At 40.6% G+C, this 144,179-nt stretch overlaps 5 protein-coding genes across 14 annotated transcripts in view; 3 read left to right on the forward strand and 2 right to left on the reverse strand.

Annotated features, from left to right (window-relative positions):
• The first annotated feature begins 7,043 nt into the window (after positions 1-7,043).
• On the forward strand, positions 7,044-28,928 carry SETDB2 (SET domain bifurcated histone lysine methyltransferase 2). Of its 3 annotated transcripts, XR_013339480.1 has the most exons (15): positions 7,044-7,316; positions 8,280-8,339; positions 11,119-11,241; positions 12,655-12,720; positions 13,292-13,394; positions 14,010-14,576; positions 16,031-16,150; positions 17,136-17,305; positions 18,057-18,279; positions 19,167-19,251; positions 20,216-20,309; positions 20,972-21,300; positions 21,917-22,005; positions 24,011-24,981; positions 25,761-28,928. XR_013339480.1 is itself a non-coding variant. In XM_077781407.1 (14 exons), the coding sequence occupies exons 1-14, from the start codon at positions 7,301-7,303 to the stop codon at positions 24,126-24,128; spliced, it is 2,163 nt and encodes a 720-aa protein (XP_077637533.1). In that variant the 5' UTR covers positions 7,044-7,300; the 3' UTR covers positions 24,129-28,928. The 3 variants fall into 3 exon arrangements, 2 of the variants coding, with proteins under 2 accessions (XP_077637533.1, XP_077637534.1); XM_077781407.1 differs by having other exon boundaries at positions 24,011-28,928; XM_077781408.1 differs by having other exon boundaries at positions 7,045-7,316; positions 14,367-14,576; positions 24,011-28,928.
• On the forward strand, positions 26,166-53,948 carry PHF11 (PHD finger protein 11). Of its 3 annotated transcripts, none has more exons than XM_077781410.1 (11): positions 26,166-26,277; positions 34,716-34,845; positions 35,718-35,853; positions 37,515-37,622; positions 38,920-39,053; positions 42,036-42,082; positions 45,571-45,629; positions 46,028-46,094; positions 47,898-48,020; positions 49,235-49,306; positions 53,020-53,948. In XM_077781410.1, the coding sequence occupies exons 3-11, from the start codon at positions 35,746-35,748 to the stop codon at positions 53,166-53,168; spliced, it is 867 nt and encodes a 288-aa protein (XP_077637536.1). In that variant the 5' UTR covers positions 26,166-26,277; positions 34,716-34,845; positions 35,718-35,745; the 3' UTR covers positions 53,169-53,948. The 3 variants fall into 3 exon arrangements, with proteins under 3 accessions (XP_077637536.1, XP_021384147.2, XP_077637537.1); XM_077781411.1 differs by lacking the exon at positions 26,166-26,277 and adding an exon at positions 29,589-29,698; XM_021528472.3 differs by lacking the exon at positions 34,716-34,845 and having other exon boundaries at positions 26,229-26,277.
• A 637-nt stretch (positions 53,949-54,585) lies between these two features.
• RCBTB1 (RCC1 and BTB domain containing protein 1) lies at positions 54,586-79,450 on the reverse strand. 6 transcript variants are annotated; one of them, XM_021528406.3, is made up of 12 exons: positions 79,265-79,450; positions 72,583-72,753; positions 71,581-71,731; positions 70,960-71,126; positions 68,195-68,353; positions 67,014-67,121; positions 65,982-66,124; positions 63,106-63,296; positions 60,008-60,134; positions 59,399-59,550; positions 58,643-58,773; positions 54,586-55,681 (listed from the first exon to the last, which is right to left on the reverse strand). In XM_021528406.3, exons 2-12 carry the CDS (start codon positions 72,724-72,726, stop codon positions 55,541-55,543), a joined length of 1,614 nt encoding a protein of 537 aa, XP_021384081.1. In that variant the 5' UTR covers positions 72,727-72,753; positions 79,265-79,450; the 3' UTR covers positions 54,586-55,540. The 6 variants fall into 6 exon arrangements, with proteins under 6 accessions (XP_021384081.1, XP_021384082.1, XP_021384080.1 ...); XM_021528407.2 differs by lacking the exon at positions 79,265-79,450 and adding an exon at positions 79,075-79,093; XM_021528405.2 differs by lacking the exon at positions 79,265-79,450 and adding an exon at positions 78,710-78,758.
• Positions 79,451-88,395: 8,945 nt separating this feature from the next.
• ARL11 (ARF like GTPase 11) lies at positions 88,396-89,081 on the forward strand. The gene has a single exon (XM_021528475.3). The coding sequence runs from the start codon at positions 88,396-88,398 to the stop codon at positions 88,930-88,932; it is 537 nt and encodes a 178-aa protein (XP_021384150.3). The 3' UTR covers positions 88,933-89,081.
• Positions 89,082-99,123: 10,042 nt separating this feature from the next.
• KPNA3 (karyopherin subunit alpha 3) overlaps positions 99,124-144,179 on the reverse strand; it is a 47,014-nt gene continuing 1,958 nt past the window's right edge. Inside the window, exons 2-17 of the mRNA XM_021528402.2 lie at positions 125,498-125,542; positions 118,720-118,809; positions 118,494-118,523; positions 118,354-118,406; positions 118,174-118,269; positions 116,014-116,099; positions 112,967-113,053; positions 112,402-112,571; positions 111,216-111,260; positions 108,539-108,670; positions 107,277-107,405; positions 105,643-105,747; positions 105,439-105,510; positions 105,169-105,331; positions 104,180-104,274; positions 99,124-101,851 (exon numbers count right to left, since the gene is read on the reverse strand). Coding sequence (XP_021384077.1) covers positions 101,753-101,851; positions 104,180-104,274; positions 105,169-105,331; positions 105,439-105,510; positions 105,643-105,747; positions 107,277-107,405; positions 108,539-108,670; positions 111,216-111,260; positions 112,402-112,571; positions 112,967-113,053; positions 116,014-116,099; positions 118,174-118,269; positions 118,354-118,406; positions 118,494-118,523; positions 118,720-118,809; positions 125,498-125,542 — 1,497 coding nt within the window. The 3' untranslated portion in view covers positions 99,124-101,752. The remainder of the gene's footprint in view (positions 101,852-104,179; positions 104,275-105,168; positions 105,332-105,438; positions 105,511-105,642; positions 105,748-107,276; positions 107,406-108,538; positions 108,671-111,215; positions 111,261-112,401; positions 112,572-112,966; positions 113,054-116,013; positions 116,100-118,173; positions 118,270-118,353; positions 118,407-118,493; positions 118,524-118,719; positions 118,810-125,497; positions 125,543-144,179) is intronic.

A 144,179-nucleotide genomic window follows, 5' to 3' on the forward strand; every position in this document is an offset into this window, starting at 1 on the left:
CCAAGCCAGCTTGACCTCAGAGTACATTCAAACCTGTCATCATTCAAACTGCCTTCAGCCTAAAGCACTTTATCTTTTATTTCCATATTTTGTCCAAGGCTGTGTGTGATGCTTGCCAATAGAGCAGCACAGATGTTGAAAGCAACTACAGAGCTAAACATGGATTATAATGTAAAAGACAAGACCTATTAATGGTCTGCAGATAAGAAGTAGAACCAAAGGTCAACACAATTTCTAAGTAATAAGCTTTTATTTAGAATGTTCAGCCTTGTTTGGCTCTCTTACTTAAACTAATCTGTAAAAAATATAAAAATTATGCCTCCTCCCACCCCCCACAGACTTTTCCCAGGAACTATATGATATACACAATATTTGCCCTAACAGAGAACTACAACCAGCATGCAGTCCTGCACCCACTCTATAAAGTTCAATTTGGTGCTTATTTCTAACAACAAATAAATCATATATTGCAGACAGCTTCTATTGTAGCCAAAAGAAACAGGGAGTGAATGACCACCATGAACTGGTAGTCCAAAATAAGTTTTGCTTATTTGCAGAAGTGAAAGAGAGCTGTCTGCCTGCCAGTGAACTGCAGAAAGTGAGAGTACACAATTAGAAGGTACACTTGAAGAGGGTAAAGCTGATACAGCCATGACTCCCTACTGACATATGAAAATAGGCAAAACAAAGAGCTGAATTCTCGGGAAACTACAGCTGCTGGACATTAACCTTTCCCACATAATATTAATCTCTCCATATTCAGCAGTCTCCAGTGCCTTGACTTACAAAGCTGCACACAACTTCCTTCCCACACTTAAGAGCAAACAAACTGTATTTTTGCTGCAATACATTTGTATGTATAAATGTGTACAAGTGCCTTTGTGCTACATTGATACAGGATCTTTAAGAAAGATCACCCAAAGATCCAATGGCTGTAACACAACTGTCCCCACATTTCAAAATCCAGTTATGCAGCAGTACTTTCTTCCATCTTAATTATTGTCTCTTGCAGCAGGAAAAGCAAGGTACAAACATTACTATGATAGCAGACAGGGTGTTTTTAACTCATGCTGTAAAATAATTTTTAAATGTTGTTTCACAATTTATCAAGTTTCTCTAAGGACACATTGCTGTCAAAATGAGAATTCTAGCCTTTACTGCCATCACCTCCCTTGCATCAGTTCTAGGAATGATATGATTGCAGAGGGAGGTGGATCTGCCTGTTGGGCACCATGAAAACTTAACAGACAGTTTTTGGAGAAGTGAGAAGTAGTGTGGAGGACTTACTAAATGTAAATCACAAGAAATTTTTGGAACTACCTCTATCAATACGGACAATATTAAAAGAATAAAAATAAATAATAAATATTAAAAGTAAAAAATAATCCATCCAATCATTAACATTTTTTCTGAGGAGGGGTGTTCAATTTTAAAATATTTCTACAATATGTGGCAGGAAAAATAGTTTTAAAAAATCTCATCCCTTTCTGCTGATTTCTACACCCAGGTTGCAACCACACATCTTGATCTGTTAATGCAAGGGCTACAACACTTTGCTATGAATTTGTTAACAAAATAATTTCATTCTTAAAAACAATCCTTCACTTTAAGTGAAGGCAAATTATGCTACCAAACAACTTCTCAAGTAACTGGTTCATCACAAACTGGACAGAAACCAATTCCACACACTTCACTATGATAAACAGAAGTGTTTGATGGGCTATTTTTTTTAAATGCACATTAAATTTATGTCTTGAGAATCTTATTTAATCTTATTAAAGATTTTTTTTAATGCCACCCTGAATGTAATCTAAATTGTGATTACTTTGTAACAAATGCATATGCATCCACTTCTGTGAGAGGAATGCCACATTTATACACTGGAGTCACTTGAGGAACATTTATTGAGAAAAAGGGCTTTTTTTTTTTTAAGAAGAAAAGGTTACAAAGATTTGGGCCCACGGTTCACTTAGTGAAAGAATTTTCAACACAACTTCTTTGGTTCCAGTAATTCAAGAATTTTACAGGAAAAAAAGGTAATAACAAAATTAAAGGCAAGCACTCAGAAGAAAAACCCATTTGTCTCCACTGTCTATAAAACGGCAGGAGGGGATTTTGATCCAGCCGAACTGAGAACACAGAAAGGTGCAGGTTCTGCTGTGTGATAAACACCCAAAATAACCTAGATACAGTAAGTATTCTGCCCATACCACTACTTTGCTCATACTATAGAAATAGTTGGCTCAAATATTTTAAACTGAGATAAATGACACCAACAATAAAATCAGAAAGCAATCCATCCATTTCCAGATGCTCATTTTGCACCTGGGCCACCTCCAATTCATTGAGAAAAGCACAAATACCAAGTGGCTGCACAGGAAATGAGATGTGGAAAGTTATTCAGATAAGTATAGCTGAGCCAAACAAGTTTTTGTGGGGTTTTTTTGGTTATGTTTTGTTTGGGATTTTTGTTTGGTTTGGGGGGTGGGGGGCTTTGTTTGTTTGTTTTGGGTTTTTGTGGGTTTTGTTCTTTTTGTTGTGGTTTGGTTTGGTTTTTGTTTTTGTTTTGGTTGGTTGGTTGTGGTTTTGTTTGTTTGGGTTTGGGGGGTGGGGTTTTAAATCCCAACCAGTCCCATGAGTAATGACACAAAGGAACAGGGCAGCCCAAGAAGCACAGGAACATCTGGACTGTTTCTTTCTTTGACAGTACCACTTTTAAACGTTCCAGGGACTGTGGCTTCCCTGACCCTTCAAAACGTTTATAAACAAACCCAAATGAAATAAATATTAATAGGACAATACTTCCTCCCATTCTTGCTGCTCCTGTTCCTCACACCTTACTGTTGGTTTCACACCTCTACAATATTATGCTAAACCAAGTGCCAATGCAGCACATTGAACTGGATTAAGAAAAAAAATCAAATAAAAAATTAGAATTTTCTTCAACTAAATTGATTTCCCCACAAAAACTCATGATTAAGGACCATTTAGTCTAGAATATTCCTATGAAGAGCTCTATTGTTGAGCCTCCACACCATGACACATACCTCCCCTGTTTTCTAAGGTTTTAGTCAAATTCCCTTCAGTACATTTGAAACCTCACATTTCAGTTTTATTTGAAAGTGGTTATTTCACCACCCACAATAATGACTTCAGGTTGTTGCCCTACGCCTCCTTTGGATGACCTTTATTAGTTTAAGTCCAATTCTTTTATTAGTTCAAGTCCAATTCTACACCAGGCACTCTCTAGCCTTTGCACAGCAGCTACCAAGACCAGCACCAGCCCATCAACCTTCTATCAGCTGGCACCACAAGGGCAGTGGCTTCCACTTGGATCTAACAGTCAAAAGGCAAATTACAATGAAGTTGTAGGGGTCCCCAGAAATCATCTCTTCAGAGTGGGATCACCACAAATTCATTAATTCTTGCAGATTGCTTAATGTCTCCTATGTGTTCATGTAATGAAAATAGTTGGTGTGTATACTTTACCCTGCAGGCAAACCCACAAAGAGCCATCAAAAAGGTCAGAATACTTTACAGCCACAAGCCTTACTTCAGAAAGTACCAGTGAAAATTTATTTCAGATAAATAAATTGCTGTGTTCACATGGAAAAATGAAGATAAAAAGGGTTTTAGCCATCCATTTATTTTGGATTCCTTTCATCATATTCCATCTACTGCCTGGTTTCCAGAAATCTCATGCCCTTTCAAGTGCACTTGTAATCATAGGTTTTCAGATCTTGTTAATTCGTTCACATCACCCAAAATTGGAGGGTGGAGTTTTAGGTCTTGATCAGTGTGGCACAGCAAAGGCAATACATGCTGCTCAGCTTGGTCCGACATAATCTAACATCCAAACCAGTCCTTGCTCTCTGTGCTCACGCAGCTGCCTGGAATCTTTGCTGGCAATGAACACCAAGACTGTAAGACAGAAACATGGCTGAAACTGAAAATGCCTCTGCTACATAAACAGCCAGTAAAGATGAAATCCATTGCATTACCAGTTTCCAAATGCAGACCTTGGAGAAAATGCCAGCCAGTGGATGGTTAAGAGTTTCAGCATATTGGGCCAGATTCCAAAACACTCAAGCCAGTTAGTAATTAACAGACATCTAGGTCCTCCACATGAAAGAAGTCTATTGTTAAAACAGTGACACAAATTTTTCCTTTCCTTTTCCTAGCCAGTCTCTGCCTGTGTTTTAAGATTCCCTCAGGACTATAACAGCCTATGATTTTAGAACATCGGCTTCTCAAACAGACAATTTGTTAGACTTTTAGTTGCCAAGAATGCAAACACACTTATACCAGAGGAAGAACAAAATTAATTTACAGATTTTTCAGAGACCCATAATCTCCTCTTTCTTTCATTTAATACCTGGGGAAAAAAGTCCAAATAACCTTCTACGATATCTACAATAGCAAAAGAATTACAAAACATAGTAACAAAACATACTGAGGACCTGTAAATAGTCTGAGTCCAATTAGTGAGCAACATACCTATGGGGAATATTAGCCTTTGTGTTCATAGACAGTGATGTGTTACAGCAAAATTTCTAAGATAAACCAAAGGCTGCCTCACTAAGACCATTTTGTTGGTAATCAATTTGTAAAGTAGGAATGATCTATGATTTGCACAGAATTGCCTGTTCCCTGTTCTGTTACCTTACTGAAGACAGACGTGGATAGCAAGAGACTACATATAAACCACACAAACAAATCAATGTAATAAAGGAGAAGACTATATTAGAGTTGCATTTTGAAAGGATGAAGTGCAGACACTCATCTGTAAGGGGGCAAGTTAAATCACCAAGGGTAACAGGGAGAATGTGACAGAGCAGGAGCTGGCAGAAGTATTCAATGGACATGTCGACACTTTAGAAAGAGTCAATAAAACAAAGAGCCAAGCCCATCAGAAAAGAACAAAAAGCTCTGTCAGAGTTTTTAAAAAACTATTTTCTTAATGCCCATGACTTTCCAAAAGTCTGTGGCTTTGACTGCTTTGCTGTTAGCTGGAGTTTGACTGGTGTGTCTGTACCTCACCCAATTATATCTGGTCATATGAGGAACACCCCAAATCCCCACTGCATTCAAGGTGAAAAAACATCCCTGGAGAAGAGAACTAGATTAATTCCTTTGGGAACAGGTTCACCTCCTCCCACTCCAAGGAGCAACTTCACTCTGTCTGCCTATGCAATTGTTCATTTTAACTGTCAACATATGACCAGAACTATGTAATGAAAGCGTAATTCAGCAACTCAGTCAACAGCACCATTCACCAGAACAGTCAGTCCTTTCTCTGCCGCCCCATGGGAGCGCTGCTCTCACCTCTGGGTACAGGTAGCCAGTCCAGATCCAGACTGCAGAGCCCCAGGAAGCCCACGCTGCTGCTGGAGGAGAGCTGCGGGCAGGTTGCTGGGATGTCAGATCAGCATTGCTTGTGAGCTTCTGCCACCTAACAAGTTTGGGAAGAACTGAGCTTACTGGCTCACTGGCAGAATTTGCTGCTATGTTGCAGAAAGCCTATATTACAATTCCAGGCTAAAAGCAAAATGAAGGAAACTCAAGCATGTTTCAAAAGTGCCTCATTAATTTTGTCCTAAGTCTTTAATAAATATGTATTCCCCATTCTTTTTGCTTCAAACAGCAAGCAAAACCTATTAATACTTTACAATATATTCATAAAATTCAAAATTTCTCCAAAGCATGCAGTCATGTTCTTTCAGATTCTTCCAGCACTGGGCTCCATCTTCTCTGTATTTGGTTTATTCCATATATACAATTGTAAAGCCACAAATGTTCCCTAACATTCAGTATTCACGAGCACGTGTATTAATAATTCAGCAAAGCAAGATTCATCTGCAAGCATCATCTCATAATGCAGAATATTCCAAGAGCAAGAAAAGCTTGTGCTTAATTTTAAAAGGAACAATTACAAGGGAGAAGTCTCTTTTATAAAACATAATACACTGCTATTTTATTGAGAGATTTGCCAGCACATCAGGAGTGCTGAGCCACTCTCTTCCCAGGAATGTTGCTGTGAGTTGTCTCATTCCTGTCTGGGGAGCAGGGCAGTTCTCATGGGCTGAACTTCAGCCACAGATGTAGGCACGTCTGTGTAAACATTTAAAAGGTTTTATAGAAGTACAAAGCAGATGCTAGACATCAAAATCTTCCGCAGGACCTTGGGTCAGATGAGAGCTCTAAGTCATGTAAACACAGCATTCCCATCCCCAGAATAATCACATTTCTACCCCCCGCGACAAAATTGGCAATATCTACAAGATTGGAAATATCTTCCCAATTATTTAAGCACATTATGTTGATCTCTACCGTTTTAAAGTGGTGGCAAAAAAGAAGCGACAAAAAAGCAAAAAAGCACCCTCCCCGCTTTTTAAGAGTAGGTTATATTTTTGCCCCTGTGAAAAACATCTTTACGTAGCCACAACACCAACACTCGCAAAGGCAACGCAGCTGAAAATTTCAAAGAGAGATATAAAACTTTATTTTCACATTTCGAAAAGGGCAGCAACAATTCAACGCTTCCTACGGCAGCAGCGCAGCCAGCAAGGAAGAAGAGCAGAGACCAGCAAGGAGGTTACGCAACTGGCGCACGTACCAAACGCTTTAATTTACGACACATTAATGAGCAGAGCGCAGCCCGCCCCGACCAGCGGGCCCACCCGGCCGCTCCCCGCTCTCCTCCCGGGCCCAAGATGGCGCCGGCGCCCCTCACGCCGGACAGCCCGCCCCCGGCCCGCCCCTCCAACATGGCGGACGCACCTCCAGTCCCTCGGCCGTGCCCCCGCCCCGCCAGCGCCGCCTCTCCGCCGCCCGCGGCCCCGCCCTCCCTGCGCCTCCATTGGCCGGTGCCACCGCCCCTCCTGCCGCTGCAACCAATGGGAAGAGAGAGACGGGCGGTGCGCGCGGCCCCGCCTCTTGTGGGACCGCCCACATCCAGGCTCCCGCGCTCCCCGGCGGGGTTGCGCCCCCTGGCGGCCAGCAGCGCGCGTGCAGCGTTGGAGGAGGAGGAGGAGGAGGAGGAGGAGGAGGAGGGAAGAAGCAGAAGAAGGCGGCGGGGGTCGGGACGAGGCCCCGAGGGGTGCGGGAGTGACCTGGGGCCCGACCCCTGGCCGCAGGCACGCCCCATGCCAGCCTCCCAGCCCCACAGGCGCCCCGGCCCCTGCCCGCCGGCCCTCGGCGCGGGCCCTGCAGCCGTGGCGGAGCGCGGCGAGACCCCGACCTGAGCCGGGCTCGGCGCCGCCCCGGCGCGGCACAGCTCTCCGGGCAGCGACCCCGCAGCATGGAACAGAAAAGCAGTAAGCCTTTAAAAATATATATATATATACGTATATATATATGCGTGTTTGGGGCAGCCATTTGTTTTGCAATAAACATTTTTAGGAATCAACTGTCTTAACCTATTTTCCCGTTCAACTAAATGAAGAACCCAGAATGAATGGCAAGGCTTGGGGTTGATTTCTTTTTTCAGTTACGGCACAGAAAAGATTAAGTAGCTAACGTAAATAAGGCATGTTTTACGCTGTCTGTGTCATTATGGGCTGCCCAGGCAGGTGGTGGAGTCACCGTCCCCGCATGTGTTTACGGGAAGACTGAATGTAGCACTCAGTGCCATGGTCTAGTTGGCATCCTACAGCTCGGTCATAGGTTGGACTGGATGATCTCAGAGGTCTTTTCCAACCTATTTGATTCCGTGATTCACGGAGATAAAAATTTGGAATCTTCAATGTGGTTGAAGAATGTTGTCTTACTTCTTAGTATTCTTGCAGTGAAGGGTATCTTGCATTTGTCAACAAACAGAATCAGTAATTTATTTACCTAAAAAAAGCTTTCCTTTTTTCCCTCTAAATAAATTGATTTAGTTATAGTATTGCTGTACTGAGCACATCAATTTAGGAAAAAAAAAAAAAACCAACAACAAAAAAACAACTGTGGGTTAATGGGCAAAGGAGTTGTGTAAGCTCAACTGAATGTGCTGGAAAGTTTGGGTCATCTTGTGACAGCTTCATGCCTCAAAGACAGTAAGACATGACCTAAGTAAAAAAATTTCCTCACATTGCTTGTTTGAGTGTTCCTCAGCTAGATCTTGACAAGGCGTGGGATGACTGTTTGAAAGGGGAATAACTATTCCACACAACATATTCTCACACTGTGCTCCTCCTGATACCCACTGTAGTGTATAAATTTTGAAAAGCTGAGTCGCTACAACTATTTTAATTTCTCACCCGATCTCTTACTTGTCCATTCTGTACCTCTTGCAGTGCTGTGTGACTCCTTTGAAGAGGAGAACCTTAACAGTTCCAGGGAGGAGAGCACTGAAGGTAGTGTAATCTGGATTAATGGAGCTAAAGAGGAAAGGAGTGTGTATTTGGCAGTCATTCTGATATGAAAATTACTATTGGAAGACAATAGCTTTGCCTTTTATGGTGTAAGAGGTTTGTCGGCAGCACTACAGGAAACACGCACCCAGGTTGTTTGGTGGCTGTAGTAAACCCTGACCTTGGCTGCTTGTTGCTTGCTCTAGCATCACTCCCCTGCACAATGCTGGGTAAGAAAAGAGATATGTGGTCACAATGATTCTATAAAGGGAAAAGAAAATCCCTCCAGCCAGATGCCAGTACACACCCTGATCTATCAGCTGGAGAGATGGTTCTGAATAATGACAAGGTAGATGTATCTGGTGGCTGCTCATTCCCTGTCCTTCTGGCTGTGATTGGTGATAGCAGCATTAGCACTGGAGAGATTAGTGGTGTGGACATTTCATTTTTTGAAATGAAAATTATACTGTCATCTTCAAATGCAATCTTTGCTTCTCCATGCAAAGCAAAGCTTTTGCTACTGGAGTTTTGGGTCACTACAGCATGAGAACTGGGGAGTCATTTCCGAGGTGAGTGTTTCATTCCCCTATGGCCTACAAATTGTTATAGCTGTGGACCCAGAAACAAGAAGCTGTTCTGTCACCCATCCTCTAAAGTAATCCATCCACCAGTGCTATCCAGATTTAATCAATGTATGGAAATATTTGAAAATATGTAATGAATAAGGACAGCAGTTTTAATCTGCAATGGAGAAACTTATTACTACACGTTCTAGATGTTTATTTTTAATTGAATGTATTTTTAAATTTTTGTTTTAAATGCAAATATTAAATATAGTTTTTGTTATTTTAAAGTTGTAATAATGTCATGCACAGCAAAACGGTGTGAATGGCACAGGGCAGGTGGTGTCTCTTGGACCAGTATTGTAGGTTTCCAAAAATTGTTGTTGCTTTTTCTGTAATTGTACTTTAACCTTTCCACATGTTTAAAAAAAATAATGTTAATATAATAGATAATTAAATTTTGTCAAGAGATAATGCCAAATCAGACTATTTCACAAGAAAAAGTACTTTTATCATTGCCTGCTGATATTAAGTATTATGCCTTTAGGTGCTGGTGACACGAGCAGCAGGGGTTGTGGTGACAAAAGATTGTCACTTCTTTCACTGCTGTCATGGGGCTTTTGAGAGTAACCACACTGCCATAGCATCACTGGGCTTCTGGTATCCTGGGCAACAGAAGTCATTCTCTACGAAGTTAAAAAATGAAGGAATATTTTTTTATATAAGAATGCAGCCTGATAAGAATGTAGTATTTCTTGACTGCTGAGAAGGTGTCATCCCTGCACATTTGCCAACAGAGATTTGCTGTCTGAAAGTGGAATGTAAAACCTGTGTGACAGTGTGACTCCACCTCTAGAAATGGAGTAGGAGAACAGATTTGCTTATGCTTGGTCTTTGAAGAAGAGCAACATTAACTGAGAAAGAGCTGGTTCTTTCTTCTGTCATCATCTTTTGACATACTGAAACATATTTCCTTTTCACAGTCCTTGACAAAGATGCACAGCTGAAGTTTTAACAAGAGCCTTCATGAATGGGCTTAGCACCTCAAAGGTTCTAAACTAGTGGCTTATAAAACATTTATTTAAACAAAATGTTGTCTATAAATACTTCTAGTAGAGGAAGGAAGCATGATATATAGGGTGTGTTTATTTCAGCTAATACCCCTTGTTGAACAAAATTCTTCAAACTGCTTTTATATGAAAATATTTTGAAAGTTTTTTCCCTGACAAAACAGGGAAAAACATGCCAAAACTACTGATGGGACAGGATAGTCAGCCTATGCAGCTAAGAGTGGTTGCAGCTATTAAAAAAAAAAAAAAAATCCCAGTGTCTTTTGTCAAGTAAAATATTCAGTTGAAAATATTCTCCTGTGTCACTTTTGTGAGTTTCAGTGATTAATTTTTAGTGGGACTCCTTTGCTGGTTTTTGAAGAAAGGCTTCCACAGCTCCCTTTGTGACCTGCTTAAAAAGTTGCTTGAAGGAGCACTGTGTACCATTGGAAGCCACTCCAGTTCATTACTTGACTTCTGTTTCACTCTCTTGATTAGGTTTAGGAAAAGACTTATGGAGGTTTAATGAATCCTGCTGTACTGATTGTTTTTTCAGAAGTGCCTCCAAATTAAATGAGTGGGAGCCTTTGAATAGTCCACTAGGAGTTAGATGTTGCAGCGTGCCGTGCGGGGTGGCTGTGGCAGGGGCACGACCGTCCCCCTGCGAGCTCTGCAATTCCCAGTTATCGGCAGCTCCGGCACAGGGACAGACACCAAAGACACGGGTCTTGGGGTGGAACAAGATGGATTTATTCCTGGGCTCCCAGACAAGACAGGGGAGGTGGTGACCAGAAGTTTTTATACAGCGGCGCAGGAGGTGGGGTGTAGGAAAGTGAACCAATGAGGATATGGTAAGAGAGGAGTATAAGGTGGGGCAAATAGTTTATGAGCCTATCAGGGAAAACAGGGAAGGGGAATAATACAGAGTAACGAATGGGGTGTCGAGGTCAACAAGACAGACACAGAACTCTCTGAAGAAAGGGGTAGGAGTAGGGAGAATTGACAACTTGGAAGGGAGAAGGTTAGTGAAGGACTTGGGAAGATTGGCAACTGGGGAAGGGAGGGGATTAGGGAGGAGAATGGGTCAAACATAGATTCAAAGCAAAACACACCACAACAGCTAGTGTTTTTAGACTTCTCAGGAGCTGTAAATGGTAACTTGCATTTCAGGTGATGTGAAGACATTTTGGACACAATTGGGAGGTAGAAGAGTGGATGTCATATTTGAGCAGCTGCAAAATGTGCTGTTGTTGCTGAAGGAAAAGATCAAGAATGGAACTGCAACAAACCAAGGTTTGAAATCCTAGTAGTGATTAAACTGGACTGCACAGTAGCTGTGGCCTGCATTGTGTAGGTCTGTGTGATATCTGCCATAATCCAGGTATCTCTGAATTTTAATAACTTAACTGTTGGTTTTAAGTACTTCTAAAAAATGTCTGTTCTTCTTTAAAAAACAAAAGCAATTTCAGGTACAATTGCCTATTTTCTTGTTTCACCTGTATACTTTTTCAAAAATGAATGGCTCTTAAGCACATGGAACTGAAATAATTTATTTTAGAGAAGTAATGAAATATCTGCAGTGCCTTATGTTTTCTTTATCATCAGAAATTCTAGCCTTTCAAGCTGTTGTCAGAGAATTGAGTTTTGGGGTAGGATAATAATCACCTCAGTATTATTTTTTGTCAGAGACACTATTATAACATGAAACAATAGTAGCAAAATGTGACACTAATGCATTTCAGATTGCTCCTGGTTTTCAAAAATAAGCTTCCTCTGTTTACATCAAAATACATTAAAATCATAATTCTAATAAGTTTGGAGCAGTACAGAGATTTCTTTTTACTGGTTTATTTAATTGAGTAAAATTTCTTCTTTTTATTAAGTCACCCATGTAAATGTAATCTCTGGATCTTATTGGGGTTTTTTGTGCAAGAAAATGTGCAGTGGTGTAAGATGCTTTTAAACTAATATAGCCACACACTCTGCATTATATATATAACACTTCCTCTTAACTGGTAGTGCAACTTCTTGTGCTCTTGAGCTCCCACATCTTGACTGTTAAGACAAAATATCAAAGCGGTGCAGAGATAAAAGTTGAACTTGAATCACCAGCTGATGCAATCTCTGATAAAGTTCAGTTTGAATTTTTCTGTGCTTTGTTCTGTAAAGGTTTCAAGCTAAAATATTAAGGTGGATTTTGGTGAGCGTTGTCTGCCAGCTTGTAATATTTATTGTATGGGGTAAGAGGTTGAGACAGAACAGGTCTCTTGCATCTTCTATCTGAAGGCCATTTCCACCAATTTAGAAGTAGCATTAATTTGGTCTGCCAAGTTGCAACCCTTCCTAACCTGAAGATGATCAGTCTGATGACCAAGGTTGAAGCTTACACTTAATTGTCTTTATATATGCTGCCACTGTAGGCCACCAGATTGTGTGTTTGGAAACATTCCAGCAGCTTTCCAAAAGCTGATGGATATTCAGTGCCAATTCACAACTACTACTGTGAGCTGTAACAATTCTGTAATTCCCAGATGTGTCTGCTCGGGTCTGTGGTGCAGCATGTTTCTAGTTGTATCAGTCTTGCGATGCTCTAGGTGAGCAAGTGAGGAGAAACAAGTGTCTATAGAGGATTTAATACCTTGTTTTACCTATTATCATTACTTAAATTCAACTTACTGTCTGTTTTGGTTTGGTTTTTTTGCATAGAGTGCTGGCAGGCTTGGGCACTGGTGAATGAAGCTAATTTAGGTGATCTCTTAACCTTGACAAATGGTACGTGCATTTCCACTGTGTTTGTTTGGTATGTGGATTTAATTTGTCTTGTTTTACTTGTCAGAAGCTCAATTCCCTTCTTTGAAATCAATCAAATAGATCTGAAAAGGCCATTAGCATTACAATGAGGAAAAGCTGATTAATAATCTCCTCAAGTATTGAACTGTGAACTCTCACCTGGGTTTGTATTTTTGTGGTTTGTTTGTGTATGTATGGTACTTGTACCACAGAAAGAGAATTTGAACTAGTAAGCCCTTATGAACCCAAGCTGTCTGTGGGCAGTTATCCTGTGCATGGCTCCACTGGCTGTAATAGCTTGGCATCCTTTTATCTCTAAAAATAAGGGAGATCTGTAAAAGTGTTTCACGTGCGTGTTCTTTCTGGTCACTTTGAAAACCACATGGAAGATTTTTCAGTAGGACACTTACCAACAAGATTTTTGTTAGCTACAGTTACCAATGCCTTGTTTGTAATGTGTTTTGTTAATTATCTCAGTAGTAACTAAAGTAAATTCAATCATAAATTGAAATCTGTTTTGATGAAGATTTTGCTCACATTCAATTTTTTTCAGTAAGTGATGAGTTGAATGGAGGTGGTGCACAGGAAACCAAACCCAAACTGCAGCCTCTTCTTCCAGATGACAATGCTGCAGACACTGTAGAATTTTCTGACAGGTCAGTGCCTTCATTTCAGTTCCTTCTTTGACATATTCTCTACTGCAGTTGACAGAGTTCTAAAATTTGTATTTCTCAAGTCAGTGTTTTAAGCCCAATTTGAATCCTGTGAGTTTTCAAAGTGAAAATGTTTTTAATTTAATCTTTGTGGAAAACCTGAGGTTTTGGATAGACTTGTCTAATTTCCCATATGAGAACGTTGCAGAATAGGGTGTGGTAGTGAATAAAGGTTTACGAGTGTTATCAGGGTTAGGACTTAAGCATCAGTTCTCAGGCTTTCCTTACAGCACAGATTGTCAGGTGTGTAACTTAGTCTCTCTGTGTTTAGTATTTAGCCTCAGGTACTGATTTGAAAGGTGAGGGTAAATACATAATTCTTTTTTTTTTTTTTTTTAATTTCCTTGCTGTGTTTTAGCATACAAGTTCTAGGAAGAAGCTTTTTTTATGCAACTAAATATATCTTTATATGTTCTTAGGACAATTTCAACATGTGAAACCTTGGGCCTTCTAGCAGTGGGGCTAAAAATACTGAAGTGCTAAAAAAACTCAACACAGCACTGGTTGTCTAAGATGCTTCTCTTTTTTTTTTTTTTTCTCCTCATTTATTTCAAATAGCCAAAAAGAGGATATGGAAAGAACTTGCTCAGGGAGTAAAGAAGGATCTGGCAAAATTCTAGGTTTACCTTTAAATGTGAAGTATCAGAGCCACAAGTGTTCTAGTGCATGTCTTGCCAACAGAGCAGTGGATTCCTACAAGGGTGAAAATCCTCTGAAGATCCCAATCCTGTTTGACTTTCAAAGACGCCATGCAAAAGCAGACTGCCTTTCGAAGCCACTGGATGTGAATTACAAAGCTCCTTGTGGTCGGAGTCTGAGAAGCTTTCGAGATGTGCGAAATTACTTGTTTGAAACAGAGTGCAAGTTCTTATTTGTTGATCACTTCTCCTTCAACACATATGTGCTGTTGTGCAGGAACACCATGAATCCTGAGCCCCTTGTGTTTGAGTTCGATATTAGCAATGGAGCCGAGTCTGTGCCCATCTCCTTCTATAACAATCTCGACCACGCAAGATTGCCTTATTTCAAGTATCGGAAGTCGTCGTGGCCACGTGGATATTATCTCAACAATCTCTCCAGCCTGTTTGTTGATTCCTGTGACTGCACAGATGGCTGCATTGATAGGTAGGTAGAAAGATCTCATCTCAGGCTGGTGACACATGATGCTTCAGTAGCAGGGTGGTGGGGTGTGAAGTTGCAGTACCAAACAGGACCGGCGCTGCTGGAGTATCTTGTGCCATGCTTTGTGTTGACTGATACCATTGTGTCTTTCTCTTCTCCAGAGCTTGGGTGCTCCAACTGGTTCACCCTCTGTTGTAGGGAAGGAAGCCATCAACTGGCAAATTATTGTGTTCCTTTTCCTTTCTTTCAAACTGGCAGTGTTTCTTCTACAGGTGGAGCTGACAAGCAGACATCTTGGCTTTGTAAAAAGAGTAGGGAAGGGAGTCTTGTGCCAGCAGAGTCAGGCTAGTTTTCATGGCAGGATCCTGCCTGACAATTTCTGCTGCAGTTCCTACTGTTAAATGGCATCCTGTAGATGGGGTGGGAAAGCCTGGAGGGATCAAATCATTTGGAACTTAGAGGATTACTGAGGGCAGGTGAAGAAACATCCCCATTCCCAACCTCTGCATGTCATCCTTCCCCTTGGCTAAACAGAAACTACAAAACTCAGTGGTTACAGATTATGTTTGTGGTCTGAGCAGTTCCAATACTCTTGCTCATTGTCATCTTTTTCTAAATCCCAGTAACTCTGAGCTACAGACACTGTGAAAACCTACCACTGTTACCATATGCAAGTTTGGTGTTGTTTTTGTCTACTTTCTGGAAGGATGTTTGTCTGATCCCTCTGTATAGGCATTATTTAGTGTTACATCCATTTTGTATTATTGACATCTAGGGCAGTTGCACATGCTGCTGTGCAACATAGTTACTCATGCTCAACAAAAGCTTGAAATCACAGCCTGGTATAATGAAACTTAATTTTAGTAATTTAGTTTCAGCTGAGTGGTGAGAAACAGCAAGTGCACAGCCTGCCACTTCTTTGCACTAAAGTTCCACAAGAATTGAGATGCTTTTGATGTGCAGTTTTGGGGTTTAGGATTTGCACAATTACTGTGACTCTCTGAAGTTGTCATGACATACAATGGTGCAGACAAGCACTGTTGCTTGAATTTTCCACAGTGTAAAATTATTCACTTTTTGGGGGCTAAGGAAGGAGGAAGATAAAGTAGTGGCAAACAGGCTGGGATGCTGTGCCAGAAGAGGTGATTTTTATTCATTTGATCCATTTGACTATGTCCTGCTTATAGTAAGTTTCTGTTGTACTTCAGCTGTTTGCATGTGCCATTTAAGGAGCTTGGCAGAAGAATGGGGTTGGGGGGGAGAGGACATGTTATTGTAAAGCACGGGTAACCAGCCAAGAGACTAAGAAAAAGGTGCCTGAAACAGCCTTGTGGAGGCGGAGTACACTCTGTACAGTGTATGTGTGTGTATAGTCAAGTGCATTTCAAATTACCTAGATTTATTATTGTTTTATACTATTTCATTTCCATTCTGAGATGTTTTACTCTTATTTTTAGGTCAAAATGTGCATGCCTACAGCTGACAGCAAGAGGCTGTAGTAAAATTTCTCTATCTCCAAGTAGTAAAAGATCTTGTGGATACCGTTACAAAAGACTGGAGGGACCTGTTTCTAGTGGGTAAGAAAGACTATAGGAGTAAAATAAGAGCATACAAGCAAAACAGCAGTTAAGTCTAAGTGCCACAGGATTAAAATAACTGGAGGTTTTTGATTACCGAAACCTTCTATTTTTGACACAATTTTAGTGACAGATCAGGATGATATAAATTAACGTGTCTTGAATAAAAGGAGGAAAAAAAAAACTTTTGTATTGCAGGTCCTACAGTTTTCACAGCTTAGGTCAAGGTCCAGGAGAAGTGTGAAGAGTGACCAAAATCCTAAAGACACATCAGCCAGCTGCTTTTGCCTGATTTGGTTATGGGTGACTCGTCCAAGAATCTCCAAAGCCATCCAATGTTTCAAGTGTTTGCCCTTTCTCTTATTCAGCTCATGTGGATTAATAGGTGGCCTGGAGAAGATACCAGTTACTTCAGGCATCTAGGAGAGGAATTATGCAAGGAGGCTTTCTGCAGTAGCCAAAGGCTTCAATCTACAGGCTTGAGGAGCCTCTTTCAGACCACTGTGTGATGTTAGTTTTTGGCTGATGTGGAGAATTAAGATTGTTGGAGACACCAGAAACAGATGCAAAAAAAGCACAATTATGAGACCTCTTGGAAATGCTTCTTTAGCATTGACAGCTACAGTGAAGTCCAGGCATATGTTGTCTTGCTAAAATCAGTTCCAGTGTAAAATTAGGTATTTCTTAGGGATTTCTGTTTCTGTGTGATTTACTCCTATAAAACAAAAATATAGCATTTGTTATGTCAAAATGTATGTGGTCTTATGCATACTTATGCCAAAATCTGGCAGACAGACTCTTAAAATTAGTGAACTGGCAGTCAAGAAAGTCACACACTTCAGAACATTGCTGCACAACCAGTTTTAGCCAGTCTTTACATTTCAGCCCACTGCTTTATTGATGCTTGGAAGGGGAATTAATAATAGGAATTTTGTTGTGCTAATGCATCCATTTATATTTTGCTTTGTGTTTCTTCTCTTGACAGGATTTATGAGTGTAGTGTGTTGTGCAGATGTGACAAGCTGATGTGTCAGAACAGAGTTGTACAGCATGGCATTCAAGTCAGGCTGCAAGTGTTCAACACGGAAAAGAAGGGCTGGGGTGTCCGCTGCCTGGATGACATCGACAAGGGGACATTTGTTTGTACTTACTCAGGTAGCAGGAGGGGAACTGTGAAGACATGTAGCATAATTCTTCCTCTCCCATGGTGTGTGCCCTGGATCTTTTTTTGAGAACAGGGGAATACAGGGTTGGAAGAGAAGTGTGTCAGTGTAATCTTAACTTGCTACATGATCAATATTAAGAAAAACTGTGAAAAGATGGTGATAGACAAATGGAGCAAAAGATATCTCAGACTGCTGATTTTTTTCCCTCACAAATTTGTGCATCCTATGCCAGGGCTAATTTTTTTTTTTTTTTTGTAAAAACCATAAAATCATAGGATTGTTTAGGTTGGAAGGGACCTTAAAAAACATCTAGTTGCATTCCTGCCATGGGCAGGGACACTTTTCACTAGAGCCAGCCGGTAGCTGAGGACCACACCCAAAGTGGTCTTGAACACTTCCAAAGATGGGGCTCTCACAGCTTCTCTGGGCAACTTGTGCCAGTGTCTCCCACATTCACAGTGAAGAAGTTCTTACTACTGTCTAATCTAGATGTGCTCTCTTTCAGTTTAAGGCCATTGTCCTTTGTCTTATCACTACGTGCCCTTGTCTAATTCAGTTTGTACTTCAGCCTATATTGACATAATAGAATTATAGGCAGCATTCATAATTTGTTTTCCCAAGCAATACTCTTGTATTTATTAATGTAAATTTGACCTGTGATAGTAAGTGTGACTCAGCAAACAAGGACTGGGGGAAAAAAAAAAAAAAAAAAAACAGGAAAATTTTTCTTTTTCTTTCAGGTAGATTAATGAGCAGAGCTGAAGTACTGGGAGATGCTGAGCAAGAGCTGAAGGAGAAAAGTGCAGTGAATGATGGAGGCCATGACTTTTCTTCCAAAAAAAGAAAACTTGACCTTTATCGTTCAGACTCAGTGATTGAACTAGTGCAGACTGACAAAAATGACATTCTTGAGAATCAGGAATCTTTGTTTCAGTCTGTGAATAATGCAAATAAGTCAACCCTGTAAGTTTAGCAAAGTAAGCTTAAGCATAACAAAACTAATATTCTGCTAATCTCGAAATTCTGTTGTATAACTTAGAGTATGTCCTGATATGAAGGTGGTGTTTTTTTTCTTTCTGAACTTCTTTTTAAATTGCCAATTATTTATTTTAGTGGGACAGAGTTTTCCCTCTGTATTAATTTTACTTGTGTGTACCACTTGGCATTTTCTAGAAATTCAGTTCATCTCTTGGGTGTACTTGATCTGTTCAGGGCATTAATGGTAATGCTAATTTGAAAGAATTAATAAAATATACTTGAAATAATTTTTTTTTAAATACTCGAAGACACTGAAGGGTTTGATAATACATCAGCCACCAGGTGTACTGCCCTTTGCTCCCAGTCTCTAAACCTTTTGTTATTTGTAACATAACCTTTCCTGCCAGAAACCTTAACCTTCCCTGTTAAGAGTCTGACAACACCTCACTTTTGCAGAGAATGTTTTCCTAGTTGAAAGCTGTGCTGTCAAAACTGTTGAAAGTAGTAGCAGGAAAAGGCAAAGCTCTGTAGGTGCTCTATTTTGAGATAATCTGATATAATAATAGTAATGCAACAGACAATTTGGTTCTCAGCATGATAACTGGAAAAGTATGTAAAAGCAGCTGCTGATCTCTCAAAAAAGTTTGAGCGACCGCTTTCTTACAAATGCAATAGAGAACCTAGCCTAGGTTCTCAATTCTTAAAAACAAAATACTCACAGAAGATGGGGTGAGGTCAGACTGCAGGCTCTGATGTAGTTCCTCTAGAGAAGAGACTGGAAATAGAGACTGTTAGAGAAAGAAATACGTGCTATGAGAGTTACTTTTGAGTCTGTTTGTCTTTTATCATTTCCTTTTGACCTTTCTGTGCAGGGTTCATCTAAAGAACTCAAGTAATGCAACTATGAGAAAGCCTGGAACCAAAACACTTGTTTTTCGCAATCACCAGCTAAAAATGGTAATAAATGGCTTTAACAGATTCATTTTTCACTGTGTTGAATATGTCTGTTAAGTTTGACATTTTCATCTTGTGTGTTTAGATAGTTCTAATGACCTTTCTTCAGGAGATTGTGTCACACTGTGAGCTAGGCTGTCATGCTGGAAACTGCATCCCATCCCCTCTCCATTACCAGTCCTTCAGCGTGTTCCCCCAGACCAGCATTATCTACTCCCATGGCCTTCCCTTCTTCACCCTTCACTTACACTCCTCAAGAGCCTGAAGTAATTATTCTCCCCCTGCACCCCGTGTGTACAGAGTTAGGGGGTGAGAGTGATAATATTTTTGTGATATCTCCCCTAAGAATGGCACAGCAGGGAGAGAAGGGAATTTCACAATGTCTATGCAGTTTTCTCATACAGTGGCAGAGTTGGGAGAACTGACCTGAATGTGACTCCTGACCTGTCATGAGCGTGAAACATTGCCTGCAAACATATGCAAAGGAGGAAAACTAGTGTAAACTTATGCTTTGGGTTTTTACTGGATTCATTGCCCTTAAGAAATGTGCATGGAATTTTCATGCAAATTTTGCAGTGCTGTCCATTCTAGAGGTCCTGTAACAAATTGCCTTTTTGTGATGGGAGAAGAGAAATTCTTCCACATCTGGTCATTTCATTGGAACTGTGTAAAAAGCATGTTTGGAATTTGGCTCAGCAACTTACAATTCTGGTGAAATTGTTGGGACTTAAGCACTTATTTACATGTCTTATTGACTAGGGGACTCTTTCCTGCTTATTATGAAGGAGAAATTGAAATTAAGATAAATTTTGCATTGCAGTAAATGAATTAACTTTTCTAATTCAGCCACAGCTATGCATTACTGTAGCTTTGAAACTTCAGCCTTGGAGTTCTAAAAGCTACTTGTTGTGCCCTCTTGGCCCAGAGATGCATGCTGCATGTCACAGCCTTTTCATTTGATACACAGGTGCACAGTGTCAGCTCAGATGAAGGTGATAGTTCTCAGATTCATCAATCAAGCAAAACAAAACTAACCAGTGGAACAAAGAAAGGAAAAGAAAGTAGGTTTGCAGAGCTCTATATACTGCATGCTTTGTACAGTTGCGTCCCATCAGGTGATAGACTTTAATGTAGACAGTGTGGGCAGACCAGTTTTTAGAGTAGAATAATGTTGTCTGTAGATGTTGAGACATGTTGAACTGTCCAGACAGCAGCTTCTCAAATACTTTGCAGCTGTGGGGAAGTCAGCCTTGCAGATGTCACACCCAGTACCTGTTCCAGCCAATAAAAATTGAACAGGATATTATACTGGGGTGGATGGACCTCAAGCTTGAGAGGCAGTGTGAAACTGATGCTATTTGCACATGCATCTTGCTTCTGTCTTAAGTACAGTTTGTGATTCTCATAGGAATTAAGGTGGAGGATGATAAAAAATGCTATGTGGGAAAAGTCAGTCTGGAATGGGATTTGAGAAGAGTGAGACACTAGGTCACTCAGAGGCACCTTGAGCAAGTGCTTTAGGCATCACAGCAGGAAACAGTAATTTGTGGGAGAATTGATGAGAGACATAGAAAAAATGTGTTGCGTACTTGTAGATAGCAAGAAAGCTGCTTAGATTTTGGAGGATGTGGGAAAAGTACATGGCTAAGAGTTCAGGGCCAAACAAGGGAAAGGGTTTGGCCTTAAACTGGTGTTGAGAAGTAACATACATATCCATTGACAGAATCTACCCAGCAGCAGAAGGAAGAACATCTGATGGAAATTGGACAGACTGGCTATGCTGGTGTAGAGAGTGCAGGATGCAGAAGAAGGAGTATGCTACTGCAGGGTGTTGATTGTGGCAAGTCCGGTGAGCTGGATGACACATGTGATGTGAGGCCTTCCAACAATGCACCCCTAAAAGCTGACTGCAAAGAAAGTAGCAGGCAGCCAAAACAAGATGCACTTTGTGAGGAGTCTGATAGTGATGGGATGCTTTCCAAAAATGCTAATGAAGAAAGTATTTATGTACTGGATGCCACAAAAGAAGGAAATGTGGGTCGTTTTCTAAATGTAAGTACTAAGTTGCATGGTTCTCTTTGTTGCCTCTGCAAATACATCATTTACTTATTTAAGCTTTTTTACATAGAGTTTTTTACATAAACAGTGTGAGTGATGGGCCCATGACAAGAGAGACACATGTGATACTCCCTGCTATCACAGGTGGTTGGGGTCACACTGGCTGTTCAATTGCCAAGTACCTCCAGCTAAGACAAATAGTTCATAGACACATCTGCAGGTACACTGCAAATAATTTATTTCTCTTCATTGGCATGACTGTCTTACAGCAAAACCCTTGAATATGTTTAAATTGTTCTTCCTTGCAGAGGTAATTTGGTGTTAATATTAGCAGTGCATCTTGCAGAAACCTTCCTTCTGTTCCCGTGAGCATACATATGTTCCTACATGCACCTGAGCGACCTTTCACATGCTGTACTTGGATGTAATCCATTGCTTGCTCCCTAGCACTACTGCCCTGGCAATGGCATTGGGTGATAAACTTTCCATGTAGGCTTGGGAGGGGAAGGAAGAAACTACTTCTACTGGTGACAGATATCTGACACAAAATAGTTTTTTTCAGCCAACGATACGGTTGGACTGTTTCTAATTCGTATTTTCTGTTTTACAGCACAGCTGTTGCCCAAACCTCTTTGCACAAAGTGTGTTTGTAGAAACTCACAACAAAAGTTTTCCATGGGTGGCATTCTTCACAAACAGGTGAATTTCTGGAAGTTTAATGTTATTCATTCAAGGCACCAGAAGGAAAAAAACACTGCTCACTTATTAGAGCATAATTACACTGAGGGGTGGGGCAGACGCTCAGATCAAAAAGGAAAACCTGTCTTATAGGTGACTTCTTATTGTGCACTAAAGGCAGAAGAAATACAGTGATTGATTATCATTAACGAGTTTTGCTTCAGTTTTGCACTGAAATGCTAAGTAGGGAGGGTTAATTTTGACGTTTCCACTTCAGTGATAATCTTCTTCAGTAGAAAAATAGGTTTAACTCAGCATGGTCATTCAGAAAGCCAAGATCCACTCATCCCACTGTTGTGTCTTAAGGAATGGCCACCAGATCTGCATTGCATAGGGCAGGATTGAGCCCCACAGGATATTAAGGTTGAGACACTTTGTGGGCCAGACAAACTGGCTTGAGTCCTTTTCCTCAGAGCTGTCAACACAAGCAGGACTTTATGTAGCCCAGTATGTCCTGGGGATGTGACAATAGGATATTCAGAGGTGAAAATTTGTTCTGAAAGTGAGAGATGCAGGTATTTCCTTAGTGTCTAACAGAGAGGTACAGAGAGCTGGTGCCAGCAAGACACAGTATGGCAGCAGCTCAACCCAGGAGAGGAAAGATTAATTGTATGAATGAAGTTGGCTGACATGCATGCCAGCAGTAGTACTAGGTGAGAACAGAACAGAGAGGAGAGACTTTGTGCTGACAAACCAGTTCCACGGAACACTGATCTTCTGTGAAGCCTTGCAACTCTGCTCCATACTGACATAGATGCTATGGACTGCACTGGGAAGTCTCCAAGAACTGTGAAGACAATGTCTTGAAATACATCCAAAAAAGAATTTTGTTTTAGCTAGAGTCTTTCTTGCTCAGGTACTTGGTAGAGAAGTGTAGTGAGGACTGAGGCCACTGGAGAGAGATAATAGTGACCAGCAGACACTTAGGGGAGATTGTTGAAGGAGAGTTCCCTTCATTGGTTCTTCCATTTTCTGGGCATCACCCTTTTACATCTTTACATCTTTTCTAAATTAAGGACTTCATCTGCATCATTGAGCTTAATTGTGTGCCTTCCATGAACTTGCCCAGTCACCTTTTTATTTGTTTTACATGTCTGGCCTCCAGACCATCTCAAGTCAGCAAGTCCCAGGCTGCAATTACATGCTGTATGGAAAGTCCTCATTGTTTGTTGTCAGTCAGCTGCCTAGTAATTCACTGGATGTCCCCTATACCATATCTAGTGAGAAACATCAGAGAATTACTCTCTTCTTCACAATATTCATATTTTATTATATTTTCCATCACTTGTCCCTCAGCATCATAGTCTCAGGTATTTAGTTTGGCATTCATTTTGGACAATGAATTTCCTACCTTAGACATTTCTTCTATTTTACTACCAGAGCTGCTGGTTCCTGAAGAGCATGTGTTTAATTCTGAGTTTTGGCTTTGTGCACATAGTGCAATTGCATTAAAAAGTAGCCTGTCAGACAAAAGATAACAGGCTTCAACAATATATCTAGAGCTCTGTTCGAATTTCAATGATGCACTGTACATAGGAAAAATAACAAAACTGTGTTATTCATTTAGATATATCACGTGGTTTTCCCTTTTTATTTTTTTTTGGGGGGGTGGTTTGGGTTTTTGTTTTGGTGTTTTTTGTTTGTTGTTTTGGTTTGGATTTTTCATTTTGTTTGCTTTGGTTTTGTTGTGGGCTTTTTATTTGATTTTTGTTTCTCAGAATTTCCCTCTAAATAAGAGCACATTGTTTAGATTCCAACTCTTATTTGCAATTCCATAGCAATTTGTGTAGCCAAAGGAGCAGGAGTGTGTCAACGACTCCTTGTATGCCTTGTTTCCTTCCCAACAAGCTGGCTGTGTGATGCTCCCTGCCCCCTACAATTTTTGGGTTTGTGTGTCAGTGGTGACAAATTGTTAGCACTGTACTGTTCTGCTTAGTTCAAGCAAATTGACTATTTTATTTCTTAGACATGTGAAAGCTGGAACCGAACTCACATGGGATTATGGTTATGAAGCTGGAAGCATGCCAGAGACAGAGATTTCCTGTCACTGTGGAGTTCAGAAGTGCAGGAAAAAAACCTTATAGGCAAAGCTTTCCTACTGTCAATACATCTTGTACCTGGGATTTATATGCTGGAAGGGATGACTACTCAGCAAACAGCCCTCAAGTCTGTGGTGCTAATTGCTTTCAACTAAAATGCCTTTCACCTGATGATTTTTTAAATTTACATTTAAATGTCACTTTAGTAGTTTACAGAATTTGAACTGTTTGTCCAAAGAACAAGCATCAGACTTTTCCGAGGTAATTTCTGTTCTCCTGGTCTTCCTCCTCTTTAATCCACAAGCAAAGTTCATAGTGCACTGGAAGAATTTGTGCTCCATGCCATCTGCAGCAGAGACATGACTGATGAGAGCAGCAGTTCCTTGGTGCTTTCTGTGTCCCTCCACAGTGCAGAGTTAGCGAAACTCAGGTTTTTGAAATTCATTATGGATGCAAGACTGCCTGTCTGGGCACTGGGAATTGTTTAAATACACCTAAGCCTGTTGCATCCAGTGGGACAAATAGCCCTGGACAGAGACAGCATTAAACAACAGTTCTGCAGAACTGTGTTTCTGCTACAAAATGAGCTGGACAAGTCCTGCTGCAGCAGGAGCAAAATGACTGGGTTTTGTTGGATTGCACCCCTCTCCACATTTGTGACACACAGAGAAATCCTTGAGAAATCCAGTGTGCCTCATCTCAGTGCCATATTGTGTATGGGGCAGGTTGGCCACAGAATTCCTTACCACATGGTTTGTGGGTAAGAAAGAAACAAGCTACACTAGGAGACCTGGAGTGCAGATGCAGGAGGTGTCTCTGAAATGGAGCAAGGGATGGATGTGCACGTGCATGGCTTCTGAATATGTTGGAGCCTTGGACAAGCAAGGAGGTGGCACGGGTGAGCAATTTAGACATTTGAAGAACCACTGCCAAAGGTTTCAAAAAAAGTGTTTTTATTAAAAATGTTGTAAAAGTAAGACTTAACATAATTTGATAGCAAAGTATACTCTGTAACTGCGGAGGATATGATAATGATTTAAAGTTACTAATTCAAAATCTAGTGGCACTGTAGTACAAGACTGTGTGTGACATTGGTCACTTAACAGAAACCTGCAGTTTATCAGGTGTGTCTGAGCCTGGAGGAGTAACACTGAGAGCATCCCAGCTCACAGGGAAATCACTGCCATACAGCCAGCTGATTAGCATGTGGGCTAGAAAAAAGGCTCTCTCAGGCTGTCATTTATGGAATAAAGTGGTTAGCTTGAGGTCAAACTACCTTTGTTGGAGAATGTAAACATGACAGTCTTGTACCTGCACTTTTCTTTGTTCCTTGATAAATGAGTCTTGGAAGAACCACCCCATTATTCATGTGTTATTTACATGGTCAGTATCCCAGATTCCAAGTTCCATATGCCTCAGTGCTCACCATGTCACTCTGCTCCTTTAGGGATTTTCAGAGAAATGGTTGGAACAAATGGAGGTCTTGGCCTGTCATGTTCAAGCCTATACTGCTAAGTGAAAGAGAAGCTGGAACTAGTTCTCAGCCCTGAGGCCAAGAGGCAGTGGATGTCTCGTGCACACATGGCTTAGGGTTCTGTTGTAATTGGGTTGTATCTGTGCTGTGTAATTGTGGACAAACATGGTTTCTGTGGCCTTAAGTGGGTTTTTTTTTTTTAGTTTACTTTGGACGCTTCAAGCTTAAAAATAATGGAGTTATACTGCAACAGAGGATGCTCTTGGATTTTTCAAATTTCATAATGCATAAGGAGTTTCAGCCTTTTAAAAGTGGACCTTTCACAGAGATAACAGACCTGTGAACCATTCTGCTTACAGTGAAACAGATATTCTCTCCCTCAGCTGTTTGAGAGTTTGACACACCCAGCAAGCAAACCTCTCCTCAGCTTTGGTCCCTGTCATCGCAGTCTGGGTTTGTGTGGGCTTTCACCACCCATCTTCCGGGATAAATGCTGTATCCCAGTGTTGGTGCAGTACCTCTTCAGAAGGTCAAAGCCATCCACTCTTGCCCTGATCAGCCCCTCTGTCACTGCAGCCCCTGTGTGAGCTGAAGACAGCACTCAGCTGAATTGCTTTTTGCTTCATTGAAGATCTGTCTCTACTCAGAGGGAATATGCCTTGGGATATCGTCTTTCAGTATTAACCAGAGCCATGGCAAAGTGTATGACAAAACCCACAGGTAACCCAGGAGTGGTATTAGCCTTTTAAACAAATGAAAATGCAGAAAAATTGTTTATGTGCTTGACTTGAATGTGGAAAAGAAGATGGGAATGTTTTTAAAGCATCTGGGGGAGGGGTGGGGGGTACATTTTATTGCTGTTGATTATATATTCCAGATCAGTGGTAGGAATTAATGATAACTGGGCTGGTGAGGAAGAGCCCTGTTTCTTAATGCAGGAAAGCAGACCTGATGATTCAAAAGAGGGAGCACTTACTTGATCCATGTAGTGTGAAACTATGGGAGGGAGAGCCTGCTGTGAGTGTAGATGTCACAGAAGGCATGTGTATGAGACAGGGCTTTTTGGCTAGCTGCATTTATCAGGTCTGTCTCCAGGCTGGTGCTTCTTCATTGTTCTCCTCCAGACCAGAGATCATAACTATCCATGAGCAAAATCACTTTACAAGGTGTGATTTCTGTCTGCTTTTGTAGTATTACTAGAACATGTTCTGCTGAGGGTGTCCTGCAAGTATCCTCTGCAGGTAATGCTCACCTGAGCTCTCTGCTCTGCTGGCCGACTGTTCCTCTGCCTGTCACAGCTCACAGATGGGGATATTTCTGAGCACAGCCCCTCGTGTCACCCGTTCTGAGCAGTGTGTAGAAGCACTGAGTACAAGCACTGATGGAAAAACAGGTGAAGATATTCCAAGTACTCAAAAGCACCTGTGGAATGACACATTTGGGACTTCTCATCAGCCTGTCGGGGGCGTCATAAATGAAGAGTGCCTGATGGGGAATTAGTTGCATTGAGATGTGAATCGCAGCTCTTACAGTGACCCAGATAGTTCCTATAGAGAGACAGTAGGGATGTGAGGATGTATAAGGGCTCCATGATAATAAATATTAGCACCCAAGACAAATACAAATGCAGAGACAGCTGAAGATCACTTACAGTATAAGTATAAAAGAAATGGGACTGGAGCATATTAACTGACTTCCTTTTTTTGCCAAAAAAGCACTGAGCATTAATTTTCATCTCTTTCACAGAACTACATGGCTTGATAGAGCAGCAGTTTGGAGGAAGAGCTCGCAAGGTTTTTGCACTTGATTTTCCTCCACAGAGAATTTTTCCTGTGTTGAACAGACTTCACTTAGGAAGATTTTACTAGTTTAAGATTTATGCACCTGTGGGTGCTTGCATCATGTTGACTACTTTGAGTATAATCTAGGTAATAGATCTGGGAATTGGAATTGTATAGCTGTATTTAGCTAATAGATATAATCTAATTGCAAGCCTAGACACGGGTTGATTTTAGCTCCAATATGCTGCATCTGGGCAGGTGCAAAGGAATTTGGGAAACCAACTGGAATGATGCCAGCAGTGCTGAAAAGCCAAAGCTGGCCTAGCTGGTAAAGAGAACTGATCTTAAAAGCTCCATGTTGTGTTTGGTGTAGCCTCTTGATGAACCAGAATATGCCTGTTAATGTGGCTGATGAGCTTCCTGGAGGAGGTTCAACAATACCAAGTGCCAGGTCCTGTACTTGGGTCACAACAAACCCAGGCATCCCTATAAGCTGGGGAAGAGTGTCTGGAAGGATGCCCAGCAGAAAAGGACCAGGGAGCATTGGTCGACAGCAGCTAAACGTGAGTGTGCCCAGGTGGCCAAAAAGGCCAATGGCATCCTGGCCTGTGTGAGAAACAAAGCCCACTCCTCCAAATTTTGAGACTTTAATAAGGGATAATAAGGGACAGATCAAGAAAGCAAAAGTAACAGCACAACTGTGTGTGCGGCAACAGCCAAAAGCACACCCAAATCTGTAGCAAGCAGTCCTTGATACTGTTGCATTACTTCGCCAAATGACTTTGCACGTTTTTCGGGGCCTGTTTACCACAGCTCCACCTCAGGTTGTCACAGCATTGCCTAAGTCCACAGCTACAGTCTCCAAGGGTCCATCAGAGAGGCAGTCTGGGGTGGTCTTCTGATGCCACTCTAGATTTGGTATTCTCCTCTTAAGGTATTTTGTTCTCTGCCTTTGCTATCTTGGTGTTTCAAATAACCATGTAGTTGTTGGCTTTCACTAATTATGTATTGGCTTTTGCAAATTACTAAAGTGGATGCTGTGTTGTGCGTTACAACGTTAACTTTTGCAGAAGTAGCTGTAGTTGTGAAATAATTATTCTTTTTTTTTTTTGTAACTGACAATAATGAGAATAACTCAGATATATTTGTGAAATAGCTGATGTTGATTTGAAGTACTTGTGAAAATAGCTAAAACCATCTGCATGGTCAGATAATATTTAAGGAGCAGGTGGGATGAGGAACCCTGCTACTTTAACCATCAGTAACTCTCACCTGCTGAAACCACAAAATAGGGGGTCATTGTGGGGAAGTGACCCATAAAATGAAATCCACGATTACTGCACCTACTCTAAATAAAAAGGTAGGTTGGGGTCAAACCAAGCTAAAGAATTCCCAGAACATGTAAACGAGTTCAAATAATTGTTCGAACATGTGTAATCTTTATGAATATGTATTTGACCAATGCAATAGAAAAAGTATATAAGAAGAGTTACTGTGGTTAGCTGATGTGCCTCTGGCCTTAGCCAAGCACCCAATGCTGTTGTTGATTTTCCCCTTTTATCCCTTATTAAACTTCTAAAAATTTTGAAATGTGGGGTTGATTTCTCACACCTGCATCAGCAATAGTGTGGCCAGCAGGATGAGGACAGTGGTTGTACCCCTGTACTTGACCCTGGTGAGGCCACACCTCAAATCCTGTGTTCAGTTTTGGGCCCCTAAAATCAGGGAGGAGGGTGCTCAGAGAAGGGCAGTAGAGCTGGGGAAAGGTCAGGAGCACCCGTCCTGTGCGGAGCTGCGGAGCAAGCTGGGGGTGTTCAGTCTGGAGAAAAGGAGGCTCCCGGGTGCTCCTACCCCTCTATAGAATTGCCTGAAAGGGAGGCGTAGCCAGGACGGGGTCGGCATCTTCCTCCCAGCAACAAGTGGCAAGAAGCTCCATCCGGGGAGGCTTAGCTTGGACAGCAGTTCTGTGATTCTGTGAAAAGTGAGCACGGGGCTAGGGAGGGATGTAGGCTATCGCCTTTCCCATGGTGAAAGCCCTCGGGAAATGGCTGCCCGACGGCGGCCCGCGGCAGTGCCCGGCACGGGTCTCGAACCCGGGCACCGGGGCGGAGAGCCCGGCACGCCCGGGGAGGCCCGGCCACGCCTCCTATATCACGTGGCGGGCGCCTTCCCGCCAGCCACACGTGGGCCGCAGCCAATCAGCGCCGTGCGGGTGTGCGGGGCGGAGCATCGGCCGGCGCCACCGCGCATGCTCCGTGCCCCGGCCGGGCGCGCTCGCTTCCGCGCGGGAGAGTTGAGGGCGGGGGAGGGGGCGGCAGGAGTGACGGCTCGCGCGGGCCGCGCTGCGCCGCGAGCGGGCGGTAAGTGCCACCGCGGGCACGCGGGCGGGGGGAGCGCGGAGCCTCCTCTGCGCCGGTCCCGCACCCCCCTCCCCGCAGTGCCCGTGGGTGGACCCTGCCGGGGTCGGGTGAGCGGAGGGCCCTGAGGGGGCACCGGGACCCCCGTGAGGCGGCACCGGGACCCCCGTGAGGGGGCACCGGGACCCCCGTGAGGCGGCACCGGGACCCTCGTGAGGCGGCACCGGGACCCTCGTGAGGCGGCACCGGGACCCCCGTGAGGCGGCACCGGGACCCCCGTGAGGCGGCACCGGGACCCCCGTGAGGCGGCACCGGGACCCCCGTGAGGCGGCACCGGGGGCCCCGTGGTGGGCGCCGGCACGGGCTCCCAGAAAAGCTGCGGGTGCCTGGTCTCTGGCGGCGTTCAGGGCCGGGCTGCATGGAGCTCTGAGCAGCCCGGTCTAGCGAAAGGTGCCTTGCTCGCGGCGGGGGCTGGAACGAGATGCTCTCGAGTGAGGGGCCACCAGAAAGACAGCTTTGTTTGTTCGTTCTTCTTCCTTGCGAAACCTGGATGTGCCTGTTCTGTAATAACGTAGGGAGGAGAATGAGGAACTGAGTGTCAGTCGTGTTTAGTTGTGAAATTTCCACCCGTGCTTCTTTCCCTAGAAAGTACAAATGAGGGACACAGAGTGTGGGCTGACAGGTGTGTGATTTCTTTCTTCCTACTTCCATAGATGCAATCCTGCACTGCTCTGAAAGGAAGAGGAGAGCAGAGCAGGAGCTGGGGCAGTGGGTTTCAATAGCGTGCTGGAATTCAGGGGACTTGGGTTCTTTTCCTTACTTCCTATGGGTATACTAAGAGATTCTGTGTGTGAGCCTCCTCCTGTGTAAAATATGGATATTTACATACAAGAATGCTTTCAGAACTGGGTCTGGAGAGCAAATACTTAGACAAACTGGTAATATTTCAGCAGAATTACTGAATTTCAAAGTGACATAAGCCCTGAACTCTTGCCAGCACTGTTCTTCCTTTTTACTTTCTGTTTCATTTCTGGATTCCTTCCCTTTAGTCACTGTTGTGGAAACATAAAGAACCAAAACCAGCAGCCCTCCTTCTAGGAAATGGCACAGGTACAGGTGTGACTGCTCTTTCAGCTGCTGCTCTGCCTCCGTTTTGCAGCATTATTTGACCTGTCATGAGCAGAGGGCAGCAGAAGGGCCCCCAAATCTTACAGCTGAATTAGGTCCCCTGGATTCCCTGTGGTGGTGACAGTGAAAGTGAAGGGCTGCAAAAGGACTTTGGGACAGCAAGGAATTGACTGTAAAACAGCAGGTGAAAATTCAGCATTGATAATTGGAAGATGATGGATGTGGCAGAGAAACAACCATGACACTGATGCACTCCCTACTTAATCTGATGCCATTTAAGAAAGAGATCTGGAGACCTGTAATACTGGCCTGGTTGACAGGGTGGTATTGGGTCATTGTTTGGACTCAATGATCTCAGAGGTCTTTCCCAACCTAATTGATTCTGTGACAAGTATGTGACTCTCACTGAAAGGCGTCTTTTCTGGGAGGGCCAAGAGGACAAACCTGTGGATCTGTCCCTATGATTTCTGTTTTGAATTCTCCCCCTCCAGCTAGGTACAAATCAGGGTACTTTTGTACCTTCCATTGTTTGTAGTCACATTGCACAGAATGCCCCGGAGGTGCAGTTGGAGCAAAATATTTCCTGTTAGACAAAGGAAAGAACAAGGCCACAGGGCTCCCAAGCTGCCTCACATTCCTCTCCAGACCCGTGGCAGCACAAACCACCAGCCCTCCACCCAGTTTTGTCTGCTCTGATCACCGTGGACCCTATTGCTTGTTGAGCTTCATGTTTTTTTCACTGCTTTATGCTTCCAACAGTAGTTCTCTGGAATTGTCAGCTCTGCACTCAAGCAGGCTAAAATATGATTGAAATAATCAGAATTATTAAGGAGAAAAGGAAAATACAGAGTGATGTTAGGACTTCGTAAATGGTAACCACCCATCCTTTTGGAGGTGGTATGCTCCTCTTAAAGTATAGCCAGAAGACTATAGAGGAGGGATGGAGAAATGACAGACGGGAGAACAACTGCAGACCAGCTTCTGTACAAAGAAGAGCTAAATAGTTTCAGATTCTTCGACTTTACAAAGAGAGAGCAGGAGAAATAGCAACAGAGCAATGCTGTCATGAATGCTACTGAAAGAATGGAACAAGGATTTTGTGCCTTTTCAGACAGATCCAAGTGTTTCAAATGGAATCCCTGAGTGGCAGGCTTAAGCCTGCAAAAGCAAGGTATTGCTCAGATGAAATGTAACTAAACTGTGAAACTGGAAACTTGCCTTTAGCCACTCCCTTCTTGCATAGGAGCAGCCAGCCAGCCCCGTTTAGCTCTGTATCCTCTTCCTGGTAGTACTCTGTAAGCAGACAGCTCAGGAAGAGCACAGGCTCCTGTGGGGGATATGTCAGGTTTGCACGGCCAGGTTTGGGTGGTGAGGGGGCTGCAGGGGTGGCTTCAATGAGAAGCTGCTGGAAGCTTTCCCTGTGTCCAGCAGAGCCAATGCCAGCCAGCTCCCAGACTGACCCTCTGCTGGCCAAAGCCAAGCCCAGCAGGAATGATAGTAAGGCCTCTGTGGTAACATATTTAAGAAGGAAAGAAAAAAAGTTAATGGGCAGATATTATTGTGGGCAGAGAGGAGTGGAGCGGGAATATGTGAGAGGAGCAACTCTGCAGACACCAAGGTCAGTGGAGAAGGAGGGTCAGGAGGTGCTCCAGGTGCCAGAGCTGGGATTCCCCTGCAGCCCCTGGTGCAGACCATGGTGATGCAGGATGTGCCCCTGCAGCCCAGGGAGGTCCATGGGATTCAGAGATCCACCCCCAGCCTGTGGAGGAGGTGGGTGCCTGAGAGGAGGCTGTGACCCCGTGGGAGGCCCATGCTGGAACAGGATCCTGGCAGGGACTTGCAGACCCATGGAGAGGGAGCCCACTCTGAAGTAGGCTGTGCCTGAAGGACTTCACTCCATGGGAGAGTGATCTATGTTGGAGCAGTTCGTGGAGAACTGTTCTTCATGGGATGGACTCACAGAGAAGTTTGTGGCAGACTGTCTATTGGGAGGGATCCCATACTGGAGCAGGGGAAGGACTCTCCTTGAGTGTGGTGGGAACAATGAGTGATGGACTGACCATAACCTCCAATCTCCATCTCCCTGTGCCTCTTAGGGGAAGGAGGTAGAGTTTCGAAAGAAGGGAGGTATTGGTATTACCAATATTGAGGACAGGAAGTGCCCTGGCTTGTCTGGCCCATGCAGCTGAACCAAATAGTGGCAACTGTGGTGTTTCACCCAGAGACACTTCTGGCTAGCTGGATGTTGCAGCTGGGAGCGTAGAGACAAGTCCAGGCATGCCGGAGCTCCGGTGGCAGTGGGATGGAGCTTCCGCTCGCAGAGGGTCTGCTCCTCAGGTTTCCCACTGTTGGAGAGGCTTTTAAGGCAATAGTGAAGGAAAGGAGTCAGTTCTGATGGAGAGTTTTAATCCAGAGCTTTTATTCTGGCCCGCAGGCTCTGAATCCAGCAACTGCTTCAACAGAACTCTGGGCCTTCGTGGTTGCTTTCCCTTTTATCCGGGGGAGGAGCGAAGGGATAGGGACCCCGCCAACCAGGTAGGGGAGGGTCTCAAGGGACAAAGGAACCTGGATGGCCCAATGTCCCCCGGGGGTAGAGGGCATCTTTTGAATCTGCTCAATCACCCAAAGCCCTTTTGGAATTCCAGGAGTGACCGACAATGTTGAGCAGGGGTCAGGGTAGGGAAAGGAGGAGTGATTGACACACCTGGGAGGAAATCTTCAGGGGAGAAACCTGGGGTTTGGGGGTAAACCATGAAATTACACTGCAACAGGGAGAGGTGAGGGCAAGGTGGTTTTAAAATTCATTATACTTCTCATTATCCTGCTCTGATTTTGTTAGTAATAAATTCAGCTCATGATCCCCAAACTGAGTCTGCTTTGCCTGTGATGGTATTTGGTGAGGGATTGCTCCCACCTCCTTAACCCATGAACTCTTTGTTATATTTTTCTCTCCCCATCCAGCTGTGGAGGGGAGTGGTTGAGTGGCTCAGGGGAGTTCCTGGCATCCAGCCAGGGCCTTCCAACCACAGGGGAACAGGATACAGGGCTAAATAGGGGCTGTAGGTGCAGGCTGGCTGCTTCTGCACAGAGGAATGGCCAAGAGCTGGACTTCACTGCTTCAGCATTCCTAGAAAGGTGCTGGAGTCACCCTAAGGTTGACCGTGATTAAATGGCTTCTGTCCTCCATAAGCACCAGGATTTCTCTGGAGCCTGTAAAGAACACCAGGGACTGCAGACTCCACGTTTAGCCCCTTCCTTAAAAAATTCCTAGAGCAGGATCCTCTGACAGCCTGAGCAGGGCCTATGTGTCTACATTGATTCCAGATATTGGTTTGCTGCAGAGAGCTTTCCCCATATTCTAGGCCATTCAAACTCTAGCTCATTCTTCTTTTGAGTTTCTTTTTTATTCTAGTTCTAATATGTCTTTGTGTTTCTGTTTGTTTCTGTTGTATTTATTTATTGCTCAGGTTCTGAAACTGATATGATGGTCAGTGTATAGATGGGTATTGGAAGTCAGTTTCTACCCTGCCTTGCTTACAAGACATAGAAGGACAGAGGGAAAAACACTCCAGCTGTGTGCAAAGGCTAAGTGACTTGTGATTACAAGTAAATTGTCGGTAGTGTAAGCCAGAGGGGAAAAACATAAAAAATCTTCTACTCTGGTGGTGTTTTGACCTGGGGCTACCCAGTCTGTTTTATGCAAAGGGAATGGGAACTAACAAAAACAATCTGTTGAAACGCAAAAAAAGTTTGCAGGATTTGTTGGACTATGAGATATGCTGCCTATTTTATACTTGGGCCTTACTACCTCTCTCTCACAAGAATAATTTAATTTCATATCTTCCTATTTCTTGAAAGTAAACACAGATTTTTCTTCCCCCTTGTCATACAGGAGTTTGTGCTGTCAGAGGTGACGTCTCCAGCAGAGGATAATTTGGAGTATCACACCTTGTAGGAGTGGGAAGTTGTTGAAGATTTCTCTGGTGGACTTGCACAAACAAAAAAAAAAAGAAAGAAACAAAGTAAAATTTCTGCTACAAATGGGGTGGGGTGATGCTATAACCTGCTGGTGGTGGATGTGTGTAAAGGCTTGTCCAGAAACACTTTTACTTCTTTTGTGAAGTAAATAGCTGGCTTCAGAATTTTGTATCTGCTGGAGAAAGACTATGTGAAGAAGAACAATTAAGATTTGAGTGGATATGGCCAGGAAAAGATAACAGGTGGTCCCTGGGGCAATTCCCAGGGCTCAGGGGAAATTCTGTCATCCTGTTAGCATTTTGCCTTGTTGAGAGAGAATGTCTGAATCTCTCATATATGATTTTTTTGTGCCCTAAATTACTTGCAGACCACTCCACACTACTGTGCTCCATGCTTCTTACAGAAAGAAATTAGTATTTCTTGTTTTCTGTGAACTCCTGGAAGCACTAGTGAAGCTTGGGGTCACCTGTTTTTCTGTTCTTTGTTGACTTGCAGACCCACACATAGCAGCAGTGGGTTAAGACAATACTATGAGTGATTGCCCTCCTCCAAACAGAGGGAGTTCCACACCTTAGAGCATGACTTGCCAGGCCTCTCTTGGGTCTGTTTTTGGAGCAGGTATTTCAAGCAAGCTTGAAAACTGTTGTATTACCCCTTATGACTTGTTAGTGACTTTCCAAGAGGAGATAAACCACTCTTTCTCTTGCACTAATTGCTGGAGCTCCTGGGATCTGGTTTCCATCCCACTGCTGTGCCAAGTGCCTGTTCTACTGGTAGTCATTACTGGAGGAGCAAAGCACCAAGGGTCAGGGGATGTAGGAGAAGAAGCAGTTAGAGGGTAGGTGTTGGCAGGCTCTGCTTTTCTCTGTCGTGCTTGGCCTGTGGAAGTTGTTGATTGCTTTGTGGTTTGTCCCAGTTTTCCTGCTCTAGGTGTTTTCTGGATAATGGCGAAGATGGTGAGAACAACATGTGCATTTTGTTCAGAAGGGGAGGCTGGCTCTGTAATGTATATCGCCACAGAGAAAAATATTGCAGCTCATCAGGATTGTCTGGTGAGTGCCTTTAGCTGGTCAGTACCAAAGAGAAGTGGAGAAGGGATAAGGGGAAGTTTCCACTGCTTATCAGTTTTTGGTTTTGCAGTGATGTCTGGATTGAAAGGCTGGTTACTCAAACCAGCACGTTTATATTTGATTGAAAAGCTGTAAAAAGGAACAGGGCTTGGCAGGGATTTTGGAGTGGGAGAGGATGTGTCTGCACAGCTGGAGCTGTTGATTTGTGGTGTTTTCATGTCTGTTGCTGAGCAGTGGTCCCAGACACATGAAAACACCACAAAGACCACATATGGTCTAGAAACAGGAGTAAGTCTTCTTGAGACACTATTGAGACTCATCCTCTTGGATGAGGACTTTCAGACCACAGAAAGTTGTATACTTAAACCTTTGCAGGAAAATATCCGTATCACTTGATGGTTAAAAATCTTTCCAGTGTGTCCCTTATTTAAAATAAGGAATAAAAATATCTGAAGTTGATTATATAAAAATATCTGTGAAGCTCTTAAGTGTGTGCGATCCTTCTACTTTTCTTGCCTCCCCTTTATTCTGGAATGTTGGTAGAGCTGGTTGTTGGAGTACAGAATCAATTAAAGCTGCTGTATTCTCCCTTCAGCAGAGGGAGAATATAGCTGAGGGCCATTTAATGCAGGAGATTGCTGCTAGAGCAGCTTTCTGGCTGTCACTGTCCTAGCCTTCTTATTCTCACAATAGTTATATCTGCATCTGTATTTTTCTGATATCTTTTTTGGTTAGTTGTTTTTTATCAGAATGTTTCACAACAGCATTGTTTTATGGCACTTGAGTGTTTTATTTGAAACAGGTTTTATTATAGCTTTAATGTTTTTCCAATGTTAAAACTTTTCTCTCTCTCTCTCTTTCCCCCTGTCTCTGTTTTTTCTTCTTTCTCCTCCCAGCACCTTTACTCATTTCTCTGCCTTAGATTTGTTTGCACTGTTTGGGTTTTTTTGCAGTCAGCTATCACCTTCCGAGCAGACAGACTGTGCCTGCTAATTGATGAAAGGGTAGCTCCCTTTTGTTTGGAATTAGCTACATGTAATGCTTAGGAAATATTTGCCAAGAACTTCCCCTTCCTCATTGTCATGGCTCAGCAGTTCTATGGAAATTAAAGTGGCCTGAGTGTGCATGTGTGCATTTTTAGTGAGTTTCTTCCGGGATGTGTACAATGTTTCTGTTTTTTTCCTGCAGTCAGCTGTTGCCAGCATTGGGCTGTATGGAAATCTTATTACAGAGAAATGTTGCATCCAGCTGTAGGTCTGAACAACTGAGCACATAATAAGATGTCCAAGGTGTGGAGGTCTGTTGCATGAAGATCTTTTCATCCCTACTCTGGGGGCACCTTGGAATTTCACATTTTCTTTGTTCATGTTTTTGATAAGTTAACTTTCTCACCTTATTATCTTTTCTTAGTTTGCTGTCAGGTTATGTGAAATCTCCTATGTGGAAGGAGGAACTTCTTTTTATGGCAGAAATATTTAAGCTTTGCTCCTTGTTCAGTGTAGGTGAAACCTCTTGTTAACACAGAGAAAAATCAGCCTTCTTAGGCAGGGCAACTGAAAGAAGAAAAGATGTATTCCGTGTCTCTTTTCAGCACTGGTGACCGAGTAATTCTTATTTCTTAAAACTGTCTCTTTTGTCTTTAGTTATTTTCCTCAGGATTTGTGGAATCTGAAGATCATAACCCAGAAAATCTGGAAATAAGGTTTGATGTGTCATCAGTGTTAAAGGAGCTCAGGAGAGGAAAGCGGCTGGTAAGGAGATGTTTCTGAATCTGCAGTTAGTCCCATCTCATATTATTGAAGGTTGTCTGGCCTGTTCTGTGCTTTAAAAAAAAAAACCATTCAAGTAGCTGGTCCTTCTGATCTAATGAGATTAGGGAAATTACAGGTTTAGTGTTGGAGTCATTGATTTAAGATATGGTTTGGTGAAATTTAGTTCATTCTGCATTAAAACACAGGTGGGTTTTTTTCTGGCCTTTATGTCCTTAGTCAAAATTTCCTGAGACTTTGGTAAAGAACTAAGCCAGTGCCTGAAACAAAAGAATGCAATCCACAATTGTAAAGGGAAACCTTCTGAGTTTAGCAGAAATATGATTATTTAAATAAGGGATTTTTATAATTGCCTTTGTCTTCACCTGCCCTCCTCTGCTACGTCCTGGGTGGAACTCTTTTCATTATGAAGTTAGCCTAGAAAACATAAATACAAACATTAACACCAATTAATGTTGAAATAACTTGGAAAAGTTGCTCAGTGCCCTCGTATGGCTCTTTGCCTCATTTTACAAATGTATCAGTATGAAATAGGGATAAGATAGCGAAAAGGTGGCTGAAATAATGATCAGGGTAGGTGTTTGCAGGTGTGAATTTGCCTGATGAATTACACAGAGATGACTTGCAATGGAATACTGGATTTTCCCACAGAAAACGGCATTTGCCCTGTCTGGCAGGATTTGGAGTAGCTGCCTGTGGCTTTCGGGGGTCACTCGCCGCTGTCCCCCGTCCCTCCCCGGCCCCCCGGGACCCTCCGGCTAGCTGTCCCCTCTCGGGGCCGGGGTTTTCCGCGGTCCTGCTGCCCTGGGCTCACCAGGCAGCGGCTGGGTTAGCACGGTCCGAGCTGCGGCACTGCTTCAGTCACCGCTAGGATTCGAGATAAAGAGACCAAGAGAGACCAGTGGTATGCTTGTCCAGAGAGATTGTATTGCCTGAAGTGTTGCAGGGACCAAAGATCCTGGGCTATTGCCCAGATACAATTTTATACAGCAAAATTAAGAGATAAGGTCTAAACAATAGAGACAGTGTTCAGCTAAGGCACATCAGAACCACCTCAGGGGTCAGGTCCAATGGGAACTGCTCAGGGGTGGGGAGAAGGGGGTTTCCAGAGAAATGCTGAAGTGAAACTTTCCCGAAACAATGGGGCATACAGAAATGTATCTTTCCCTCAGTTTCCCATTCCCAAGGCCTTTCTAAAACCCTTCCTCCACTCTACCATGCCAGCATGATAGCAACATCTGCCTGTGACATTTACCTGGTGAACCCCCTCCTGTTGTAGGTGTGCAACTTCTGCCGCAAGAAGGGGGCCACGGTGGGCTGCGAGGAGCGCGCGTGCCGCAGGAGCTACCACTTCTTCTGCGCGCTCTGCGATGATGCAGCCGTGGAGACTGACGAGGTCAACGGCGTCTACAGGTACCTCACCAAGTGTGCTCTGACTGTCACTGCCAGCTTCTGGGGGTGTCAGCAAGAGGGGCTTCATTGGGTGGGGTTAAAGGGTTTTTAGGGAAGGAAATAAGTTCCCCTCTCCTAAAGTGATGCTTGATGCTCTGTTTGCAAACTGTGGGAGAAATGCTTTCATTTCACAGGAAAGCTTTACTGCAGTGGGAGGGAATCTGTTTAGTGGTTGAGCCTGTAACATCACTGAAAGATAACAAGGCAAAAACTGAGAAAGTCAGTCTTTCACTGACTCTCTAGCCAATCTTCAATAACCAAGACTTTTATTAATGTCACTCAGATTCTAAATTTTTTGTTGGTTCAGAAGCTCCAATAAACGTGGTCTGAGCATAGAGCAGGTTATAACCCTTCTAGGTCTGCTCACATTAGTCAAATTCGGGTAATTTTCCCTCCCCATGCTAGCAAAGAACTTTGATTCCCACTAAAGGCCTTGTATGTCAAGTATGTTGTTAGCAATAACATGATTGAATGGATTCTAAGTAAATTTTCTGTCCTGATCATGCTAGTCCTGGTGTCCACTGCCCTTGGGCTGCCTGCATTGCCATTGACAGATTAAACAAATTGTTTGGAGGATGAAGATGAAGGGGTTGAAAAACTGGGGCTTTGGGGACCTTTTGAAATGCTGAGATCTGAGGTGCATAAAAGCCCTGATGCTCATTTCTGTGCAAGACCAGAGAGGTCACAGGTCGCATTAGACTTAGATTAATTTGGGGATCATCTAATCACTACTGTTTCAAAAAGGAGTGGACTAGTGCAGTCCTTAGTAGCAGTGGAAGATGGGTCCTTTTGTGTCAAGATACTTGCACTCTGGCAGGTTCACAGTGCTCTCTGTCTAAAATGAACGCATCTGTGCAAGGCTGCAAGCCCAGCTGTGAAGGGACGATGAAAGCTGTAAAATCTTTGTGTATCTGCAAAGCTCATGAAAGAGTGTAGCTGGGAAGGTGGAAACTTTCTATGATCCCAGTATAAATGGCTTTCATCTTATAGCTTTTAAAAGGGTAACTCAGATTCAAGAAGACTGAACTCAAGGTATTGAAAAACAAGTGGGACTGACAGCAGTCTAGATACAAACTGATAAAAAAGTGCTAGCATATATAGTTTGGTTTGGTGGCATTTTTGAGCTGGTGACCTTGGGGGTTTGGAAGAGGGACCCTTAAAAATGCTTTGGTTTAAGTCTCTGTGTGACACTGATAGCCTAGGAAACTAGGCTATAGCAACCTGTAATGAAGAGCTGGGAAAGGACTATATTAGAGAAGGATACTAGGACAGCTTTCAAGGATTTGAACCTAAAGACTTTAGCACAGTAGCAGTGGCATAAATAAAGCACAAAAATTGTATATAGCTGAAGTTATTGGAGAATAGACTTGAAAAACAGTGAATGTGGATTGACAGCCCCTGCACATTTTCATGGTGAAGTATAACATACTGATAAAAGATAATTCCTTTGAGAGAGGCAGAGCTGGTGGCTTTAAATTCTGAGTTGCCATCATTGTGATGATGGGTAGTGATCATCAAAACAAATGGAGCAGAATAAAAAGAGAAAGCATAGGGTGCTGTGGAAGTGGCCAATAAGAGTAGAGGTGGAGAAATAAGTGCAATTTGCACTACTCTCTTGCAAAACTATAGTAGATAGTAGAGAAGTGCTTCCAAATAAAGTGGCCTGAGAAGTAAAATATATTATCTGTACTTTGTAAGATGTTCTTGTCCTTAGGATGGGTTTGTTTTTTAACTGTGAAAGACTATAAGTAAAGGGAGGGGAAGACTAAAAAATATTCTCTAAAGGGCAGTAGTAGAAATTCAGGGATGTAAATAAGGTGTCTCCAGCTTTCTGACTGTATTGTTAGGCATACCTAAATCTGATTTGTTGAGCTTCAAGATGCATTTCATGCAAAAGAAGTTCCTCATCAAGCCAACAGTGTGCATTTCTAAGGGCAGTGCTTCTGTTTTTGTTAAAAGAATGACAATAATTATAAAATGGCCTAGTAAATGCAGTTCCCTTTAAAAATTGCAGCAGACTTGATTTACTTGGCAAGTAAATTTGTAAGGAAGAGATAAACTAAGCCATGCTCCTGACAAGGTATTTTTGCTTAAAAAGTGACTTGGGATGCTTCTGTAAGAAGGGCATATTGTAAAAGTTGGTTCATGTTCTCTGCACATTATTGTATCCAAAAGATAAGGACTATTTTTCAGATAAATTTGTTTCATTTTGCCTCTTCCAAAAGAATTCACATTGCTCTCCTAGAACCACTGAAAATATTCCCATTTCATGTATTACTGAAGTCTTTAAGTAACAAATGGACTGAGCAGCTTCTGCACAGGGCTGCCCCACATAGTCAGGATTTGGGGGCCATTCCATGAGCAGCGGAGGGAGGGCACAGAGATCTCCAGGTGGGTGAATGCCGGGTGCTGTGCATGGTGGTGCCGTGTGGCGCTGCCAGCGTCCTGCAGGGCTGAGGAATGGAAGGCAACGCTGGGCAGATGTGTCTGAGGAGGCTCCTGGCCTGCGTGGGGCAGGGCCAGGGGGCAGAGCCGCTGTGATGGAGCAGTGTCAGGACTGTGGCGTTTCCCCTTGGGAGCGTTAATCTCATTTCAGTGTCTCTGACACAGTGATTGCCACGCACATGAAATGTGCCTGACTCAGGGCCTGAACAGTGGGCAGGCCCAGACAGGGTGGGCTGATGGAGCTGATTATTCAGAGCTTCAGTGCTGAGAGTCCAGTGTGGCTCTGGAAGTACAGATACAAGGTTGTGCATGCATGAGACTTTAAAGAAGATGGTTTTTGAGGTGTGTAATGCTGAACAAAAATCCTGATTTTTTTTGGACTGTTTCAGTTTATGTTCAGTGGAAAGAAGGGAAAATATCTGTTAAAATAGGTCAACATAACTCTGCATATTTATTAATACTTCTTCTCTTTTTCTTGAAATTGAACTTAAATTTTAGAGTGTTCTGCCCAAAACATGACCCAGGGAATAGGACCAATCACTATGGTGAGTTTCTTTAATGACTTCATTGATTTCATTTGTTTTAGAAGTTGCATCCTACAGTCAGTAATTCATAAGAGCAAGATAAATATCACCACCTTCATATTGAGTGGGGGATTTCTAATCTTTCAAGAGTGGTTTGGTTGAGATCCACATGTATGCGCAAAAATCAAGGTTTTGTGAAGTGGGAAAAGTTAAATTTAATCCTCCCCAGATCTCCTTGAAAACTGACTTAAACCACAATGGACCCAGTCCTTAATGGAATCATTCTTACTCTTCTTTGGGCAAGTAGGCCCAAGCAGCTTGTAAAACCCCTGTGAGACAGGAGAGCCACACACAAGTTTTTGCTAGATTAGCAAGGAAAAGGCTGTTGCAGGAGAGGTCAGCTTGGGATTTTATCTGTGGTTATGCAGACATTCACATTTGCATCTTCTGTACTCACTACAGCAGTTTTTAAAATAGGGCCTTTCATTCTGAAGGATCCCAAAGAGCTTTTTAAGTGTAACAAAAGGGTTGTACAACCCCTGCTTAATGACTGCTTCCTGTGCTACAGAAATACAGCTTCATTTGGCAGTCTTGGCCCTTCCTGATTCAGAGGTATTTGGAAATCCCAACCAAAGCTGGACCTTGTTAGCCTAATGCATAGGACTCTGCTCACAGTGAAGTGGCTCCTAGACTGGCCTTCAGTTTGAATTTGAACTCAATGGAACTGTAAGCACTTGTGCTGACCGTGGTGTGGTCCCACTGAAGTCTAGCAAATCTTAGCCAGTCTTCTTGACAGAGTCTTGCTCCACCCTGATGACACGTAAGAGATGGGTTAGGTGATTATTATTTAAGCTTTTATTCATGAGGGCTGGGGCTCTTCAGAAAGACTCCAGAGCTGGTGAAAGTTGTAAAGTAGGTAGGTATTTATTCAGCTCTGGGCACATGCAGGGTCTCTCTGAAGCTTGCTGCAGGGTCTGAGGAGCCTCTCTTATCTCCAGCAGGCCTTGCATTCCTTCCACCCTGTTTGGGGTAATGAGCTCTTCTTATCAGGATCCCTGCATTCCTTTGTCCATCTTCGAAGGCCTTTGCAAGCACAGCAAGTTACAAGCTAAGCAGGTTAAGCAACATACATGTCTAAAACAGCTATCCTAACTCTGAAATTAATTTCTACCTTAAATTAATTTCTAACCTATATCTCACTTTTTAGCCAGATGTAAGTCTGTTTAGTATCTGATATTGCTGTGGCTCACTAACCAAATGCATCTTCTTAGTTTACTTAGTAGCTTTGTTTTTTACTTATCCATAGTTTTGAATCCTGACCTTTCTTGCCTTTTCAAAATTGTTTTGATTTCTGTGGTGTAATGGTTGTCAGTGTCTGTTGGGGCTGCCCAGGGTCTCGGGTGATCTCCTGCACAAGTGCTGGACAGGCCCAGTACTGCTTTGTTTCCAGTACCAGATAATATTCAGGCATTAGGTCCAACCTTCTAGACCACCTTGTTCATCTGGAACACCTAAGTCTTACAAGGTTGGATCACAGAATTATTTGGGTTGGAAGGAACTTTGAAGATTATCTAGTTCCAGCCTCCTTGCCTTGGCAGGCACACCTTCCACTAGACCAGGTTCTCAAAGCCCCATGCAGCCTTGAACATTTCCAGAGACAAGATATCCACAACTTCTCTGGACAAATTGTTCTAGAGTGTCACCACACCACCCTCACAGTAAAGGATTTCTTTGTATCCAACCCAAGCCTGGTGTCTTTCAGTCTGAAGCCATATCCCTTTGTCCTATCAATACATGCTCTGGTACAGTCATTTTCTGGCTTTCTTGTAGTCTCCTTTATATACTGGATGGGTTTTGTGTCTTCAAATGCAATGTTCCCTGAGAAGAGAGTTTTCTCCTAGAGGAGTTCTTCCAGAGGCACTTGATTTAGAGACCTTCTGTCTATGAGGGTTAAATGGATTCTGCTGGCAGTGTCTACCCTGCCTCCTGAATGAGCATCTCTCACCTCCTGAGGGTAGCTGTACCCTGGGAAGTGGGGAGCCAGTGGGAGAGTTGAGTAGAAGATACTTGGTTCCCCAGGCCCAGTGGCTCCTGCTTCATAGTTTGGAGAAAATGGGGTCAGGGAAGATGCCCTTATTCTTGGTTCATACAATATTCTTGTGCTGGAATGTCAGGGCTCTGCTGTGTCATTGGAAAGGGATAAGGTGTCTTATGGGCCAAGAGCTCTCCTTGCAGCTCTGTGCAGCAAGGATGTGACAGCAGCTTGGACTTGAAAACAGGCTCCAACCTCTGTTTAACTGGAAGAGTTAGACGTGGACAGAGTAAAGGCTGACAAATGCCGGAGAGCAGCCAGCGCTGCGCAGAGCAGGAGGAGTTGGGCTGCTCTTCAGACTATGCTCCTCTTGTATAAGGCATCCATACAGCAGATACCAGGGAGAGCTCAGAAAATCCCATCATGTGTCAAAAATACAATGCTGGACAATAGGGAACACTTTGTACCTACAGCAGTATCTCCCACACTGTCCCAAATTTGGCCTTACAGGTTTGTTTTGGATGAAGTGAGACCAATTTCCTTTCATTCCATGAAAAATGCAAATGTACAGCACCAGTGCCCAAAGCCCAAATATGTTTCTGCAGCCTCCATATACAACAGTGGCTCCCTACTCCTCTTGACAGGATGATTTCTAACAGGAAAGGCCTTCCTAAGTGCTTCCCAGAGGTTCTGAAATTAAGCAGGGAAGGAGAAGTATAACCCCACTGTACACTAAACATTCAGGTTTTGTTGGGTGGTTGCACTGTTCTCTGCTTTCTCTGCTCCTGCCAAGTCTTCCTTGCCAGGTATCCTTTTCTGCTTGTGATACTGTAACTGTTTCCAAAAGCTGCCAGTTATGATGTTGGCAAGAGTCTGGTGCATGCTGATGGAAAGGAAACAGTGAAAGCAGAGATAATTTTTAAGATCTCATGCCACATCACTACAAACACTTTGTAGCATAAATAATATTAAACTGAAAAGTCAAATGGTTTTTGGAGGTTTTCTGGAAGGGTCCTTATATTGATGAAAACCCTAATGCCATGTTTATGTCTTTGAGACACCTAAGTAATTCTTTATATAGTTGTAGTTTTGAGGGCATATTAACTTACGTAAAAATTGTTTGGAAAAGAAACCAAACAGTTTTTTAACACCTAGAGGTAGTGCTGCTGTCAGGAGGAATAAGTTCACTCTGCCACAATTAAAAATCTGCTGAGTTGAAAAGGTTAAGTGATATACTAATGCTATAATGATTTGCACTTTTTCCTAATGGTTGGTTCATGCTTGCAATTTTCTTAATGGAAACAGTGTGAATTCTGCTGAAATGTCAGGTTTTTGGCGAAGCTGAAACATACATCTGCCTTACCATACAGAAGTGCCTCACTTCTGTAGCGTTTTGAGAAAAGAAGGAATTTAAATGATGTATGATGGTCAGTCTGAGGTTGTCACTTTTGTTACTTTGTTGTTTATTAATTCCTAGATGCAGCTAATAAGAAAAGAAGACGTACATTGACATCTCCCACCATCACAGAAGAAATGGTAATTCTGAATTTCTGTAATACTAAAACAGAAGACCCATACCTGCTACAGCAAAGGACTTGCTTATCAAAGTATTCTGACAGTGTTCAGAAAGAGCCTTGGGAGTTCCGAGTAGGAATTTGTTAACTTCTCTGCTATTTGCAAATACAATGCTTAAGGAGGGTGGTGTCCCAGGTGTTTGGCTTTTCTTAAAGCATTTCTTGCTTTGAAGCAGTTTTTTCTTCCATTTTCAAAATAGAATGTCTGCAGAGGAATATTGTTAGCCACTCAGAGAAGCTGACTGTGTTCACAGAAATGTGGACTGCTTTTTGTCTTTCTGCAAAGACAGAAGTATGGTAACGAGAACAGCAGTAAATGTCAGCATGATGGAAAAATACATTGCTTTGATTTTCTTACAGAGTACAGAAGAGACAGCCGAAGAAAACCATTTACAAACAGTAAAAAGGAAAAACAACAGGCATAAAGGTGAGACTCACTTTGGTACCAGAAGTGTTAATTCACTTTTTACTGTGCCTGTGAAACTTCTAGCAGAGAAACAGGTCATGCAAATGCTGCTCCTCCAGCAAGGATAGTGGCGAGACAAGAAAATACGTGGCTCAAGAATGCAGTGATAGATGGAACAAAGGACTTAGTCTCTGGGAGCCTGGGGTGGGATTTATGGTAATGGATAAATTGTAATATATATGTAGGGAGTGTGTATATAAGCAACACTTTTAACGTAGAAACACGGTGTCCATGTAAGGTTAGGAGTATTCCCTGCAGGACCTTGGGCTTGAAGAAAGGATGCACTCTTTAACTTCAGTGTTAAGGAGCCTTATCCTGACATTTTGGACATTTGGTAACAACTTTATGGAACAAGTAGGAGGTACTGTGATCTGTAATGTTGAAGTGCAGAGCTTGGAGATGGCTGGTAGCAAATTCTGTGCTGTAAATGTATCTTTATGATACAAGTGGCTCTGTGCTCTGGCGTGGCAGCAGAAGTCTGATTTGCAGAATGCTTTAATAACTGTGCAGCAAACAAATGCCTGTGGTTTGGCCGAGTGAGACTTGCTGTGTGATGTGAGCTGGTGATTCAGATGGGAATGCCCCACTCTGGCTGGCTGCTGCATTCAGCTCTGTCTCCTGCAGACAGGGGTGCCTCTGCCTGATGCTGCTCCTCTGTATCAGAACAGTTAAATCTAAAATGGAAACTCTGGAAGATGTTAACAGGGGAGCTGCCCAGAGTGGGTAGCACATCTCGCCTTTGGAAGCCTGGGTGTACACAGGGTGCTTAACACAAAATAGGCTTTCACTGCATACATATGGTGTTAAAACAGTGAGATGGATCACAGAACCTATCCTTCAGTGCTGCAGTTTTCGTGTTACCCTGAAGCTTCTGCTGCAGTTGCTTGTTGGGATTCTCCTAGCACTTGGAAGTTTAGAATGTGCTAGTGGTGATTATTCACCTTGCTGTGGATATGCTTAATGTATGGGCATGGTTTTGCAAGTGGCTGCCTAGTGGTCTTTTCTGAATTCCATTACCACTGTAAAGAACAGGAAATCTATAGAGTTCTGAAATTCTCGTAGAGCATCTTGTGTAAGTGAGATGGCATTTCTTGCCTCACAGATGCCCCCAGTAAAATGTAACATCGTTTTTAACAGCGACTGGCAGACTTTTGTGAGCCGTCCAATGGCTCTTTGCTTTTGAACAGCCCATTGCATTGATCTTACTATAACTTGTCACTGACCTGCTGCTCTGGCATAAAGAAAAAATGGTTATTTCTCTATTAATCCAAATCTGACAAAGTAGGTATATAAAATGGGCTGTAATAAAAAAGTTTAGTTGCCTGGATCACTTGGAGTAAAAGTAGCCTCAATTTTTACCAAATCTAATATTGATTCATTTATTTCTCTGTTTTCTGTGCTTTAGCCTGTTCTGTCCATGGTGTGGTCCTGAGGATTGGTGAAACAGCAAGCAAGACAAATCACTAGGGGGTATCATGAGCTTTAGGAATGGAACATTTAGAGTTGTGGAGCTGTTTGCTTGTGATGAATGAAGCCAAATCTAGGGCTTAGGGAATTTTACACCCAGCACAATGCTTACGTTTGCCTAGCTACTTGTTCAGCCCTACTGAAAAGGGCTGTGTGAGTGGCTGGAGAAGCCAGAGATCTGCAAAACTATTTGTTTCTGGTGGAAGGGCTTTGGCTTAAGTTTTAGTTTCTGAAGAGAGGGAGCAAAGCCCACTTTACAGATCACTTTTGTATGAGAATGCTTTTGTGTTTTAACAGTTCGAATAGACTTTGTTAGGAAGTGCAAACAAGCTGGGCTTCTGGATGACATATTTGAAGAAATGCTGGACACACTTCACCTGGCTCAGGAAAAACTGATGGACGACAACACTTCAGAAACAGGTATTTTCATGGGCACCCATGCAGAGACTCTGCTGTCAGAGCAGAGGTGCAGATCTGAATCCCAGGCACTTGGCCCTAGGCCACCTTCCTGAGAATACCATGGTGCTAAATAACTCAGTCCTTATTTCTGCAGCTGTGCAGGAGGTTGAGAATGACCTCCCCTTTTAAATGACCACTTACAATGAAAGTTCCAAGAAACTTCTTTCTCAAAATTATGTAAGAGCTGCCGACTCAGCATCTCTAGTGAGACCTTCTGACTTGAATTTTAGAAGCCACTTTTACATGCTGGCATAAGCATAGGAAGGTTCAGTCCAGCCTGTCCTCCCAGGGACTGGAGAGCTGAGAGGTCCTGAAGAGAACCAGGTTTTATTTAGGTCGTAAGTCTGTGTTGCTCTTGCAGCTTCACAGAGGTACCAGCTGTCTGTTAATATCAGCACTCTCTTCTGAGTGAAAATCCCTAAGTATGTACATTTTAAAGTTTTGGATGATTTGTTACAAGTGTACTGTCAGCTGATAATGTCTGTTTGGGGTTTTTATGCGTTTATGACTTTGTATGGGGTACTTTGTTTTTAAAGAAGTCCAATCTGATGTTGCTTTGTCCAATTAAAGAAAATTTTGAGCTTTCCTCTCCAATTGTCCTCCCAGTTTTGCAAAGTTAGGAGTAATACCTTTGCATAAAGAAGACTATTTTATGCAAAGTAACTGAAGCACATGCATGGAAAGTGAAATGTCCCATCTGGAAAGTCTTCCTTCATGAGCAGCTTGTGTGTCAGTTGAATTCTGCAAGTGTTTTGTATTTTGCTTCAGTAGAAGCCTCAGGTATGAAATTGAGGTGTAATTCTTGGATGTTTCTTAACAGCAAACAGGGATAGCTCAGTCCCACACATGATCTGTCAGGAGGAGTTGGTACAGTCAGCTCTGCCATCACACAGTCCTTGCACACTGAAGTGAAATATGACTTAAATATATTGCTCTTCTTTAAATGCACTGTTCATGTGGTGCAGATCTAAAAAGGTAATAATTTTCTGTATGAAACTAAAAAGAAAAAATTGACAACTTGATCCTTTTTTCTCAATACAGATTATGTAAGAAGGAAGACATCTTAAAACCTCAGTCAGTGTGATGGAAAATAATTACTGTTTCGTGGTACTTCTAATGTAGGGCTCTGTAAACCTTTACTCAGTAGTGTTACATCAAATTATCTCTTTTCCCAGAGTATGAAGAGACAGTGATGGCACTGTTTGATTGTGGACTGTTTGAAAATATACTGACAAATATTTATTCAGGTAAGTGCAGAAAAGCTGTCAGAGGAACAGTTGGTCTGGGGTTTGGCATTGAATTTATTCTAATGAGAATTTTGATATAACAATCATTTGAAATGAAAATTCCAAGGAAATTTTTTTCTCAATTTTTTATAAACAGTTGAAGCCATGGCTAGCTGAATCCTTAGAAATATAATATATCAGATAGGGCTGGCTGACCTGAAGGAGGGAGCAACTTACAGTTCCACAGCTTTAAAATGCCCAAGGGTCTCCGCCCCAGGGGGATTCCCGTCTCCTGCAGCTTATTTGGGTTCCTTCTCCACAGCCTCCCTTCAGCAGTTTGCCAGTGCTACAGCTCTGCTGCTGGCTGACAAGTGCTGGTCAGAGTAATGCTTTCCACTGAAACACAGCAGCCAAAGGCCAGCAGAACTCATCTGGACTGGGCGGCAGTTGTGCTTTGAAAAACAAGATGACAATGCTCAGAGTGAAATGCAAAGACAGGAACAGTTACTTAGGAGCACCTGTGTGGAAGGAAACTGTGGGGCTTGGATTCTCAGCTGTTTGAAGCAACAAAGCTGAAGCTGTTTTTCAGGCAGGCAAGTCTCATGCTTCCCATTTCCCTCTCAAAGATTTGTTCTGACATTTGCTTTAATTTATTCTGGTGAAAAGGGTTTTAATTAGTCAATGTTGAAGTTTGGTATGTGAAGATGATGTTTGGTGTTTCCCCTTCACTTCAGTCTCCTGTTCTTGCATTTAAATTCCTTTTTCAGCAGTTGGAGTGTCCAGTGTTGCAGTTGTCTAACACAAGGTTCCATCTGAGGACATTAAAATATCTCTGCTCAGAATTCCTCATGTGACACAACCTTGGGTCACACTTGTTTCTTTCACTGCTGTATCAATTATTTCATCCCCTTCTCAGCTTACAAGAAAATCTCTTTATATTGGCACCTCCCTGCACACAACCATGTGATTCTCATGGGTACTAGTTGTCCCCTCTCTAAATCCCCACAACTCAAGCAGCTCAATTCTTCCTGTGCCACACAATCTTTTCTGAGACCATTTAATTTCAAGGTCAATAATAATGAGGTTGGTTCCAAAACTGATCCAAGAGGAGCTCTTAACATGAAGCAGTGAGAAAAAAATGAAAACCATGTTAATTACAAGTGAAACTGTAGAGGGGGAAGCAAATCACAGCTGCTTTTTTTTTTGTTGTTGTTGTTTATTGTTCGTGTTGTCATAACCTTTTATAAGCTCTATGTAGCAAGTCTCTGTGGTGACATAAGTCAAGGACTACATAAAATAGGACTGGTATAAATACTGTGTCTCAAGCTGATGATTTTGGGTCATATGCCATGCTTTAAATTCAATCTTTTTGTCACTTCTTGAATCATCATGCAAAACCTGTTCTGAAGCCTTACATGCCAGCACAGCACAGCTACACAACTGTAGCTGGCGAAAGGGCTTTTTAAAATCCCTTTCTCTATACAGGGATCCACACTCCTTTTGCAGTGTGCAGCTTTACTGCAAACTCAACTGCATTCAAAACTTTCCACAGAGGATATGCTGTCGACTCAGCAGCAGTTTCAGATTTCTAGGGTGGAGGTTCTTTTCCTCTCCTCCAAGGGAAAGTGACTTAGTTTTGCTTTCAGTTCTGTCATGCACTCTGCTTGGGCAGGATGCTTCCATCAGATTCCCTCTCTGTGCTGGTCAACAGTCTGGACAGAAGCTGTTGAGCTCCTTGACAACATTTGTTTTCAGGAGGTTTGCAGCAGCAAATTCCGCAATTCAGACAAAGGCTGTGGGACAAAGGCCATGATACTTAATTTTAAAACTGTTGTGCAGTTCCTTCAGTGAGAGCCCCATAGCACTTGGGGCAGTCATTCCAGGTCCACATCCCTCAGGCCATTCCTGATTACAGAAATACATTTGCTTTCCCTTCAGCTCATTTCCTCTATGAGGTGGAAGGTTCCCAATCTGTTACCCGTCTTCCTGTGGAAGCATTTCTGTAGGCCAGTCATTCCTATCACTGATATCTTTATCTGGGCTACTTCTATTTCTGCCACATCCTTTTGGCCCAAGAGAAACTTAGCTGTGTGTCTGAGCTGTGTGTGTTCCATCTGTAGCTCTCCCAAATGCTGAATCAACAGGATGAGAGAGTTCTGAGTTGGAAGGGACCTGCAAGGATCACTGAGTCTAACTCTGAAGTAAGTGGCCCATATGGGGATTGAACCCATAACCATGGCATTACCAGCACGATGTTCTAACCAACTGAGCTGCTTTGTTAATTTCTGATAATTAATTAATATCCAGATGAAGAGAGAGCGAGCTTTTTCCCTTGGTTCCACTTGTACATGTCCAACTTCATCAAGTATGTGTCATCTGAGTGCAGAGGGAAGGGGCATCTCCTTCTCTTCAGTCAGAGCTAGGCTGGGGCACCAGGCCCCTCTTCAGTGAATGCTACCAGATTTTCCCATGGGCAGCAGGCACCAACAGTGCTCTGGCTGCCCATGTTCAACACCCACACGCAGCTTTGGGTAATGGATTTAAAAATGTGTCCATGCCCATCACCTTCCACATCCACCCACAGGCAGCAGGTGCTGTGCTTTCTCACTACAGAGGAAGAAGCAGCAGGGAGGCAAAAGGCCAAAGTGCTTTCCTTTTTTTTTTTTTTAAAAAATCAGTTAAGGCTCTTTTATTCTGAGTGGCATAGGGTAAACATCTGGAGAGGATTTCTCCACTTTACTCACTGAACTTCAGAGACATCCTTCTACATCTTCTTCCCCAAAAGAGGAAAGATACGTTCAGCTTGTACAAAATGTCTTCTCCTTCTTACAAGAATCTGAACTCTAAACATTGTCACACACTGAGGAAGTAATTTGTTGTTCATAGACAAGCCTTGCTGCTCAGAGGTCACCAAGACCTTGGTGTGTTAACTGAACAAAGCAGGTGCTTCATTTAAAACTTGCAATTAACACTGTAAGGTTGTGGTAATGCTTCTGAATACTGGCAGGGTTCCTTACTGAGCTCTCACTCATTTCAATAATCTTTAACACTAGGGAGAGGGAAGCAGAAATGCAGTAAAGCAGGGCTTTGCAAATAAGGTAAACAACTTGGTTAATCCCATCAGGATACTGTCAATAATGATTTTGCCAGAAGCAGAAGAATAAATGCTATTGAATTGTATTTTTGAGAGTCGAGTCGTTGAATGCAGTTGTCCAAAGCATCTGGTCTTAGGTTTAATTTTGTTGTTGGTTAAAAGCCATTCGGCTTGTAAATTTGCTTTAGGAGTGTAATTTAGAGATGATGTCTTTAAAGATTTAAAATACATCATTGTTGGGGGAATTCTCACACAAATGGGCTCTGAAAACAGAACCTTTACAGCTCATAGGCCAGTTAACACAGAGGATTAGTAGCTAAGCTAGTAATTTTTACATATACGGAGCTATTTTAATCTCAAAACTAGCTCTGTTAGAGTATGTGACTCCTGCTCTGTGCTTCCTCTGACACACCATCCAGGCTCTCAGCAGACAGAGTTCAGCTCTTTGTGAAGACACAAGGTGTGCAGGGCAGTGGGTTACAAGCATTGCTGCCAAAAGGCAAAGGTTTTATTGTAGGTTAAACCAAGCAGTGGTAGCTCTGCAGAGTTAATTAATATGTATTTTATATTAGTAATACTTAAATATTAAAATGTTTTTATTCCTTAATAATGAAAGCTTTTTATCCCTTTTTCATAATAGGAACAGAAGAAAAAATCCAGAAACTTCTGGAAAACAGAAAAAGACTGGATCACAAGATTGAGCTACTGCAGGACTTAAAAGAAGCCATCCTTCCTACTCTAGAGAACACAGCCAGTACAGCCAGTACATCCAGTACAGTGTCTGAATAACCTCTCTCTGCAATGGTGCAATTGTTAGGATTTTCTAATGATAAAAAACCAGAGCAGTCTGGTCAGTGCCCAATTCCCTAAGATGAGGGCTGAATGGGTGCAAGAATGTGGTGTTACATGCCTTTTTATACCTCACTTTTGCAATAACTTCCAGTTTTCAAATTTTCATCCTCAAGTTTTTGCCTGGTTCCACTATAAATTTCCATTTATATTGCACAATAGAATATAAATGTTATAAACCAAATTTAGCTTTTGCAAAAACCCAAGAGAACCCTCCAGGGAAGACTTTTTCTCAAAGCCAAGGGAATGTTCAGCTGCCACAGAACACTTGCTAAAGTAATTTAAAACTATGGGAGCCTGCTCCTGGCTGGGCAGTAGCTGCTTCACTGTCTGTCTAGACAGTGATGTTTGAAGGATCATAGTGCTGCTTTGGTTTTCCAAAAAAAATGAGCAGAAGTTGCACTCAAAAGAAGTCTTCTGGATTATAAATAGGAATTTAATTTAAAAAACCCAATTACTCTTCTTTATTGATGGGTCAAGGTGTACTGTTTCTGCTGCAATGGCAGTGGTAAAGCAGTGTTTGCAGGCAGACCAGAAAGGGGTGGGCATTCAGAAAAGATAAAATGTCAAATGGGGCAAAGCAGTGACTGCATCTTCCTTTATCCTTTAAGAAAGGGTTCAACTTTCATGTGTTTTGTCTTTAAAATATTGTTTGAATACAGAAATGCATTGTTTAGCCACAACAGGCTAAATTAATGAAATAAAACATTTTTTAAAGGAGCTGTGCATGGAGTTGTGCTCCCTGTCCCTAAGCCGCTGCACAGGACATGCCCAAGAAAAGGGAATGCTGTCAGGCTGTGCTTTACCCAGCCCTTGGCTGAGGGACAAGCAGAGCACTGGCAAACACCACTTGGTGTGGCACATGCTACAACAGCTGTACTCTCTTCATGACCACTTGGAATTCCTTCTGTAGGAAGGTGGGCATTGATAAGCACAGAGTAACAGCATTCAAAACGAGCTCTTGAACTATAAGGTGCCCGATTCAATAAAATAACAGTGATTTTAAATGCTTAGAGTTCAAGTCTGCTGCCCTTCTGGGCCTAGAAACATCACTGGTTTACTGCCCAAGGCCAGGACTTCAGTGCCACTCAGCCTAAAAAAAAAAACCGACTCAAACCAAATATGCAGTAATAAGCTGATATTAAACACAGTAAGAATGATAAGGATGTCCATACATACCTTCTGAAGGGTTACAGCCACTTAAGGATAACTTAGTATAAAAAAATCAGATCCATAGAGTGAACCACTGAGGTCTAAAATTAGTGCCTACAAAGAAATTTGTGAACTTCTGAAATCAAGATCATGGGTAATTTTGTCAGGCACAGTGAAATCAGCAGGATTCATTGTATAGCATGAGTTGGCTTTTGGCTTTATTTGTTGTTTATTTGGGTTTTCCTTTGTTGTTTTGATGAAGCTTTTTAAATGAAGCAACTTAGATGCTGTATCTAACATAAAAAGCTTGCAGTACTGGTGCTTCAAAATCCAAAGTTTGCTAGTGAAGAGGTACAAAAAAGTGATTTTTATTACATGTAGTTTAAATTTAGACAATAATAAAAAGCAAAATCCCACACAGCTTTCCCTTCCCCCTCTGAGGGAACCAATGTAATCTGAAGACACTGAAGAGTGGAATTATTTCCATTAAGCGTTATAAATATTTCTTGAACAGATTACACAGTACACATTACAACTTATATTAAAATATACCCAAATATAGAGATTTACTTCAAATTAGTTTCCCTAATAACTCCTTTCTTCAAAGTCACTTATGTAGGCTTTGAAGATACGTCATTTTTGCACACTTGAAGTACTGGATACACTTGGTTAATTATACGCAGCAAATGGCCAATTCATTCACAATCATGCAAATGCAGGAAGAGATTACCATGCCATTTGCTTCTCTATAATCCCAGGGAGTTAATGATTTAAGTGACATCATTCAGTGGCTCAGGTCAGACAATTTTCCTACCCCAAACAGTAAAATGGAAATATAAGCAGGCGGTGCTAGAATGGAGATTTCCTAGGCTGGAAAGGCAAGTCCGGAACGCCAGCTGGAATCCTTTGCACACTGCAGCGTTTCCTCTCTGTCTGAATACTTCAGCTGGATCCAGCATCCAGGTTTGTTAAATGCAAGTGAGTATTTTGCTTGACGTTTTTACAACAGTTCACTCTTGAGCACTGAAAACATTTGTTTTTACTGTGGCCTTTCACATTCTGTGATGGAAGAGACCACATAACACTTGCCTGGACCCACACAGTTATGTTGTAGCTGGAAAAAGAACCCCACAAACACCTTGACTTACGGCCTCATTTTTTCAGTTCTTAAAGGCTCCACATTTACTGGCTTTAGCAATAAATTCCTTTAGCAGGGGACCATCCATTTGCCAAAATGCTGTAGTTTGTGTCACTTCTGTCAAATGATTGACACAAAACTTAAAGCAGAATTCCTCTAAATCCTAAAGAGGGGGGAAAAACAAAAAGAAGAAATGTTATCTTTGCTTTCAATCACAAAAAAATATAATTGAGGCACAAATCCCTGTTTATATTTTATTTTTGCAGCGAATTGGACAAACACACCCAGTGGCTGTCAGTGTTTCCCCCCAACAGTCACTATGTAAATGCAACAGAAAATAATGGTTCTACCCACATATATCATTACATAAATGCAGTTACAAGGGGAAGTAACCAAAATTTGTTTCTCACTATACAGCAGCAGTCACAAAAAACAGCTGTTCTGAGCCATATATTATTTTCAGTTCTCACACTTGAAGAGTTTCAGCTGCATTCTCTGACAACTTTGAAACTCTCATGTAAATAGGAGATCTTGGGGTAATGATGTATAACCAAGACTATGGATAAAGAAAACTCAGCTCTTCCCTTTCACAGTATGAACAAATCTATTTGTAAGCTTGCTTGACTTCCTTCCTGCTTCTTGAAAGGCTTAGCTAGAGCCTTCAAGGTCCATGTCCCCCAGGCTCAGTGCAGGTGTATCCTGACTGGATAGATTGTACAGTAAAGATTAGGCAGAAGGTCTTTCTGTGCATTAGAAACAGACTCTGCTACAAAGTACTTCACAGGGCTGTCATTCAAATGCAGTACTGGAACACAGTGCAGCACAGCAATCCTTGCAGAAAGTGGGCTCTGGATATTTGAGTTTACTTGGAAGTGCCTCCCATGTAATAATTAAAAAACCCTCACAACCCTCATTGCACCCAGGTGATGTCAGACAGAGAGGATGCCTTAAAGAGCACAAAAAAAAAAAAAAAAAAAAAAAAAAAAGGCACAGTCCTTGTCAATGTAAGGTTCCCCACAGAACACTTCCCACTCAGATTATTTCCAACTCCTCCTTTGAGAAGGAAGTCTACTCTGTGGTGCAGATCTAAGCTGCTCTAAGGAGGATGCTGCAGCCCTGACAAAAGGGCAACTGCTCACATCGTTCTAATTTCTTTAGTAGATGTTTGTAGGACTCTGTATGTGACAACACACCCTTCCTTGGCTGCTCAGCAGACTGGGAACTGCAGGAAGGCATAACAAACTTGCAGAAACTCTAAGCCCCATGAGGTAGGAAAGACTGAATATTCATGTTTTCTCTTAAGGTCAATACTGTCACTAGAGCAACTGTGTGTGCCAATGCCAGTTCTTGACACAACAATAATATAAAAATACATCCTGGCCTAAAACCAGGCATTCTGAAGCTGCAGATCTTGACTTGTGTGGCATCTGTGCAACAAAGAAAGACAAGCTTATTAGAACTGAACACTGACAGTTGTGGTATTTTTTAATAACAGAATTAACTAGCATTTTAAAGAAAATTACATCATACACATTACAATATTTTGCACTGCTTTATTAAAAACTTCATATTCCAAGTCAATGCAACAGAAGCATACAATAAACAGAATTATTGTAGTATTAGTAACTCTGGAAAATAAAAAGTTTTGTATAAAAAGAAAGGCTAAGTTTCGTTTGCAGATGGATGAGCTCCCAGCAAACTGGACTTAATATAGACTTAGGTGAATAAAGGCACAAGGTACACCTAAGGATTATTTTAAAAGCTACAATGAGAAGTTAGCCCTGACCTAATTTGAGCCACTTCAGTCTGTCACCAAAAGAAATTGCAGGAGTCATGGAGGTATTTTAAATTATTGAAGCAGCTTTTTTTAAGTGTTGTCTTCCAGGCACACACCCCCCTGAATGGACTACACCAGCCAAGCAATTCCAAGCCCCCTGCCAGCATTGCAGCATGTAAACCCAACTTTTTGATAAAGCCCAACCCCTCAGCATCACCCATTCTCTCCTGGAAGCAGCATTGAAGCCTATGGTTCTAATTTGACTTAGCTAAGGAGGCACAGGTGAGGCAAAGTAACTGGATTTCTTACAGCCCTTACAGGCAGAATCAATCACACACCAAAGACCCATCCTGCAAACCATCTTTGGGGGACAAAACATGGGAATCTTCCTATTTTTGAAGAACTTCTATGAAAGACATCACTATTCACAGTACATCAAAAGCCACAACATAGACACTAACACAGCCTTTGGGTAAGATCTATCAAACAAGCATCAAGGCTTCAAGGCTCTGAAATAAGTTAGGGCAGGCTGCATGCCAGCTGCTGGAAATTAAGCACAAGAAAAAGCAGTAAGTGGATTTACTGAGTACCAAAAAACTGCTTTATAAACATAAGTAGCAAGTTCAAAAACCAACCAATTGCAAAGTTGCCAACACAATGGACACAAACACAAACAGCCAAAGCAAGCCCAGGAATACTTCCTGATTAGTTCCTAAAGCAGCATGTTAGGGATCTACTAGTGAAGTCAGACATTCCACAGTGAGGAGGCTTCACTCCCCTCTTCATACAATGTACTCTGTCATCAACATTTATAAGGCCCATGAAATAGTTCCTAGCCTGACACTTCATTAGCATACTCTGAAAACTGGAAGTGTATCTGTACCTAACAAAACAAAAAAGCCAAAAAAACCCCACCCCACCAACCAAAAAAACCAAAAATCCCAAATGCACTCAAACACCAACCTACCACCATGTCATCACACACAACACACAGCCTTACAAATAAGTAACTTAAGGCTTAAAAGCCTGCTTTTCATTATGTTGCTTTTTCTTTCTGTTTACACTCTCCCCTTGTTTTTGAGTTAGTACTTTCATCCTCAGAAATATCTGCGTACTAGTTCACCTTCCCAGTACTGGTTATAAGGAAAAACTAAAACTTAAAAAATGAGATACAAAAACTGTATTTGCCATGAGGTGCAAGCCCAAGATTCTCAAATTCTGAAAATGGCAAATAGTATTAAATGAAAGTAAGAGAGAGCTTATATGAAAATGTAACCAGCTGCTTATCTCTGTAGTTTAAGTCAGGAAGCAGCCACCCATTTAAGAGATTGAACTTTAGAAGTTTACCTCTGCATCATATCTGACAGCAGCAGAGAGCAATGAAAATGCATTTTCCACAGTAATTCCTCTCTTGATAATGTGCTGACACAGTTTTTTCAGTCTGTTCTCACAGTATGAAGTAGCCAAATCCAAAAGTCCTGCAATTAAAACATCATCGTATCAGTCAGTTGTAAAATGACCTCTGCTCTTTCAACATCTGTTTCTGCTTCTGCAAAGCTATGTATCTCTATAATGTAAAAGCAGGTTACTATTCAGAAAATGCAGATTAAAAGCAAAGAAAGGCTTTTTACTATCTCGTTCTGTACTCCTGTTAATCTCTGTAAATATGAATGCCGTCCTACTGACTTGCATACCTAGTGGCAGGCACCACAACATGGATAATAATCTACTATTATCAAGAAATGCGCTTGAATTACAGCTTGCTGTAATTGCTCTGCTGTCCAAGTTTCCTCCCCATTAGATCTACTGAGATTCTTTGATAGTATGCCAAACAGTAACTGACTCAATTTAGTAAAATATGCAAATATTTTCACCCAGAGAAATAGCTTCTCTCCCAGCCTTGACCAAACTGCTCATAGTTTACTTCTAAATATACACCATTTTTGCGGTAGTTAAATTTGCTACAACAGCATTGTAAAGACAGCTTAATTAATCAGCAGTAAAGCACATTATATGCTAGACTAGAAGCCTGTATTTAGTCACTTATACTGCATGCCCTGCCCCAGTTTTTCTGGATGTTGCTTTCTGACCCATCAGCAGTACCTATTGCATCTTCAGGCGGGAGGTCAACACTGTCCGTGTACAAGTACTCAAGAAAGGCACGATACACAGGGTAGGAAAACTGGTCTATTTCTATCACCTCCTTCATATCCTCGTTCCAGTATGACTGGAACATGGTTCTGAAATGTTCACACCTAGGAGACAGAGACAGCCTCTGGAACACTATTATACACACACACATATAAGAATGTACATTACAATCCCCCTGAAACAGATATTTGGGGCACTCTGCAATACTCACAAATATTTTACCATGCCCCATCAGGGCCAGCAGTCCATATTTTGGTTCCTAACACTGTAGATTTCATTATGCATTTAAAAAAACCTCTTATTTTATCCATACTACAGAAACACCTGTGTATACACTGCAGTCAGACCAACTTAACAGAATTTATTATTCCAGGAAAAGCAGGCTCAGTGAAAAATTAATGTGGACCACCCCTTTTACAATCTCTTCATTTAAAGCTTAATGGATGCTACCTACTACAGGTTTAGGGGTCCCTCCTTCCCTCTTACTTTTTTTTTTTTGCCCCTTTGATGACATCCTAAGTTTGTTCTGTACAAATAAGAGCTATGAAACACAACCACTACCTGATTTTCAGAACAGCTTTGTGGACATGGATGTACTTTCCATCCACACGGAACTTCAGGTCTGAGGTTTCTGGGCTGTCAAACTCTTTCTTCAGAGACTCTGCTACTGTTAAAAAATCTTCATGCTCTACAGAAACAATTTCAAAACAAACAAAACAAGATGTTGAAAGTATCTTAAATGGAACATATACATCACTAACTAAAGCTTGAAACTCAACTAAGAGTATATCAAGAAAAACAGGTCTGTGTCAGGGATCCACTGGCTTAAGTAGCAAAATTGGAAGGACTAATTAATCCAATAGCATTTCCTGTTGGAAAGGGCTGCTCCACAACAGCTACAGGCAGCAGTGGTCAGCAGTTCCCATTCCATCCCATTGCACAAAGGTAGCACAGCACTAAGGGAAGTACCTGGAGAACTCTGTCTCGATGTGGGCCCTACCCATGACATTCCCAGCCTCTGGGCAGCTCAGTGCTTGTGATGGCTCAGCTCATCCCCCTGACCTGCACAGTGCTGCTAATGGGAGTCTGCAACACCCCTGAACTCCCCGGGGACATGGCCTGCAGCACTCCTGAGCCTAAAAAGAAAACAGGTCACCACATGGTCACCTTTCTGTGCTGGCAGATTGGATATAGCCTGCAGGCTGATGAGGTCTTTGCCAGGGCTCATTAACATGAATGATCACTGACACCAATTACTCAGTTTATGAGTCAGTTACAACAACACAGAATCTGCTGAAGGTACAACCAAGGACACAGAACCTCAGCTTCTCTGGAAGTAGATTAAAGCAGAGATACCACAGCTCTCTATTGAAGCCTGTGGCACTGGTCCCACAGAGGTCTCGTTCTGTGTCTCTAGAAATCATACAGGAATTGCAGCACAATTTATCTGAGGCTTTTGGTAAAGCAAGGCCTCTGAAGTTTTAGAAAACTTAATTTGACCCATTATTTTGATTCATCTTAAAAGTGTGTTTCAAAGCATGTGGCTTCTAAGAAGTGAAGCATGGAAAAGAAAAAGAAATGGATTTCTACTAAATGGGATGCAATCGGTCTTCTGTGTCCCACAGGACTGCATAGTGTTCATCTATATACAATCTGCACATCACTCTTCACCATTAGGGACATGAAATTATTTCATATTTAAGAAGAAATACTGCTGGAACAAACTTTTCAGAACTGGCAAGTCATGCCTACGCCACAGAAGACCTTGCACTCCTCTGACTTACACAAATCACCCACAGAAACTGCATCGCCTCTGGCCTAACTAAACCATGCTCCAATCCCTTTGCATTTGCTCATGTGATCTTTTTTGCTAGGTCATGAGCTTAGCTTAAGCTATGCAGATCAACTTTCACTCCAAATACTTTCAGTTCTGCAAATTTTTATTTCACCCCAGCCAATCCTGAGTGGCTGATTCACTTTTGGGCAGAGACATCATAACTAAGCAGAACAATAACCTTTATGCAGAATTAGCTCTCCCTAAGAAAACAAAACAACACCCAAAAACCCAAACAAACAAACATAAGAAAAAAAGAGGTGTTTACTCCTGTGTGATTAAAACAGATAGGAAAGGAAGATATGTATATGGAAAATTGAGATTTAAAAATACCCACAGCATTAATTTTTTTTTTTTAATTTAAATATTCAGTTTAAAGATTGCCAGAGTATGTGGGGAAGAATCCCCAAAGACTAAGAGGCACTAAAGTGCAGGTAATAGAGGTCAAACACCTGGCTATACTCAGTCTGGAATACTTCATAAAAACAAGGGACTTGACACCAAGGAGAGATGTCATCTAAACAGCTCACACTATTAGCAAAAGGCAACAGACTGGACAACCATCAGACCTCCACAAGAATGGAGGCAAGAGAGAACAAGACCAGCACATATTGCAGAGGATTAGAGAATGGAGAAAGTGACAAATGAGATAAAAGCAGATTTAGATTTACTCAGGAGCAGACTGCTCAAAGTTAATCTTCTCTCTTTAGTAACTCTACTCAGTTCTCCCCTACAGGTGAGATGCTGCTACCTGGACCTTTACAAATGTGGTAACATGCTAAATGAGAAGTTATCACAGAGAAGCTGGGTTAGGATAAGCCAAATGCAACAGTAAAATCTGAGAGACTTAACTGGAGAGAGGCTACCTGGGATGTGATCCATCACTCCCCAAAAACAATTCCATACAGGGACTAACAAAATTAGGCTCTGTTGTCAATATGAAAACAGATTAGATGTCCTAAGACATCTTGAGAACTAAGGCAGCAGATGAAAGATGAAACATCCTTATTTTTCTGAACATGAAAACACCTTCATGTTTTCCAGGAAATGCAAGCTAAGCCCTTTACATCCTATTTGGATTCAAATAAGAATTAGCAGTATGTGGATCAATAAAAATTAAAAAAAAAAAAAAAAAAAAAAAGTTTGAGCTTATTTTTTGGACACAAAGACTGAATCCCACAGAGTAATCCAAGACAGTATATGAGAGTTCCAACAGAAAAAGCAATTATACAAGTCTTGTTTCGTAGGGACTATTACTTACATGTAATAGTTTCCATCTTTAAGGAAAGTCAAACTAAATAAACTTGAGACAAATCATCATACAAAATGAAAACTAAAAAATCTGTTACTTTCAAAACAAGAAAACATAGGGGAAAGCTTCACTCCTAGAAGGGCAAATACTAATGAGGGAAAAGCTACAGATGACACTTAAAAGCCAAAGTTGTTAGTTACCAAAACAACAAGCCTCAGGAGTAGTCTTCCAAGCAGAAATAGTTTTAAGAGGAATAAATCCCCAAAGTTTTGTTAAATGACTTAGGATTCCTTTCTGGACCTGAACTGGAGTTCAAACAACACAAATGTAAGAAATATACAATATTCATTGTGCAATGGTAAAACAGGGTTTGCTTTGGATGCACACTGGCAAACAATCTTTCTAACCCTACCCTGGACCCCCAGCTGCTGAAATAGACTGTTTCCTTCAGAAGGAAGAAACAACTAGCCACCGAGTTGCCAAGCTTCCCTCCTTAAAACAGGAGCCTGCCAGGGAAGCAGTATGCCATACTAATCATGAGGGGACACTGGGACTGTGGGAGCTGGAGCTCACCTACGGAGAGCAGGCGCCACATGACAGCGGGGGTGGCGAAGCAGGCGAACACATCGTCCGTGCAGGCGAAGTGGGTGAGGTGGGGGAAGGTGACGGACTGCCCCCGGCACTGGCCCCACATGTACACCTGGCCGCTCTGCGTCTTGGCCGCCGACGTGTGCGCCGAGTGGCAGGCGGCGATCTCCACAACCCTGCGGCGCGAGAAACAGGTGAGGCGCTCGCAGGTACGGAACCGAGGGACTTCCCAAAGGCCTCACCAAAATAACAGCCAAGCAAACTATGCAGCAGCATTCCTGTACTTGGGTTTTCGTCCTGCCAAAGTGTGATACTGCTTGAATGGGTATTAAAAAAATCCCACAATTACATTTTGAGATTGTTTGTAGATTTTATTGTAATTAGATATTGCTTTAACTATGTAATTCTTATCAATTTACTTTCCTCCTATTTTTTCATAACCATAGGAAAGGGGATGAAGAAAAAAAGTTTTGTTTTTCCCCCTTAAAGCCAACACACATCAGAAACTTATTCTCAAGAAGAAATTTCTTCTACCTCCTTTCAATTTGATTTTTGTAGGTTGACAGATCTGACCCACTGCCTGTACTTTAGACTTCTTATTTTGCTGTTAAGCTTATTTTCTCAGCACTGGAATTCAACATGAAACAGTGCTTCATTTGAGAGGAATGAATCCTTTAAGAGTTATGGTTGTTTTTAAACACAGTCTACACAGTCCTTTCACCCACCTCACAGTTTTTTAAAATACTAAAGCTGCTTATGCTCACTTATCTATTCTGTTCTCCCATTGTTCAAGCAATCCACTAGATTCTTATCTGAAACATTTCAAGAACTCAGAAGGAACACAATTCTAATTAAAACACCACAAAGACATTGCCAGAGTTTCTGTGCATGTGACAAGCAAAACAGGGACGGTTCCCGTGTTCAAAATAAAAGCTATGCTTTCCTGTTTCTTCTCTGTGGTAAAAACACATCAGAGGATTTCATGCTTTTGTGCCAGATACACATCAACCAGGACAAACAAATATCTTTCCAAGGAATCAAATGTGTGTTCCTTTACAGAACAATGCCCGTGAAGATTTTTAGGCAACAAAAAAAAGTTTTAGAACAATGTTCACATTTTAAGTGCAAAAATTATTTCAAGACAAAACTCAAAGAATCTACATCACTTTTAGTATATGCACCAATAATTTCTGGCAGATAACAGTGTAAAACAACCAATCAGTTTTCTATCAACTTATGAACCTCTATGCAACATCTCTGTGAGACACAGAGTATTTATTTTAGGGACAACTTGCTTTTTATCACAGCTATCAAGCTAAACTACTTCCTTCTCCAAATCTTCTTTTCTTAGCAGAAAAGATTCTTCTTTTTGAAGACTATACTATACTTCAGCAGTACAGCAGAACATGTACTTCATATGGTACATTTACAGGGTAACATGTTAAACATGCATTTAACACCAAAATTCAGGAAGCTGACCTTCACAGCTGTTCTTCTGAGTTAACACAAAATAAAGTCTAAACATTTCTTACACACTGTATGTGCAATATTTTTCAAGACATCACCAAATGAAACCTCCTAAGTAACTGCTGCTAGCATTAAATATAAATGACAAAAGAACTACATAAACTGAAAGATCAGGAGCAGCAGTAATGTGCTTCATTGGAAATGACAGCTGACCTGCTTTTAGCACTGTTTCCAAGGGAGCCAAGTCAAGCAAGATGAGTAAGTTCGAGTGACTTATCTCTCCCTTAGATCCCAAGCAGAAGTTCTATGGTATTTCCCCCCTCCTTCATCCATTGAACAAATGCCAGTTTTATTATAACCCCATGCTTGAGTTCACATTCAGTTCTAAATGCAATAGCTCCCCTTAGTTCACTCGTGAAATAAATCACTAACTAAACAAAGCTGATCTGCAAACATACACATTTCTCTTTCACTGCTTTTTATAGAATATTTTATTTTCCTTCACTAGTGTCAGTTCCTTCGCAGACAAACCAGCCCTACTTCAGTGGTTTTTATTGTGATAGTTCCTTTCTTCTTTCCCCACCCCCCATTTTTTAAGCTCTTAAACATTCTCAATACTGTGAAGCTTTTAATTTAATGCTAAGTGGGACAAACAAGAAAAAATAGCAATGACTTCCCAAATGGAGGAGAAAAACAAAGCAGAAGTGTTTCCTAGTTAAGAGCAGATTGCAAATTAAGACATCTATAGACCAGGACAAGGTACATTAATGTGTAGGTATCCACAAGGGCCCAGAGAATGAGACCAAGGCCCACATTTGTAGGTGAGCAGCAAAAGAGGTAGCCCCAAATATGAGGATGATGAAAGAGGATTGACAAGGGTTAGCTTCATTCTTTTATGAGTCCAGGAAACTAAAAAACTACAAACTACTAACTGGTAATAAAAATGGGTACTGTCCTTAGCTCAAGCAAGCTTGCAAATTGAGTTGTTTTCATGGTGGACTATTTTAAACCTTTCAAAAATTGTTTTTCTTCACATGTCACTTCTTACAAAGGTGGTGTTTCCTTTTTTTTTTTTTTTAATGTAGACCCCAACTCATGGTTTGGCTTGTTGATTTCATAGCTCCAGTTTTAAGCAATGGAACCATATACAGAACAGCATAACACTTTTCATTATCTTTCAGTATCAGGTAAATGCAAAGTGTGTTTGTGTTCAATAACCATAACAGACAGCAAAAAGCTCATTGTAAACAGTAAATTGCCATCCTTTCCCACATTTTTAACATTAAAACAGGAAAACAATCCACCAAGCCCTACAAATGCATGCTTCCAGTGCTAGAGACAGCATAATACATGCTCAGACTTTATCAATCCAGAAAAAGCTTGAGCAAGATTACCTTTCTTTTTCCATCATGATCTGCACAGGGCTGAGCTGGTTACTTTTATTGCCAGTCCCCAGCTGCCCGTAAGTGTTAGCTCCCCAGGCATAGAGCAAGCCCTCATCTGTTAGTGCTAGAGTGTGTGCATAGCCACAGGCAATCTGTAAGTAAATGTATACAGCGTTACTCCTGAACCAAACACAGATGAAAAACAAAATATCGCGCACATTACCTTCGCCTAGCTCTTGGTAAGTATCTCAGGCATTCTGCACTCAGCACCACAATGTGATACTTCTCACCATTTGCAGCTAACACAAGGTATGCTGGCTGTAGGTACTGCACAAGTCTCAGCTTCATTAATTTAATTGGCTACTCCCAAGTAACTTACTGCACATTAGACAGTAGATGCTACCCGCTTTCTTTTCACATGAGGAACACTGAACTTCATCACATCTTGCAATGCTCTGAAGGTACTGGATTATTCTGAATACCATGTAATATGAGTACACTGTAATGAGGAGAGCTGCAGTTCAACAGCCAGCATACCTTCCCAAAAACCCAGGAAATCCCAAATTTTAGTTTGATAGTCTAGCTAGAAAAAAAAAAAAAACCAAACAAAATCCAAATAAACCAAACTAAACCAAATCCCCAAACAATCAAACCCACCCCCACGTCTTCTTTTCTCTCCCCTTGCTTCTAAAGGACTAATTAGAACACTAGAATTAGAATACTGAGCACAAATTTGAATAGCTGATTCCCCTTGTCTTAGACTAGCACATTTCATTTAACTTTGTAACAAAATGCAATTTGTATCCCCATCATATTTTACTAGTAGTTACAGTAGCTAACTTTAAATCCTTCCAAGCAATTACCAAAGCAAGTATTTCACAGCTTACTTGCACGTTGTATAAGCAAAACATAATTCATTGTAGCTAAAAAAAATTCAGCATTGGAACTAGTGAAATCTAGAAGCAGGTATAATACCGCAAGGAGAGGTTTCCAGCAGAAGCTAGCAGCAGGAATGCACTTTCACTTCCACGTTGGGCATACCTGGAGCACACAGACACTGTGCAGCGCTGCCACTCTGCACGGCGTCAGCTGGTTCCCGTTGTTCCCCAGGCCGAGCTGACCATTGCCATTGTAACCCCAGCCATAAACCTGAGTGCACAAGGAAAACAAAATTAAGTCACTCTTCACCAGGAGTACGGAGCACTTAAGACTTAGTATCAAGCACAAGCCAAGAAAAGTACTTATTGTTAAAAAATTGTGTGCTATTTGAAGAGCAATACAGAGAAAGTTGAAAGATATTAAGTAAACTGCAATGACTTACTGCACTCAACTTCTCCACCCCGCATTTACCTTTTAAAGAAGTTAAAAAACATGTCTTTGAAGTACTAGGAATTTTGCAATAAATTTACCCTACACCAAAATCTCTCCCATAGCATGAACACTTTGACTTTTATGCCATCCTTTCTCCTTATTACTTTCCCTTTTTTTTTTTTTTTTGGGAACATTAAATTAGTTATTCTGCTGATCAGTTTAAATTGAAGTCCCCAGTTTATCTCTAATTGTTTTTTTAGTTTTGTTACATGATGACATATGTAAGTACAATGAAAACCTATCTCAGCTGCCAGTACTTTGCAGTCCTTCCATTCACAAGGACATACTACCCTCTGTTTGGTGAAATGAGGTTACAGTTCATACCTAAAAGCAAGATAGCACCATAAAGTTATGTCAAATGGAACAGTTGCACAATGGGAAGGCGATGTTCAAAAGAATGCTTTGGGTTTGTTGCTAGTAATTAAGCAATGTGTTTAAAAAACAGGATCAGCTAATGTATCCTTGCAGAAAAGTTAACTGTTTAATTGTGCATACTTTAAAGAAATAAGCTGAAACTAATATAATTAATTGAAAGAATTGAACATAATTTATGTTAAGTAATTGCAACATGAAGACAGATATGGTTAATACAACTGTTCAAATTCTTGCAGTTGCAGACTCAGTAAGAATTGTGTTTCAATACAGTCTTTGCCATAAGAAGCAATATTGAAAGACTGCATCTCCGGTTACTTGCAGTGTCTTGCTGCAGCTGGTTCACAGAAGTTATCAGGATAACTCTATCAATAACAGCCCTACCCTGAGCACTCCCTGCCAGCATTTCTCCATATTTAGACACTAACTTGGCAGACGCAGGTTAACAGAGAATGAGGGAATGCAGCAGCAGCACTTACCTCACCATTGTTTACTACAGCCATGGAGGAGGTCTGGCCACAAGCGATGCCAACTACAATTTTACCCTGCAAGCAGTTGGAAACTCTGCGAGGAGTTGGCTGGTTGGCTGTAGATCCAGATCCAACTTGACCACAGTTATTGTAGCCCCAAGCATACAGCTGTCCATAAAAACAAACAAACAAAGCCACACAGTTTAAAGCTTAATGATAGCAATGATAGCAAATTGATAATCTTCCTGTAGGCAGCACCAGATTGGTTAAACTATACTACTTAAACTGACATAACAGACATGTTCGTTTTCAATAGAAAAAAATTATAAACAGCATTAGGACTCACTTAGCAAATAGGAATATAGCACTTTTTCTAGCTTATTACAAAAGAATGACAGCATCTGACTAAAACAGAAAACAAAAGGATTTAGTATTTCCATATTAAATACAAGTCAGACTGAAAGCAAAGAGCATAGTGATTGTCTTCATAATTTCATTATGTTGGGAAAAGGAATGCAAGCCACAACATCATTTGTTTCCCAGACACACTAACTCCCAGTTTAGAGCTATGTAGTTTTCTTCAAAGAACTCTAAACCAGGTTTATTGCTGGACACTCATGCCTCTTCTACATCTTTAAAGAGCTGTGAAAGAGCAGGGTTTTATCAGTTCACATTTCACAGTATCTGAATTCTCTCATACAGTGGCATTAACAAAAAAAATCCACAATTTCTTGTCAGTTTAAAGTTTCTTATGGCAAACTAGCACTAATACAAGCAAAAATTCGAGTTCCTTTTATCTGAAAGTCAGAAAGACAGGGAATTTGGTATTAAAAAAACACTAACTCTGTGGTTTTTTTGGTGCCTCCAATTTTTATTACATGTATACATGCCCACAGCTTGGCATAAAACTGTTTCTGATGGTTTATTCTCTGGCGCTTCATCCAGTTCAAAAGTTTGCCCTCATGGAAAACCTCCCACAGACATGCTTGGCAGTACAAGCACACTGACAGGTACCCTTCATGAGAAGCTGACACATCCTGTGGTCCCAGAAGCAGCCTGTTTACTGCAACACCAAACTAAGTCTTTAAAAATAATTAAAAATGAACACCTCTATCAGCACCAAAAAAAACTCCAACCCACCACAGACAAGAATAAGAGACCCTCCATCCACACAACTCATTTACAACGAATAACATGAACAAAATAAAGAATCCATCCTTTGCTTTTTGTTACTTCTAACTGCTAGATCTTTGATCCCTACTGAATATTTGAAGATACTTTAAAGTAATTTCAATAACAGCAAATATTTAGGTAGAGAATCTCAGAAGGTAGATCAAAACGCCAAAGGACATGCCAGAGAAGCATGAATGTCTACATTCCTTTAATTCTATCATTAAAATATTTCTTTTCTAAATTTGCACTGCATTAAAACTGCACTGAACCATGCCAACCAATTATGCCAGGTATTTCCACAAGTATTTCCAAATTCAGTGTCTCCCTGAGGCTTCAGGCTTATTAGGACACAAGGGGGCTGGCAGTCAAATCTTTCTATAACACTGCTTAACACATTTTGCTGCTTTCAGTGCACTCAGTTCTGGTAAAAGCCCAGAGTACAAACAGACCAAGTTACTGCAAGGTGCATTAACAAGCCACACAGGTGAGCCAGCTGCAAATACCAACTCCATGGTCAACACAAAGACATTTCCCTGCTTCCACTGAGATTTCAAGCATATGACATTTATGACAAGAAACAGCATGGCCTTCACAGGCAGCTACCACACAGCAGCTGGCACCTCTAGTGTAAGTAATGCATCAACATCCTCTCCTTCCTGCATGCTCACTAGGTTATATAGTTTAACCAAGTCAAACATGACAGCACAAAATCTTTCCTAAGTGTAGGCTGTTCTTTCAAATAAAACACAGATCACTTAACCCAATCTCTTTCCTACCCTTAAAATACTTGGTATTTCTGTTGCACTATTATTCCATACTGGACCACAACACAGACATGCTCAGATTACCAGGATGAGAAGAGCTGTAGTTTCCCTTTTCATTGTTAAAAGGTTTTCAAATTAGAGTTCTTTTGTTAGTGCACGGCTGAAACCAGATTTTCCACTGTGCATACATTGGTCAAATCTGCATAACTGGAAACTAATTGCATGTGTTTCCCATGACATGTAGCCTGAAGCCACACAAACAGCATGAAGCAGACTTGGATATAAACCAAGTGCTCTTTCATTAGCTAGTTACACAACAAGGTATTCAGAAGTGTGCAGAGCAACATTCTTGTGCAGCACCAGTGTGGAAATGCAAAACATTTCTACAAGAAAAGGACTAAATTCTAACCCAGTAAATTCAAATTCAACACACCCTCTAACTAACAGAACTGCAAGCAAATAGATTACATTTTGCACCGCACCTCTAAGTGGTACATCTTTTTTGTCTCACCTTTGTGAGAGACAAAAGTTTACTAAGTTGCATTTCCCTTGGTTTTGGGGTTGCTATTTTTTTGGCAGAGGGGTTAGTAATTTGATTTCTGGGGGGTCTTTCTACAGGTTCTTCTTGTTTGTTTTTGTTTGGTTTTTTGGTTTTTTTTTTTTTGTTGTTGCTTTCAAGTCTGCTCTGAAAACAAGGACACCCTATTTTGAGACAGCAAAAGAAAAGGTTGTATTTGTAATTACACTGTAGAAACAGACAGAAGTTCAAACTGCAAGGTCACCTCCACTATTCGCTTCAACAAGGAGATTAAGAGATTTGAACAGGTTTCAACTTACATCCCCATCCAATGAGAGCGCCATGGAATGATGAGAGCCACAGGCTACTTCCACCACTTTCTTTATTAACAGATTTGTGCAAACTTGAACAGGAGTAATGCCCTGATTGGTTGTGCCATTTCCAAGTTGGCTGTAACCATTATGTCCCCAAGCATACACTTCACCATCTGCAAAAATATTTGTGATAAAAACCATTAAAAATTCCAGGGAGGTTAAGACAGAATTTCAAGAAATTAGAAAACACCAATGAGAAATTGAAAGAACATTAACAAAAACTGAAACTATTGCAAGACTCATCTGTACGCTAGAAAATTATATACTTTGTTTTATATTCATATGTCATAGCATATCCTCTAGCTTGTGGAAATACCTGGAAGCGCACAGGTAAAACAAAGTACATCATAAGTGACAGAGTAAAACACTACAACCTCAACACAGTGGAAATGGAAACTTTAGCAATTACAAAATCCATTTACTTCCACTTAACACCAACAAGAACCTCTTAGTGTACATTAGTTAGTTAACAAGTTAATACAATTACACCATAATCCATTCCTGTTAAATGCAAGTTTAACTTAAAATTTCTAACTTATGTTTCTATACTAAATGTTAATTTTCTACCTTCAGTACAAAGAACAACATGGGGTCCACTTCCATAACTGAGACTGGAGATCTTCTTTCCACATAAGGCTTCTAATTTCTTTGGTACTATTGTGCTCTGATTATCTCCAGTTCCCAAACAATTACTGCAATTCAGTCCAAAAACAAATACCTGAAAAAAAAAAGAACACTCACTTCAAATGTTTTATACTCAGGTATGCACAGATGGGTCATATCCAGGTCTTCATTAACTGGGGACAGAGTTTCACCTTGGACCTCCAGGGGCCAGAGACATCCCACGTGGAAATTAACAACCTCAAGAGTCTGCACAAGGGCACTTTGGATATTAACTGATGAGTGAATTATTCAGATTCATACAGTCTTGGAAGTTAGGCTTTTTATTTTCAGAAGCTTCACCATAAAAAATCTGAAACTGTGGGAAGTGGAAGCAGTGGAACTGCTTCTTTTAAAAGCAGACTCTAAATAGCAAATAAAGCATAAGCACGTAAAGAGCTATACCATGGGCGACTCATCCTACAGGCACTATTGACAGGACTCTGGGGAAAAAAATTCCTTCTCTACCCAGTCTTACAAGAAACCTTCCCATTAATACACCCCAGAACACCTGCCTCATTTTCTTTCAGCAGCACTATGCTAACTCACGTGTTTCTGAATCATTAAAATCTACAGATAATCTTTCATGGTATTTTTCACTTAGCAAGCAATAACCTCACTTTCTATCTTCATACCTGTATGTGCTTAACTTCGAGCTACCACACCTTCTTTTAAATTCTGCCAGTCTTCAAAAGTGCATATAATCCACCCTGGCCTTTGTCACGCAAATTTTTTCTAAATAGTCCATTTATATTGTCCCCACACAAAACTTAAAAAAAAAAAAAAAAAACAAAATCCAAACGTTATATCCACCATGTTTTGGAAAACACAAATCTTACATAATGCTTTTGAGAAGTTATTAACATATAGTTAATTGTGGAGCAGCTGCCCAACTCGATGCCAGCTCACCTCATCACTGTGTGTGATGTAAATGGCTTCATTGGCCGACGTTCCAAACACACACGCTTTCCGAATGGAAGCAATTTCTTGGGGGGAAAGTAAGGTAAATATTGGCCACTTGCCTACATCCACCATGATGCTGCTGTGTGTCATGACGCCTCTATAAGCAAGAGTACATTGCTGTAACAAAAAAAAAAAACATGACAAAAAGCTTATTAAAAAGAGTATTTTGTGCATTCATTAACAGACAGTAAGGTAAATTCCTTTATGTGAAGAAAAAAGACACATAGCTCTGAAAGGAAATATTGTGTTCTGTATGAAATATGTAATTGTATTTCCATGTATCTAGGTGAACAAAAAGCTAGTCACTGGCAAAACAGATTATTTTTCCTAACAGGGTATTTAAGTAAACTATATCCAATACAGCTGAACATATGCTCTTTAACAAGCAAACTTATTAAAAATCTGTGATCTAACAAATATCCACTGGTGGCAGAGTGGAATTCTGAGGGAATTTTTAAAGGGGATTTCAGCTGCAATTCTAATTTATAAAATTTTCGCTTGTGAATTTTTTGGTAATCTTGCAAGTTACAAATGTCATGTAAGCAAGCAGTTGATATATATGTGAAACATGCAAATAAAAATAAGGCTGGAGCTGTTGTGAACATGACCCAAATCTGCCATCTCTTGTGTAATCAAAAGCTGTTATGGTCAAAAAATATTTGTGAGAGCAGGAAAGCACGAGCTTGTGTAATTAGGCAGTGAAACACATCAAAGAACAACAATTAAGTGAAATTGCCATAATCTGTTAGTTAGAAACCAGGTGGATCACATTAACAGCTGGAAACATGACAGGGTATAGAGGTGTTTGCCAATGTACACAAATGTACAGAACCCATTATTCTCCAGTGCTCCCTCTTCCCAGTTTTCTCAACACGACTGCAGCAGCTCAGAAGCAAAGCTGACAGCACAAACACCCAGAGCTTATCCAGGCATTCAACCCTGCACATAACATCACTCACACCCTGAAGGGACTCTGCCGCTTACACTCTATGATCCATGCCCAGGGCTATCAGCAACTTCTGTGAAATCTGGAGAGCATTAGGTGAAGAATTCCACAGAACGACAGTGACAAGACAAATCATTATAAAACACTAAAAACCAAGAAGGCAGGGAATCATTCCATGGGTAGAATTGCAGTCCCTACCCACATGACATCCTCCTATCAATGCTTAGTTCTTTTCATTTGTTTGCTTCAGTACAACCTAATCCCCCTATTTTTTGCTGTGCTGCTTTCAAGTCAAGCTATCTCTTGATGATGCCCAGGTACCACAGATGGGTAACAGTGAGAACACAAGACAGCCTCTCTGCTCTTCTTCTGATGCTTGGTTCTCCAAACTGCTGACAACCAAGACTTGGCCTCAGAAAGCCATTTAACAACAGCAGGCAACTGTTACTCAGTGCAGATGCTTCTTGGCAGAAGGGAGTTGAAAATAAGTAGCAATAATAACAATAAAAAGCAAAGTTTGAGAAACACTGAGATCACTGTGGAATTATGTCCATAAAAAAAATCCTAACACAAAACCCAGGCAGGGTTGCTGCCTTATCAGATTTCATAACTTTGAGCCAATAAACCCAGCTCTGTTTACAGGGACCTCTCTTACTAGGAGCCTGACTTAACTTTCCATTTCTCATTTGAAGCAGATCTTGAAAACACCTGCAATCTCCAGACAGCAAATTCATAATAGATTTATTTGTAGAACAGCTTTTTTTTTTCTTTTTTAAGTCTACCTGATGCCAAGGCATAGCAGATTCTACACAGCTAAACAGGTTTGGATGCATTTAAGCCTTCTTAATTTCTAGTCCAGTTAGAAGCACAGGCTAGTTAGCTGCTAAGATTTGTCACCTCACCTTGGCAAATCTTTTAACATATGACACTATCAATCAATTAAAACAAGGCAGCAATTACTTGTTCTTTTGAGCAGACCAAGGAAGTGTCCCTTCTGACTTCACCTATTTAACTTGCCTCATATAATATACAACTGCCAAAGAATAAACGTGTCAACCTGGATATTAAGAAAACTATTTTCTTCACTGTAGTAATTTTCAACAAAAGCTGTGAAGACAAGGAAGACAAATTGTTATTTTGCTAGAGAATATCCTAGCCAATTGACAAGTTCTATAGCACCCAGAGAACCTATTCTACTCCAAAAGTAAACAAGTGTAATATGCCCTGCCTTTTCTCTCCCTTCCCGATCTGTACACTAGGTCTCTAATCCATTTGACTTCTTTTCTGCTCTTTATGACTCAGTTAATCACTGCTCTTTTACAAAACCTTTCCAAGCACTTACAAAGCTTATGCAAGTGATGCTGCACTTCCCACACCTCACAGCTCAACCTGACATCTTGTCAGACAAATACTGATATATAAAAGCTTTCAAGCACACGAGACTTCCCAAAATGGAGATATGAGCAATTAACTCCATCCACAAGTGAAGGTCCTTACAATTGTTAACAGGTGTTAGCATTGCTTTACCCAAAAACACATTGTGTATTTTCAGCCATTTCAACTGTTACTACAATTCTACAGTTATTTCAGGGGTTTTCCTCAAAAGGTTCTTAAGGACAACTTCATCTGCCACAGGTAAGTTTGTTTCTTTAATAAATCTCAATCTTAAACTCTATCCAGGATTTGGCAACCAATGAAGGTACATAAAAATCCTTAAACCAAACAACAAAAAACGCTCTCTTGTCTTTTATGCAATATGTACTGTTTGTCCTCAAAGACACACTTTTCCCTACTCTTGAAATATTAACTACTGTGCTTAGATTCTGCTATTTGCTGGAGTACCTACCATCACTGGCTTTCAACATTTCTATGGCAGCAACAGCAGCTGTTTTCCTTTATCCTCTTGTTTAAGAGAGAGAAATTACACACAAACCTAAAAGTTCCGGGCCTTATACACTGACTACTGTTTCTTAACTGTAACTGTGCATAGAAAGCACAATTCAACTCATTCAACTATAAAGTTGATTTATTCATTTTCCACAGAAAATAAATGCTCCACCTTGGTAGAAGCACTACCTTTTTCTCTCTAAAAATAGATTCCTTAACAACCCCAGCCAATCTCCTAGTTGTCCAATAAAAGTTCTGGCAGCCACAGGAAGGTAAAAATAAAAGTCTACAGTGAGAAAAAAAAGTATTAGTGAAATCTATTTTTAAATGTAGGACTGTAAATGAAGGTTTCAGCAAAGTAACTCAGTGTTACCAAAACTGAAACCAAATTGATTCTAGGATCATGTAAGACACACTGCACACTTCCCAAAAGAGCAGATGCTCTGTGGTACTGCGACTGACCTGTCACACCAACCACACTCACGTTTCATCCCTGCGCAACATTTGCCTGAATCTGAGGGAGACAGGCTTGTGGAAAGTTTCTTCTGGGCAAATCCTTGCCACAAAAGGCTGATGATCCGAGAGACTCCAGACATGGCATTGCAAGCAGTAGCACAAAGAGACCCAGTGTCCTTCATTCACCCTTCCTGCAGTGTGTCGGTCTCACACCTAAGGTTATTTACTTTACCTGATAGGACCCTGCTACATCATACACTGCACAAGAGCTGCACCTCAGCTGAGAAGTTTGTAAGAGCAAATGTACCAGATGGAGCCCCAAGCAGTCAAGGTATTTCAATCTGCATGCTAATAGCTCTCTCAATATATTAACTTCAAGCCATTGCTCAGACTCTGTGTGCAACAAGACAGCAGTGGCTCAGGAGTATCTGTCGTACCTCAACATACAGCTCTTAAGTTAACTGCAATTAAACACCTTATGAGTATAAAACCCCTGAGCTTAAACTGGTTGCTCAAGCTGCTTTTAGAAACACTGCATGCCACCTCTCAACTGTTAATTTCTGCTGCATGATGCAGAGATAAACAATTCTACAACACAAAGCTTTATTTCTGCTGCAAAATGAACCGGCAGAGGGAGTTTACATCAACACCTCATGGCTATGCCATCACCAAAATGATCCAACAACCTCAGTATCCAAACTCAGAACAGAAACAGAGATCACTCCTTGAATTTCACTTAGGCTAAAAATAGGCAGGAAAAGGCAACTTTTAAAAGAAAGGAAACTGAACTGGCCACATATTGTGATGAAAAAGAAACTGACCTCGGTGTAGGCACAACATTAGGGGAAAAACATCTGCATCTGCTCACAATTTTAAAAAGCCACACGCTTTTGGAGACACAAGCCCCTCAAAAATGTTGTGTTAATCTGCTGCCTACACATTCACCTCCTCGGTAATTTGCTTACTAAATAAACAGCCTGCAAACCGATTCACAGTGGCACATGAAAGACAAACATGAATCCCTGCCTTAAAAAAAAAAAAAGTCAGAGTTTACAAAATGCTTTGTTAAAATTATTTTAGATACTGCTCTAGAGTTTATAGTTCAGCTAAATAAATCCACGCTGGATAGAACAATAGCCTAACACAACATCCTACCAGGGAAATAGTACCAATTGTTCTCGCAACAACAACAAAAAAAACCTACAGTTAACTCCTCAAAGATTATCCCCCTATTTGCAAAGGCTGCTGATACACAATCACATGCTTGTTTATTTCACTCCCTCCTTAGGCTCCAATGTTGCACTTTATTCCAGCTAGGCAGACCTACTCCCGCACAGAAAAACTGCAAACTCAGGCCTTCATTTCTCCTAATTATCTTTGGGAATTAGGAACAGCAGTGAGAACACAAAAGCTGGGATATCTGGCTCTAGAACAACACAGAGTGACTGGCACACTTAAATCACACTTTTTGATTTCAAGTTTTGGCATAGAGAAGAAATACAGAAACCATATACCATCATTACGTTAACAATACTATTGATATTAAGTAGATGTACGAACCAAGGGATGTTACTGAGGCATTCTCCCTGCCAATGAAGAGACTGCACTCCTTGGACCTTAAGAAAGCAAAATGTCTATGGCAAAACTCGTGTGTTCCAAGCCTCTACAAAATTTATTTTCAGATGCCTTTAATGAACCATAAAAGGAAGGAAAGAACTGCTGATCCAAGGTCTAACAACCAGACCCCCTTTTTGCTTTGAGCAACCCCCTGAGAAAGACAAGCAAGTAAAAATCATGAACGTGAACGCTACTGAACATGACTGGTTTAGCCACAGGAAACCACCCATATGAGGATGACAGTCATCCACCCACCATAACAAACCTCCAATTACAAAACTGTAATTACAACCACAACTTCGCATTTTCTTTTTTTTTTTTTTCCCTTACACTAACCCATTAGTGCAACTTATCAAATCCATTCACTGAGAACGTCTTCTAAAGCAATGCCTGCTTTCCAATCTGACCATTAGAGAGAGAGAGATAAGCATTCATGGGGAAACATTCATACTAAGGCACTAAAGAATGAATGCATCTTCCAGTTTCTAAAGTTTTTCCTAAAATATTCTGTGCTCCAAACACATTTCCATTTATGATGCTTTTGTACCCTTTTTTCTTAATCCCACCCCTTGTCGGAACAACTAAAGCCCATTTTACCTTCCGTCAGTGAAGGACAGCAGAAACGGGTCACTTGAACTTTCTAAATCAGAACCCTGCAAACTCCTTATAAAATAGGTAAATATTCCTTTAGTGGTAATTTAAAATAATTTTCTAAATTGGAACTCTGCAAGTTCCTTTAAAAAAAACAAAACAAATACTCCTTTAGATTAGAAGAGCGTTAAAAAGCCGCACAATCGCTGTTAAGTGTTCATAGAAAGCCGGGCGAGGAAAAACAAAAAGCGTTGAGTTTTTCCTGCCCCCTTTTATTTTCCCGACCAGCCGGGTACCTCAGTCAGGCTCCAGGAAGCCGGCGACAAAAGGGAAGGATAAACCGCAACACCACGAACCAGGAAAATAAAAACGAAAAAACCAGTAAGAACACACAGCGTTAAGTAGGTGCAGTGGGATCCTTCCAGAGGGCTGTGGGGGAAATTGGCTGGCGGCGAGCCAGAGCGCGGGTGAGGGTCCCGCCCCGGCCCTGCCGCGGCGACGAGGACACTCTCCCTCCCTCTCTGCTCTCGCCGCCCCCGCGGCGCCCTGAGGGCCGGCCGGGGCGGCGCCGCTCACCCGGTGCCCGCGGCCGCTCCCGCCGGGCTCCCCGCGCGCCGCCCGCGCCCGCCCGCCGCCGCCGCGCGCGCCGCCCCGCGCGGCCGTCGGGGCCGCGCGCGCCGCACGTGACCGCGGAGGGAGGGGAGCGGGGCCGGCGGAGTGGCGCCGCATCACGTGAGTCGCCGGAGGGACGCGCGAGCGCGGGTTGGAGGGCGGGGGGAGCGCCCCCCCTCCCTCTTGACCGTTCGCGCGCGCTCCGTCACGTGGGCGGCTCCTCGCTCCCCATTGGGCGCCGCGGGCGCGCCGGGCGCGTGACGCGTCCCCCTCTCCGCTCTTCCCCCGGGCCGGGGCGGGAGCGGCCCCGGCGGCGTCCGGAGCCGCACCTCCGGCCGAGCGCCACCGCGACAGCCGGGCCCTCGCTCTGAGTGCCACGGCCAGCCTTTCCTTGCGCGCCTCCAGCACCGGTCACTCCACCACCTCCCGGGGCAGCCCGTTCCAGTGCCCAATCACAGCCTGAGGCTTTCTCCTGCCGTCCCGCCGCTAAATTACGTGGGAGAAGAGGCCGATCCCCACCTGGCTCCACCCTCCCGCTAGGGAGCCGCAGGGATCGCTGAGGTTCTCCCCGTAGCCGCCTTTCCTGCAGGCTGAACGATGCCCTCAGCCCTAATCTCCCTCAGACGCTCTTGGTAAGACTTTGCTCCAAAGCCTTCCCCGGCTCTCTGGAGCCGCTCCAGCGCCTCAGGGCCCTTCCCGAGCTGATGGCACGGCCAGCCCCCATCCTCAGCGGCGCGGGGCCGGGCAGAGGCGGCGCAGCCCAGGCTCCTGCCCTGGGGCGGCGCAGAGAGCCCGCCTGCGCCAGGGTCGCTGCTGGCTCTGCTACAAGCTGGTGCCAGTAAGGCCTGAGTCCAGATAGATCCCAGAGACAAGGCTAAGGCTCTTCTGACGCAGTCAGTCAGCGACTTCCCTTCACTCAAAAGTATTTAGGCAGCCTATAAACCCCTGGTAGATTTTAGCATTGGCACAATCTTGTCCCTTCACTGTTCCATTGCAATACCTGCAGATGAAGTAGGAAGGATCCAGGAAAGGGAAGACTGGAAACCAGTATTCCCAGGAGAAGTCTTTTGTTAACACAAAGTTGTTACCAAGAAATAGCTTCCTTCTTTCACAAAATTTACTTTTTTTTTTTTTTTTTTTTTCCTGACATTGGGTGAAAAAGCAGCTGGGGGTTGCAGAGAGTGGAGAGCTGATGGATCTGAAACATAAAGCAGTAAGGTCAAGCCCACTGGAGGCATCAATCTCTTTTTGAGAGTGGTCAATTTAAGAAAAAGCTAAATTCAAAGAAGAAATTAGTAACCCAGGGATCAAATGTGGATGGGTTGCTCTGAGAGGGAATCAATGATGCTGAAGAAATTCTGCTCTGGAATACGAGGCAAGGAAAGCACAGTGGTAGGTCCAGGGTAGAAAGAGAATTTTCCTGCCAAATTGCTGCTTGCTGCGCTGCCAGCATGAGGAAAGTACTGCTGAATACATTGTGGGAATTCTGGAGCAACAGAAAAAAATGCATAAATAAGATACATGGAAAAGTATCATCATTGCCTCCATGGGAGACCCAAAAGAGCCAGAAAGAGAACATACACAACATTTGTTTTCAGGTAGTGTTTGTGGCTTCACAAAGGAGTTGTCTGTCAAGAACAGCTGCCTTTCCTCACATTGCTGGGAAATGGTGCAAAGGTGGAGCTGCATAAACAAAATTGTGATTTTAGTTCTGCAGGACAGCCCTGCTTAGTTTCTGTATACAGAAACCCGGTTGTTTTAACAAGCACCAGAACACAAGCTCCAAGTCAGAGTTTTTTTAATTCACATGAGTTTATTTTTCTTCTTATTAGTTATCACTAATTTTATCTGCAATAAGTCCTTAAACAGTAGTTGCAGACAGTTTATATTGTGTCTGAGCTTTATGAGCAGCTGAAACAGCTACAGAAGTGCTCTTTGTGGAGCAAAAATAATTTTATTATCTTGCAAATAACTAGTTTCAGTTCTTTTTCTCTTCATGTGGCTTTCTGTAAAAGCCAGCAATAACAAAAAGCAACCTTCCTCTACCATTTTTTTTTCTACGAGGAAAAGGGTTATGAAACCTGATAGCCATCTTGGAAAAGTTATGACCGACTGGAAGTGTTATGAAAGCATTAAATAGGCCAACCAGGCAAAGCAATGCTATTCAGAGAGAAGTTTTGTAGAACAAAAGGAATTGTTTCCCAAGACAGCACACAGATAATGTGTGCTGCTGGCCTTGGTGGGTCAGCTCAGGTGCTGATGCCTCTCTCTTACACCAACAGCCTCAGTTTGCATCTCTTGATAGCAGTAGCAGGTGACTGTGAAGGGCTTTCCTCAAGTGACCAAAGTGGGGACACTAGAAATTCAAAATGGAGAATAGCTTGGCATGGAATTATACCCCAAACCCTAATACATCCTGATTCTGTAATTTCATCCCTAATGATGTGTTGTCAAAACCAGAGATCACAGAGGTGTGCATAGTCATAGATAAACTCAAGTCTACAGGAATTTATGATCTTGTTAATTGTGGATTTAAATGCTTGTTCTGTATCTGCGGCTCTGTAAGTAACCACAAACAGTGAAGAGTTGTGACAGCAACTGTCAGTGACCTGTTAAAGGATATTAAAGGAAGAAAATTCTTCAAAGTGTTTCTTGTTTTTCTCCTCATTAAGCATCATATTTTTCCATCAGTAGGCTAACTGTTTTTACTTGAACTGTGGAGTCCTAGGATATGATGCCATCTAAATCTGATGTGAAAACAATCTGGAGCTAAATGTGACCTGCATGGAGCTGACATCTCACTCCAGTTCTGTTCTGCAGTTCTCACCATTAGCTTTTTGTGGCACACAAAAGAAGCCTACAGCTGCTGTTCAGCAAAACCCATTTCAAAGTGATCCACCTGCAAAAGGGTGTCGAGGGCCTCCCGCTGAATCAAAGCAGGAACTCAGATATCTGCTGTTTGGCAGGAGCCGATTACACTGGTGTTGGCTCTCCATTGAGAAATGTGTGGGAAAACATTGACACTCTGTGGCCAGACAGATAAAATGCAACTTGTAAAATTTAACGGATTTTTGCCACTTTCTTCCATTTTACCGAAAAGCAATGTAGTAAAGAACAGTTTCTAGCTTTTCTTGCTGAAAATTTCCAGTGTCTTTTCAGTGAATTTTGTTTATTGGTATAAAGTGTCCTGAACAGGCAAGCTAAGACAAATATTAAAAACAAACTATTAAACAAAACTTTGCATCCAAACCTTCTGAATCTAGGAGCGCTCTAGGAGAGCGAGACCTCACTGTTGCTCTGGAGCCTATTAAGTTGCACAAAGTACATTTTCAAGACCATGCTTGCACTGTCATTTTAATCCCATTTTCTTCCTCTGCAGCTGGAACAAGGGAACCAGATTTCTATATTGCAAAGCAGGATTTCCTCCAGACTAATCTGGAGAGATGAATTTCATCAGCATACCTTCAATGTATAAATTTTTACTTGCCATAGAAGTAACAGGTAAGATATTACCTGTATTATATTTAGTGCAGGTAGGGAGTAGGTTTAAGCATCATTAGATAATCTCTTTAGGGCTTCCTCTCACTAGAAACCAAAGGAATGCTAAAAAAAGCCCCCAAAAAGACAGTCCTTGTTTCACGGCTTTTACATTCAACAGATGGAAAAGCAAATAATAGGATACTGGAGCCTTTTTTTGGCACAAAAACTTCAGTGGTGACACTGATGTTTTTGTAAGCATAGACATTTTTTGCTCTTTTTTTTTTTTCTCTACAGCTAGAAATGGTAACAATAATGAATAATTGAGCTTAAGGCCTCTCACAATAGTCAGAGCTGTATTTTATTTATATTCTAAGGTGAAAGTGGCTTGTGGGCAGTAGATGAGTGTATTACCTAAGCTGGGATAGAGACCAACTGTAAGAGGAAGAGTTAATGAATAGTATCAAGAAAGGGAATGATGGTGTCAGGATAGGTAAAGATGCCAAAGAAGCTTAGTTTTAAGTTGTCCTGAGGAGACAAAGCTAAGATGTTAGGAGTCAAGGCAGAAGAACTCTGTAAATTTAAGACACATAAAAGGACCTGGAATGAGAGTTTCAGTGACATGGAAGAACACAGAGCACTGCCAATGTGGGAAAAACTAAAACAGTTTGGGTAGCACTTGAATAAGAAAGTCTAGAGAGGACTTGCATCCTGATAAAATTCCAAACAGCTTCAGAAATTATAATTTCAGATACTAGAGTAATAATGTTTATGGAGAATATTCTACAGTCATATACAAAGGACATAGTAATTCAAACAGAAATCAAAGCAAGGCAAATAATTTTCCTTTCTATGTCATTGTGCTGTTGAAGGGATGAGAACATGAGGGAAAAAGTCTTTGCTCTGTGCCATACTTCTCCACATTCACCTTGTTGTCAGGGTGCAGTGCAGGGAGTTATGGCAGGGTCTGAGGGTCAGCACCATCCCGCTGTCCCCAGCCAGGGAGCAGGTAGGCTTGGGGACATGCAGGGGCACCACCAGCCCTGGCCATCAGGCATCTGCGTTGAGCAGGATCTCACACCCGTGGGCATGTTTGTGTCCTAGTGGCTGCCATCCTCCAGCACAGGGATGGGTCCCAGCAGGCCAGACAGGTGGGGACTGAGAAGAGACAAGGACCAAGTTTCCTCTCTTGGGAACTGCGACATGGCATCAGCGAGGGTGTAGCAGGTGAGTTTTTGTGCTTTCCAGCTAGAGTCATTTCCCTACTGGAAAGAGTTAACTTTGGAAAGAGGAAGCTGATAGCCAGTTATGCTACCAAAAATCATTTTCCTTCACCAAATGTTTGTCCCAGGAAATGAGGGATAAACAAGGACCACAGGATGAGCTGGACCTTGACAATAATGTCCTATTTCCAACCCCACTAGGAATGCCCTGTGTGATAAAGGCTGGTCCTGGACGGTCGGGATGGATGGAGACGAGTGATCTCTGGAGTCAGGTCTTAGGATATGGGGTTTATTGTGGGGCCCTGCTCAGAGCTGCCAGCCGCAGCTCAAAGCAGGCCCCAAGGAGTGGGGGCAGAGCAAGATAGCAATAAGAGTTCCAAGAGAGGGTCCAAGAGGGCAGAGAGAAGGGGGAGAGCAAGAGGGCGCAGGAGAAGGGGCTGGAGCAAGGGGCAGGAGACAGAGTCTGGTCTCCCAGGAACACCTTATCAAGGGGGTTTCAGAGGGGGGTGTGGAATAGGACTTTGGACCAGTGGGATTACAGATACATGATACTTCAGGGGAGGGTTACAGGCATGGAAGAAACTATACATTTTTGAGGAATGAGACAGAACATTTTATCTGACCTTTGGATCTGTCCGTGGGTCAAAAAAGGGAGTTAAAAAGGTGTTACCTTCTACTGGTGGACACCACAGTCCACCAGTTGCTTAGCAACCAAGGTCCGAAATTTCAAAGCTTCTTCTCATCTCAATTTCACTCACAGTCTCTGTATTTTCCAAATCCTTTGCTAAGCAATCATATTTATAAGACTTTCCCATTTCATCTTCCCCAACAGCCCTGCAGATGCCAACACCTCTCAGAGTACTCGATGGGCACCTGAAGGACAAGTGCTTAACATCTGTTGTGTCTTTTGTTGTGTGAGTCTCGTCATTCTGAGCTTCAGGGTGTTGATTCAACTTTAAGTGATCATATCTAGACAAGAGACATCACTGCAGGCAGACTTTTCTAGGGCATGTCATAGCCTGTGGCTCTCTTGTGTAACTTTCAGACTATGCTAAACCATGTTTCAAACCTCTGGGAATTTGTCTCAGGAGGAAGCAGCTTGCCTTCAGCTGCCAGCTCTCACAGCTACCTATTGACCCTGATGGAACAGGCAGCTTCCTGGGCACGTGCCAAGTGAACTGGCACAAGTCTGTTAGCAGGAGTTTCCTGCGGGCACGCCAGAAATCAGGGGCAGAGCAAGAGGAATGGAGCAGGAAAGAAAAAGTCCAAACTTCTCTAAGTCTGAACCATTGCATTTGGCTTTGCTGTGGTTTTAGCCTGGGGCCCTTGCTAGGTCAAATCCAGTGATCCCAGCATGTCCACAAGGAACTGTCACAGGCCAAACAAGAGAAGTCCCCTTTAAGGTGACTGCCAGCAGTGAACAAGTGGGCTCTGGAGGTCAAGACATCTGCCTGTGTCCAGGGCCTCCTTCAGCTCCCAGCGGGCTTTCTCACCAGCTGCTGGTCTGACCATGCCCTCCATGGATGGTCCTTCCACGTATGATTTAGTGAGGAGAACCTGCAGGAAACACAGGCAGAGCTGGGTGCACGGTGGCTTTGGTGGCCTTTCTCAGGGACACAAGCATGTCTGGATGGCGAAGCACACTCTGCCTTCACTGGACTGAGATGTGCTTGTTGTTCCACGCAGATGCCATTTGGATGCACACTCACAACAAGGACCAGAACTACAGCTGTTATTTCTGGCTCCGTGAAGGGTTGTCTCCCTGGAGCTGCCTTCCAAAGAGGTGGCACAGGTTGGAACAAATGTGAGTTAATATAGTGATCAGGACAAAATCCCTGTAATTGGAATATTTGGGTCATTCTCTCCTATATTACTACTGATTATTGCTTTTTTTGGGATGAATATCTAGGAAACAGAAAAATGCATGCCTATAAAACAGCAAACAAATAAATGGGTTGAAATTATGTGAAACTATAAATGGAATTAGCATTGCTTCTGAGAATTTGGAGACATGACACAAAAGACAGGAGCATTTATTCTGTCCACAGAAGACACAGCTTGAATAGGGGCTGTCCTTGTCTCTGAACACAATGTCTGAATTATTTAGTACCTGGCATTTCTGTTCCAGCAATAGATGCACTCAGAACTCATCTTGTCGGCTTTTACTTTCTTTTCTTTCATTCTATCTTAAACAGACTTGTAATTGCTCCTATGTATTATTTATTGGAAATACTATGCTTGTGTAATATAGCTGTGGGTGCAACGACTCTGTAGGCACAGTTTGCACCCTGTATTTGGAATAATTGTCAGGAAGAAAGAAAATTGGTTCAATACATAGGGTATAAGCATGTAAAAAAAGAAAAAGAACATAAAGTTTCCTGTATTTGCCCATGAATTTCTGTATTCTATGCCACAGAAAACCTGAAGGAAATCATCACTAAAACTGTGCTTCCTTTATTCTGGCTCTATTTCTTCCTCTTCCTTTTTCCTTTTCCCCTTTCCCTTTCTTTTTTCTTTTTGTTTTTTTAGAAGCAGCCTTCTTCTGTTGCATGTAAGGGAGTGCAATCAAAGACTCCATCACATCATATTTCAAATGCTCAATTATTCACTGAATGGTGGAGTCTCCACCCCTGCTTCCTGTATCTATATTTCAATTTACTTTAAAGGATTTACGGTACTATAAATGTCTGGTCAGATGAAACAGATGTGTGTCACCGCTACCTGCCAAGTCTCAGAGAGGATGAGCAGCAGTAAAGGCAGGAGAAACATGAAAAAATCAAGACACAATTTACTTGACCCACTGTTATGTCTAAAAATACCAGCTATACTGATCTTAAAGGACAATGAAATATGGGAAGGTTATTCCATTACGGTGAACAAGCAGATCAAGGATTTATTTTAAAAAGTGAAGAACGTGGACAAAAGGATAACCCTCAGGCAACAACGCACACTTTGGGTGTGCAAGCAGTGCCCTGAAGGGCCAGAATCCACTGCACATTACAGTTCTCTTTTCTTAACCACATCTAGGGAGCTTTCTGCCAATTTTGCATTTACAGACTGGTTTTAGAAAAGATCATACATGAACATACGCTGCATAATTTTATTGTTGAATCTTGAGGAAAAAAAGGCTTATGAAAGTCTTGATCACTGTGTTCCAATATTCAAAGTGTGGTTACAAAGAAGATAGAGAATCCCTTTTTATAAGGAGTCTACGGGAAAAAAAAATGAGCATTAATAGGTACAATTTACTCCTGGGGAGATTCTGATTGTGCACAAGGGGATAGCTTTTCACAATTAGAACAATCCACCATTGGAATAATCTCCCCAGGGAAGTGGTGTATTCCCCAGCACCCAGTGACACTAAAGATTTGTCTAGAGAGGATGCTGAGCTTCTTTTAGACCATGCTTTTGCCTTGAAAGGTTGGTTGGACCAGATGATCCTCAAGGTCCTTCCAACCTGGTACTCCACAATTGATAAAACCCATCTTACGTATCCACAAGCTGCATAAATCTTGTGGAGGCTCTTGGTGCCAACCAGCTCTGTGGGTTAACAATGGGAGAGACATTTATCAGAGAGGTGTCTTGCAAAATGTGGTCTGTTTTACACACCTTGTAATCCCATGCAGCCTAAGTGGGCTGGAATCCTTGTGTTTTTTGTTTTTTTTTTTCTCATGCATCTTCCTTTCTGTAAAAGATGGAAAACTCAAGTATCTTGCCCCCAGAGGAAGAAATATGCCTCTCAGTGACCAACTGACCAGACAGTCCCTTCCACATGCTGTGCTGAACTTCAGGAATGTTTGTGACGTGGAGCTGTCATGTGGAGATTATTGCTGAGGAAACTGCATCTCCCACAGATGTGTTAAAAATTCCCCTGTGGGCCCAGGAAAGCAGGGGTAAATCCCATTTATTTCTCAGATAAAGGTGGCTAGAGAGCAGCTCTGCCTTACTGCCGTGATGTGACCTCTGCACACCTCTGAGCAGCCCCTTAGGAGCAAAACCCAACCAATAAAGAAGGGAGATAAATACTGTCTTTGCTGGGAACCTGCTGGCTGTCATCAGCTGCTCCTGCACAAGCGAGTCTGGGAGTTGTTGCAGCAGAACACTTTTGCCTCTGGCATGTAAAATGCAAGATGTGCTGTCTTATTAAGCAGTTTTCTGTTCTTTTAAGGGATTTTTGCACCCCTGCAGCCACAGAAGACTGACTTTGCTTTACTTTAAAAACTTAAAATGTTGTAAATACTTCGATGTAAAGAATTTTATGGATTTTTGCCATAGGAATGGCATTTTGACTCGTATTTCAGTGAGACATTAAAAAAACATGCTTGTGTGCATTTTTTAAATTGCTGTTGTTACCATTTGCACAAAAGGCAGTAAAAGCTGATGATATAGTGATTTGTTTTGTACTTTTTAATGTAAGACTGGCAGAAAAATAGTCTTGTTGCTCAAGAGGCTTTAAATCCCCACCCTTGAGCTGTGATTCAGCAAATTCCTGGAGTAACCCTGGTCTGAAGCCCGGGTTCCTCCTTGTCCTATCCTGCCAGGGGTGGATTTCTCCTAGACAAGCCAATGAACAAAAGCCTATTTATTTATGTATGTGGTGAAGAGGAAACTTACTCCAGTCTCCCCACCTCTTCCTGCAAAATGTTAGCTCTCTTTTGCACCAATCTCTTTGGATCCTGAATGAAAAGGAGCGGCAGCGGAGCTGGGGTATAGAAACTGCTGTAGTGAACATCACTCCGGGGCTCTGCTGCGCACCTCGTACATAATCGCTCTCACCTCGTTTCACCTACAGAGAGAAGCAGAAGCCGGCTGCCCGCATCTTCAGCAAACCGAGGGTGCTCCTTTGGAGAGGCAGGGCTGAGCCCTCTGTTAATGACTGACATCATCGAGGAAACACGCTTCCTTGCTATTTATTTTTGGCTGCATTCCCCCCACCCTGGCAGTATCTTGATGGGGAAGCTGATCTCCAAATGCTGGAGGAAAAGAGATGTGCAAGTTATCATGCTGGGGCTCGACTTTGCCGGCAAATCCACCCTCCTGTGCAAACTGAAGAGTGGCCAGGCTGTGGAGACCTGCCCCACGGTGGGATTCAACGTGGAGTCTCTGGAAACACCCTGTGGCATTTCCTTCACCCTCTGGGATGTTGGTGGACAAGACAGCCTGCGGGCCAGCTGGCCTAACTACCTGGAGGACATCGACACCCTCGTCTTCGTGTTTGACAGCACGGACACGGCCCGGCTGGCCGAAGCAATGGCAGCACTGGAGGAGGCCCTGAGCCACCCCTGCATGGCTGGCATCCCTGTGCTCCTGCTGGCCAACAAGCAGGACGTGCCAGGAGCGCTGGCTCCAGCCAAGCTGAGGGAGATGCTGCAGCTGGGGGGGCTGGCAAGGCACCACTGGATGCTCCAGGGGTGCAGTGCCCACACTGGCCAGGGCCTGCAAGAAGTCCTGGCCATCCTGGGAATGCTGCTGCAGGGCTCAGAGTAGAGCTCCCTATCCCAGGAGCAGTTCATCATGGGGCTGGCAGAAAGGAGGCAAGCTCCAGAGCAAACCTGAACCTCACATGGACCCCGCCCTCTCATGGCTGCCAGCAGGTTTGTCATGGAGGATTCCAGCCTCCAGGCAGCCCTACAAGGAGCAGAGCTGCAGCTGGCACACTCTGTGAAACACCCAGCTCCTCACCACCAAAACCCAGCAGGAGGATCTCTGAGCAAACTCCCATCATGGAGCAGGTTTGGCCACATCTCTTGGACTCTCATCTCTGGCTGCAGCTTGTCCCACTGTCACCATGTTCCACTCATCCACTGCACTTGTGTGTCCAGAGGTTCAGCAAGGATGCCTTTTAACATTTAAGAATTATAACAGAGATGTGTGCAAAGAACAGAAGTTTTCTTCATTCTGCAGCTCTCAGCCCAGATACATCTATCCGGATGGGATGATCCCCACAAGGGGGGAGCTTGGATGTGCCCCATTCTGCTTGTCTCTCAGCATGGATTCCATTTCATTGGCTGGGAACACAGGAAAGCACTGAAAAAAATGGCTGAATGGGAGCAGTGTAAACTCAGGACATCAAATGGCCAAGCAACTGATTGGTTTTAGTGTGGCATCTCCAGGTATAATAATCTTAAAACCATGGAAGCAAGCTGGGATTTTATGGTGTAATGCAGTTTGAGGATGTATGTATATTAATTTATGCATTTCTTGTAATGGTTCTTTATTTCTCCATCATTTTTATCAAAGAATTACTTCAAGAAAATGGTCCCTCATTTTCCTTGGACTATGTTTAAATATAAAGAAATCAGGTGTGACTTTAAGATGCTTGGAAATACGTCTCCATGGCCACCTCTAAATATTCTCATGGTGACCTGAACAGACAAAAGAAAACCCTGGAGACTTTTGGAACTACATGACACCACTCCACATGCATTGGTTGGTAACCATGGGCACCTATGGACACAGGCAGGTTTGGTGACCAAAGGTGTCTCCAACCTCAGCTGTGTCAGGGCAAATGAAAACGCTCCTGGCAGCTCACAACAGTACAAGGTACCATGTGGCACATCAAATCTTGTTCAACCTACCATTGGAAGGACCTATAAAATGGGTATCCAAGATTCTGTTATCCAGAGTTAAAATTAAAATATTTCATAGTAGTCTCTGCTTCATTATGAAATGAATGGGGGAAGGGGAGGGATAGGATACATTTTTATTTCTATTTTCCATTTCTGTTCCTATTCAGAAATCAGCTGCTTTCAAGGAATGGCATACTCAGCCTAGAAACACCAAGGAGAAATACACAACAAAATCCCCCTCTGTTCATACCAGATCATTTTACAGTTGTTAAGGAATTAATTGTCCAGCTGGTCCTGGTGCTGTTATTAACCACACTTCATAGGAGGCAGCAGCTGGAATAGAGAGCTCAAACTGTCACAAAGAAACAGAAGCAGACACTTATAGGGAAGTCTCAATAAAATAATCCTTTCCAACTGTTTTAGATGCATTAATGTAGAACTACTATGTGTTATAAAACAGTGCTGCAGCATCAATGTGGCCTAAGCAATCACAGTTATGAGTGTATTTAAACAGCACTGAACCATATAATTAATTCCATGACCTTTGTACATGGTGAGGAGGACAAAATCACGTCTTCAAATCTTTGCAGGTGACATTAGCTGGTTGATCTACCTCCAGCTTGTTGCAGGTGGTAATTTTTTGTCTCTAGCATACAAGGCTCCAACACATCTGTTGGCCATTTTGGACACGAGTTCTAGAGGCACAACATGAAAGACTCCATGCTACATTGCCATGCCAAAAAAAATTGTCCTTGTTGAGTTTTCTGGTGTTTTGGTCTTGTGTCTCACATGGCACAAAACAGAGAATTGTGCATCAAGGTAAATTCAACAGAGACTAAAAGGCTGTTGTGGTGATGTCTTACTCCTAAGTACCCCTTGATACCTGCTTTGACTCTACAGGATTGTCTGCTAGTAGTTAAAAGAGGCACTGAAACCTTCCTATTTTCCTCTGAGTGTTTTTTAAGCTCTTCTAAAAGACAAAAAATAGGCTCCTCTGGCAGCAAATAGAGGTAACCACCAGCCTTTGGCAGACATCATGAATTAAAAATGAAAACAGCAAGGTGGGAGGTGGGAAAGAAAGGGCAATGGGAATCCTGAGGGTTTTAAACTGGTGAAGCAACATTCCAGTTACTGAAATTGTTCTCACTTCCCCTGAAGCAGTAATTTGGCAAAACACCCCATCTCATGGGGCATCATGTGATTTACCATCCTTGTTTTCTGGAAGAAGGCTTTTCTGGACGCTTGGTCACATTACTCAGCCATTGTTCAGAGACTGTCAGAGCAATAATGGGTCATAATATTTGAAATAGCAACACAGAGTTTGCTTCTGGTGATGTCTCTTTTCTCCTGTGTTGGACAGCTGCTAAAACAAGTCAGTCTAATCACTGCACTGCGCTAATCCAAGGCTTGCAGGTCGCTCACCCAAGAGCACTTAAATGTTTCGGTGTCAAAACTCCTGCCTGGTTCAAAGGGAGCAGCATGGCAGTCTGCAGGAAGCAGCCAGCTCTAGGGAGGAAAGTTTGTTACCTCTTTCCTGGCAATTCTGCAGGAGAGCTCCTGCCACATGGAGTGATATTAATCCCTAAATCACCTATCCTTATAGATTTCAGCCAGAAGGGCACCCTCAAACTTATTTTCCTTCTTCTCAGGCATGTGATAGATGTCACAGTCTCCGCACTGATTTCTGAAAATAACACACCTTCTCTCTGAATAGCAGGTGAAAGAAAAATGCTTAGAACTTTGTTTCAGGCTCCTCACAAATTTGAAGCATCCTTCAGGTTATTTGTCCCAGAGCCCACTCTGGTTGCCCAAGACCCTTGTAGAAACTTTGCTGGATGCACTCTGGTGTGCATTGACCTTTACAGTGACATATCCAGAACCCATAGTTGTGCATTAATCTTCCCAGCCACCCCCCAACCAAGATGAGCCATATAATCATCTACCCTTGCTTGGAGCTGTCACAGCAGCTTCCCTGCCCAGGTCTATCAGCAATTCCAGCCCCTGGGCCTCCCATCCCATCTCTGTTTTGCAGGGATCACTGCAGTGGGAGTTACCACCATGTCTTGCTGTTTTTTCAAGGACACCAAGACACTTCATTAATTTTTCACACTGCTTATGAAAGGACATATCTTATCCCTCACTGATTTACTAACTTTTCTGTGGGACTGGTTTTTAAAGCCGCTTCCTGATATGAACTCAGCACAGATTTATTTTTTAATTCTTATCAAGAAGTTTTTTATCCTACTCCAGAGAGCAGGAAAGCAGCAAACAAAAGAAAACCCAAACAACCAACATTAAAACCAGGACTGATGATTAATCTTTCCCTTTTCACCAGCACAGGAAAGGTGACTCACCTTTTTCCTGCTCTCTTCACAGCTTCCATTTTTCAGCCAGTCCACGACACAAAACAGTTTCTACTTGCACAGTAGCTGATTTCTGCTGCTGGCATTGTTGCTTTCTTTTCAGATGGAGCTATGTTCCATTTGTCCTGCAGTTTCTGGTGAAGCTTCCTGGATGGGTTTCAGTATTGCTGAAAGGCCTGAGATCAGAGGGGAACCATGAGATCCCAGGGCTGCAGGGTGAGGGCATGGACAGTTGCCAAAAGTATTTAGAGGGAATAGGCAGGCACAGAGTGCATGAGAGGGATCTGGGACCGGATGTAGCACAGGGAAGAGAGTGTTTGGGCAGCAGCCAGCGACCTGGAAAATGTTTGGGGGAAGAAAGGTCAATCAGATTTTTTTTTTAAAGGTTAAGAAGAGCTTTCTTTTCAAATACAATATGGAAAAAAATATTCCAATTCCCCTTTTTTGTTAGGAGACAGGCTGTATAATGCAGTGAAATGTCTTAATTTTTGCTTAATATGCCTCACACCTCTTCCTCTTGAAGAAACCCTGAAATATCACCTATGAAGATTCTCCACAGGTAATTTACCAACAAAAAACAAGGAGCAAAACCACGTGTGATGCTATCTCTCAAAAAAATCAAAACTGGTGCCAAAGGGTATTAAAAGCCAGTCATGCAATAATGATTAAGACAAATTACAAACTATTGTTCAATACATCACAGGCTTCAAAGGGCTCATTAACTGGCCTTCATCTAAGCTTTTCCACACTGGATTTTTTTCATTATGCATTTGCTTGAGTCGAAGCCCTGAGTCTGCCATCTGGATATTACTAAAAATGCCAGATGATGGCTGGGATTTGGGTTAGGAACTCAGCAATGCATCCATAGCCAGGAGTGCATCATCCCCACATCTCATACTTCACACAGTGTGACTTGCATAAAATTCCTGCCAAAAGAGGAAAAAAAGATAATTTAACCAACTGCTGTGACCCAGACCTGACAAGTGTGTCCCCCTCTGCCTGTGCTCCACCTGCCTCTCTGTGGCCTGAGCAGAAGCACAAACCTCTGCTCCAACCCAACCTGCACACTTCTCCTCTCCAAAGTTCTAATGCTTTAAGGCAGACCAGCACCATCTATGTCTTGTCTGCTAATTGCTGTGAGAAACAATCTCTCTGGAGCTCCTAGAGCTGACAAACTGTTCTTTCATTCTCCCTTACACCTCAGATTTTTTTAAAGACTTTTTTGGTTTGTGCTGGCTAAACACATTTGGATGTGCTAATGAGGGTTTTTTTTCCAACAGGCCACAATCACTAGTACCAAAAAAATCCTGCTTGGTGAGCAGTGGCTCTGCAGCAAAGCTTTGCTTTGGGCATAAGAGAAATATTTGCTTTTTAATCGAACAGCATAGGGTTACAAAGCCACTGGTTTCTGCAGAGAGACAAAATCACATTATTAAACCATGTGAGGTTTGGTAATGGTGGGAAAGGACTTTGGAAAGACCAAACTGGGGGTTTCCTGGGGAAGAAATATACCAGCTGGGAGGAGAGTTGTGGCCCTCATTTCCCGGGGGATCGGGGGACAGTCTGTTCTGCTTATAAAAACACAAAATTTACACCTCATGATTTTCTGGCTTTTGACATCCCTTAACATCCTTTTGTTTAATAATGGTGATGAAGACCAGTGCTAAAAGTCCACCCTTCAATACAGGCAGTATTTTCAGAGACATGAGGTTTGGGTCAGTGCAGGGGTTCAGCAGTGCACCAGCTGTAAGGTGTCTGCACAGCGTACCTCGGGGTGGGGCTTGCACAAGGATGGAGAAGTAGCTTCTCCCTGTTCCTTGGGGAAGGCTAATACAGAGACAAAACATGATAGATCATTCCTGAGGATGCTCCATTTCTGCATGATGGGGTGGACCCATCACTAGCAAAGCAAGGGAAACTCAGCCAGGAAGAGCAGATTTTGGACTGAAAACATGGGAAAATAATCCTGAGTCTCCAGAGCTGCCCTGGGAAGAATGGGCATGATGTCCACCATGCTTCTGAGAAAAAGTAGGTCTGCAAAGACAGTGCCTAGGAATGGTTGGGAGGGTGGGGGACATGTCCTGCTGGAGATGGCTGCAGGCAACCACAGGCCTTCAGGTGGTACAGGCAACTTAGCCTGGCAGGAAGGTGCTTTCCCCCTTGGAAAGACCTTTATTCTCCTGTATTTACACCCTGGGAAGAAGCACTTGTGATTTACTTCAATGAGATGTCATTCTATCTTAAATAAAAAATCCAGACTCTATAATTTTGTTGTTCTTTTCTGCACTCTACCTTTCTTCCACACCACTAAAACCCTCACATTGCTATCTGTTCCCCCAGCATCATCAGCAGAGGTACAAATGACCTTACTGTACCCTCTCCAGCAGAGCTGAAGACCCTATTGGCTGCCTCCACTGCTGCATAGGAGCTCCTGGGCTGCTGGAGGCAGAAAAATTGCTGGAAAACAGATCCTTAGAAGATTAATTATCTGGGAGAGATGAGGGCCTCGACCAGAGAGAGAGGCTAAAAATGCCACAGAATGGCTTCTGACAGGCTGAGCCTTCCTGTGCCCTCAGGGCTGGCCCTAGCTCACCCTGCTCTTGCCTGTCACTTGGACCAGCAGCCTGTCCACGGCCACGCAGGAGCATCTCACAGTCTCTGCCAACTTCCTTCCAGGAGATGCATCCTCATTGAATTTTCAGTCTCTTTGGTGCTGGAACTTAATGGATTTTCTTGCCATTTTCTTGAAGGTAATGCACCAGGAAAGAGCTTTAGATGACAGACCTGCTGTGAGTTTTGAGACTGCAGGTTGTACCCATGATAGAATATCAATATAAATAATACAGTTGTTAAAAAAACCCCAACAAAACAAACAAAAAACCCCCACCGAAACAAATACCCCAACCCTAAAAACCAGGGACAGTGCAGGAAATTTCAGCTGCAAAACAAAAGCTAGGCAGCCTCAAGTCAGTAGTTCAGTTCCAGCCATCTGCTTAATAACCCTGAGCAACTACACACTGAATAAGGAGCCAATTATGTCCACACCAACTTTCTCTGGTGTAATGGAGGGGGACAGCCTGACTTGGGCAGTCAGTCCTCAGGTACAGAGCCTGCAACTGGCACTGACACCCACCTCGCAAGGAGCTTTTGCCTCTCCACCACCCCTTCTAGCTCTCACACAATCTTAGGTTGGAAGGAATATGGAAGCAGTTCAACATGCTGTTGTCTGATTATTTCCAAGGGGGGAGAAGAGAGCCCCATGTCCTCAGTAGAAACACTTTAGTGCTTGCAGTGCTTCTCTTTGAGTGGGTGACTGAGACCGGGGTAACAGCTAAGAAAGGTCCTGAGGAATACATTTTATGTTGTTGCAACTGGAAGCATAAGAAGCAGCCCCCAGGTTACATCAAGAAAAATCATGGACCTTAGTAAACTTCCATTTCTAAGCATGCAGGACTCATATTTGCAAATTTTCTTCCCCATATTTAGGGGCCAAGTCTTTCTTCTATTAAACTAATACACAACTGAGGTGAGTAAAATTCCTGGAAAAATTCCATTTAGATGTTGACTAAAATATCACATACAGAAAAAACTGTGACCTTTACAAGAAGTGATTTTTTCCCTTTCCATCACTTATTAATATTTCAAGAACAGACCTCTGGTTGAGTTCACATAAAAACACCTCCCTGGATAACAATAGCCACACAAAGCTCAGTGCAAACTCTTGGCTCTATGCTGCTGACAATGAGGCTGCATAAAACCCCAGCAGTTTGATGGCAGGGAGAAAGGAACACGCTGCTGGCTGCAGGAGCAAGGTGCCACCTTGTTAATTATGCCCCTTGGACTGGGTCCTTTTCTCACCAAAGGGTTAAATATTTCAGCGCAGAGCACTGAAATTTGAGAATTTGAGACTAAGATTACAGAGCTGGAAGCATTATTGCTAAGTATCCAGCACATCCAGCTCCCTGTAAGTGTTCACAAATGAGCCCTTTGGACAAAAATTTTTCCATGTGAGATGCAACATTTTAGTAGCAATTGAAACAAACACACTTAAAAAGGTGGGGGGGTTAGCCTCTTTTTTTCTAAAATTTTTAATATTTGTTCTAAACTGGTAAAGGCAATGACTGAGAGATCTGAAACAACTGAAAGAGCACTTTTCTTTTGAAAAAGCAACACATTTTTCTACCTATGTGATTTAAAACATTAGAGTTTGACAAGTCCAAATGCTCCTTCTACATGCATCCCCTCCTGAGATTTATGTGCTGCTGTGCCTAGCAAGACAAAACCTATGACCAGGCAAACCACCCCTAGAGAACCAATGTCAAATAAACACTCTCGCAATTACTGGGCCAGACTTCCTGCAAGCCAGGATCATCATGGCAAGAACAGAAGGAATTTATCCTTTATTTTCAATGTTATAAGATGGAGGCAGCATGCAGATTTCAGGGAGTTCTAGCAGGATATAAAATTCCATAATGCAGGGGAAACCAGCTGTGAACTGCATCAAACAGAAAAGTGATGAGTCTAATCTCAGGGCAAGAGCTGCAGCTTCCTTTGAGCATCTCTCTGCACAAACCTAGAACTGAACTTGCTGAAGCCCACTGGCAAAATATTTTAATTTCATCCTCCCTCTTCATGTACAATTTTGTATGAGTGATCATCTGGCTCCATGAATTAGGGCTAAAAACAAGCAAATAAAGCTACTAAAGATGACCAGTCTGCAAATAGGTGCAGACATGCTCCCTTACACTTCATTTCAGCACATTAAAAAAATCCAACCACCAGTTTTCCACAGGACCCTACTGAAAGAGGATGGTTAATCCATGTTCCACACCTTTGTGTGTCCCCTATTTAGTGTATGGAGCAAACAGACAACCAACTTCCTCCCCCACCGCATCCAGGGAAGAGCCTCCCTGCATCGAAATCCTTACAGAACTTGCCGTTCTCCTCTGTGGCTGTGTGGTGACATTCACCTATTCTACTGCTATAGATGAAGGCAAAGGCCTAAAGCCTCCAACTGTCATTTTAAAACGAAAGAATCATCTTACTAACATTCTTAGGTGTGATACACAAGGTTGTGATCTCTCCAACATTAAAACCTTACAACTAAAGTTGGAAAAAGATCAGCTTTTAGGTTCCTTTACAAACTGGGATGTTGCTCAAGAAAGCTGTATCATGAGTGCATTTGAACACGAAGCTGCATGTGTGCCTTCAGCAGCAGCTGGAGAGCTCCAGGCCAAGCCAGCAGCATGGAGCAGACCTGCCCTGCCTGTTACCATTTCTGTGGCAGGATGATACACACACAAACCAGGATCAGGGAAGCAGAAAGCTGCCCTAGCTCCCAATTCTGCATCTTGACACGAGGCAGTTTACCTGATCAGCCTTCAGTAACGTTCCAACCTGAAACAGACCTGTGCATCTCAGGCAGCTCCAGCTCATGCTGCTGTCAAGGTAACAGTGACAATCATGCAAAATCTCCCAAGGCTTTCCCTCCTGGAGCCCGCAGTTTTCTACTGATCGTGTTTTTATCCTTTTCTTCCTGCAAAGGGCTTCCTAATGGCTTGGCATAATTTGTTGTCCTACATATGTTTGAATAGAAGCATAATTATGCCATAAAAAGGAATACTTTTTATGCAACAAAATAGGAAGGAACACAACACACTGCATTTGGTGGAAAGGACTAGTTTGAATGACATTCAGAATCTAGAGGGCATTAGAGAAGATGATTTTTTTTTAAATCTCACTGTGCTCAGTGATAGTTGAGGCCTACTTTGTTATTATCAATTAAACATCTGCCTGTCAATGGCTCTTCTTACTAATTTCTCTGTTTTACAGATCAAGCAAACAAAATAGAAGTGTCTGTACTTTTACAGTATAGGGATCATTAAGATATCATCTACATTTTACTCTAAGTAAGACATGTCTTAAAATAACGGATTATTTATTCCAATATAGTGTCTTTCAAGTCCTCCAGGTAGGATCTAGAGGATGATTATCAGGTTGCAAAAACCCAACACTGCTGGGTTGAAACTGAAGGAACCAGAGGGATTAAACAGCTTTTGGAAATGGGAATTAGGTCCTTATGAAATCTCTGTGCTTTATATCCCCATGAGCAAACATCTGTAAAGACTTAAATACAGCACTGGAAGCTCATCACCATCTCCCACCTATGGAGACAGAGGTTTCTCCAGGTGGCTCAGCCAACTGAGATGGAGAAAGGATGACAAAGCCACAGTTGCAGTCACAGGCACCTTTCAAACAGTTCAAGTGGTCTCCTTCCACTGGCGCTGTCCTGTAATTAAAGCAGGACTGTATTAATTAGGAGGCTGCTGGACAATGCAAATCTCTGACACTTCCAAGCTGTTCCCATGCAGCAGCCCAACAGGGTCACTTGTGCCAGTGGGAGGGACACTGGCCATGAAAGGCTGTCTAGCCCAAGAAAAATTTTGGTGCACACTCCCTCCCAACCCACACTGGGCAGGTGTTGGGCCTCCCTTGTGCAGCATTCTGAGTTTAAACTAACGCTGAATCGGAAATCAGCCTTGCACCAGGAGCCTCAAAGGATGTTTCTGGAGATAGAAGATGACTGTGGAAGTTCCTTGACACTCTTGGTCCACCTTCAAGCCTTTGAACTGAAGTCAGTATTTCAATAATTACATGGAACAGCTGCAGCCCACTTACCAGAGCCCCCCACCCTGTACACACCTGGGAAACAATTCCATACAAAGTATAAAACTCCGTATCCAAAGTTTCAGAGATGACTGCATCAGCTTACTTTATTCATACTTGTAGCATACTTCCAACTTTGATGCGGAGTTCTGCTAACTAATATCTAGTCAAAGACAAAAACCCCTAAGTCAATCCATGAAGACTAAGCAGTTCCATAACTTTCAAAATAAGTTCTTGAATGTTTTATAGTATTTGATAGCAGCTTTTTATTGGTTACAAAACCTAAGCCCATATACAAAATTAGGAACACATTTAGATGCCTCTTTGAAAGAACGTTTTAGTCTATTTTAACTGATAGTTTAAAAAAATAATAAAAACAATGCAATTTTAAACACTGTTTTGAAAACTTAAAAGTGCAGCAATATACTTTGTTTCCTTTATTAACTATGAAATGGTGCAATCCCAATCAAAAGCTGATAAGGTCACAGCAGAAAGAACTGAGCAAGCACTTTGACCTGCCTTACTCAGTCCTCCGATGTTCACTTTTATTGTAATGCATTGAGTGCAAGAAAATGATCAAATCTTGACAGTAGAGGAAAAATGTTGTTTCAGCATCAATTTGAATGTAATCTCTATAACAACAGTGAGTGTAGGCTGAACTGGGTATGGATCAGTCTATATGGCAGGAGACTAGACTGAATTAGAAGGGGGGGAAAATATTTGTTCACAATAACATCTGCTGGAACTCTAATTTCACAAAAACTTTGTGACCTTACCTAACTTTGACTTTTTATTGTTTAGTTTTTTAGCGAACACCACACAGTTTCAAGATTTTAGACTATAGTGTGTGAATAGGATGCAGTTACCATATGAAGCTTCAACTCAACTTCTGGGAAAAGAAAAAAGGCACAATGAACTTCAACTCAATTTTATGTGCACAAGAGTTGAAAAATCTGAGCCACCTTAAAGAGAAATTGATTCTAAAATTTATAAAACCTATAAATAATCAGAGGCCAAACCACTATATTAAAACAGATTATCTAGCAAGTAAAAATCTTGCAGTTTAAACATACGCTTGTATCCAGCTGAGATACAAGACAACTCACTCTTTAAAGTGGCTCCACCTTGGCAGATATATATCTAATGAATGCACACCTGCTATGTGTTGTTCATCAGTGGAAAAACAGCTGATCCACAAAGCTCTGATGGCATCTGTCCTTATCTTCATCACAGTAAATACAACCCACATCCAATAACTAAATTAGTTTAGATTTTTCTATCCCTTCACATCAATGCATTGGGAAATTACACCCAGTAAACAAGAGCAACAAAACCAGTTTGTGTGATAGCTTACAGAATTTCAAAATTACCGATCTTCGCCCCAGCAATACCAAAATCCCTTTGAAAGTGACTGGGTCAGGCGATTTTCCAAAAGCAATGACTTCACATACCTTAGAGAAAGTTATTTAATGTGCGCTGCACATCAGGTTTATGCTGAGTAACAGCAGCTTTGATACAGCCTCACACATCAACCAGTTTGTATGTTTTTAATCACATGAATAAGATTTGAGACTAACTTGTGAATTATTCTTCCAATACTCCAAGAATGAAGCTTTCATGACGCTTCTAAGTAGTTGCTGGTTTGTTGCCAACCACATCATCATAAGCACTGGTTACTAAGTAAAAAATAGTTTAAGACTAAATTACAGTAAACATGAAAGCTCCACAGTTTAAACCCAATATAAATCAACCATATCCAATTATCAATTTAAAACAGAAGATATTGACTACTGAAAGTTGAAAGCAAGATTCTTTTTAACTAATACATTTTTGGACAGAATTTTTTTTCTATAGTCTGGGACTCTTGCTTTCAGCTTAAACAGAAGTTCAAGTCCATAACAGGTTGTAGCTCAGGTAAAATACCATGCACAGCATTTGATTACTTCAAAACAGCAGGAACACACAGGCTGAAGTGAGTGGTCAAATAGGGCTCGCTGTTCTCAAAAATTAGGTATAATGGCAAAAGCTTTACCAGTCCAAATCTACAGTTCATTCTCCAACCCTGGTTTCTGAGGCAGTTAATGAACACACATCAATTACTGATAGCTGAAGTAGTTTTTTTGTTTTAAACTTAAGTGTTTAATCAATTGCCAAGTGTTGTGTTTCTATAAATTATTCTTATTTCAGTTTCACCAATGAAATTCATTTGGCTTGCATTTTTGAATCTATTCTTCCACATAAAGTTTATGAAAATATGTTTGTGGAGGACGATGGTGAAGGCTCAGAGCAAACTGGGCCCCTTTAAAGTCTTCCAAAATGTATGCATCATACCAAAGTGTCTTGATCCACAGCGCACCATTCTCCAAAGAAGCTACTTTTCTGTGGAAAGCCAATGTGCCACCACCATGGAATATTCTTAACAAAACTGCAGGTTGTGGTTGTCAGCATGTGGCACCAGGAAAAAGGCAAAAAAAGGTAGTTGGGACTGTTAAAAAGAATTCTGAAACAGTTTAAGAGATCATGCATATGCATTTACAGTCCATGTGATAGTGATGTTTGGCAACTGCAAAGTGACCAATACATGGCTTGCTTTAGAAGCATCAAAACGAAGAGGCATTGTGTCTTGGAGCCTTTTGTTTCTTCACTTGGTAGCCATCTGGTGGTGCTTCGTACTGGTGTGGGACAAGAGAAGCTGCACTTTTTTTGAACTTAAAAATTAAATTCTTTTGTTTGAAGGTTGGCCGTTGGGTCAAAGTTGTAAGTACCTCCTTGAGTGGCTTCAGGAATGAGACTGGGGTCTTCATCGATCTACAAAACAACAGCAGAAACACATGAGAGGCTGATTTCCTGCATAATTGGGTACACAGAGAAGAAATTCACAAATGTTCATGTTTTCTTCCTTTTTTTTTTTTTTAATTATCAAACTAAAATTAGATAAGTTTTTCCAATTAAATTCCCCAAATATATCTAAAAAGAACAACACATCAACTCTGTTCTAATACCATTAGGGAAACAAAAAATTGTAATGGTTAGGGACAGTGCTGCTGTTCGGTCAAAGCAGTTGCTATTTTAGCTGTGCAGTTTAATTTCCAGTGCCAATTTTTAGTACTTCTGGACTTGGCTAATCATTAGTTGTGGATTCCAAAATTAGTTTTGTACTTTCTCCCATTTTCTTTCAACATGAAAATATATTTTCATCAGCAGCTGATAGAAATACTTTTTTAAAGCTTAAACGACTTCTTAGTATCTCCTGTCAAAATCTGAAAGATTTAGAACTCATTTCAGTGCAGTTTCATAAGCACAATCTGAATTTGGTTTTACATCAACAGTACTTCATTGCTCTATGGATACAGAGTGAGAGGAATCAGCAGCCAACTTCAATCAGCTTCCTCAGAGATGTTAGAATTTGATATTTAGAGCCTCAAGGAATAGCAAATAACATGGTCAGTAAACAACAAAATGTACCACTTCAAACCCTAACCATCCTCCTGCAAATCACCAGCTGCACTGTTCTCTGAGCCTCATTTGAGATCACAGTCATTCTGAAGCAGGAAAGAGCCCTTGTGTGAGGGGTCTGAACAGCCTTCTGAGACCTGGCCTTGCAGTAGTGCACACATCCGAACTGACTAATCTAAAATCTTTCTCTTTACTTGGGGTGACACTATCTAAAGCAGCGGGGAGTGATTGAGGCCTTTTGTGACCACAACAATCTGCACATCATGCCCACATGAAGACCAAGTCTGGTTTCAGAATGTTTTGCAAAATGTATTTGTTTTGAAAAATTAGCACTTCTGTCTTCTGCAGAGATACTACAAAGTAACCCCACTTAAGCTCATCTGCCTTTAACATAAAAAACAGAAGTGAGGAAGCTGTTAGTGCTAGTCCTGATGTACAGGCTGTGCACTTTACAGGGTTCAGCAAAGGAGCAGATGGGAATAGCAATGAATGGACATCAAACAGCCAGCAACATCTGATGAGAATACAGAAGATCCTGAAGTGACAGAAGGCAAGAACACTCCCGGACAGTCCACTGTAACACTGCCAATCAAGCTACCATAACCAATCTCTTGTCTCCCTGAAGCAATTGTGGAATTCCTACAATTTTGAGTTTCAGAAGCTCTAGAAAACATAGTAAGAATATAATAATCTGAAAAAAAGTTCTGCTCTTGAGTAAAGCAGGCATATTCATTCCATCAGGTATAGATTAAACTGTGTTAATGTAAAAAGTAAATGCGCAAAAGCGAGTACTAACCTCAACAGGGATATTTTTCCACACACATCAACCTGACTGTGCTCTTCAGTTAGACACAGAAGTTTTAGAGTCTCTATTGAGACTCTTCAGACACTGCTCACAGAATCACAGCTGTAGGGAACTTTTCACCTCTCAACCACTGGTGACTAACTTCCCAATCACATGATTGACCCATGAATTGAAAATTATTGAGTCCTGAACTTAGAGCTGGTATTCAGAGAGTTCAATTTAAGAGAAGAACTGAAAACATAGTTGAACTAGGCTGTAGAACTCCAGACACCCTGGAAAGCCTATAAAAGATAATTAGTCTTCAAACTGCATGTTGAAGTGCTCCTCAGGAACTCACAAGCAGCTAGTAGAAGGAGGAGCTAGAATCAGAGAGTCAAGATACCCAGCCTGGGTGCAACAAAATATTGAATGGTCTAGATCAACCAGCTGCAGAAAGTGTTAATAGTTTTGATGACTCTTTTCACTGCAGAATCTAGACTGAGCAAATACAGAATTGAAATATAAACATTTATCTGAAAGTAAGGATCCACTGCCCCTTTGAAAGACTGATGTATGAAAAAATAAAAAGGAGAGCCAAAGAACTGTTCAGATTCTAATCATAAGTAATTACAAGTCAATCTGACAAAATTAAGTTGGCACTGACCAATTTGTTAGGCAAAACTAGAGTAGTCCTCTAGATTTTGCTGAAGGAAAGTCCTGGTATTGAGAAACTCTTCAAAGACTTTAAACTGAGAGAAGCTCTACTGAACAAGGACCAGAAAAACTTACTTTGGAGATAATGTATGTTTGTGACTAGTGGAGCTGAGGTACAGAGACAATGTACTTACTAAGCTAAGAGCACAATGCATATACTTTTCCATCTTTAGCATACTTACATCATCACCAGAGAAATATTGATCTATAATTTCAAATGCTAGTTTATAAATGTCTTCATTCTCGTGCTGTTGCAAGGCTTCAATTTTCTCTAGTCCTGAATAAAAGAAAATGGAGAAGAGTTTTGTAGGATTAAAACAGAGTTACTGACTACTGAAAAAAATAAGAAAAATAATTAAACATTACTACTGAAACAAGTTAGAAAAGATGTAGCTCAATTTGAAAATATGATCTACACAGCAGCTATCTTTGTCTCTAAGAGGAAAGAGAAGTAGTTTGTGAACTCTATATGACAGGGAATATTCCATTATATGAACAACAGATAGTGGAGTCTTGTCTTTGTTTATATAACACTCTTTATTTTTTAAAACTTCTGCCTACTACGTAACTTTTGGGTTAGTCATTTCTATGTATCCCCAGAAAGAAATGGCTACATTTCTGTGTTGTCTGTAAGTTTAAAACAGCAAAGCGACAAAGCAGCTAAAACACTAGTCCCATTTTCAAACTGGATATGTAATAAAACAAGGGAAAAGCTTCCAGTGCATTATGTCCTTTAGTATCTCTTTAATAGAATACATTAATTAGCATACATTACAACTTGGATTGTGATAATGAAAAGACTCTTCATCCTTTGCTCTGTAATGAAATTATGATCCTATAACTGCTTCCAAGGCAATGAACTAGAGCAAGAATTGTGTGTTTTACCACAGGACAAAGTATGTGCAATTATCAAATGAAAATAATTACAATTCTCATTGAAACCTAAAAAATACCTATGCTACAGAAAGCTCCTTCAACAATTGCCTCTACACAGCCATCTCCAAACTGAAATAAACTGAAAAAGAAAAGTAGTGTTTCTCATTAAGAAGGCTCCCTTGTTTACTCAAATTGACCATGTTAAATAACACTACAGTAAACATCAACAGCAGCAAGGGGAAGACAGAATGACATCCATCCAATTAAATTTTTTAAAAGCCTAGTAAGCTCTTACCTCCACACTCTTCTATAATTTCAGCTATTGTGCTAGCTTCATCACCAGCCATTATCAGGATGTTTTTCAGGCCATCCAGCACCACCTGCACCACTTGAGAATCCTTTACTGAGAGTAGATTGCAGAACGGTGGGATTACATTTTGTTGAACAAGGTATTCAACCTAAATAATTAAAAACAACAAAAAAAATTATTTCAACATTGTGCTCCTTCCATAAATGACTGCATATGCAACATTTTAGTGACAGCTTGAAATCCCACTACACGTACCTGGTCTTTTCTCCCACTTATTGTCAAATTGCTAATTGCCCAAGCAGCTTCTTTTTGTGTCCCGAAGTCCCCCTGAAAAAGAAAATTAATAGCTTATTAAAATCAGCATGGAAACATCTGTCAAACTTATTAAAAATCACAAACTCCCCATGTCAGATTTATAAAAAGAGGATGACAACTTGCATAGCTGATAGCTTGACTGACCTTAGCCAGCTGGTGTATGATCATGGGGATTAGCCCAGCATCTATTACAGCCTGAACTTGTTGCTGGTTTCCTGCTGTGATATTGGAAAGGAACCAAACTGCTTCCTACAATGGGATAAAGCAAAAAAGCAAAGCACTTTTACAAAATAGTCAGCAGATGAAAAAAAGAACTCAACCAAACCTGACCACCTTAAAACCTAAAATCATACGATGAGCAATTGCTAAACAGGCCTCCTCATCAGTAGCACTTCTAGCACACAAACGTTTATTGCACTGCGAAAGACAAGAGGGAATCAATGTAAAATTAATATGCTTGATTCACAGGGCCAGATTCTCTCTCACACAAGGCGTGTCTCCATACTTCAAGAGTAATGCTAATGTAAGCCTTATATCCACTTTGTACTGCTGGAGTCACCGACAGGCTCTAAACTTTCACCATTTTCTTTGTGCGACATGGTGTCCACAAATCTCATTCAAATATCACATATGATACTCTGTCCTGTGACTTTGCTCAGCAATTACTCCTTCAGGAGGTTGATCTACATAGCTATCACCTGTCTCATGGCAGTTATAAATTCCCAGTTACAAAGGGGGATACTTGTCATGACAATCCAGAACATCTTAAAAAGGCTCCAATCTTAAGTAAAAGATGTGGCAAGCAGGCAATTGTGAAGCTCTACAGGAAAAAAACCCATGGGTTTCTCCTATTTTAGGGACTTGTATCTTGCTTTTATTTCTATTTGCCTCTCACAATACAGACTTGAAACAAAACTCAAAGCATTTCTGGATTTTTTTTTTGGTACAAATATAATTCCTTGGCCTTCAAAAGAGCTCTTCATCACTCTTTTGTAAGAGTTAAGAGGGCAGGCAAAAATAAATCACATCAGTTTGACTGTCAAAGATAACTTTTTCAGAGATCTTTACAGCTGAGAGGGCCTGAAGAAACAGATTCCCCACAAATAGATTTCTCCTCAATGATACACTATATGGGGGAATTACATAATCTAAACAAAAAAAGCCTTCGCCTCAGCCAGGCCATCTCTGCAACAAAAGATGGCACAATAACTAAAAAAACCCAAATAACATGAAATACATCTCTGGAAAAGGAGGCACAGATCATTTTCATCTCCCTCATCCACCCAATCCTTGCAGCAGTGAAATTATTTCTGCCAAAAGGAAGGAGATTGCAGAGACAATTTTCAGGAAAGAACAGTGATACACCCTCCTTCCTTTTAGGTGAAGATGAACAAGTGAACAAACTTCACTATGAAAAGGTGAAGTGGGAAAGCTGGATCAGTCTTATGCAACTCACTGGACTCAACTAAAATTATGAAAAACAGTAATCGAAGTTAGCCAGTTACTCACTTTTCAAATGAAAATAAAAAGTATCTCACTCCAAAGCAAAACCCTTCAGTCCTCCCAGAAAGCACAAGGCATCAACACCAATGTATGGATACTCACTATGGCTGTTTGGTTTCAGTCCTAATTAAGCACCAGCCTCAAAGGCTGCATCTTTATATAAAATTGCTCACATTGCTGGAAATAACAGCTGTAGGAAATTCTTCTGTAATATTCCACAGGCTACTGTTTTATTTTTTTTTTTTAATACTAAGTTAGGAAAAAGCAAATCATACCTTGTTTATCTTCTCTTTTGGATGCGTCAGGAGATGTGGGAAATAAGACAAAACATCACAATTGAGAACAACTTGTGTCTGCTCATCAGTACCAGTTACTATGTTGCCTACTGCTCTCAGTGCTGCTGTCTGAATATCCAAAGTGGGAAGGAAAAAAAATTGCATGTTAAAGACATTGCTGTTACTTATGCTATAACAAAGAGCATTTTAAGATATCTCTTTATAAAAACACTTTGCAAAATACAATTTAGCACTTCATCCTCTGAGCTACATCAGAAAAATGGAATACTGGTTCATCAAAAAACACAGTACATCACAGAATAAATGAACTTCAGCTCAACTCAGAAAGTGTATAGATTAGAAATTAAAAGAATATTAAAACCTTAGAAGATTAATTCACCATGTACCTGATCTGTGTTACAATTCCAACAACAGCTTCTAGGCTCTATGTCTGCTGAAGTTGCTCACTTCTCCATTCAGCTCCCCACTAGGGCTTTCCAAACCTCACAACTACTTACTGAGGCTCAGGTGATTTCAGAAATGGACTTTACGTCTTTACGTATTGTTCAGTAAATGCCTTAAAAGTGACAGAATACTGGAGAGACTTCTTTCATCAAATGAACTAGCCTAACAAATTTCAAGACAGGCAAATCTCATCCACAGTGCAAACTAAACAAACATGTCAAATGCACAGATACACAGAAGAGCTTGGTATTACAGCAGATGAGTCAATGAGCAGTACACATTAACTAGCTTTTAGTTTCAAACTGTCTTTAAAATTAATAAAGCCCAGTTAACAGCTAATTATAAACTTACTTTACTAAAAGGACCCAGCATTTGCAAATATTTCCATACCCTAAAGGTTCCAAAATACTGAATTCCATGAACTAGATAGAACACGCACAACCATATATGCATCACCAGAAAGAGTAAATATTACTTGAATTCCAGAAAACATAAAATCTGTTGTCATTAAATATTTTAGGACTACAAAAGGAAGGCACCCCCGATAATCGCGTAATGGAAGTTAATGTTTAACCTGTCATTACTTAAAACTTTGTTAGTATTGTTTTGCTTGAGTTTTCTTTCTTTTTAATATGTTTTCCCCCAGTGTAGGTAATATTTTTTCTTCAGTTTTATCTGCACAAAATGTAGCTATAAATATTCATCTCATTAACTCCACTAATAAATACTGAAAGGCACATTTTTTTTTAGCGAACAGCATACAAAGGATTATTCAAACACAACCAAATCAGACTTACTTGAACTTTAACCTCCTGATGACTCAGAAGGGGAACTAGAAAAGGTACAACTCCAGAATCAATCACCATTTGTATCTGTTCATTTCCACCATCTGTTAAGTAGGACAAAGCCCAAACAGTGTCCACAAGAATCTACAAATTGGAGAGAACATGGTTTACATGTTGAACAGAAAAATCCCTATAATGAAGGCTTAATTTAGTGAACAACATTCTACTTATCTGGGGGTGGAGAGGGGAAAACATGCAATTTAGTTATAGGAAAAACTTAAACATGATTGTGATGAGACCTTATCAGTAATATGCTAGATTATTATGTACAACTATGAAAACCAGAACCATTTGTTCCATCATAGTAATTTCTGTATGTTCTATCAAATTCCTTTTCAATTAATACCACATTTTGGTGCATAAAGTGACAGCATACATCATCTCACAAATGTAAACTGTTGGGCTTGATCTACATTTCCAAGATAGACAACCAGCTCAGGTAAGTAGATGTGCTAGTAACTGTCTGCAGAAAATACCAATACAGCTTCCTTAGCATAGCTATAATTTGTTAGATGTGCTGTCTTATGATTATGGAATACATTAATTCCCTTAAGTCTCCAATCCATCTGACACCTTAGAATTTCTGATCCATACTGCAGTTCTGAAGTGAAACTGCAAACAAGTCTGGATGTATGCCATTTCCTGCCTTCATATTAAGAATAAAAAACACAGCAAAGGAAAGGAGTTCTTATACTAACTTAAGTACTGGCAACTATTGTAATGTGGCAACTGTTGAAGTGTTCAAACAAAGCAAAACTCACAGACAAATGCCTATCATGCAGGGCCATCTGAGAATCTTAAAAGAAAAAAAGTCACTGATGACTTGATAAGGATAATTAGAAAGCCCTCAAAAATAGACAGGTACAAAAGTTAGTCATTGAAAGGTAGTACCTGAAGCAGAAACAAAGCCAGCAGAGAGGGATATCACATCACATAGAGATGATGTTAGGAACTGCAGGAAAAGAAGTCTGGACCCCACTAAGGACATAATCTGTTGAGGTACCTATATCTAGCCTACTTTTAAAACAGATGGCCGTTTAAAATTTCCAGTTATGAGAACAGCTGAATACTGCAGTACTAGAACACAGGAAGGACTCTACAGTCCTGACCCACAGGCTGCAGCCACCCAGCTCCAGATGCCAGCCAGCACAGCCCAAAGGCTCTCCTGCCACAGCCTGCTGCTGCCCTCACCTCCTGTGCTGCAGGGACAGCAGAACGTGCTGCAGTGGAGCCACTATGGCAGCAGAAGCAGTGAGAGATGGTGCCTCACCAGTTTGCTGCCCCACAGCCCTGCTGGTGACAAGAGCAGCAGCCGCCAGAAGCGCTCACAGGACTGTGGGCTGACCTACCTGCATCACTGACTCATCTCCAAAGATAGGTTTGCTGCTCCAGTACGGAGAGGCTGAGACCAGACTGGTACCTCCAAACTAGTACCTGACTCTCAGGATCAAAATGACGGACACCCTAATTGAGATCAGTCAAAACCTGGCATCACAGTCTCATACCTACATCAATAAGCTCTCATACAATCATTGCTTGCAAAAAGCTTTAAAATTTGGCACAGAAAAAGAGCCTACAGGTTAGAAGTATATTTGGTTTTGTAACAAATTCTGTTCAGCTTTGTCCAAATTACTCGTTGAAAAGTCACCATGTGCTGTCTCCCACTCACATTACACTGGGAAAACCCTGGCAAAATCCCAGCTTAAACTGTACAAATATTTTGTGGAGACAAGCCCACTTCACCATTAAAAAGGCAGCCAAAACACTGCTACTACAGCATTGAACTAACGAATGACAGTCTCACTGATCTCATGCTTAATTTTATCCCCAAACCAACACAAGGGTTCAATTCCTTCTTCCCTAAATTAAAGGATCACTACAGGGATTATAAAGTACTGATAGATGGAGGAGAATAACAGCTCAATATCCCTCAGTTACACAGATCTTTGTTCTGAAGTCCCAATATATAAGGCTTCATGAGGTAAATCCACTCCCTAGGACATTACTTGGAAAAACACAGGTAAACTCATGATTCAGGTATGTGGGAATTATTGAAGGTTTAGTATTAAAAACTTGAAGGTCGTCAAAGGTGCCACAAAACAATAGTTTATTGCTGTTTGTTTAAATATATTTTCATATGTGATTTCTTTAATTAAATGTTGCAAAGTCAGGCACCCAACAGGTTACAGAAGTCAGGTTTACCCTTATGATCAGAATATTTGACTGGACTGATATATAGAATTACATGTAATTTTTTTGCACATATTATATATCATCTATGCAAAATGATAAACTGGGGCAGAATTAAAGTGTAGCTGATGGTAAAGCTGACACTTTAATTTTCTAGTGCTCAATTCAAGACAGGATTTTTTAAAGGTATGTCAAATGCACAGGATAAAAAATGCCATCTTCTACAAAAGGTTATTTCAGAAATGGTATTTGTACTTTCTTTTTCATGCTCTGAATGGCTACAATCACATTCGTCTTCATATTTAATTATGTATTTATGACTTAATTATACATAAATTAATACACAAACCCAGGTTTACTACTCTAACAAAATCCTGTAGCATTATATTTCTAGAGAAAACAAAGAATCTAAATATCTAAAATTATGGAAATTACTTACGTTTATATCTGTATGGTAAATGAGAACACACAATGCTGGCAAAATCTGAAAAGAAGTTCATCAGTCATTACAGTAGAACAAAATTGGTGGTAAAATTATGAATCCAAGTATTGCAATCACAAACCTTAGCTTGAGTCTGCTTTAGGATATTGTAATCACACACTTTCCAGCAGCTGGTCATTCCCTCAAAGTATGTATAAAAATACCTGTATTGTCTGTATTTCTAATTTGTGAAAATATGAGACAGTGCTAGATTCCAGACACACAATGTAGATTGTATTTTGAGGGAAAACAAGCAAATAACAGAGATAAGATACCCTGCTGCTATTGTAAAAGCTTTATTATCAGACAATAAAAATTATTAGCCTAATATCAATATATAAACCTCTTGGATTAAGTTTAATTTTTTATAATCACAAATGGAGAAAATATAAAAGTGGGCTGTGATAAAACTGTTTTGAACAGAGTGTTTTATTTAGTAAAGCATTACTTGCAAAAGTTTCCTTGTTTCTCTGCTTCATTTTTAAAATTTCATTAAGGTTTAGCTGTTAACAGTAACATACTTCACATGGCTTCAAAAACTGTACCTACACTTTTAAATTAATCTTAAAATCAAGAACTTTACTTACAATTACAGTTCTAGTCAAATAGTTCCATTTTGCTAACTGTGCTGATGCTGTGAATGGAGCATTTGCTCTGTTCATCAGTTTAAAAGGATTTTCTGGATTTCTGCTCAGGCTGGGACTTGGCACTGACTGCATGTGCACACGAGAGTTGAAACACAAATCACACTACATGCCACAGTTTACTTACACTTCCTCTTGCTGAAAATAATCACATCTGAATTCTTCTACGTACAAAATCACATGGTAGCTTTTATTTTTTTTAGTGAAAACATGTAATGCTGAGTATTTTAATGCTTTCTATTGTGTTAGTTTTTTTGCTGTATAGCTCATCACTTTAGTCTTACTCAGTTTCAGATGTTACAAATTTCAGATGTTACCTTTATTACATCTGTAGCAAGACCATCAAATTGGTCAAATTATTTCATCTAACACATGATAGAGTGGCACAATACATGTGCACTGACAAAAAAACATGCAAAAATTCACAGTATGACAATGTAAAACATTTGGCCTCCAGCCCAGAGTATAAAACATTATCTGTCTCATAATTCTTTATTTACCTCCTGAACTGTCTCCATAGGCGGTGGGGGGTCCTTATTCCTGCAGAGATTTACAATGACCCATGTGACGTTCCGAAGGAAGGTGATGGGAATGGAGGGATTGATGAAGGACAGAAGAGGTTTGACAACTCCCAGTGATATGACATAATCTCTACACTGAGGACCATCACCTACAGAAATGAAAATTGTTGCAAAAGAAATTACATTAAAAATGGAAAATCTTGAAATGTATGCAATGACATGTTGGGATACTGAAATTCTATGTTTCCTCACCAATAGTCTACTACTAAAAGGTCATATTTGATTAAATATACATACGTAAAGTTATGTATGTATATTTTAGGAAACACAAAATTTATCCTGTTAATATTTTGCATAGCAAGTGATATTATTATTTAGAAAAAAACCCAGGAGGTACTTAAATAATTCTGGCCATATTATAAACTTTAAAAAAGACACAGAACTCAGAGGAAACATAGTCTCTTTATGATAATGCCAGTGTTCAAAAAGTCAAGTTCTAAAATGAAACATTCCCTGAATTCAAATCATTAAAACAACAAGTTACCTATAATATTTCCAAGAGCCCAGACAGCTTGCTCACAAACATTCTGGTGTGGTGAATGAAGTAGTCTCAAGAAGAGGGGTACTGCATCTGCAGAATGCAAAGATTAGATTTGTTTAATGCTGAATCTTGGTATATGAGCAACATGTTCACTGATTTACACAGAACACATTCTCCACCATGCCTTAAAAATGTTTCAATTATGAAGGGTGCACAAAACCTGAATTGAACATTTCTATATATATCTAGAGAAGGGAAAAATAGACTTGGGAACAGACTTATTAATCAACAGTGCTCCACATTTAAACGTTCCCCATATTCAGAGTGATAGTTAGACCCTCAAGTATGCAGGCATGAGATTTCATGTTTCAGTAATTCAGATTTTCCAGTTATCCCAGATCACAACACATACCAAGCAGAATGACATGCCTACTTGTGCAAACGTGCTTCATATCCTGGCTTTAAGAAAATAGCTTCCTCCCAAGAGATGGCTATAGTTAGTTTCCATATGCAGTGAAGATTTACATCCATCTGCCAGTCCCAAGACACGTTTTAATTTGCTCTTATATAATGCCAGCAACATACCAAATTAAAGGAAGTGGTACTTATTTTAGATATCATTCTCTGTGGAATTAAATATGTTTGATAGAGCTAAGTAACCATCCCACTACTATCCCCATGCTTTTGTTTTCCTTCAGACAACCCATACTGTTTGAAAGACAGTAACTCTTGCAGCCATTTTTAAAATCTATATATGACCATAGTCATCCTATAGTCTGAATAAACTAGATCAATTTATATACTGTAAAAGAGTATTTTTCTTGCAGAAATAGCTTCACAATTTTTTTAAAAAGTGCAACACAGTTTGTGAGCAACTGTGAATCAATATTGTGTTGATAATGAAAAGTGATAATCAGCCAAAAACTCTGTATTTTCCTGGAAAATACAGAGCCATGAAAAACAAAGACAACCTAAAATTCCTTCCCCACTCCACAGGAGTGATTCAGCCATTGCCTATAACTGACAAGCAACACACTATTGCTTAAGAACACTCTTGTAATAAAATCATCCCACTTCCATTAGCTCAAGTGGAATATTTTAGCTTCCTTCTCAGCAATTACTGAGATTACAATTCAGCCATACATGCATTCAACATTTTTTGGAGAAGAGGGTCAACTATGTAGTCTATATTGCACTCCAATCCTGGTATGCTTTCAAAACCAGGAATGAAGTTATTTCATAATAGCACTCAGGCAGGAGGACAACCTGAGAGAGCATGAGTTGAGGTTATCTGACCTACCGCTCTCAAAAATTTAATTATTCCTGCTTCAAACTAGCTCCTGCCAAGAGCTGTTCTGCGCACTTAGTACTTCTCTTTTGCTGGGCCTTCCAAGTACCATCTGTCCCTTCTGATTGCAGGAGGCTGCCTTCTTTTGTATTAAGGCTGCATTAGCCTCTTCTGTAGCTGCAAGGGTCTATTGCTTTGTTTCCTCAAACCCTTCCTTACCTAAAGGGAGAAGAACTGGGAGACTGTTTTCCCTTGGTCATCTCCCAGTCAAAGCAGCATGACTTTTAGACTAAACTTAATCCGTATTCTCTTCATGAGTAAAATGCTTTTGGATTCTGTGAAGTCATTTAGCAAATTTTTTTCTTTTCAAGCATTAACTAAACACATTTTGGGAGAAACATGTCTCAACTTGAACTTCTAGTAATTCTTCAGGTAACAATAATGCTTTTAGTTGTGCTGTACATACTTTTATTCCACTTTTAATTTTTACTTTGAGATTTTTCCAGATTTTTTTCTTGCAAAGCTAATACTATAAACATACTTTCTGTTAGCTTCATTCAAACAGGACAACATTGTGTGACATAAAAAAGAAAGAAAACAATGACTAACCAATGAACAAGTTGAGAAGGAAGAAAAAACTTGGAAGTAGATTTTCAAAGGTACTTAGACACCAGAAAAGCAATCTAAAAACAGAGGTGCCCAAATCACATCAGAAATTTTTAAAACAAATTCAGGATATTGATTTTTTTTGTTTGTTTTAAAGACTTTGGATTTTTATCCAAAGCTCATTTTGGTAAGATTACTTTATCCAAATATTATTTTGGATAATAAATAACAATAATAATAGGAATAATAACATTACTCCAATATCTTAAATATACAAAACTCTAATAATTATTCTATTATTTTATTAGCCATGAAAACATACAAATCAGCATTTTAATTTGAAGTGCAGGTTGATACACAAAAAAAATTCAAATAACTAAGTCATCATTTTCCAATATAAAAATGAGAATATGAGTAAGTCAAGACAGCTTATCATATATTTGCTTATCTATAATCTAGTGTTTAATGACAACATATTGTATTTAGCATAAAGGTGATAGTTTTAAGATAAGCATGATGGTCCATAAAAGCTATAGATATAATAACGAAAAAATGCTTTGATTAAATTAATTCATCTTAATTTGATTTTAGAATTTCTTTCCTTTCTCACTGTCTGGTTAAACAAGAAATGAAAGCAGCTCAACAAGCTTGTGTGTACAGGAGATACAAATCATACAGACAAGGAAAAGATGGTAATTTTCTTAAATGTATTTAAATGTGCAACTTTATATAACTGTATGTATTTAACAACTTTAATAAGATTTATAAACACACTTTGAGGCAGAAAGAATTAATTCCTGACTTACGTGTTAGCCACAGAGCAGTTAATGGTACATGATTTCAGAAATCAAACCAAGAATGAGAAAGGACATAGATTTTTGTGATAGTTATTGTATCATCTGTCATTCTGTATCTTCTTTATGGGAAATCCTGTCTAGGATCCTTAACATCAATTGTAAGTGACAAGCAGATTTACATTCAAGAACAAATGTAGAAATCTTTCAGAAATCTTTGCTAAATCTTTAAGAAAAACATCTATTTATTACTTTAATGGTACTGATAAGAAATGGCAGTTGTTATATCAAATACTTTCTTTTTCCCACAATATCCACCCCCACTGCCACCTCCCCCAATAAAACAAAGTTGTAATACTTACTTGACTGTACAACAGCTTGAGTCTGTGCAGAAGTGCCTGATGCTATGTTAGTCAATGCCCATGCAGCTTCAAATTGTAATGAAGGACTGTAATGAAAGAATTACATACTAGTAAGTTGAAACATGATCTGAAAACTATTTTATGGTTCATTTCAATACTGCTAGCCGTATCCATAAGAAATACTCTACATTTAGGCAGTACCACTGGGCTAAAATGTAAAAAACTCCAACATCAAAGTTTGGACTTTTCAGGGGAAAAGCTGTAAGAAAAAAGAGATCTTGCATTCTGTGACCTTCTATAAATGACAGTCACCTTGTGTGACCATCCATCACTCTGAATTAATATTAGTAACAAAAAAACCCAATCAAACAACCAATTAAACTTGATTCTTCCTACATAACATTCTAGATCAAGTGCAAGCTGGTATACTTGGATACAGACATTTTTCTGTACCATCACTGACAGGTGAAAGATCTAGAATCAGTATAGAAAGACAGCATCACACCTGTGATACAGATAAAATTAGTTATTTAAATACAGATAAAATTAGTTACAAAGGTCATGAAAACTGGGAGACTATCTCTTCCAAGATGTCTGCCAACTGTTGTCTATGCCAACAGCAGTTTAGTAAAACAGTTTGCATGAAAGCTGCTGTTCAGGCAAATACTAAAAGTAAAGAGTTCTACATGCTACAAAAGAGTTTACAGCCCATGGTCATTAGCACAACTGTAAATGTCTGAATTTAGAAAAAACAGAGAATATTTACTGTAAGGTGACTGTTTCATTTCCATGGGTTTTGTGTCTTTACCAGTCATGTTTTATATATAGTTGTAAACACCTGCTTCTTTTAAACTTTTTTGCGTATTCATTTCTAAAGCAATTTGATGTTTTATTTGGGATGGGATTGCAAAATAATTAAACAGGAGGTAAAAAGAAATCACACCTGTCAGCAGCTACCTATAAACCCTTAAATTTTAGGATCAAGTGTATTATAACTCTAGTTTTAGGTTAGTCCCTTTTTTCTTTCTCTCAAGTTAAGCTTTAAAGTACAACATGAACAACAGCTTTCATGATTTGTTAGGCAAAGTCTTTTCAGACTTGAACTCTGCTAAATATTATATAGCAATCATGATTAAAAGGACTGCTTAAAAAAATGTTGAGTTCAATTTTGAAAAACTTAGTAAACATTTACAAGGGTAAATCACACAAAAACTAGCAGAAGATTCAAATTAAAAAGAATTTTCAAAGCACGGAACCATCTACTTCTAGAGCAGACAAGTGTTCATGACTCATTTTAAAATTCCTTCCTGATTTGAATGTTATTGTCACCTGCCTTCTAAGCAAATATTTTGTTAAACAAGCTAGGAAAAAACCCTACTTGCAGTTCATAGTTTTGCAGTCATCACAATATACCAAAAATACCACTACATATTTTTGAAGTTCCTAGCTCTCATAGCTGCAATAATAACACTGAAAATGGAAATACTAGAAATACATGCATGTCTGCTTGAGATCAAAGACAAGCTAAAATATTTACCTCAATTGTGTTAATCCATATCTAACCAAATCAGAGGCTCAATATTTGTTGAATATGGTGTGTTCTGTTTCTTACATGTCATTAAATGCTTGCAGCTATATGCTCGCTTCTCTATGTTCTTTACTGAAGCTTTTTGTTTTCCAATAAAAACTCAGAGAGCATGCTCACCATGTTCTACCATCACATAAGAGAGCCAGAAGGAAACACACCTTGCAGTGAGAAGAAACCAGAAACTTCAGCTAATAATCTTAAAGGCAGAGACAAATATATTTTGGAAAAAAACCCTGTTCGCAACCAGACAATGTTCTCTACCTTCATAAAAATACACACAAGTCTGTAGCAGATTTCTTAAAAAAAACTGGTAAAAGGCTGAAATATTCAAAACCAATGAGAAATGTATTAAGGTTTTCTCCATTAGCTGGATATGCTCAAACATGCTCTAAAAAAAAAAATATTTCAGTGGCAGAAGAAATATTCCTGGAGAACTTGTGTTTTATCATCATGGAATGTGATCCACTGTGTCAGATTATATGGTGCTGGAATCCTCAGTTTTGTTTCAAATAATTATTCTCTTTCTAATGCAAATTTCCAGTAACAGTGAAGATTTTTAAAAGAGTACTTACTTATCATCCCTTTCTAGGCATTTTACCAGAATTGGTAAAATTCCAGATTTTATTAAGTCATCAATAGGTGGATTTCGGTCACTGGATAGGAGTTTTCTGTGAAATTGAAAGTAAAAGTAAGTTACTTTTATAATAAAAAATGTGTATAAATTATGTTTCTGTATCTTTATTTATTTTTACCTTGCAGCTTGGACAGCACTCAATTGGATCACTGGGTTGTCACTTGTGGCATTCTGAAAAAGAAAGTTAAAAACACAGTTAAAAACTAAAAATGCCCAGAACCCAAACTTCTAGTAAAAAAAAAGTTAAATGTAACATACCTGCAGTATAGCTTCTAGTGTTACATTTTGCTTGAAAATTGAAAAAAAAAAGTTTTAGTAATTTTGCTGATAAATTATAAACTTCTTAAGCATTTAATACAAGAAAACTTATTTTAACAGTGTATCGGTTCATAAATTTACTTTCAAATAACTGCAAGATAACAGAATACATTGTTTAGAGTCATCACCAAAGTTTTAAAAATAATTCCAGAATCAAGGAACTTACTGCTTTGAAGTCAGCATCAACATCAGAATCTTCTAAGCTTTCCTCTTGAGGAACATTTCTTTTTTTCAAAAGATGTTCATCTCTTTTGTTCTGTAAAGAAGTAACAAAAAATAAAGCCACTTTTAATGCTTATTAGTTAGTACAGGGTGGTGATGCACAATGGACCCTTTCAACATTTAAGTATAGATGAGGGTGCCTTTTTTAAAGGCATTTGTAACTGCAAATAGAATTTGCAGTATTTTAGCTGTAATAATCTGGCAGCTTGTTAATCAGACAGATCTACAACAATCCATGACATTTGAATTAATTAAAACTCACAGTCTGGGGATTAATTTTCTAACAGGCATTCACAATACTCATAGCTCTGCATGATATTAACATTTAGCCACATGTAACAGAAATTTTTTTTCAGCATAAGATTATTTTTCAGCTAAACCTGTTTTGAAGCTCCCTGGTCACATCTATTTGCATTTTCTGTGTAAAGCAGCATGCTCCATGCACACTGGCACTTGCAGGATTTCCCACTCATGCTGTTAGCCTAATTTCTGACAAAAACCAAGACACCCTCTAGTCTTAGTTCCTTTAAGGAATTACAAAAGAATAAAATTGTATTTTCACTGGTAAAATACCCATTTAACATTTCATTTTAACAGTCCTAATTTAATAAATTTGAAGACATAAAACAGTAACTCAAAAATAAAGAAAACAAATAATCAATTGCTTACATTTTTTTATAAATTTAAAATGTATTAAAAGTATTACACCAAAACTGTGAAATGGTCTCTTTTAAATTTTAGAATTTATATTTTGTTTGGTATGTCTGGAGGTACAAAGACAGAAGGAGCAATGGAAGATGATGATGCAGTATAAATATATCTGAACACCTTTTTATGTTTGGTTTTGGTTTTTTTATAAGTTAATTAAGATTTAATTATTTAATGATGCAAAATGTTGGAAAAGAGTAAGAGCTTGCTCTAACATCTATAAGAAATCTAGTATACTACCAAGGAAAGGCAGGCTCTTCAGTCTCCAATTATCTGATAACCACAGTACTCCTTAAAGAAATTTTACTATACCACACCTGGTTTGTAATATCTAAAAAAGCCCCTAAATGATGTGTTGAAGGGTCCCCAGTATTTTATTTTATATTATAAAAACCAGCAATTCCAGGTGCAAAATTTCTGGGACTTGCTTACTTTTCAGGCATCTTAGAAATAACTTAAGTTTGAAATCCTCTCAATCAACTTTTTTTGAGATATAACAAAGCTATAACTACAAAAAAGCATGAGAATAACCATTTAATGCAGAAAACAATCCACAGATTTAGCATAGTTTAATTTTAGTCAAGTTTTAAGTACAGAAACTAGATCCTCAAATAGTGCACAAGACCACACAGACTGGCTCCAGAGTCATGCAGTAATGTCTGCATACATGGAGCCATCAATACAAAGAAGCACCACAGGCAGTTTGTTGGAAAGCAGAGCTGGAGAGAAGGAAGATAGAAAGGAGCAGGCAGTTAAACACTAAGAAAGTATTGTTATGCAGACAAACTGCACCAGGCAGGAATGCATTAACTGATGGATTCATCATAAAGACCTGTTATGTGTTTACTTGATTTTCCCACACCAGACATTGACCTGACCAGAGCCTCTCCTGTACCAGTAACCCTTCTATACCTGCACACACAACTATCCAATCCTCCAAGAACGCCTTCTACTGTTAACTGAAACAAGTACGAGTAACAGTCCATATTCTAAGGCCAAAATATTACACCCCCTTAACACAGAGAAAGAAACTTCACAGGACATGACTGAATGGTGCTGCAATTTCTGTGAGTGTACACAATGTCTTCAGGTCATCAGTGATATCGTGTGATGGGCTCCAGAAAAAATTAACTCAGCCAAGGAAAGAAAGAAGGAGCAACAACGTTCCTGTAGCTACTCACTGCAGGTGGCTGAGTAGAAAAACAACTGACAGAACCAAATCAGCAGCCTGAGGCAGAGAGGATATTACTTACTGAAAAGTACTAAAAGTTTCTATTCTAATTAGCACTTCTTATTAAGTCAAAGTGCTCATGAAACCTTTCAGTCCTAAACAGTGTCTCTAAGGCTATTTGAAGTATCATTGTCCATCTGCAAAAGTGTCCAATCCCTGGATAGCTAAACTGCTCTCTCCAGTAATTTGACAGGCCAATCACCCTCCTACAGAAGGTAAAAGACAATTTGCAGCCTGCCATGGCTTTATAATTATTGTATTTTGACATATTGTAGCAAACTCAAAAAGGTTTTGCCTAAATCAAAGCACTGGCCTCATCTGCAGGTTCCTGTGATGAATGAAAACAAAGACAAATGAACATACTGGATACAGCTGTCCTCTTTAAAGACTAGCGAGAGAGCCCTTTCAAAGGCAGAAGCACCAGAGTGGAATGTCTGATGAAGGGTAAAACCTTGTCACAAACAAAATTCAGCAGGTCTCCTTCTAAAGGGCAGACCCTCTACACTGCCTGAACTATGCCTGAAGAACATACTAATAGTGCTTCAGTGTCCCTGTCATTGTAGTCATTCATCAAACTGGTAGATTTATGTATTAAATTATGTTCTTTACAGTGAATGAAAAGCTATATATACACACTGAACTGGAAAAGACTTAACTGATACGAGTTTTACTATCTTGACACTAAGAATTTTCTTTTTCTTTTGGATTTTCAGATTCACTGTGAATCAGAAAAATATTTTTTCCACCAAAGCACTCTTAGCAACAATGAAAGACAGATTCCTTTCTCCAAGGAGTACTCTACTTTATTTAGGAGCTATAATGGACATAAGCAATTATATTTAAGAAAGATCAGAGAAAAAGGACAGTATGCCAGGGAGAGAGGGAAAAAAAGACATATGCCCATGACTCTTTAATCCACCACTTATTTAGCAAATAATTGCTTTGCCTCACACCAAACTTAATTGGCAATTAGAGCTTTCATGTGCTTATGTCTGTGAGCTCTCAGGGGCAGCTGAGTTGCCAAGAAAGCCAAAAATAAACCTTGTGAGAGATCATGGAAGTTCTTAGGATTCCAGTTAGCGGGATAGTATCCTGCATTTCTGCTGAAGTTAGGAGTGCTAATGCTTCCTTTGAAGGGTGACATCTAATCTCAATGACCATATCATTGACCTAGCTAAGGACTACCTTTCTTTAGGTACACAAATGGCCCAAATCGAACTTAATCTTCAGAGAAAGCCAAGCACCCAGAATCAAAGGATGTCTCAGAGCAATGGAGTTACAGGATTCATTTAGATATAGAACCTTAAACTGAATCCCAACCATTGCTCATCCACCATGCCCCTTTAGATTGAGACTAACAGACTAAGCCAATTAATTCCAGGGTCCCTGTTACTTGCTAACAGAGCATGTTTCTGGGATGCTGAAACCAAGTGATAAACACTATAAATCAGACTTCACCAAGACACTGCACTGAAGAGCTTTATATTCTAAATCTTGATGCAGTCTCCATCACCGGACACTGACAGTGTCAAAACTGACACTGTTACCTGTCAGGAAAGGGAGATGGCTATTGTTTAAGCTCTCAGACCTGTTCTTATACAAGTAATATAATCAGAGACCAAGAATATCTTTCCAGAAATGTAGTGATCCATTCTCAAAATGCACAGAACACAAAGCCAATGTGGAATCAGTAAAAGAGAACCTGACCATGAGGAGTGTCATCTGACTGGCTCGTGATGCCAACCCATGCCTCAACCTGGAATCTGCCAGACTACTGTTACCTTTTCATATCAGATAGCTTTGTTAATTAAATTCCTAAACAAATAATAAGTGATTGAGAAATAAAAATCAGGGAAAAAATAGTTTCTTCCTGAATAAGAGCTGTGGTGTAAAGACAGTGAACAGAGATAATATATTCTTGAAATACAGAATGTGTTGCAAATGGCACCTTGATGTCTGTAATTTCAAGAGAATAAACACCTCACACTTATGCATGCAGAAATTGTTTACTACTGTTCAAAGCCATGATTTTTTATTTATTCCATCTTACTAAACAGAGATGTGAGCAATTTCATCAGATCCATTCATTTAATATTTATATCCACATTGATTCAAAATACAAACCCACAACTATGTAGTGCTTCAACCGTACAGATCAAGAATACACTAAATTTGTCTCTTTTCTTCAAAGCCAGGTGTACATGCAACATCTGGGTAGCTGGGATGAAGAGAAGACATCCCTTTCCTCTGAAGAGGCACCAGTGGATTACTAAGGTCATGTCAAAAATTTCTTGAATTTGGCATACTCATGCTAGACCAGCAGTGTTAACTGTAAAGACTGAAGCAATAACATTACAACTTATCCGTTCCACTCCTGGAATGTGATAAAACACAACCCTTAACATTTCAGTCTCAATTCTGTACCAGAAGCAATGATACAGAATCTCATCTGCCACAGACTTCCCACTGCAAACCAGCTGCCCACCAGCACCAGCTGAGTTGACACATGCTGAATTTATTATTAAAGCAGATTTCTTCTGGTCTCTGCAGTGAAGATGTTTAACCAACACTCAAGAACACCAATTCCTGCATTTAAGAGTTTTGCAGCTGCTGCTCACTCCTGATTTACAGTCTGACCTACATCCAGTGCTCAGGCTTCTCCTCTAAATGTGTAACTGATCTTTGTTTGTGCAGCTTTCAGTGAGAAGTCACTGGCAGCTCATAGGCTTCCTCATTTTCACTCACATATTACTGGCACATGCTGGACTCCTTCCACACAGGATAATATCTTGCCTTAAGTGCCTGACTTGCTCCCCACCACGCTTCTGTAATAAACTGGTCTTGAAATTGTGACCTGTTACAAAAACCTATTATAAGAATTTAAAATTAAAATTCTCACTTTGCACTGCAAAGTTCTCTCCAAAGATTACACTGGAATGCTCACATTCCATCTCAATTTAACGAGATGTATAAGGATATGCTCCATTAGTTAAGGCATCTTTTACTGGTTTGCTTTGCTTGCAGGCACACGCTGCCTGAGTGCTATGAATGACTTCCCAGCACAGATTCCACTGGACTGGGAAGAGTCATTAATTTATTACTATTTACACAGCAAGTTTATTTATTCATTCATTTATTATTATTTACACAGCAAGTTTTACACCAGTTCTGAACAAAGAGGACCTCTAACACGTCAGCATCAACTTCCACTGCTGATCATTTTCCAGTCATCTCGGTCAAATTAGATTTCTTTGACTAATTATTATAGTCTCAGGATGAATCATAGAAATATTTATAGTTTATATTGTAATGAGATAGAGAAGATTTTTTGTAAGACCTGAAAAAACAAAGTCCCTTTTTCCAAGAGGAACAGAAGGATCCCAGGAAAACACTAGCACAAGATTTTTTGGTTGCTCCTACACAATCAGGTGATAAATGCAAACAAAATTTCTCAAAAATAAGTCAAGCTAATATCTAGCAACATAGTTCCTATTTACAAACCCTTCACTTTGATTTTAGCAAGGATTTTGTCTCCTCAGTTTGCAAATAATGAAAAAAAAAAGAAGACAGAATTTGGGGGGTGTGCACTTCTAAGCAAGCACCACTTAAACTGTCAAGGATTCAACTGACAAACTGGAGAGATGCATCAAATGGGAGACCAATAGGAGCTTGAGTTATATTGAGAATATTCAAACCAAACACTTATCAGGTCATTAATGAAAATAGAAAATACAGGTTATACCAAGCTGGAGAAGCCTGGAAACATACTGGGTAACAGAATGGGAAAGCCTGGAAAAAGCAGATATAATTCAGAAGATAGAAGTCAATTGTAAAAGAAAAAAAAAAAAATCTGCATTTATTCAACGATGCAAATAAAAGAAAGAACTACATTTGCTTTGTGGTAATCTAAGAAGTGTACAAAGCATACACAGACTGTGTGCCTGTCAACAACACACTTAGTATAAAGAGGAATACTGTATCAGGAACTGATTTTCGCTATTCCATTTAAAACTCAGCTGCAGCCTGCATCCTTTCAGATTTCCACACTTCCAGAAAAACACACGCAATTTGGATCTGAGAAGCAGCAACAAGTCAAATCTAGGAAAGAGAATGTTCAAGGAAAGGGTGAAGAACTGAAGCTGTCTCAACAGGATAAAGGTAAAGAAGCCAGTATGAAGTCCTCAAATACACTGAAGGTTACCAAAAGCAAACAGATGTTTGCCCTTTCTCCTTGAGGTGCCGAGAAAGGCAGTTGGAAGAGTTATGAAAGATGAGGGTGTAACAAATGCTCTAATTAGGCAGAGCAGTAAACTAGATCAGCTCTTGTACTCATAATCTTCCCAGCCATACTGACATTTACCCAATACAGCTAAAATCTGACACCCAAACTAACTCCCTTTACAGCACGGAAGTAATAATTTTCAGAAAACAAGATAAATGAACAACGTCACTTTCTAAATGCTAAAACTCTCCCTTTTCCCATTCAAAGATTTTAAGCATTTGAACAGCTGAGAGCTCCACTGTAATAACTGGTACAGAAACCAAATAAGGATTATTTCCAAGTGATACACTGGAGTAAAGCAGTACTGTTTTGTTGTACTGAGCCTCACAAATTGGAGAAAGAAGAGAAATAAATTAGAATCCACCGTTATTATTTAACAAATTTACACCATTTCTATGTACATTTGAGGCTATAAAGCAAAGCTTATGGAAAAATATTTAGTTAAGACACCAGAGCACTTTTAGCAAAGTAACAACAGTTGATAAACAAAAGCAGACTCACCTTCCGCAATTCAATTGTAACTTCATTTCTGTGTCTTCTCATAGTCTGTTAAAAAAAAAAAAAAAAAGTTTGTCAAGAAAATAGTATTCTGTTTTGGAATTAGCTGTTTCTAGTAAAAAAAAGTGCATTCAATCTATTCATCAAAAGACATGGAAAACTGTGCATAATTTATAACTCAAATCTTTTCTAGGAGGATGCACATGGTTTTTGCAATGTTGCTTTGGTTGGGTATTTTTTTGTTTGGTTGGTTTGTTCTCTTTTTTTATTTATCATACACCTTACAGAGAGCTTTGTCATAAATCACAAGAAGTATCCCAAAGGTACAAAATATCAACTTCCCCATGGAGTTTCACTAGAATGATTCTCCAGGTGTTTTCACTGAGATGACTCTCCAGAGTCATATGTGTAGACCATAGACAGCAGTAAATCAAGGTTAGACAACCTCACATTCCCATATAATCACATTCATAACCTAAACACATAACCTTTAACAGTTCCCTGGTCAAAATCAATCATGACTGACAGAAGATGACTGAGCTCAATGCAACAAGACCAATTAGACTTGCAGAAAAAGGAAACAAAGTACTACAGTGGTACTGAGTCTCCTTAGGATCTACAGCCTAAACACTACAAAGGAAAACCGGCCCATAAGCATCTCAGCTCCTTAAAAATACTTACTGGACACTCAGAACACATTCCTGACAATACTGCTGCACCTCTCAGATAAGAGAGACCAGAAGACCGAGAAAGAATTTTAGCCTACTGAAGGCAATCTCCCTCAGTTCATTCAACTATCAGTGGAAAAGACATGTACCATCTCATAATACAATTCAAAGGAGAAGAGGACTGAATGACTGCTGGCAGTCCAGTAAGATCACCCACACTAACTAAAATTAGCCTTTTAAAATACTTTCTATGTCCTATCCTTGCTATTGACCTTCACTGCCACTACTGCATTCCTTTTGAGTTAGGGTAAATAACTCCCTGAGCAAAAAAGTTACCAGTGAAGACCAGCACTATACAGTAAACACCAGCACTCCCCATCAGACATCTGAGAAAACAATAAACATGCTAAAGATGAAACACAGGTAGAAAAAATGAACAGATTCCACACCATGAATATATACAGGACAACTACAATAGCTTCACTGTTCTCAGCCAGTTTGCACAGCAGTGCCATGGGGGCAGGGCTGCCACTCACTAGACCAGGTTGCTCAGAGCCCCATCCAGCCTGGCCTTGAACACTGCCAGGGATGGGGCATCAGCAACTTCTCTGGACAACCTGTGCCTGTGTCTCACCACTCCCGCAGTAAAGAATTGCTTCCTGAAATCTAATCTAAACCTACTCTTTTTCAGTTTAAAAACACTGTCCCTTGTCCTCTCACTATCTGCCCATATGAACACCCTCTCTCCCTCCTTTTTGTAAGCTGCCTTAAGGTACTCGAAGGCTGCAATGAGATCTCCCTGAAGCTGTCTCATCTCCATGATGAAATTCATTAAATTCTCCATGAAATTCATTACCTTGGGTTCACTTGAGAGTTAGGAAGGCTTGTCTTCCTGCCCACTGCTTGATTAACCAGCTCACTCAAGTAAACACGGACAACATTATCCTTTCACATCTACAGGGTTGAACCCTACTACTTTAAACAAAGTCCTCATTACTGTAAGAGGACACCAGTACTACAGTATCCACCAGCACTGTATGTTATATCCCCCTCTCATCATTTTGGTAAATCATTTGATACTTGTGACCATCTGAGCCTGCTCCAACAGCTCTGTATGATAGGAACTGGATAGCTGGGGAATGGGAGGGCATCGGATAGGTTCATTTGAACAAATGAAGAACCCAAGAAGTCATCATATGCAACTAGCAAGACCAGTCACTCAAATTTCTTGTTCTATTAGAATTTTATATTTGAATAATCTTAATAACTGTATCAAATTTAAGGACACCATACAGCCTGAAGTTTTTCAACACTTCTTCCTTCAACATGACAACTGCCTTCCAGTACTAAAGTGGGATACAAGAGAGCTGGAGAGGGACTTTTTACCAGAGTATGGAGTGATAGGACAAGGGGGAATGGCTTTCAGCTGAAAGAGGGCAGGTTTTGACTAGGTATTAGGAGGAATTCTTTACTGTGAGTTGATAAGGCACTGGCACAGGCTTCCCAAAAAAGTTGTGCATGTTCCAACCCTGGAATTGTTTGAGACCAAGTTAGATGAGGCTTTGAACAACCTGGTCTTGTGGAAGATATCCTTGCCCATGGCGGGAGGATTGGAACTGGATCTCCAAGGCTCCTTTCCACTCACATCATTCTATAATTCTGTAATTCTGCATTTCAGTAAAAGAGTGTAACTAAACAATGTTGTAAAGTCTCCTTTTCTTGATCATTCTGTGTTCAAAACTCTTTACTGAACTTTTCACTAGCAACACCATCCCACTTTACCCTAAATCTTGTCTTTTATTCCTACTTATCTTAAATTTTGATACCCAATCATAATCAGTCAACTTGAGTGTCCACTAGAACTTTCCTCTTCAAAATCCAATATTGTATGCACTAAATTTGAAGTCTTAGTGATTTAACTGATGCAAAGCACAATTTACTTTTAGATCTGCTCCCCAATGACAATTTACTCATTTATCTATGCAAGAATACTCTAGAACACTTATATTGAACAGAAAAATCAGACTAAATCTATAGTTCTTTAGAGGACAATGATAACACTTACCACCTACCACTCTTCTGGAAGCAGGGCAGATTTAAGAAACACTATATGCTGTGTTCAACAGTTCAGGAGCTTGATATTCCTGGTTTAGAAAAAAACCCAAATACAGAGAAGTCCCAGGCAAGACATTATTACTCATTTCATCAACTTACTCTAAAACCTTCTCTAATGATACTTTGACTAAAGATAGTTACTCAGAGTCAGCCATTCATAAAGTTGCTACTGGGAAGACTCCAAGCTTTTTTCTAAGGGCAAATAATTTGCTCAGATTTTCCATTAGGGTTTTATGTTTGTTTCATACTTCCATTACTTCAGTCTGTCTGATCCTACCCTATTACAAATCTGTCTCAACATTTTTTTACTTTTTTTCTTGTTTTTTATCAAGCTGGTCTTCAAAATATTTCACTACTCCATTACGGTTTTCACATTTAATGTACAAAAATCTCCCATCTTTTCCTCATTTAGAGAGCTACCACTCTTTAGAAATATTCATAACTCTGCAGACATTTTTGCTATCTGTACCACAGATTTTATGAGCTCTAATACTCTTTAGACAATCTCCATATTACCTGGTTTTTATCCTTTTAGCTGTTCTTTTGTATTTCATTTTAAACTTACTAGGAGTGTTTTCTCTTTTAAAGCAGCTCTGGTACATTTTCTTTATACCATCCTCCTTTAAAAGACAGTACAGGTTGATAACTGGGATATCAGTTTTAACTCTATGGAACCAATGACTGTTACCGAACAGTTTAGTGCCCCCCACTAAACTAAGGGCTCCCAGTCTTACAGAGCCTCCTGCTGGCACAACATCTTCAAAAAAATAAATCAGTTTTTCAGGGTTATCAGGATCACCAAGAATCAGATACAATGTTGAGGCTAGAGCCTGCTGCAAGCACATGGGACTGAAATTGCCAAAGAGCCTGCAGTGCATTCTGGCAGTTAAACTTGGTTGCCATGGCTGGATCATGAGCAGTGCTCCTTGTTTGAAGCCTGCTGACACTATTTCTAACCCAACACTTCATGTCCCTGACACATAAGATGACTGCTGCATATCAATGTGCTTAATTCATACTTGTCAATTGTGGCGATTACAGTACATGAAAAACACATGAATGCACTTTACATTGGCTTGATCACCTAATTTTATTCATGCTTCTTACTGAGGATTTCTCCAGACTGTTGCCCAGCTTGATTTTCTCCTCTTTACCATTGGAGCTGATACACTAATGACAGATTGCTCTATGGTAAGACTCTGAATGTCCGCAATATAGTCATCCTTACCTTGAAAGACCTAAAACATATTTCAACTTCATCCAATTACAAAAAATGCAGGTATACATATAGCACCATATTCTGCATACTCTTGCTGGACTTTTAGAAGCTTTATTTTAAAACTTGCAGACCAAAAGGCATAATTTCCAATCTTATGTGGTGGGGTGAGGTGGGGAGAGTGGGACAGGATATGACAGGAAGATTGACAAAGATTTTACTCTCCAAAAAACAGACCTAAATTATTCAGACGATTTTTTGTCCTGATCTGCCACTTCTTTGAAGTATTTAAAGCTTGTGTTTCAGATGAACCATTTTAGAAATACAGCAGGTCATCAGCACCTTCCTACAGACTCAGAAGAGACACACATATAATGCACTAGCATATAAAAGAAGCAGTCTTAAGTACCACTGCTAGCTTCCTTTCAAGGAACCATTACCACTGTAAGCAGAATAACACATTTTTACAACACCTGCAGGACCCAGCATGTAGGAAACTGATAGGTATTTACAATGGATTTACACTCCAATAGAAAAGCTAAACATTTTCCCCAGCTAATACAGGTCAGATAAGACAAACAGAAGAGACAAAATTATTCTGCAACTTAACCTACAGTTCATTCTCAGGTTCCAGGCTGGGAGGACATCTGCTGAAGTCTATAGATACCAGATAAAGCCTAGCAAGAGGTTACCAATGGATCTAATACAGGGTTTGACATCCACAGCTTCTGACTATGATCACATCTCAACATAATGTGCTCAAACAAGTAACTTCATGGAACACTGAAACAGAACACCTCAACATTAACCCCCAAGCCAAGGCTGGACTATTTCACTGGATAAACAAAGAGTCTCCAAATCTCAGGGAAAACACAGCACAGGCAAAATCCTACAAATCACAAAATAACAGCTGCAGCATCTGAACCATGAGGACACTCCTAAACACAAGGTATTAATGCACTGTGCACTAAGTGCAAACAGTAAAAATTAGTAACTGCCAGTCAGCATTAAAAAATAAGAACACAACACTTATCAAGCTGTGCTACAACATTACACCTCAATCGTTATACATGACTCAAGGCAGACTTAAGTTCATAAGGCTTCTGTAACACAAGATTTCTTTTCCCCAGTTCACCATATGTAAGGAACAATTGTTTACCACTATGTTTGACAGGCTGACATGACCACAGTAATGCACCAAGTATTTTAAATCTTGTTACAAGTCAAAAGTAGACATTGAGCAGTATTTATAATTTCAAGTTCCTCAGCATTTTGTTATTTTATAAAATAAAGCATAAAAACCCCCAAAAGATCTGCTAGATGTTGTTGGATAAATTAGTGTTTCATTTCTATCCTAAATTTCTGAATATTCTTCCAAAGTCAGACACAAATAGTTACCTATGAAAAATCACTCCTCATCACCTTCCACTTGAAGGAAAAATAATTCCTAGTTCCCTCAAATCTGAAATTAATTTCATATGCCAAAGAAGAAAATCACTGGACACATTAGGGTTGCTGTGTTAAGGGCTGGAAGGGCACTTTGCTTCACTGTGATACAAGGAACAAAAAAGCTAAGCTGAAAAAAGACAAGAGATTTAAGAGACACTAGACCTTAGGGGAAAAAAAAAAGGAAAATGCCATCGTCCCTGTAAAACTGCTTTTGACACACTCAATGGGCAGAAGGAACACAGAATACAGCTGTCCTCATCAGATCAGTGTTTCGGATCTCTCAACAAGATGACAAGAATCTCAAAAGTTCAGGTTCAGCCACCTGAGGCAAGGGGAAATGTCTTCCTTATTTTTCAGTTGATACTTCTTTTATGACAGAACACAAAACTGCATCAAACTCTTGATATCAAAAATCAATGACCTCTGAAATTCTGAATTATCAGCATAAGCTGTACCACCAGCAATTCAAAGAATTACTTCTTAGTGACCAAATATTTGGAAACCTTTCACCAAACCACACATGCCACCCAAGTAACATTCATGAAACTGCACATCAGGGTGCACAGGATGTATGTGCGCATTATGTGTTAAAGAGCCAATACTACTCCTGTCACAGTGCCACTTGGTGCCTTACCATGGAGCCATGCAGACCTTTCTGGAAAAAAAGTATTACTTTCAAGTGTTGAATAACATTGAGATTCTATGGTGATAAGTCTAACAAGCTTTTCGAACCTTTGTTTAATATAAAAAACATTTAACTGCATAATACATTAAACTACATGAAAAGGCGACCCATTCTGTAGTATAAAAAAAAAAAAAAAAAAAAAAAATTAAGGAACCCCAAAACCAATCAGCTGTACTTGTACATGAGGACAAGATAACATTTTTCAAAATCCTCTGTAGTAAAGTGTTGTACTGGGGAGGGGGGTGGGGGGAGGAACAAAACTCCAAACCCTACTACAATTATACAAGGTTCAGGAAAAGAAATCAAGCTAATCCAAAAGGATAATAACCACACCTTAGACAAAGTAGTCAGAATAGTAATCTACTTCATATCTAAAAATCAATCTTAATTGATCATAAACACTTTGAAATTCCTTAAGTATATAACTTTTGGAGTCACAGAATTCTGGACACTGGGTAAGATAACTTTGCCAGTTTCAGTACAAATCAGCAATCCAAAACTATTTAAATGTGTGGGTGATACAACTAGTCAGAAGGTCAGGTCATTACATTTAATTTTGTATGCTGGGATACAGAATCCTTACACAAAATTAAAAATTAAGTTTCATGTACAGGGTGCTTAACAATGTAGACTTGCTGCACAGAAAAAATAATCAAATGCTGCAACAGTAAGTGGTATGAATTTTAATAATTTTAACCACTTTTAGCTATACCAATTGTGTCAGAAAGAAGAATAAAGCATAACCAGAATTTAACAACTAAAAATCTATCCACCATTGTAACAACATAGGGAGCTCGGTGTGGTGAACATCCTGAGCATCCACCTTATTAAGAGGGATACCTCGGCAGTGTCAATTTTTAATCAACACATTCAGACCACTTCCATTACAACTTGAGCAAGCAAGTCCACAAACAATCAGAAATGAAGAGGCAGGAAACAGATGTTTTTATCCAGGCAGCACATCAATAGTGCCAGCTGCCCCACAACCAGCTAGCTGCCTACTCCCACTCTCCTGCAGGCCAGCCAGCAATATCAGCCTCGAGCTAGCCCACGGAAGTGGGAAAGCCAGAACCATCTTGACAAAACTGATGCATTAAGTTTTAGCTATCATATTTTTCACATTCTGTACTGCATTAGTACATAACTCCAAACTTCATATAAAATTATAGCAAGTTCCCGTCACAGTTCAGTTAGACAAAACAATCCTTTTCCAGCCTGAGAACCAAAGACACCATTGCAGCTTCAGGCCCAAAAAGTGTAAACAACAGTGAATTGAGGAGAGCAGTCTGGGAGGATGGGACTTCATAACCTCAAGCTGTAATTGGACAATTAAACCCAATATGTAATTGGATGAAAACTTACAAAAGTGTGAAAATTCTTTTCACGCTTTTCTAAGTTTTGGTCCAATTACATATTGGACCCATCATCCATCTTGGGTGGAGCCACAGCTGGGCTCTTGCACTGCCCAAGGTGTATCCTTTGAAGGCCTTTTAATAAATACCTACTTTATTCCTTTAACACTGTCTAGCCCCTCTTCTAGGTAGCCTCTCAAGGCATTCGAACACCACAGCCCGATGTCAGCTTTGGCTATCCTGTGGATACACAAGTTATGTTTCTTGGAATTTTAGTAAGATGTTCATTTAATTCCTTTGAAAATTCAGCTATTAAATGGAGAGAACAAATTCACTGACCAACTCTATCTTCTATGAATCTACAAACAACATTAAATTATTTATTTCTGCTTTTGTCTCTCAACATTATAGAAACAGGTCTCAGAAAATCTGAAGTTACATACTTAGAGGAAAGAGCTACCTTGAACACATAGCTGAGTTAGTAAAGCAGCTTGATTAAACATACAGGGAGCCCCGCTAGCTTAGCATTTGCAAGTCAATTCTAGACTACTTCCACCTGTCTAACTGAAAGAAAAATCTGGCCCAGTTCCAACAGCCGGATTGAATTTAACAAATGCCTTCCCTCTTGCATACGAGAATACCCTTGAGTACAATTTTTATACTTCACAACATAGGTGCGGGTGCAAGGCAGTAAAAGGTGATGTTTGTATAGATGAAGTAAACACTGATCTTTCCTAGAAATTGCTTTACTGGCCTTTTTTCCCCTATTCCTTCCCTGACACCTCTTCAAAAGTATGAATTACGGCAATGCACTTGAAAATGCAGAAGCCTCAGGAGCCAGGCTGGTTTGGGGCAGAAAAAATCCAAAACAAAATGCATGTTTGTATAAAATTGATTAGATGATTGTCAGCTGCCTATCTTTGGTTAACATCAGAAGCTAAATATTTGTCATTTGCATAGGCATATAATTAGTACGTGTAAAGTTGAGGCTTAAACTGATGATACTTGTTCTGATAACAGCTGGCTTCAGATAAAAACAAAGACTAAGAACACTGATGGGAGGTGACATGGCTGTTCTACCTGTTCATACTTACAAAGTGCATATCCCTTACTCCAAGGATTGCAAGTATCTCACAGTACATGAGGGAAGAATTCTGGGACTTTATCATGATGATCTGAACACAACTACTTAATCACAGCTGGAGGAATTAAAAACAATGATGCTCTGGGCACCCATCCCATCTAGTCCTTTTGGACATACAGAAAGACTTGACATCCATGCCAAAGTAAACCACATGTTTAGACCAAATTAACCCTTCTAGCTAGGTTTATTCCCTTACTCAAAAGCATCATGAATTATTAACCATCTTTTTTCCCCCCAACCAGTGTATATTCTAGGCAGATTCTTCTTCCCCAAGCCAAATTTTGAGACTTGTCTAATTACCAAGTGCTCCTATATAAAACCCTAAATTGTCCTTCTAAGAAAAAAAAAAAAAGGTATTTTTTCCCAGTTGTATAGACTACAAAGTTAGAACAACTACAATTCCAGCTTTGTTATCATACCTCCACATTAAATTATGCTGACCCAGTTAAAAATTCAGGCAGGGGGCATGGATTCCACAGTACAAAGCAGCCAAAAAACCTTAAAATGTGTCTGTACCTTGATCTGATACTCCAAGACAGTTTTATTTCATCTGATTACTATTTGACCCAAAAGGTATTTGCTCCTCTTTTAGGTAAATATTCTATTATTTTGCAGAAGGTATTAAAACTTAGTTGAGATTCCCTGTGTGTTGCAGGACCATAATATTTTAAAGTTTCCTTTTGGCTTGTAACATTTAACAGTACTAGGTACATTAAGAGCAGAGTGCAGTATTTATGCTACTGAATCTTATGCCATGATCCATCTGGGACCTATGTTCCGCAGGGCTAATAAAGGCCACTAAAAGAAAACTAGCTCTTTCGCAGTTGGAGCTGCCACACTTTTTTTTTTTAACCCCTAGTTTGGGGCCCCTGAAATTAAGCCCACCTGCCCTCTGTTAACTAGTCTGCAGCAAGATAATTCAAGCATCTGAACCTGGCTAGTCTCAGCAAACTGGATGAATGATAGATCTACTGTAACTCTTTTACTTAGTGGTGGGTAGCGACTCACTGAAGTCAAGATTCTCAGGTCAATATGGAAAGCCACAAACCTCCAATTATTACCGCTCATGATGCTGACCCACCTGAAAGCCATGTGGAAGCAGACAGAGCTGCCCATCCATATTGTCTGCTTCTACTGCTCCAAAAGCAATTGCTACATTTATTTCTTACCAGCTCTTTTGTAAGGATATTCTTCTAGGTCCTGATATCCTCTCTGCAACTGTCCAACCTCCATACTGACCTACTATCAGCAAAGAAGTGAGCACTCCTGTTTTCATTCCCAAATGCCAATTACCCAGTTTACAAGTACAAACCTATCAAGCAACCCTCAGCAGACTGGAATTGAAGCAGGTTGGCTGCATTCAACACAAATTGCACCAATACTGGAATACAATGAACAGGTTAGTCTATGTCACCTGGTTTGATATAGAATAAAAGAGCTGGAATTCTCTATTCAACATCAAAACTCAAAGAAGGAATACAAAATCCAGTCCATTTCCAATTAATACTGTTGTGTGAATCAAGGACATTATATCCTGCTAGAAGTTTTACAGGACTTCCATTTAGATGTAGATCTTAACACTGTTAATCACACCTTTACTGACATCAGACCAAAGACCACAATGCACCCATTTGGGTGCCACCTGAAGGCAAAATCAAGTTTTCAGGTTAATTCATCATCATCCCAAGACAAACTCACCACTGGGCAACAGCTGGTCTGCACCAACCAACATGTAGGCAGCAAGGATCATCAACTAATTCCAAGTACTACTTTTGACTGGTGGTCCTAAACAGATGAGGAATCTCTCCACAGAATGTCACAGAAAGCAGTGGTAATGCAGTCACTTGCCATCTCCATTTTGACACATGGTCTACCTTGAAAAACGTAACTGTGGCATTTGGTCATTTATGCTGCAGCCCAAAATAAACTCATGGATACCTGCATCGAGTTTTTCTTCTCCTCCTGTATCTTTTGGAAAGAGAAGAGCACAATGAATTTCACAAAGAAATGCCAGCTCTGCCCTATCTGAATACTGTAATACACCAAATAAACACCAAGAAGAGTGGAAACCAAGATAGTCTAATTACAAGTGATTCCTATCCATATTTTTGAAAGCTAGAAAATTAATGTTCCCATAGGGTCAGGCATCAGAGACAGGACACTTGACAAAACACCAGTCGGTCATGAGCAAACAACATGTTTTATTGTTCCAAGCTCTCTTTTATAATAGGCAGTTCAAAACTCCCTGGTCTAGACAGCTCGTTGATCTCATCTTTATGCCCCCCAGATCCTGGACCAGTGATATGTTTGCAGCTTAGAAAGGATGATTGGGTAGAGCCCCTGTACCAACCCAGAGGCTAGTTTATGGAACTGGGCTGGGTTTCTTATTTATAAGTGGATTAACACCCAGTACAAGCCAGCTTGTACTGCGATATAATGTGGCAACAGATTAAGACTTCTTGACACATTAAATACGTACAAGGATTTGAGATTTGGTACTTTTATGTTACAGGAATATGCTTTTGCCAGTACACAAACTTCTGAAAAGGTAATTAGTTATTTAGCTTAATTGCATGAGTGTAGGAATGTATCCTTTGTTGATGGAGTAAATAGGTTAAAAGACACCTCATAGAACCTTAAGAGACTTCACCTCAAACTTAAGGATAGCTAACTGGACAAAAGCCAAAACATCACACCTAAGAAATTCACTAGAAAAAGAAGAGAACAAAAGAAGTAATCACTTCTATGGAGTGTTTTAGCAAGAGCGAGAACCTCTTACCCTAGCTCAGTTTTTCTCTGTAAAGAGCTTTTATATTTTGCCTTTTATTAAAACTTTTTGTTTCCAACACTGTCACAAGAACCATCCTCTTCTATTATGCCACCTGAGGTAGCTGAGCTATCAAGAGTATAATGCTTATCTCCGAGAGCATGTAAGACCTAACTTAAAGAGAAAAAGCATTATATGCACAGTATAGTAAATGCTTTAGAGCTTCCTGGAAAGAGCATCTTAACCTGTCCTTGAGGGAGAACAAATGAAATACCTACGCAACTCCTTGGTCTTGCCTAAGACATTACACCCCTTCTATCCTGTTTCTAAGCAAGCATCCCTCTCATCCCTTTTGAGCAAGGAAAGCAGCAGACCTATCTAGTCAAATGGAAAAACCCGACTGCCTGCACAAAAGACAAGGAAGCCCTTTTCCCTTCCACACTCCAGAAGACTAGCAGAGTCTGAAGAAGAGTCTAAAAGACCAACTCAGGTACAGTTTCATTTTTTTACTAATAAATGTTACCAGAAACCAAACCTACCACCTAATGCTACATTTCACACACAAAATCTCATACTCACTTGTATACAAGACATCAAAGCAGCAACATAAAATTAGGACCTCTCATGGTAACTAGGTGCAAACAACTGACTCAAATTTTGATCTTCAGATCAACATGAAGATTTGAATACTTTCAAAAGTAAAAACTTATATGAAATTGTAGATAACCACTTTCAAGAAATTAATTACAAAATTAAGTGTTTGGTCAGAAAGGCTTCCCAGATTTCAGAGGCAAACACTGGAAGACCAGAGATTCTTAAGCATGTCAAATATTTATACTAGTTTCCTTTAGAAAGAAAAAAAAAAAATCATACAAGGCTAAATACTAGCCAGATATCTTCTTGAGCAATCTGTGTTTGAATAAAGACACTCCCTTTATAGATACTTAAGCAGTCCTTAACTGTAATACCAAACTACCTCAGATGATCATTGTATGAATGCATGATATATTTATAAACACCTCCTGGTGAAGTGGGGCAAAAAAGTTTTTTAATTCCATCTATAAGATGGGGAAATAATTGCAATTTGCATACATTCACAGGATGCCACGAAAAGAAACAAAACAATAAATCAAGTCCCTAGAGAGCTAGGCTATATTCAACTACAGCAGACTTTTTTGGTATATTACATGGCTCAAATGAAATCAGATTTTCTTTGCTGTTTTTTGAAAGATAAAATCAAAAGGCAAAAAAAATATTAAACATGTGCTAGCTGCCTAATTAATTCTATGAAGAGATCATTCTGCTCAAGATGCAAGAGAAAACAACAAACCCAGCTGACAACGCAAGAAGAAGATAGAGCACTAGGAATTAGAAAATACAGTCTGGCAACATCCCACAGTCTTATGAACCTTGTCAGCTGCCCTTTGGATTTAATAATTTCAGTATCCTGAATACTAGATGCTTCTACCTCACTTTTTTATGTGACAAACATAGAATCAATGTGCTTACATTACTTGAACATTTTGGGTATCATACTGCTCTCCTTGAGGATTCCTTCAGTTCTTAAAATTCCAATTTATACATTCTTCCATTTCAAAAAAAAAGATGCTGTCACACTGATTGTTCATGTCAGTGGTCCTTTAATGCCTCTTCTCGTCTGGAAGGTTGCTCCCCAGCGGTGTTTGATCAGTGCTGTGAACACCACAGATGCTTAGTGCACACCTGGCAAACAGTGGTTAACAGGATCCTGATGAATTGCAGCAGGGCTCTCTCCTGATGTGGAAAGCCTTCTGTATCTGGCTAAAAGTCAAATTTTTATTGCAGAGAAATCACTACCACTGACTTTGCACCTAACATTACAAGTGCACAGAAAGAAGTGAGAGGCTGTGATACCAAAAAGCTGCATACAAAAAGTATTTGCTGATTAGGGTGACTTCAGTTACCTCGGGAAGACACAACAACACAATCTCTGCAGAATTTCATCAACCTTCTGACTTACATTATAACTGATTAAGAAAAGGCAAGGACTGGCACTCTAAGAACTGCTAGAACACTCTAAACCTGAAATCTTACACTCTACCTGGTCAGGAATCCCCTACTGCACCTCAGAAAACCTGGGCACAAGCCACGCTTGCACCCCATGCGACTGACCACCTTCTTCTCCTAGTACAGATGAGCCCTATGTCCCACACCAGTAAGTTTGCAGTGGGGCTTGAACACTCAATAAAACACATCTCCATTAACCCAAGTCTTGAAAGGAAGCTGTTTCTCCAAACTGATTTTGAGAATCACTTATTCTACCACCACCTCCAAAGTCCACCTGTTACTGAATCTGACAGTAACAAAGGTTAAAAATGCTCAAGAAGAGGTCCTCAGCTGACAAGACATGACAGAGTATGAGGGAAATTAGTAATCCAGTAACAGGTGTTTGAATGAAGATAAAAATTTGTCTCCTGTTCTGCAGACACTAGTACATTATATATTCCTATTTTGTACTTGCTGTACTTCTTAAATAAACACAAAATCAAGTTCAAAGCCGACTGCAACATTTGCTTAGCCTGAGAAAGGAGACAAGTGTCAGGTGACCCAGAGGAGCCTCCCCAGCAGATTTAATGGTGTTAATCTGATTGTGAAGGGATAACAATCCAACAGTTAAATACCACTAGACAAGATACTCCTTCTCCCCTTCACACTGACCTCTTTGAACTATCACTGGTCTTCTCCAGATGTGAAGGGCTAGCTCAGGAAGCTAAGGGAGCAGAAAATTAAAGAAACATGAAGAGCTTTGGTTCTTCATGAGTTCACTCCAAGGCACAGACAGTTCTGATGAAGGACTAACTTTGGAAGATACCAGTGCTTGTGACTACCCACATCAAATTTTGTGAAATAGAATAAAAAACTCAGTTTCTGCTATTATATTAGTAAGCAGGAATGTCAATTCAGTATCAGAGTTTCCCACAGCAGGTATTTTGGAAACAACTGACAGACCCTATTATTGGAAAAGATACAGGTTTTGGACTTCTTTTTCAAATCAGGTCAGTTGATAATTTGTCTTTACTACCTGATGACACAACCTATTATCTACTAGTTCATTGCCGCCTCTAGCCTGTTATAAATTAGATGCCTCATTCCACTTCTAACTCTACAACAAACACAAATCTGATCCAGTTATTTGTAGTTGCTGCATCTTCCTAATTGCCGTCTTTTCAAATAATGCAGTTTGAAATGACAAAACATTCTCCTTAGATATGTGCTGGAACTATACAATTATAAAAGCCTTAAAGAACTTAGGCAAAAAGTAGTTAAAGAGCCCTTAAAACTAGTCTGACTGTTAGACTGCTACCAGCTGTGACCAGATTTCAGTATTCTACAAATTAAAAATTAATCCTTTCACAACAGAAACTTTAGAGATACCAGTGCCACTGCTATAGTGTTAGAAATACACAAGAATGAAGAAAAACAAATTCTGTAATTACAGGAAGATTACCAGAGGCTTGGTATATCACAACAGCAAACAGCAGTAACTGGGCCTCAATACAGCAAGCAAAGATCCCAATCAGCTTATGAAGATTATGTTCATCACAAGATACCATCTCCAAATCGCATTCTCCACAGGTATTTTGGAAATAAACAATGATTTCCTAATATATGTGTGTATTTAAATCTTTTAAAATGCAATGTATTCGACTGATTTTGAACCTCACGGAAAACACTACACAGTACATCTAAATGGACTTATTAGGTGTTTGCTTTCTGCCAAGAGTCACAAACATTTCATAGTGTTCAACCATGTACTTGTAGACTAAAGCTTAGAAAATTCTGCAGCAATAGCAACCAAGGAGGCTTCCCACACCTGTACCTTACTTCTTATCCATGTACTTCTTTCCAAGGTACAAACACGTACACTTTTATTCTCCCAAGAGTATATATACTGGGTTTAAAGGGTAATAAAGAAGCAACTGGAGTTAAAAAAAAAAAAAACTCTGCATGAGAGTACTGAATCTTCTATGTGCCCAAAAGGAAGTTACCTGCCACCTGTGTTTTCACTTTACCTACTGAGACTCAACAAGTCAGTGAACCTTACAGCAGGTCCACAGTACGTTAAACCCACCAAAACCAGCTGTTAAATCCCTACTCCCTTCTGGTATCCTCTCTCCTGTGCCAAAGTGAAATGCAGAGAACTGACCAATCTGTACTGTGAAATATTGAAAAAAACTGCATTGGTACAAAGTTGCTAGGAGTAACAAGATTTCTGTGACTGCTACAACACTTATTTGTTTCATGAAGCCTTGGAGGGGAATACGAGGAGACAGCAAAAACTCTGCTTAGTGCACAGAACAGCACCCAGAACTGAGCTGGCAGCCATGTCCACTCATTTGCTAACACTGTGCAGGTACGGAACCTCCACTGCAAAAAGGCTTTGACACTTGACTGGAACACGGCTTTAAGCCAGTCCAATTCCAGATGCCCAGAGACTGCAGAGATTTGGCCTCCCCAGAACAATGTTCCTTTGCTCACAAAAAATTGATTGCAGCATGATTGAAAAATGGGACTGAATTCAAGCATCCTCAAAAACTAGATCCTCACTGTTAGCAACATAGGAGCAGTAAATACAATGAATCTGCCAGAACTGATGACTGAGATGTAGGCTAAGCCCACTTTCTTTCTCTGCCTCATTTGGGGTGAGAATGCTGAAAGTACAGAATGAAAATGTATCCATCGAAGTTCCTGATCCCAAAGGTGATACAGACTTAAAGATCACACAACTGCCTGTAAGTGGGAAAAAGACAGCAGTGACCAGGACTTCAGAAACTAAAAATCAAATATAGCAGGAATACAGTGAAAGATGACAGAGTGGCTACATTTCCTTTTGGCAAATGGCCCTCAACAAATCACAGAAGGATAACCCTACAGCCTAACCAACAGAAGATCAAGGACTTGTCTTCTTTTGACTTATGACTAGGGGTATGACAAGAATACAAAAAGGAAATTTTAATCCCAGTCATGGAAGTGTTTCTACATAATGTTATTCAGTTTATAACTCACTAACTGCTTTCTTTCTAGGTTTTGGATTTCTTTCTCTCATTGGTTGTTTTTCTTTTAAATGAGTGCACATAAGAGTTTTAATTTAGTATGCACTTTGCTAATTTCATGACCACACAGTCTCATTATATCACACACAAAAAAACACCAGCAAGTCATGCAGACATCCCTACAAATTATAACACCTCTGCTTATCAAGACTTTTTCCTCAGTTTTAGTCAGGGATGCTGACTAATCCTGACAGAAATAAACGGGCTGATTGTTTGATCCATCACCTTAAACATCAGAACTGTGAGTCAACAAATGGGTGCCTGCTACTGTAACAAACAATAAGCAACATTTCTAATTCAAAACATTGATGGAGTAAATAATGATAGGAAGGATGTTTCTTAGCAAAGAAGGAAGCTGAAGAACTGCAAAAGTCAGAAGATGCAAATTAGGTTTTCTAAAATCTAAGCTAGCTTAGATATCAATATAAACAAATAAACACAGTTACAGTGAGTGTTACAAATTAAGTGATTGCAACTGTTTAATTCTGTCCTGTGAAGCCTCAACTGTACTGCAATAATTAGTGCTGGACATTTAGGGAAAAAAAAACATCACTGAGACTTAATACTCATGTCCACAATCAACACAGGAAAGCTTTCTTATTTTATCTGTAACAATTCAAAAACCTCTTTCACATCTTAGAAGAACACAGAATTCAGAAGGCTGTGAGGAGAGAACTGGCAGTTGTTTGTCCAGATGAAGCCATGAGTGCCTTGGCTCCTTATTGATCAGCTCTGCAGGTTGAGGTTAACTTTGTCCACTGCTAATCACATGTAGTACCTATAAAAATAAAATATCTCACTAATTAAAGAACGAACAGAAACTCACATTCAGTGAAGAACACTTACGAAGTGGTAAGTATTTGATACTGCTATTATCCCTTTTGAGGACTAAATATATTTCAGAATATTAATACCCCAAAATCAAAATTCCAGTTCAGTATCAACAATTTTACCTCCCTACAAGAGGAAGACAACAAAGAGGTATGGAACTTCCACCCAAACTTGAAACTAGAAAAAGCAGAATGAACCTCTACAGGTCAAAGATTCAGAACCTTTGATTTCTGCTCAACAGATCCGTTCCTTTACTCTTAGAAAATCACAATGGGATCCATAGCAAAATCCAAATGTACTTACCCATCTTTTGTTTCCCTTAAAGTTGCATTAAGAAAAAGCAAAGACAATTATATGTCCCAGCAAACCCAGTAATAAAATACAGGTTAAGTACAAATTAAAGGAGTAAGTATTTTGGTCTGCCAGAAGAGTCTGTTCCCGGAGGGGATCAATAGCAACTCTTAAGTATTTAATAGCAGTCAAAGGAAGATTACTAAAGAATGTGTTCAAGCTTGATGTGTTCAAAGGCAATGACTGTCTCCAGGCAGAAGGTGACTCAAGTGCAACTGTTTTCAAACTGAAGCTGAGACAGTACAGCTTTGAGTATTTTAAATTTTCCAAAGGATATAATCTAGATATCAGATCATGATTTATCATGTCATCATTCTAAATACTTCATTTCTCTCTGGTGGAACTTGACAAAATAAGAAGATGTAGATCAATGCCAATGAAAGCACTGTTGCCTCCTGATGTCCAAAGATGAGTAGAGAAAAGTGGAGGCAGGATCTCTATGTCAAACTCTTTATCGCAGTACAGGGAGCAAACCAAGTGTATTTAATTGCTGACAGTTGAGAATCAGGTATATTCGATTTAGAAAACAAATACTTTGTGAAGAGCCAGTAACTTTGACTACATAGAGACAATCTGCGCAATCAGCAGGCCAGTCTGTGTACCAGTTCCTCAAGAGAGGCACAGTACCTAATGGCAATTATATAGCTCTGCTGTGCTCATTCGTTCTCCACTCTAATCTTAACTTACATTGTTTTACTTTTAGAGGCTTAAGTTAGATAAAGTTTACTCCAGAAGGGTACTTCTAACATGAACTTTTAAATACCCAAATCAGAAAAGAGTCAAAAAGGATGTTTAGTAGAAAATATCAGACATTTAACACAAATTAAACTGTTTTGAAAGACACTGAAACATTTCCAATCTTTAACAGTCCTTTACATGAAACTAAATTTCATTTTAGCATATCTCCATGGGTATACAACTTTAAAACACCTCTGCATTTTATCTACTTGTTAGTGCAAACGAAGTATGTTACCTAGGTTTTAACCCTTTTCAAAAGCAGATATGACAGCTTTA

The sequence above is a fragment of the Lonchura striata genome, chromosome 2 (assembly GCF_046129695.1).
Source record: "Lonchura striata isolate bLonStr1 chromosome 2, bLonStr1.mat, whole genome shotgun sequence".
Classification (NCBI taxonomy): Eukaryota; Metazoa; Chordata; class Aves; order Passeriformes; family Estrildidae; genus Lonchura; species Lonchura striata.

Coding starts and splice junctions, on each gene's coding strand:
- SETDB2 (XM_077781407.1), top strand. Junction 8,340..11,118: donor CAGGGAGGAGAGCACTGAAG/GTAGTGTAATCT, acceptor CTTGCATTTCAG/GTGATGTGAAGACATTTTGG. Junction 13,395..14,009: donor ACTGTAGAATTTTCTGACAG/GTCAGTGCCTTC, acceptor TATTTCAAATAG/CCAAAAAGAGGATATGGAAA.
- PHF11 (XM_077781410.1), top strand. CDS start 35,746: ATGGCGAAGATGGTGAGAACAACATGTGCATTTTGTTCAGAAGGGGAG. Junction 37,623..38,919: donor TCAGGAGAGGAAAGCGGCTG/GTAAGGAGATGT, acceptor CTCCTGTTGTAG/GTGTGCAACTTCTGCCGCAA. Junction 42,083..45,570: donor GAATAGGACCAATCACTATG/GTGAGTTTCTTT, acceptor ATTAATTCCTAG/ATGCAGCTAATAAGAAAAGA.
- RCBTB1 (XM_021528406.3), bottom strand. CDS start 72,726: ATGACACACAGCAGCATCATGGTGGATGTAGGCAAGTGGCCAATATTT. Junction 68,354..70,959: donor CGCTCTCATTGGATGGGGAT/GTAAGTTGAAAC, acceptor TTTTATGGACAG/CTGTATGCTTGGGGCTACAA. Junction 58,774..59,398: donor CCCGCCTGAAGATGCAATAG/GTACTGCTGATG, acceptor TTTTAATTGCAG/GACTTTTGGATTTGGCTACT.
- ARL11 (XM_021528475.3), top strand. CDS start 88,396: ATGGGGAAGCTGATCTCCAAATGCTGGAGGAAAAGAGATGTGCAAGTT.